The sequence below is a fragment of the Budorcas taxicolor genome, chromosome 16 (genome assembly GCF_023091745.1).
Source record: "Budorcas taxicolor isolate Tak-1 chromosome 16, Takin1.1, whole genome shotgun sequence".
Classification (NCBI taxonomy): domain Eukaryota; kingdom Metazoa; phylum Chordata; class Mammalia; order Artiodactyla; family Bovidae; genus Budorcas; species Budorcas taxicolor.
The window spans coordinates 74,430,014-74,544,198 of NC_068925.1; the positions used below are offsets into that span (position 1 = coordinate 74,430,014).

Consider the following 114,185-nt stretch of genomic DNA (forward strand, 5'->3'; position numbering starts at 1 on the left):
TGGAGTCTGGACAACAGGGTTCTAACTGCAGCTTTGCTTCCAGTGAGGTGACCTTGAACCAAGTCATTTAACCTCTGGGCTTCATATTTGTTACTGTAAAGTGAAGGAGTTAGAATGATGCCTGAAATAATGCCAGCTTTAAGACTCTGACTTGATGACTTCATTCTATTTGTACAAGGCAAAACTGCTTGGAACAGAACCCTTCTGCCTTGTTCTTGCGCCATTTTTTTTTTTTTTTTGCTTTCATTAAAGTCCTCTGAAGCACTGATTTGTCCAGGATTGATCTCCGTTTGACCTGTTATGCTAGTATAGTAGGCTGGTTCCCTGATGGGGGAAGAGGGAGGGAGGGGTGCCAGCTGGTTGCTTAGGAACTAAGCTTGATATCTAAATAGAAATAGGTGCCAAAGTCTGAAAGTCACCCAGCCTGTGGAGTAAAAGCTCACAAATTGAGCTTCTCAAAGGAAGCTGTTGACATAGAAAAAGGTTAGGGATTCTGTGGTCAGGTGTTCAACTTGCTACCACTCAAATACAGGCATACCTTGGCGGTATTGCCAGGCTAGTTCCAAACCACCACAATAAGGTGAATATTGCCATAAAGCAAGTCATACAGATCTTTTGGTTTCCCAAGGCATATAAAAGTTATGTTTACATTATGCCACAGTGTAAGTGTGCAATAGCATAGCAGTATATCTAAAAATACAAACGTGCGTACCTTAACTAAAAGTAGATTGTTAAAAAATGGTAACCATCATCTGAGTCTCCAGTGAGTCATAAAGTTTTTGCAGTCGTTAAATTGAAGATCACTTATCACAGATCACTGTAACAAAAAAGAGAAGTTTAAGTATTGTGAGAATTACCAAAACATCACACATAGACATGAAGTGAGCAAATACTGTTGGAAAATGGTGCCACTAGTCTTGTTTGATGCAGGGTTGCCACAAACCTTCAATTTGTAAAACACAGTATCTGCAAAGTGCAATAAAGCAAAAGCACAGTAATAAAATGAGGTATGTCTGTACCACTCTGTGTGTGTGTGTGAGAGAGAGAGATGAGAGTCTATGACTCAGTGAGAGCCTTCAGAGAGGATAAAGCTCCCTTGTTCTTCTTTCCCTTCTTTGAGGAAGACCTGAGACTGGCCCACAAACGCCTCTGACTACAGAAGAGACAAGGACAGTTCCTCTGTGCATGGAGATGTTTTCCTCTCATTTGGCGTTTTTGCAGTTGGGAAAAACAGGGTGTTGAATATGTTAAGGGCAGCGTGAAGAAGGCCTGGGCAGTGCTTTTCTGGAAAAGATTCACGTAATACAAACCTGCACGTTTCCCTCCTGGGTGGAGGTAGGTGGGTTTGAACAATCAAGGCGAAGAGTGGTGCAGAACATTGCAGCTGCGGCTGCCACAAACTGGTATTCGCTTTTACTTTGTCCTTGACCCTTTTACTCTTTTTACGGTGAAATTCTACATAATTTAAACTCCACGCCCCAAATGGAAAACAAGAGGCTAGTCTCTGGTTGCAGGCCCCAATCCTCCTGAATGCTGATGCCTATTTTGGGCCATATCGTATTAAGCAAGTCCATGTCTGCCCTGCTATCCTTAAAGCCACCTCCTACTTGCTACTGAAGTTGAGCTAGCTAAAAAGTTGGGCTAGCTTTATTTCAAAAACCATAACTCCCCTCAATTACAAGTTGCAATGGCACTTGTTTATTTGGAATGCTTAAGCTGTGGTTTTCGGGTCTCTAAGGGACCTAGTAGGTCTACTGTTACTAAAGTATGACCAAGAGAAATCTGAGTGCTCAATTGAAAGCAGAAGTTGGGCTTCTAGAGACCAGGAAATATGCAAGGTATAGAAATTTTATACTTTGGGAGCATTTGAGTGGGTGAAGTGAGGGATTTGGAATTGACATCTGGCTGCCTCTGTCTGCATAGTTCAAAGTTAAAAAAAAAAATCCACAGTAAATACATTGGGAGGACAACTGTTGGATCTGGGCTGGGCCTGTCCCCTTTTTCTATGTGATGCTTACAGGCTGCCTATCTGGATGAGGGCCCAGAAAATGTGAGCTGGCAAAGGGTGTAGAGCATAGTGTTTAGGTGCCAAGAAAGACTGAACTTTTAGTATGTGACTGTAATGAAAAGCTTATGAATATGTCAGAGGAATGAATGACTGGTTTTATGAGGCCTTAACCCAGTAGCAGAGTTGGTTGTTTATCCTTTGCAGAAGGCTGGGAGTGCGCGCAGGGCTTGCCACTGGTCTCCCTCAGTGTTCCCTCTCTGGTGCTGCTGCCAGGTGTCCCTTCTTGGAGACTCAGTCCACTATCTCTTCGGTTGCTCCACCACACGCTCCCTTGGTGTTTTCTACTTCCGTGCCTTCAGGCGCTGTCACCAGCGTTTTGCTTTCTTCACTGTCCACCCTTCTCCCCATTGGGTTGGCCACAGTCTGGATCTGCACGTCCTGTTCAAAAGCAGACTCTGGAACTGCCTGAATGTGGTCTGGGACAAGAACCACATCATATTGATAAGCAAAACAAAAAAAAAAACATTTCTTCCCTCCCAACCTTGAGGTGAAATGGTGCATGAAGATTTGTCATGGCGTCTCATTGGGGGGAAAACCCCCAAAACTAGTTGTTGGTATAAATGAGAGGTCAAATGTTGGATCTGGGCTGGTCCCTTGTCATATAATTAGGTCCCTGGCTCTATGTCCTCAGAGCACCCTACACTTACCTTTCAGAATAATCAATTCCCTTGTAATTGCTCAGTATCTGTGTCCTGCATGACTGCAAACTTGCTGGAGGTAAGGACTGGGTGTCTTGGACTGTGCTGCCAGTCCCTGCACAGTAGCTGGTACATAGTATGTTCCCAGATATTTGTTAGAATAAATGAATGAACTACATAAGTCTCTCCTTTTAGAGATTGATTGCTAACTACTACGGGAAAATAAACGCAGGGAGGGAAAAAATTCTAAAATTAGTTTCTACTCTGCTTCTGACTCCCTCTGAGCTAAGAACATTAAAATGGGAGCCCTATAAGCCGGTCCTCCTTCCAAGCTGGCCACGCCTCCACTCCACAGTGGTCTCTCTTCACAGTCTGAAGACCCAAGGTACAGCCAGGAGTGAAACTTCCAGGTTAGGTGCCCGCAGTTCCCTTTAGCCTCTGCTGTGCTCATGTATCAACAAGTTTGGGCCATCTCTTTAGATATGAATTTTTCCCAAGAAATTATTCCCCTTTGTGGTATGGGTCATATCGCTGGTAAACGTTTCAGTGAAATAACGTTTTCTTCTTAATGACCTGATTGAAAAGCTTCTCCATCTCTCTCATTTCTCATGTGAAGTCAGCAAACGGAATTCCTACAGCCTGGGCTCCACGAAGGTGTGTTTCTTGGTCTGTTTCCTTAGCTGCCAATACCTCCAGGGCCTAGAAGCATACATAGCACACAGCTGTTTGGAGCGAAAACACTCATGCCCTTCACGCCCTATTTAGAGATGACGAACCTGGGCCAGGACACTTGTCCGCCCACTTCTCGGAATTCAGCCTTTCAGATTCAGGGCTTAGGCAGGTCAAAGGGAAAAAAAGCTTTGCAGCACAGCACCAACCTAAGTAAAAATCTGTAAAGCACGTCGCTAATCTTGAGATATTTCGTTTGGAAAGTGAATTTCTCCAAAAACAAATCAAACGGTGTTCCGGCGCGCGTGCTCCGCTTCTGTCCTCCGGGTCAGGTGGGACACTGGACTTAATAATACACAACATGGGGAAGCAGCGGGGCGCTGGGAGAGGCGGCGGACGACCAGCTTGACGCGCCTGCTTTCCTCCACTCCTCCCCTTTCCGTTCCTATGCTGACGGGTGGGGCCAACGCCTCTCTGGCCGGAAAGGGCTGGGCCTCAGGCGCCCACACTTCCGGCTGGGTGGTTCTAACGCGAGGCGCGGGAGCCGACTGGGTGACGTCAGGGAAGGGGGCGGAGCTAGGGTTGTGTCGGGCATGCGCAATAGGCCGACTTCTCCGACTTGGGCCCCGAGGCAGTGAAGGACAAACACATGCTGAGAAGAATTTCCAGTTTTGTTGCTGCTGAGGGCTCGGGCCTCACGGCCAAGGGGTAGGAAACTGGAAGGAGTTCCTGAGCCCGCGAGCCTGCAGCGGAAGTAGAAGAACGTAGGTATCAGTATGTGTGAGAGACAATTCTGCCTCATTTAACAAGTCAGGCTGCTATATTCACGAAACGGCGTGGGGGTTGAGGTGAGCCCATCGTCCCGGAGTCCGAAAATGTCTATTAGTAGGGGAAGGCGGGACCGTCAGAAGTTAAATTACAACCTTCTTGCAATTCTAGCTGGTTTCATTTGTTTACTTTTATGTCTCGGTGAGATGCTTGGTGGCTTCCCAGTTGGCTGCCAATGCCTGGAGGAGGGCGGGGCAAGCCACTCCAGTGTTCTTGTTAGGAGGATCCCATGCACAGAGGAACCTGGCGGGCTACAGTCCATGGGGTCAAAAGAGTCGGACCGGACGGAGCAGGCACGCAGCGAGATGGTTGGTAGGCCACATTCTAGTGTGTGTTTAATTAGATTGCTTTTCTTACAGCTGTTCTTGGCTGGAAGAGAAGGAGGAGTTGGAAATGAAAAAGAGTGCCTTTGAAACCCAGAGCTTTCCTCAGAAGGCAGTTTTGGGTGAAATGCTCAGAATTTTTCTCAAATCTGCTGTCTCTCTTCTCTGCCCCAAGCTCCCTGAAGTTTGAAGCAGAGAAAGTAAATTACAGCAAGTCAAACTTAGGATGGACACCAGTTACAATATAAATCTAACGATAGTCCAGAAAGACACAGGAATTTGGGACTGATGGAGACTCAAGTCAACGAGTAAATCAAGTAGCATTGGTGACCCTGTCTTGTCTGGGCGGGGTTAGCATTCCAAAGCAGAGGGGAAAATGACCTCTGGAAGATGCTCTAAGACTTAAGGAAAAGCTGTTGGCAGGTTTCCTGCCGTGTCACTGGCTGGTGTTAATAATCCCCTGTTTTGTTTTTAGGCCCTTCTTCAAGTGTCTGGAGGTCAGAGAAGCAACCGAGGGGAGGGAACTGTGACTAGTTAAGAAGGCCCTGCTTACTGTCGCTACCAGATCTCATGTCAACACCAAGTCCTCAGCTGCTGGTGGCAGCTGCTCAGCAGACCCTGGGCATGGGAAAGAGACGGGGCCCTCCCAGAGCCATCTGTCTTCATCTCGCTGGAGAGGTGCTGGCTGTGGCCAGGGGACTGAAGCCAGCTCTGCTGTACGATTGCAGCTCTGCAGGGGCAGCCAAAATCCAGAGCTACCTGGAGAAGCTGCGGGGCCTGGGTTTCCCGACTGAGGGGCTACACGTCCTTGAGATTGCAGAGAACAACCTGATTGTCCATCCTGAGCATGTGTGTCGACATTTGGAGCAGGTGCTGCTTGGTAGTGTAGCCTTTGTGGATGTTTCTGGCTCTCAACCTTACCCTTCCGTCTGCTCCCTGGACCAGTTTCAGGACTTGAAGGCCCTCGTGGCGGATATCGTCACACATTTGCAGGGGCTGCAGAGGGACCGATCCCTGGCAGTCTCCTGCAGCAGGCTTTGTTCCTCGGCCTGGAATCTCTGTACTGTGTTTGGGATCCTCCTGGGCTATCCTGTTCCCTATACTTTTCACAAGAACCAAGTAGAGGACAACTGTTTAGCCCAGACTCCACTACGAGTGTTCACTGCCCGGATCTCATGGCTGTGCTGTCAACCACCAGTCTTGCTGTATTCCTTTAGTGTGCCAGAGAGCCTGTTCCTGTCCTTGAGGGACATTTTAAATACTTGGGAGAAGGACCTTAGAACTCGATGTAGGACTCAAAATGACTTTGCTGACCTCAGCATCTCTTCTGAGATAGTCACACTGCCGGCCGTGGCCCTCTGACTTTAACTTTTCCCGTGTGGAAGGTGCTTGGTAAATGATCAGCTGTAGGTCAGGGATGGCAAATGGGAATCATTTCAAGTGCCAATTGCGAGTATCTCGAGGACACTAGGGAAGAATACTGTAATCCATTTATCATTTCTGTGCTGAACTGTACTAGGGAGAGTAGACCGGGATGCTTCAGGAATAAACGAGTTCTTCGGGACAGACCATCAGGTGAAATTTATTTGTTTATTTTTACAGCAGGTTAAAAAATAGTCAAAAATCTTAGTTGTGTTGGGAAAACCCAGACCTTAAAGTACCCAAACCTGAGTTCTTTGGTTTTTTTTCTTTTTTTTTTTTTTGAGTTCTTTTTCCTAATTTTCACCCAGGGCAGCTGTCACCAGTTAGAGCATCAAGCTGTCCTTATTGGCCAGCATCACTGCCACCGCTATAGCAATCAGCGCCATCAGCATCAGGAGCCATTGGCCGCATTGTCTCTGTGAGGAGGGAGGGGGAGAAAAGAGAAAGAGGACATGGGTTGGTCAGAGAAGATACAGGTGAAAATAATCTTCCTCCTTCCCCTTCTAGCCCAGTAGGAAACCTTGGGTTGGTGGATGAGAGAAAGCTTTTTATATCACTGTCTGTCACTTTGCCACCTCTCTTGGGATAAAATCACTTTACCAAAGGTCAGTGCACCAGCAAACCACAGCCAGCAGGGGCCAGGTACTTAAAAACTGATAGAAGTCAAAAGTGAAGAACAGTTGAGCAAAATTATATTATTCTCTGTTTATATTCCTCTTGCTTTCTTCACTCTGTTCTTGCCACTGCGCTCAAAATAGACTGAAAGTACACCATTTCATACTTTAGCAAGTAGTAAGTTTTTCCCTTCAGGCTCAAGAGTTCCATGAAAATTGGGCTTGGAGGCATGAGCCAGTGTTTCTGTTCATGATTGCTATACTGTCAGTACAGTGTAGACCAAGCTGAACGGAGCAGGCCGGTCAGATGTTGGCAGGGGCTGGGCAATTTTATGGGCAAGGTTTGGGGGAGGGAGGGAGCATCCCGCCATCATCTCAGGCTCTATGGGAGGTTAGACTCTTACTCTGGGGGGTGGCTGTTGGTTCTGACTGAGCTCTTCTCGACAGTGCTGCAGCTTACGCAGGCAGGAGAGGTACTCGTCACTGAGGTTGTCTAGTTCAGAATGCAGTTCTCTGCACTGTGAGGGAGAACACCACCAAGGTCATCACCACAGTTCTGGCGGGGACAGAGCCCAGGTAGGGGAGAAGGCCCTGTGTAAGCTACCTTGTCATTCATTGGTCATTTTCACCGCCATCCTCCCGTCCCAGCCTTTGTCAGAGCTTTCAGTTTGGCTTTCGACAGTCTTGCCTAGCTTATCCATAATGTGTTCATTTAAATGCATATTTTACATTAATGCATATTATACATGTCATATATAATGCATATTGTAATATTATGTACTATACGTGTAAGTACATGTGATAGTTGTGTGTGATAGTTGTGCAAGTGCTTTCTAAATAGGAACACACAAAAGGGAAGTTCCTACAGCACAGATGACCTGGAAGTGATCTTAGTGCAGGCCTCTTTTGAGGGGAATGAGTTGCATGTGAATACTTCCGGACATATGTATTTTGTGAGTATGTAGGTAGGAAGAGTTTTGTTATTTAAAAGACAAAACTAAAACTAAACTAAAACAAAACTAAAACCCTGTATAAAGTTTTAAGATACTCATTGTACAACAGAGTTTGAGGAGTTAATGTGTTTATTAAATGTGTTTGAGTTTAGGTTGACTTTCTGAAAAGTAACTCTTTAGTAAAACTTTGAATAAAGATTGGTATAAAGAAGGAAAAGATTGACAAGCTGAAAGTGAAGACGTGTTTATACAGGCAAAGGAATACCTACAGGCATCTAATCACAACTTCAGCTTTGAAATACCTGCTGTCTGACTGACTTCCAGCAGTTTCCCTGTCACTGGAGGATGAGTCCCTCCTGTCTGAGGTCACCACCTCACCTCCTTTTCCTTGGCCAGAAGCTGCAGAGTTTTCTTCTGGAGCTCGTCTCTGAAATCCAAGTCTTGCTCCTTCCCTGGACCTTCCGGCTCCACTTCGTTATGGGAGGGCTTTGGGCTCCTCACAGGCAAAGCCTGATCTAAAAAAGCAGCCAGATTCTCAATGACAGTGAGGCCCACACCTCTGAGGAAGGGTCCTGACACCGAGAGAACCTTCTGGGGAGAGGGAAGAGGACTGAGGGAACAAGGCAGAGCCTGTCGCTGGCCACGCTGCGTGGCTGGCAGTGCTCTGATTTTTAAAGAACTCTCATTGGGATCATGCTCAGCCTGGACAGAGAGCTGGAATTGGAGCCCCTGGAGGGCAAGGTTGGTATCTTTTCTCTGCATCGTTAGTCCTGCGTAATGCCGGATACTTTTAGACAATGCTTTTTTCGTTTCTTTGGTTGCATGTCACATCTTTTAGTCTGGTGGGTTTGCTGGATGCTCCAGTATAACTCCGTTTTCCTTCTGTCCTTGTTTCAAAATGGCGAGAATGGCAATCATAACCTAGAATTCATCTTCATGTAGTTAAAGCTGGTTGTTCAGCCCCTTGGCAGTCTGCATCTTGGTGAAGAGAGCCCTGGACTGGGAGTCAGAAATTCTGGATTGTTGTCATAGCTGTAGCCTTAATTTGTATGACCAACTACCTTCGTTTACCTTCATTTTCTTACCCATCCTATATGGGCATAATGCTTCCTGCTTTATGTTTTACCCAGTGATTGTGATGAGAAAACAAATGGCCACATGCAGGGAGTAAGGGAGGAGCTTTCGCCCTCTCCAGATGTTTGGTGAGTTCTCAGAAAGCTGAGGCAGCAGACTTGAAGGCTGAGAGTGAGGTGACTGTTGTATGTGATGTAGTTTCTACCTGGGGAGTTGGATCTGGTTTGGAAAGTCAAGGGTAAAAATTGACATAAAATCCTGAGTTCAAAATCAATTTATTGAAATGTTCAGTACAGATGTGTGTTTTCAGAGGGAATAGAAATCCTTTCCATAGTTTATATACCTCTCAGGATAGGAGGTTAACTAGCTAAAGTGTTCTCAGAGCCAATGATGAGTCAGTCCTTAAAGTGCTCCTTTAGCTCCCTGACCTAAGAGTCCCCGACACAGGGCCATATAGTCCATCCCTCTGCCTCTAGGAGGGCAAGGAAAGAGCAATATCTTAGAATTTGTGGAAAGAAGTTTGCTGACCTTTCTTTATTAAGAGTTTCTCCTGTTTTTGAAGCTGTAAGGATTGATTCTGAAGCAGACCTGTTGGAAAACACAAGGAACTTGTCTGTGCTAGCGCATTTACTGCAGAGTGTCTTCTTAGAACTTTGCTGAAACCTTAATTATTCTGTTCCCATCTGTAGTTGAATTGTGTCACTCCCCCCCACCCCAAATTCATATGTTGAAACCCTGATTTCCAGTACTTCAGAATGTGACCCTATTTGGAGATAGGTTCTTTTAATCAAGTTAAAATAGGACATTAGAGTCCTATTTTAATATTGACTAGTGTCCTTACAAGAAGGGGAAATTTGGACACAGACGCGGATGGATGGAAGACGTGAAGAGATGGAGAAGGTGTCCATTTCCATCTTCTTGGATGGAGAAGAGGGCCATTTCCTTCTCCAAGCCAAGGAAAGCAGTCTAGAATGGATCCTTCCCCCAGAGCCCTCAGAAGAAACCAACCCTGCCCGCTTCCTTGATCTGAGACTTCCAGCCTCTGGAGCTATGAGAAAACCAATGTCTGTTCTTTAAGTCACCCAGCATGTGGTGCTTTGTTACGAACACACCCTCCTTATATCTCTTCCTACCATGTACCTTTAAATCTCTGTGTAAATGTTAAGGTAGAAGAAGGACATTCCCAGTTGACCCTGTGTGAAATAGCAACTGTTTCTCTTTAACCTGCTGTGTTTTTTCCTCTATAGCAGTTGTTAATACCTGAGGCGGATTTGTTCATAGAAACTCCATACTGCACTATAGTGTTTGTTTAGAATGTAAGCTTCATTAGGGAGGAAACCATGCCAGTTCTGTTCATTAGCATATCCTCAGAGTGTGTCTCGGTGCCTGGGACTTGGTAGGGGCTCAGTAAATAAGCGCTGAATAAATAAAGGCATGATTTTGAAGTGACTTGCCCATTCAGCCCCGACTGTGTGGGAACCCAGCTATTGCTGGTGTCCTCCCTCCCTGACCCCTGAGGCTGCCTGGCTCTTCTTATACTCATTGCTCTCTGCATGAAACTTCTCTGTCGGGGGCGTCAGAGGTTAAGGTGGGAGGCAACCAGCAGAGCTGTGCATTGTTTCAGGTTCTCTGGCTTTTCAGAAATTGCCAGCTTTTCTTTGGAAACACCCCTTTTCCTCTTTGGCCTCGACATGTAATTGGGAAGCTGACTGAGCTTATTTTCTGAACCATTCCCAGTGGCAGAGGTCTGTGTGACAAACGTACATAATAAATTAGAATATATAAAATAAGAAGGACCTTAGAAAACACTCTGAAATCTGCAATTCTGGGGGAAATGCAGGTGGTGGTTGTGGGCAAGGAGGAGAAAAGTAGAAACAAACGAAAAATGCCAGAGGCTAATGTGGAACTTGTGAAGAACTGTCAGTGACCTCACCGCCCAGGAAGAGGGTCTGGACAAGCAGAGGTAGAGGATATGCCAAGGACTGGGCTTCCCGTCGCTTCTCTGGATGCCTTTTGTGGGGCAGGAGCCCCAGGAATGCCAAAAAGCCACCTGCGCTACTTTGAGAATCTGGAAAGGGACTTACTCTGCAGCTGCTGTACTTTGGTCACCAGGGCGAGTTTCTCCTCCTCTGACCTCTTTAGTTGATCTGACAAGGAAATAAAACAAACCAAAATAGAAGAACCTAAGACTTAAAGAGCTCACCCCTGAGGCTGGAAATTAGTAACAGATGCTGTCTAGCCCATGGCCTCTGACCAGTGTCAAGTGGAAGTTGCTCGCTCTTCTGCTTGTCCCAGTTCTGAAGAGGTAAACCAGAACCCTACTGCCTAGGATTTCATCTGGATTGACAGTGGGCTGATTGACGGGTTGTTTGTGTATATAGGGTTTTCCAAGTGGCTCCTTGGTAGAGAATCTGCCTGTCAGTGCGGGAGATACAAGAGATGCCAACTCGATCTCTGGGTCAGGAACATTCCTAGTATTGTCCGGAACAATACCAGAGTAGGAAACCGCAACCTGCTCCAGTATTCTTTTCCAGCCCCTCTGCCCTGCTGCAGTATTCTTGCCTGGAGAATCCCATGGACAGAGGAGCCTGGTGGGCCACAGTCCATGGGGTTGCCAAAGAGTCGGATACGAATGAGTAACCCAGCACAGCACAGCAGCATGTGTGTGTAATTTGGTCCCCTCTCAGCTGACGGGCCGTGACTGGGAAACCTCTATGCTTGGTGTTTTTGCTGACCTTTCCCTTTAAATTAGGAGTGCGGTCTTGGCACGTGACTGCTATGGGAGTAACTGTGCTCTGGCTTAGAGGGATAGGCTGGATCTTTTCTGTCTTGGTCTTGGATGATTAAAACAACCCTGCCTTTTTCTCAGAGTAAAATGAAATCACCAAGTCAACCAAACAAACAAATGAAAGACTGACCCCTTTCCACCCAAGCCCCCTTTCTCTGGGCTCCCAGAGGCCTCCAAAGCCTCCAGGGGGATGGGTACCTTGTAGGTGCTGGGTGTCCGAGCTGCACAGGTCTCTGTCCTCCTGCAGGCATTCAATCCTGGCCTGCAGCTCTTGGTGCTCGCTCTCCAGAAGCCGTAGGGCCTGGTTCATCTGTGAGTCTCTGCTGTCTGCTCCCTGGTGGGAGGGGGAGGGGCAGACAGGCAGGTCAGCGCTAGCTAGGGTGGAGGCAGCGGGCAGATCCCAAGGAGGAAGAAAACGGGAAATTGTAGAGTAACAGAGACGGAGTCTGAGGGAAGTGAAAAAAATAGGAAGAGTTTTAAAATTCTTCAGTTTGCTCTATTCCTCATGCTTAACAACCAATAAGGGATTAGATTTTTGATATTCACAAGGGATTCCTTTGGATAAATGCCCACATTGAGGAATACCGAATCATCGCTTTTCTAGACAACTTCACTTTGTCTTTACTTCTCATTCTCACGCTGTCGATTTTTTCAAGGCGGAGTGGGTAGGCTCATTTTTCACAAAGAATTAAGGCTGAAAAGGAAACGGACTTCGTGAGAGTTTCCTTGTAGGTGATTTGAGGAAGAGAACAGCGAAGGCAGTGGCCAGTGAGGTTCTCTCCTGTGATAAGACGATTTACTTGTTGTCGCTTACCAAATAGGTTGCCTAGATCCATGCTTCAGTAAAGGTGGGTCCTCAGAATTCCAATCCAACTAAGTAAAATTGATGAAAAACAACAGCTAATGTTTATTGAGGGCTTATATGTGCAAGGCATTGTGCTAAGTGCTTTGCATGGATTACCTCACTTAATCCTCACAACAGTCCTATGATAGAATACTATTATTATCCTCATTTTACAGATGAGGAAACCGAGGCTTAGGTGGTTAGTTAACTTCTCCAAGGTAACACAGATTGGAAATGGTGAAACCCTTGAGGATGCCAAGAATCCACTATAATGGCTTAAAAAACACATTGGCAAGATGTGTGAGTTGATACTCAACCTGTAAGTAAACCGGTGACTTTTGTTCTGTGCCAACAGTGGGCATTTCTGAACTGGATGCCCTCCTGGGATGGGGTGCAGAGAGTGGGTTGGGGTGTGGTAGTAGGCTGAGGAATATTCCAGTCCAGCCCTTTGCATTTGGATGCTGTCATTCCAGTGCACACTTAGGTGGTTTGCATGAGCATTGTAGACATCCTCGCTAAAGCCAGATTTGGGGCTCCCAGCTGAGCAGGATCTTCTCTTGTCACTGCTATCGACACCTCCCTCCCCTAAATCCTGCCTTCCCTCCCCTGCTCCCTGCCCCCAGGGCCTGGTACCTGCAGTTTGGACTGAAGCACATGGAGCTGGCTCTCCAGCTCTCTGTGCTGAGTGCCCAGGGTCTTCCAGTCCTCCTTCAGAGCCTCATACTGGCTCTTCCACTGTTCACACTTCTGCTCGGCTAGAGCCAGGGACCGCTGAGGGAGACCAGAGGAGAGGGAGGTGCGTCGGGGGTTCCAGGGAGTCGTGCCACTGCTCCCTTGTGGCCCGACCGCCCCAGGCTCCCAGCCCCAAGGACCACGGGGCATCCCCACACCTGTGTGCTCTGCAGTTGCTGTTCTGCACTCATTTTCTCCTCCAGCACCTTCTGCAGTGATTCCTTGGCCTTCTGCTCATAGCTGTTTTTCTGGTCTTCCATCTCTAATAGCACCTTTTTCATTCCCCAAGGGGAGTATTTCTGTAAATTGGACGCAATTCAACAAAGACACATGGAGCTAATGTGTTCCAAGCCCTGAGCAGGGATGCAGAAGTGAAAAGAAATCGGTCCTTGCCCACAAGGCAGAGATGTCAGTAATCTGGTGGACTGCCTTCCAGGCTGGAGGCGGGCAGGGAGAGTCCCTCAGGTGACGTAAGAAGTGAGTGGGGATGATAAGCTGCCCCAGGCACGCTGAGCATTCTCCCCGGGGCCTTCCACAGGCACTTGACATCCAGCGTTTCCCAGAGGAAATCATCTTTCTGAACCTGCTCCTATCTCGGTGAACAGCAGCATCATCTACCCAGTCTCCCAAACCCGAAAGCAGGGAGTCATCCTTGATTTCTCTCTCACCTTCTCCAAGGAATCAGTTGGTTATCAAGTTTTGTCAAGTCAGCCTCTCTAACAGCTTGTGCCTGTATCCTCTATCGACTGCCATCCTTAGTTCAGACTCTAGTAATACTATTATATGAGTTATATAGTCTCCCTATCTTCAAGTCTTGCCTCCCTTTAAACTCTTTTCAGTCCTGCAGCTAGAGGTTTCTTTCTACAACTTCTATCTGATCATGTCACAACCTGCTTCAATCTCATTGGTTTCCAGTGTTCCAAAGTTCAAGTTCAAACTCCCTGGCATGGCTGTTACTTATAAGCCGAGACTTTCATTCCATGCTGCTCCAACCAAGCTGAACTGCTTGTAGGTCCCCTAACCACTGTGCTTCTCGGCCTCTGCTTTTGCCCATAAAGCTTCTACATAGAGTATCCTGATCCACCCTTTCCACCTGGTTAACTTCTGCTTATGCAAGATTCAGCCCAAGAATCATAAAAATTCTGATAAATTTGGCTAACCAGGTCTATCCCCCGACTCTTTATGGATTAGGTAGTTTAATTGGTGTTCACATAGTATCTATATTTCTAATCCGTTGACTTATTTGCCTCCTTTAAGGGATTGTAAACTCCTTTGAGGCAGGGAGCATTTTTAAAAAAATAAAATTGTTTTTATAGCCTCAGTGATCTGAACAATCTTCAGTAATCTCAAGTTTTAAAAATTAATACCCTAGCATTTTAAAAATTTCTCCTGGCTTCAAGATCAAAAAGACACCAGAGCAGCTTTGCAGATTCACTTGCCCTTCCCATGGTTTTCATTTTTATGCCCTGTGATTTTGGGAAAGCCAGAAGCTTTTACTGTTGATTCTGGCTTACCCAACTGGGTAAGAGATAGTCTAGATAATGCAAATTTAGAGTTCATTATGAAATCATTTCCATTGGATTTAAATATTGAGTGGGTCTTTTCTTGGAATTGTCACTAGAAGCCAGATACAGAAGTTATTGATTGAGATCCTATGTCCAGGTTATTGGGCTGAACCGTGCTGGTCACTGGCCAGCTTTATTCCCCATTGAACATGAGTAGACTGGCATCCCGGATTGTATGTCAGTTTCTTACAAGCTTGTTTGGCATTAGTTAGTTAACAGTCTGACAAAGTAGGTCATGCTGCAAAAATAAAAGCAGTGAATCGGCAAACCTATAGACTAGAAAAACTGTTCCCCTGAAAAATTCTAACTACACGGCCACCTTATTTTCCAAACATCAAGTGGGAGCAGTCTAGTTAGTCCACCTCATTCTCTTAATCTGTCAGAAATCTATCATTTCTTGAGTGTGAAAACATTTATTTTTTTCTATCTCCTATAATCCAAGAGCAGGGCAATCAAGAAATTACTGGAAGTGGATAACAATGCCACAGAAAGCCAGGAGTCTCAGTCTTTTGCTTGCTCCCAGGGATTGGTGCTAGATAGAAGTTGCCCATGGGATGAAAATCATTTTGCGAGACTTCACTGTAATATCTAATTCATCTCTTCTAAAGTTAGGGCCTGTGGAGTGCTGCCCAGATAAGCTGAATCTTTACCGAGGGCCTTTTCCTGCTTTTCCAGGTATTCTCAAGGTTTCCCTGGAGCTGGCAAAGCGCTGGTGCTGGGCTTCCTTTCCCAGGGTGCAAAGGGAAGGATAGCGGGAGAAAGGGAAGATAGAGTGAATTGGAGACCAAAGTGAAAATGGTAAAGGCCAGAACTGGGTGAATAGGATGTGTGCATTAATCTCTAGCAGGTGACGTTTCTAGAGTAGGCTTGAGGTTCAAGCACTGTCTACCTTAATTTCAGATTCCTGGGCTAGAGGCGCCCTCTGGAATGCTTACCTGGGTACAGGCGTACAGTTGGTTTTCTAAGGATCTCAGTTTGCCCTTCAATTTGTCTTCATTAAGCTGGCCCTGGAACAAATGGAATGAGTGAGTTTGGGCCAAAATATAGCATGCAGAGACTTTTGCTGTGTATTCCCAGCCTACTGCCTATAATAAACAGTGTTTGTGGAACTGAGCTCCTTTAGGAGGTGGGGAGGGGGAAAGATGGCAAGGGATGTTTGGAAAGAAGAGCATCTTTTCCTCTTTCTCTGGAATAGGTGAAGGAAGGATCAGACTGCTCCCCAAAGTCACCTGTGTACCTCCAGGTTTTCTGTCACATGGCTGAGGGTATCATTGCTGGGGCCTGTTTGAAGGAAAGCTGCTAAGCTCCCCTTTCCTTCGCTCATCGCCTCTCTCCCCGTCTGTCTAGGCACCTCTGCTCCTCACCTCCTCCCCATCTAGTGCATCGTCCCTTACTTCTGAAGGCCAGTGAGACTAAAGGGGTCTCCTCCCGCGGGGGACATGCGTTCCCTCCCTTACCGCCCACATGGTCTGAATTGTGCGCCCCTGTCCACGCCCCCAGCATTCATATGTTGACATCCTAACCCCCGGTACCTCAGAAGGTGACTGTATTTGCAGACAAGGTCCTTAAAGAGGTAATTCAGGTAAAATGAGGTCATTAGGGTGGGCCCATATCCAGTATGACTGGTGTCCTCAGAAAAAGAGGAGATTCAAACCTCAGGATGCAGAGGGCAGGCCACGTGAGGACACGGGGAGAAGATGGCCATCTGCAGGCCAAGGGGAGGCCTCGGAAGAAATCTGCCCTGTCAACAGCTTAATCTAGCACTTGCAGCCTCCAGGACTGTGGAAACACATTCTTGTCGGTGAAGCCACCCAGCCTGTGACATTTTGTTATAGCAGCCCTAGCAAGTGAATACTGTCCTATCCTGGCCACACACACACGCACACCCCCACACCCGCCCCCCCCCACACACCCCACACACACACCAGCCCTAGCAAGTGAATACTGTCCTCTCCTGGACACACACACATGCACACATGCACACACGCAGATACCCACACCCACACCCCTGAAGATGAGAAATTCTTTTAAGAAAGCAGGAAAGGGAGAAAGGGTGTTAAGGCAGATTTTGTACGCGTGTGCGGTTCCGATGGTAAGAGGAATTCCAAGAAAGCCACACATTATTTGTTGACGAGCTGGATCTGTCTGGTGGCATTTTGGACACACCAAGAGGGATGCTAATCTCAAGGGCCAGCGCGGAGAAAGGCAGGCGGGAAGGCCCGTTACCTGTTTCTGTTTCTCAGTATTTCTGCTGAGCAGCTAACAGTATGATTTAAGGGGGGGTGGGGGGGGTGGTGTATGTGTGTGTGTGTCTGTGTGTGTGTGTGTGTGTGTGTGTAGGGAGGAGGGGGCATGCCGTGGATGCCAATTTCCCAGAGAAAAGGCCATGGGTCTCGTTAGGGGTAACTGGTTTTCATAGCCTTTCCCTGGGCTGTTCCAGCCAGGCCCGGTGGGACACTTGTGAGGTCTAGAAATTGCATTTCTCCTCAGGCCTGAGTCGTCAGGGCCCCTCAGCCGTGCGGCTTGGCCATTTCCCGCTCTTGGACCATTTTTGGTCTGTTACTTGCCAGAGGACACTGTTCTGTGGTCTGTCCCCTCAGCGAGTTTCAGGGCATCTGTGGGGGAGGGGCAGGAAGTGGTATCTCACAGCTCCTGTTTTGATCTTTTGGCTGATTCCTCTAACCCAGGGAGCCAAGGGGCGACCCCCCCCCCGCCCCCCCCCGCCCCCCGCCCCCCCCCCCGCCCCCCCCCCCCCCCCCCCCCCCGCCCCACCACCGCCTTTTTGCTTCCTGTATTCCTCAGCTGGGTCTTGCAAAAGCAAGAAGGCTTTGCCAAAAATAATTTTTCAAACTGCCTTCTGCTATTAATGTTTTTCGAAACGTCTTGTGTGAGAGCTGAGAGTCAGGGATTTGGCATCTACAATAAACCACAGGGATTTGGGACCAATGAAAGAGATGGACAAAGACTTCCACTGTTCCTGGCTTTGGAGGGACCAGGAAAAGTCACTCCCCTCAGTGGCCTGTTCATTGTTAATCCGAGGGTCCTGAAATCGACTCCCTCCACTCGGCACCCCAGCTCCTTCCCCACACTTCAGGTTGTCAGACTCTGTTTTTCTCTACCCAGTGGACACGAGCTTGTGCAAACTCTGAGAGACAGTGAAGGACAGGGAAGCCTGGTGTGCTGCAGTCCGTGGGATTGCAAAGAGTCAGACACGACTGACCGAGCAACGAACTCTTACTATGGAGAATGCAGTCAAACCCACTGAGCTTGAAGGTTTATCTTGCAATAGTTTGGGAAGAAAACAAGTCCGAGGCAATATTCTTACATTTCCCCCAGGCTCCTACTCTTTCTGGGTAGCTCCTTTCTCCTTCCTTAGTATGGTTTTAATCCAATATTTTTGCCTCTTCCAGCTGTGTTTGTATGTTAGCCGCACCCCAGATTACTTTTCCATTCACGTTGCAATAGAAGACAATTCAGGCTAGCTTCTTTGGTGGGGATGAAGGGCCACCCAAGTCTGAGGTTTGAACACATCTCTGGCCCTCAGCTCTGCCTTCCTCGACTCCCCAAGTCAGGCAGGAAAGTTGCAGCCAAGTTGTTGCAAATGGGGTGTGCAATTTCCTGGTCTGAGCCCTAGGTTTCCCTGTATGAAGCCCAGTGGTAACAGTATGGGGGAAAAGTACTTTTTACAGGCCAACTGTGGGCTTTGCATCCCAGGAACCTGGGTTTCAGAGAGCAGAGTATCCCCGGGTGTAAAAGGGAATGAGGTGGAGGCCATACGCACCTGGGTGCCGGTCTGCGGGCTTCAGCTCCTGCTGCTTCTGCTTGGCTTCCCCTGCCTCTGACCTGCTTTCCAGAAATACCACCACCTCACCGCAGAAGCACCAGCCCACTTCTCGTCTCTGTGTTCCAGCAGAGGTTGCTTAGGGCCAATCCCCCGCTGCACTGTCATCTGAAGATCTCAGTTTCACTTTGCAGAACTAAAAACCCAAGTGTGCCCTGCTCCGGGCCTGTATTGCCCAATACTGTGGGCTCGCTTTCTCTACCGCCCGAACCATTTCTGCTTTGAAGCTTGGACCCAGCTCAGGAGTCGCTGCAGTGCCCCATGGCCTGTCGCATCCAAAAGGCCCAGCGTCTGCTTGGAGGCTGGAGGCACTAGAGAGAGCTGGTCCCTAGTGTGCTAACAGAGTTTGCAGGGAGCTACCTGTGAAGCTGGGCATTTAAACTAGGGAGGCCAAATGGAAACGAAGGCCTGAATGTAGCTGAATGTCAGAGACCCTGTTCTGGCCACACGCTTCTCGTTACTTTTCCCCAGTACTGCAGTCTGAGACTTTCTTTCTGCTGAAGAAAGGGGGTGAATTGTTTGGGGGGAAGCAAGAGCAATTAACTGAAAATCTGAGGTGATTTTTCTTAAAAACAGGAAGCTGAGGGTTGGTGAAGAGGAAGAAGACAAGAAGAGTGAGTATTAGTTGGGGAGGAGGGAGGAAGGGAGTAAACCACAGCCCTGGAGGAACCCCTGCACCCTCCCCCTGCTGTTGGAGTGTGGAGTGGAGCAGAAACTGCTTTCCGAGTCTGCCTGGGAAATGTCTCTCAGTAAATCCTCCCTGCCCCCAAGCTCTGGTTGTACCCTACCTGGGATATTAGGAGAGCTTTCCCCACCCCTGCACCCCCTCGGAGCCCGAGTGCTCGCTGTTGTCAGAGAACCATTTAAAATGCAGAGCTGATCCATCGCTTTCAACTCAGTTCAGCGGCTGTGTTACTTACTTATTTATTGGCCGTGTGGGGTCTTGCTTCCCTGACCAGGGATCGAACCCTCGCCCCCCTGCCTTAGCATCACAAAGTCTTAACCACCAGACCTGCAGGGGAAGTCCCTGGTACATATGCTGCTAAGCGAGCATAGCTCCACAGCTACTGGACAAGCTCCTTCTCAGGATGGGGAGGACATTGCCAAGTGTAGGACTTCAGACCTGAGGCAAGCACCTCCCATTGCTACCCTGGGGTGTCATGCATTCTCATGACACACACACACACACACACACACACACACACACTTGTCCTTTAAAAGGGAATCCATGACTATTTAAGTTCGACATACCCTATTCAGCAGAAAATATTTAAGAGCCGTAATACTTGAGAGGTCCTCTCTCTGAAGCTCCTCTGACACAATCCCTTCATTTCCATCACCCTCGGCCCTGCCCCATGCTCTGTTACTCCCAGGCCTGTAGTCATTTAGATTGCTTTATCGTAAGCACCCTTATCCTTTCTGCTTTCTCTCCCCCTTCATCATTCCTGCTTCTGTCTTTGTTGGGCTTCCCTCGTGGCTCAGCCGGTAAAGAATCGGCCTGCAATGCAGGAGACCTGGGTTCGATCTCTGGGTTGGGAAGATCCCCTGGAGAAAGGAACGGCTTCCCACTCCAGTACTGTAGCCTGGAGAATTCCATGGACTCTGTAGTCCACGGGATCGCAGAGTCGGACATGAGTGAGCGACTTTCAGTCTGTCGCGGTAAACTCCTCAGTCCTTCTAGACGCAACTAAAGTGGCCCCTTGCCTCTGAAGCCTACCCTGTTCCTCCACAGGCAGAAGAATCGCTCCCTTCTCTTCTGTCTGGGTCCCTTCGTAGAAAGTGCTGTTACAGCTTGCGCACGCGGCAGTTCGGTTTATTTATGACTTGTCTTTCTCTTCCTGGCTGCTGTGGGAAATCTACTGCCTTTTGTGCCTGCCGCACCCAACCCAGCACATAGTCGGGACTTATCAGACGTCTGTTGAATAAACGAATGAGACAGTCTCAGTTTAGTTCAGCCCCGGAAAGCACCTGGCATGCACAGTTGTCTGTCTCAGGGAACTACTCTGCTACGAAAACCACTTCCTTAAGCAGCAGGAGCCCTGAATACAGACACCCAAATCCAGGTGCAGTGACCAACGGGAAGAGGGCTGGCTGAGCCTTGGAGGTCTCTGACGTCACTGCAGGCTTCGCAGTTTTGTCCCACGCCTTCCTGTCCCGGGTGGGCTGGCTTTCTAAGCACACCGTCTGTGTGGACGATCAGATGCTCACAGAGGCCTGTGAGGCCTGTGTGTTCTATCTGTACACCTGTGGCTTTCTGCTCTGGTGGCATCAAACTGCTTGAACACTGCAGTCTAGGAATTTCAGTGTGGAGTCCAAGGACCCCTGGGAATCCAGGATCTGCAAGGTCTTCCCTTTTCCAACTGTGTTTCTGTGTAAGGTTAGATTTTCCTCATATATTTTAACAAAACAATGTATTAACAACAGATTGAATGCAGATGCAAACATGGGAGTCTAGCTGTCCTCTGTTCAGACATTAAAAATACTCGCATAAGTATAAAGCAGCGCCACTTCTCTCACTATTTAAAAATATTTTTCAAACAGTCTATAATTTAAGTTCCCATGTAATCTGTCTACTGTTATTTTAAACTTAGTGCATATTTTAAAATTCCTGTTTTCACTTCTAAATGGTAAACAAAAAAGTTCTTTGGATTTTAATATTATTTTTTAATAATAACGCTACACGTGGGATCTTAGCTCCCCAACCAGGCTTTGAAACTGTACCCTTTTTCACTGGAAGTGCAGACTCTTAACCGGTGCACCACCAGGGAAGCCCCTGGATGTTAATACTTTTTTAAAGAATATAAAGGTGTCCTGATAATAAAAAGCTGGAGACTATATCATGCCTCTGGTTCTTTGCCTGTGCTGTATCCCCTGACCAGAATATAGTTCTTGTTGTGACATTTGCCTGGAAAATACAATATGGATAGTCAATGCCTTGAAATATAACTGTAAATACTTCCCTGGTTCTCCCCTTGTATTCTACCATATCCTGAAAGCACTTCTTTTATTTCTCATATCTCTTCACTGTTTAGGCATCTGTCTCCCTGAGAAAGCCACAAGCTTTCTAAAAGCAGGAACCCTGTCTGATTAATCTCATTATTTCCAGTGCTCAGTGCAGGGAATGTGATCTGTGGATATTTGTTGAATGAATGAACTAAAATCAGGAGGTCTGAATTTAGTTCCAGTTCTGCCTCTGACTAGCACTGTGACTTTAGCAAGTCACCTGACTTCCCTGACAGTTTCCTCATGAGCAAAATGAGAAAATTAGACTAGATAATCGCTAGGTCCCTTCCTGCTTTCACATTCATGTCTGGGGCGAGAAGTAGGTGCATGGTGGCTGAAAGTTAATACTGATATGAATTCCATACAAAAACAGTTGATATTTACCACAGTCAGTAACAGGAACTGTATTGAGACCTTCTTTTGTTTCTTCCAACAAATTAAAAAAAGGAGGGCCTTTTTTTGATTCTGGGTCTTCCCTGGGTGAGTGGCAGCATGGTCCTCAGCTGACGACCCTGGATTCAGCCAAGCTCTCCCATATATCTACTGTGACATGTTGGATGTCTAACCCTACCTTCAGCGTCTTCCGTAGTGAGAAAGCTCTTTCTCTTGCTGCAATGGTATGGAAAGAAGAACGAGATGGACACATATAGAAGCCCCCGAGCTTTGTTCAAACAAAGGTTTCCCTTACCTTCCAAGTGCTGTCAGAGGCCTGAATCAAGGTAGACAGTAGGTCTTGGAGAATCACCATTTTCTGTTTTAGAATCAGCTCCCTTTGTAGGGCCTCCTGAGGGGCAAAATGCAAGTGGGTTAAAATTAACCTGGAGGAGACGTGAGCAGACAGATGGAGGAGCTAAGGGGAGAGTTCATGCTACTTACTTTGAGGTACTCGGAAAGCTGGATGATTTCCTAGAGAGAAAGAAAAAGGGTGTTTAAGAAGATTGTGGCTTTCCCGAAATTCTAGAACATGGAATCTGAGCCAGGATTGGCTTGTGCTAAGTGAATTTTCTTCCTGGACTCAGGGTCCCTCCAGGCTTCCTTGTCTGTGCTCATCCAGGGAGAGGATGCCCCAGCCATCCCAGCTAAGTTTACCGATGAATTCTGGACCTTGAAGAAGATTAGACACCATGTGATTCTACACCTCCACCATGAGGATTTTCTTACCTTATCTAGAACTGCAACTCCATAACTGGAAGAGAAGAAAAACAAAAATGGCAGTGGATTAAAGAAACAGGTGTGTCAGGAGGCAGGGTGTAGACTCCTTCTCTCATCTCTTCTGGAGAGTCAATAGGGTGGGAAGGCTCTCCTTTTTCTTAATTAAGGTGGATGTGAAAGTTCCTTGTGTTCCACTCCACAAAATTCTGGGGGAGGGTATTCAAGAGAAAGCTTAGAAGAGAGGAATGGATGGGCTGTGGGGGAGCTGGGGCCAGGAACATGAAAGGTACTCACTTGGTTTGCTGACTGGCATCATTCTTGATTGTTGACTGTGTTTCTCCTGCCTTTGTCTGAGTGCCTGAGAGGGAGGGGATAAGATGATTCAGGAGGCCTGGGAGAGGCAGTGAGGGAAGTGGGGAGGGGTAGGGACTCTTCACTGCCAGCGAGCTGAGACAGCTGTGGCAGGATTCTCTGCAGGCCCCAGTGAGGGTGGGAGGCTCTTACCACGGTGGTGTTTGGGTGCCTTCTTGATGGGAGAGGCCTGTGGTGGAAGGCCACTAGCCTGGGTGGGGTGGTGGCCAGCTGGATCCCTCCAGGCACCTGAAGGAGGATGGTGTTGGGTTGCAAAGACCTCAGAACTGGTCTCTGACACCTGGAAAGCAAGTGGGGAGGGGGGTGTTGCTGCGAGTCTAGAGAGAGCGTCTTGGAGCAGGGTTCTCCGGCTGACTGCAGAAAGGTGGGCCAGTGATTAGGTTTCGGGTCCAGAACACCAAAGGAACCCCGTCCTAGCCTTCACAGCCCCAAGCTTCCCCTTGCCCCTGCCCTCCCTGGTCCCTGGCTAGTGGGATCAGCCCCTCCTCAGGCCAGGCAGACGGGGAGCGGGCCTGGTCCCCAGTTGAAAGCATAAAGGCCGAGCCACTCTGTCCTGTCTGACTCTTTGAGACGCCATGGACTCCTCCGTCCACGGGGTTCTCCAGGCAAGAACAGTGGAGTGGGTCGCCATGTCCTTCTCCAGGGGATCTTCCCAACCCAGGGATCGAACCCGCGTCTCCCGCACTGCAGGCGGGTTCTTTTCCAGCTGAGCCACCAAGTCTCCTTGTACTTTCTCTCAAAACCATGATCCCAGCCCCTTACAAAACCCCCAGCACGACGCTGTGGAAAGAGAACTGGTCTGAGGAGGGAGTGAGGGGGACCGGGGTCAGGTCCCGCCTTTCCTTGGTCTCAGGCTCCTGTCTGTGTGGCGATGAGTTGGGAGTAGATGGTCGCCAGGGTGCCTTCCATATGCTAGAGGGGACTGCCTTCCTCTCAGGGAAGAGGACCGCCTTCCTCTCAGCGCCAGCTGGAAGATGGCTGAGGAGAAAGTAGGCCAGCAACGGGGAGGAGTATGTAGCAGTCGCCACAGTTAGTCTCACGTATTTTCTTCTTACAAACTAAAACGAAAGTCTAAGAAATTCTGTCTTTGTAATGTAACACGAAAAGGCTAAGGAATGCCTATGGCAGCTAATCATGCAGATTAAGTCTCAATTAATCTTACATAATGACAGGTTCCGGAGGAGTTCTTTAGGGAACTGTGTGTTGTTTTTTTTTTTCCTCCTTAAAATTATTTTTTTTTTTTTCCATGAAAGATTCAGAAACCTTCTTGCCTTAGAAAGTACACCACTGGTTTTCTTTTACAGTTGGGACTCGAGGATCCTTTTTCTGAACAGCACCTCCTGTGTTGGATAACAGATGCGCTGGCTAAGAAAGCCTGATAGAACAACTACTCTGGGGACAGGACAATATCAGGCACTTCCAGGGACGTTAGAGGACCTGTCCCCACTGTCCACGTGCTCACAGCATGGATAGGAAGACACAGATGGTTTGCCAGCTGAGCTCATTTCAACATACCCTAGATTTTTTGGTCAACACTGTTCCTTCCCAGGCCAGACTGATGGGCCCTATAAGAGTTACACAATCTTCAAGGATTTATAGCCTCATAAGGACCACAGAGAGCAGAGGTGGCCTGAAGAAGCTAGGGCAGCTAAGGTTTCCTGGACTGGACATGGCCTTAGGTGAGTGAAGTTAGTAGAATTGGGATGGCCTGAGAGAAGGTGGGTGATACAGCTGCCTTATAGAAGAAAGGAGACAAGAAATGTGTTTGTGTGTGTGTGTGTGTGTGTGTGTGTGTGTGTGTGTGTGTGTGTGAGATTCCAGCAGGACATTAAGAAGATCTGGCTTGTGTCCCTGGCCCACAATAAGCATTCAGTGAATGTTTGTTGAACGATGATGAATGACTGCTGTAGAAGATATATCTAGATAGACTGAATTGGAATGAATACTAGGAATTAGCTGTGAAATTATTTTTCTCTTTCCTAAAAAGCAAGTGCAGAACAACAACAATAAAAAGTAGGTAAACAAGCCCCTCTTACCCCGCCCCCCCCCCCCCCCCCCCAAAATCCACAAGAAGAAAAACATCAGAACAAGTAACTGGCTAAGGGAGACTCTATGATGACTGAAGAAGGAGGGGCTTCATTTAAATCAGCTTTCAGTGACCTTGAGCCCACCCAAGGCAGCAAGGCTGCTGCCTTGCCCCCGCAGCCCACCCGCTCCAGGGCAGTGTGTCCCTCAACATGGCCCACCTGCTGTCTGGGGGAAGAGATCCTGTTGGCCCAAGACAAGGGTTCCTTGAGGTCAGTGGCCTGGCCTGTCCTGGAGGGGCCTGGCTCCCTGGCCGGCGGGCTCTTTGCTTCGCCTTTCTCCTCCACCTCCAGGTTCCTCCGTCTGAAAAACTGCTGCTGGCGCGCTCTCCGGAGCTGTTCCCTTTGCTGGGTCCTCGGGGCCTTCCCCGCCAGGCGGCAAGTGGTCACGTTGGGGCGGCTGCGGCGGCTCTCACGGGTCTCCTGCCGGCGCTCGCTCTTAGCCTCGTAGCTCTCAGCCCACCGGGCCAAGCCAGGGGCAGGCCTGGGGTCTGGGCCGATCATGATGACCTCCCGAGCACCTGTTGTTGCTTGGCTTCCAGTTCCTGGAATAGCTGCCCGGGTCTGCCCAGTGCCAAGAGGGAGGCAAAGGGGAGGGGTCAGGAGATGGGCAGAAAAATGACCACCTCTCTATATGAGGGGGCAGAAATAGCACCGTGTCCCATACATGTGGGTTGAAAACTGAGGCGGGGATGATGTCACGCGGGGATTCGGGACTTCTGGGTCCAGTCTCTCGACTAATCTCTGCTCTTCTCTGGCCTGTGCCTCCCCTTCTGTAAAGTGGCGAGATTCCTCTGGCTGCCACTTCTTCCTTGACCGAACATCTCAGCCTGCCTCCAAGTTAGGGGAACATGAGAAATAATTGATAAAAATCACCAAAAGCCTATAGCCCTTTGGATGGCAGATGCGGACGTGTGCCTTTCCCAGGAACTTCTAGAGAAGCAGTTAAATTGGCTCCCTCTTCCCCAATCTAAAAGGAAGGCCAGCATCTTTATGCTCTCTTGGTCTAGTTACTAAAGTACTAATAGGTGAGTGACTTTTCTCGAGGCCTGGACAGATAGCCAGACCCTGCAAGGTGCAACCTTGAGCAGTGCCTTTAGGAGCTGGCTCTCGAGCCTAGCTCTGGGCGTGGTTTAGGAGGGAAACCCTGCACTATTGCCTCCAGGCGTGGGGTCCTGACATCGGTCCCTTGACATTCCACTCCTGGCCCAATAAACAGCTCTGATTCTCAGGTTCAGATCAACCCAAATCAGTATTGGCTGGGCACCTGTCCGTTACTGGCCAAAAGCCATTTCAGAGCTTTCAGCTCCGTATCTCTTGAAGCAGAGGGTCCCTTTGCTTTCTGGAATCCCCTCCCTGTTAGGGCTAAGTGTGGCGGCATGCCTGCTTTCCTTAGTCCAGAGATTGTGTCTTCTGCAACCACGTGGGTTATACCTAAATAAGGCTGTGTTTCAAAAATGAAACAGAAGTAAACAAGCAAACTCAGTAACCAGAAGTGCCTAGGGAACCGGGCTTGGTGTAGAGGCCACACTTGCTGTGCCTTCACACCTTACCTGCTTGCTCACGTCACCCCCAGCCCTCGCCCCTCCTTCCTGCCCTATGCCCTGCTGTCTCTTTCCTACTCACCCTTGCCTACCTTGTGCCACTTTGTCTGTTCTCCCAGAACCCTCGGGGAGCTTGGCTAAATTGGCCTGGACTCAGGGCTTCCCTGGTGGCTCAACTGGTAAAGAACCCACCTGCAGTGTGGGAGACCTGGGTTCGATCCCTGGTTTGGAAAGATCCCCCTGGAGAAGAAAATGGCTACCCACTCCAGTATTGTGGCCTGAAGAATTAATTTCATGGACTGCATAGTCTCATCAGGTCGCAAAGAGCTGGACATGACTGAGCGACTTTCACTTTGGCTGAGCTGGATTCTGAGCCCTGGAAATTCTGGTCCCTGTGTCCACTGGTGCCCGGAGTCAGCCCAGAAACTCACGAAGGGAGAGGGACTTCCCCTTACAGCTGCTGCTTCTGTCCATCCACAGCCTCACTCCCCACTGCCTTAGGAACCTAGTTCCTGCATCATAGATCAGAGAAGGGTGTCTCAGCTTCAGCCGGCAGGCGTTTGCCGGCTCTGGCCCCTTGGGTCTGTCTATAGGTCAGACAGACTCAACAGGTAGCAGCTTCTCTGCCCTTTTCATTGGCATGCCTCTGCGCCTCCCAGCTCAGTCTGGAACTTTCTGCAGGATTCTTGCTCTCTCTCTGTGATCATGCCATTCCTTCTCAGGGGTCACGGGTGGGGCAGGCTCACACGCTGAGTGGGGGGGTCTTTCGTGGTCAGGCCCTGTCCACTCTCCGGTGCCTGACTCTCCAGGCGTGGAGGGGGCATCCTCTGGTCTCGGGCAGCGCTGAACCCCAGCAGAACTGTGAAGTTGTCAGTGCCCGTCTGCTCGTCCTGTCCCTGGGTGCCTCTCGCCTTTCTGTAGGCTTTCCTCCTCGTTCCTACTCTGCAGGGTCCCCTTCACGTCCCACCTACCACTTTCTCCATTTAAAGCTTAGGAAAGGATCTGAGAGGCTCATTCCTATTACATTAAGAATAACTGGATGTGCAGGTAAACTCCATATTCAGAAGCTATGCTCGTGGTGTCCCAGGCCATCGGCCCTGGTTATTCTGCCGTAGATAGGGGAAGCGAGGACCCCTGGCCATGGGCTCAGACTGTGTGGATGCCTGTCCTGGCCCTGCTGCTGACCACTCATGTGCTTTTGAAAAACTATTGATTGTGTCTCTGTCTCCTCATTTGTAAAGTGGGAACCTGCCTCCTAAGGTTATGAGGCTTCAAGAGAAAATGCATGCTAAGCGTCAGGGACATAACACACAATAAATGTTAGCTTTTTATAATAACGTTATTATTACTCCCGTCCTCCGGATCTTGGATATTGAAGACTCAGTGCTATAAGACAGAGGTTCCAAGGTAACCTAGCACTCCAGGACCCAGACTGCCCAGTCCTCCAATCCCCCCCGCCCCCTTCCTCTTTGAGGGGTATTGTTTACCCCACGGAAGGGATGCTGGTCCCGGGTTGAGACCATATTTACTGTTGCTCTGTTCATCTGATTTCTGGGTGTGGGCTACAGGGAGAAAGGGCTGCCTTGTGGTCTATAAACAGTCACCATCTCAGTTAGGCCCGGCAGAAAGGCAAAGGAGAGAGTGAAGAGTGCGGCCTGCCTGCCTCCCACCTTCAAAAGATGGGGCGCTAGATCCCCTCCCTGTGTGGTTCCAGGGTATCCCTCAGGCTTCATAGAGGAGGCCAGGGAGAACACTCCCGCCTCCTCCAGCTGTGAAGAGCAGAGGGCTGGGGAGGGGAGATAAGTGTACAGGCTTTGCCTGCACAGGTTCGTTGAAACACGTGGCTGCCCTGCTTTACTTCCTGGGGGGCAGACGTTGACACCTGTTGCCCAAGCTGGGGGTGGCAGTAGAAAAGGCTCCTCAGGGAAGGAGGAGACCCTCCTGGACCCCAGACTCTCACAGCAGGGGGATTTGGTGTGGCACAGCTGGGTAGAATCATCCCAGCTTTCCGGCAGGTCTCAACTATTCTGATCGGCTCTAAACACAAGCAGCCATGTGCACGGCTGACTGACAGAGCTGGGCTGTGGGAGAAAAAGGAACTGCTCCCTGTGTGGTTCAAAGAGAGGTCACTGGGCCACTGCCCAGGCAGACCTTGGCAGCTTGACAGGCCTCAGCTGGAGCTCTGGGAAGAGGTGGTACTGGCCCGGGGGGGCTGTCCTCGGTACCCCCGTGGAGGTCAGGGCGCTGCCCTCACCGGACAGTGCTTTGTCGCTGCCCTTCCCGGTCTTGGCTCCTACTTCCCAGCTGCGTGTGTGATGAGTGGCCTCCTGCGTGAATGAATGGTCAGACCTTCCTAGTCCAGAGCTCTCAGCACGAGCTAGGAGCGAAGGGTCTGCAGCCACGCCGCTGGGAAGGCAGCTGGGTGCTACGGGGTCCCTGTGGGGAGGGAGCTGTTAAGTGTACGGCCTGTCCTTGGGAGCCTGCATCCTCAGTCGTCTGACTCCCAGCTCATCTCATCCAATGGATGGAGCAGAGGACGCTGGGAGCCGGGCCTCCGGAGACCAACACGGGACACTTCCCTGGTTCCCCACATCAAACACTCAGACCACCGGAGTGGACAGGGTCTCCCCATTCAGCCCAGGGAAGCTGGCAGACAGCGTCTTCCGCCCCACCCCAGAGTCGGAGGTCCCCAACCTGGAAGCAGAAGCCTTCTCCTTCTCAGTTACCTGAGGTCCCAGGCTCCAACCCCAGCAGCTCAGGAAAGCATCCCAGCTCCTGGGCAGGTCTCGGCTGTGGTCTCCAAAGGGGCAAGATCTCAATCCATGGCTCGGGGCCCCCTGAGCATTTCCCTTCCTGGTACTGTCTTTCTTTTTGCACAGCAGCCTCGCTGAAACAGGAAACAGACAAAGCCACAGCACTTGCTCACCCCAGTTCCTCTCTCTTGCTCTCTGGCACGATTGGAGGGGCCCCTAAACCCTTGAGGCCTCCAGGGCCGAGCTCAGGAGCTCCTCCCACCGGTGGGCACCCCAACCGCCCTTTCTCTTCTTATTCGATTGGTCTGAACTCTCGGACTGTTTCACATCAAAATTCCCTTTCCAGGATTAGACAAAGATGAATCTCTGGGTCAGATTCAAACCTTGCAACTTGCAGGGCTAGAAGAGAGACACAGACATAAAGAACAACCTGTGGACACAGTGTGGAAAGGAGAGCGTGGGACGAATTGACAAAGTGGGATTGATATATATATACACTGCTGCTGCTGCTGCTAAGTCACTTCAGTTGTGTCTGACTGTGTGACCGCATAGACGGCAGCCCACCAGGCTCCCCTGTCCCTGGGATTTTCCAGGCAAGAGTACTGGAGTGGGGTGCCATTGCCTTCTCCGGTATATATACACTACCAAATGTAAAATAGATAGCTAGTGGGAACCTGCTGTAAAGCACAGAGCTCAGCTTGGTGCTCTGTGATGGCCTAGAGGGGTGGGATGGAGGCGTGGGTTGGGGAGGGAGCCTCAAGAGGGAGAGAATGTATGTAAACACAGAGCTGATTCATGTTTTAGCACAGTAGAAACCAACACAACATTGTAAAGCAATTATACTCCAATTAAATTAAAAAAAGGATTCAAATCTTGTAGTTTCTACAAAGGGGGAAAAAGATCTTTTTCATCCTCAAGAGAGGTTCCCAGTGTAGGTTTTTATCTGTATCAGGTAGTTTTCTATGTAAGGATTTTCTCTTCCCTTTAGTTACCTCTTCTCCATCCTGGTATCGTAAAGAGGTTCTGCTCCTCTAAAGTACTGGTATTTCTGCAGAACTCTTGAAATGAGGCCAGCTCTGAATTTGCTCCTTTCTGAAGCAATGGGATCGGAGACAGGGGATAGGGGAAGGTGAAAAGATGACGGTTGATTAATTGGGGAATAAAGGGAGCAATAGCAGGCAGAATCTTATGAGAATTTCCTAGTCCCCTGAACTAGGAAATTTGGGGGAAAACTAAAAGAAATTTGTCTGTGTGCCTTAAAAGGGAACTATTACAAATGCAATAATCAGGAAATTCCCAAGAAGTTCAGGGTAAGATGATGGAGAGGGGACCGGCTTGGGACAAGTTAACTGAGTAGCTTTGTAGGCTTGTGCAATTCACCATGTCTGAATGGTCCATTCAGCGTCTGAATGGATGATTTATGTGGCTCCCAAGAAGTCCAAGACTTCACATGCGAGGCACGTAATGAGCCTTTTCAGCAGCTGTGATAAGGTAACAATTAGCAGCATGCTGGGAGAGTATCACAGCCTTCTTGGTCGCCTACTACTGCCTCCACTCTCTGAGGAGAAAAAGAACAAGGAGGAGGCAGAGAAGCGTGCTGAGGATGGGTTCTCAAGCACGGAGACTGAAGGCCAACGACATTTCTTCCAGATGAGAGACAACTGCCTGAGATCCTGTGCCTGACCCACGGAGATGGGAGTGAGGACAGAGGGGTTGAGGAGCCCAAGACAGCACGATAAGAGAATGTTATGGGTGTAGAAATGTGAGAGGTTCTGGGATTTTAGGGCATAAGAACATGAGAGAGGACGGATGATGGCAGTAGGAGCTCCTGTGGGCCAGCTCTTTGGGTTCCACTGAAATAAATGAGTATGAAGATTGAAATCTCTTTTAGGGCTATGCATGCACTGGGGTGGGCTTCCCTGGTGGCTCAGACAGTAAAGAATCTGCCTGCAATGCAGGAGCCCTGGTTTCGATCCCTGGGTTGGGAAGATCCGCTGGGGAAGGGAATGGCTACCGATTCCCGTATTCTTGCCTGGGAAATCCCATGGACAGAGGAACGTGGCAGGCTACTGTCCATCGGGTCACAAAGAGTCAGATGCAGCTAAGCACAGCACAACACAGAGGTAGATACTTTAACAGTCTAATCCATAGATAGTCTAACCATTAGCCTGCTCTGCCTGAGGGTTCCCTTCCTCTGGCGTGGGTTAGTGAGGAGGAGGATGTAGGTCAGGCCCCTGTTGAGCTGATCACCTAGCATTTGTCAGCATTCTGTGCTTTTCCTCACTGTTTCCAGGTCCCTTTGTTGAAGGTCAAATCCTGAACTTTGGAACATGATCTCCTTGATGGATGCTGAGCCCTCTCTGGGCTCCCTTGAAGGGATAAACACAGGATAGGAAAACACTGCTTTACCCTTCACAACATCACACGGGAATGTGTAGGACTATCAAATTTTATAGTAGGATTGGGGTAACAAAAGGGAATCCCAATTTTGAAAGAGAAAAATTTAAACTGTGTATTAATATGACTTTTCCCGTACTCCAAGAAACAGCACTAAGAAGTCAACCCTCTATAGGCCCCCCTCCCCACCTCCCCACCCCTCGCCATGGGAGCTGCTAGTTCTAATCTTTTCCCCCACTTCTACCTTTCTGGATGACATCCTATTCATTTTTTGGGAAATGGCAACCTTGTCCATAAGAAGTGGTTCTTGCCTCAGAATTGTACCCCATGCACCCTCCAACAATTTCTCAGCAATGCGTTCCTCAAGTCTAAGTTATTCATTTTAGAATAAGGTCATGGACATTGAACAGCATAGTACCTGGTGGACTTGGCAGTCCACATTCTGCAGAAGGTGGCTGGGGTGTGTGGTGGGGGGAGTTTGGAACTCCAAGTCCTGCAGATCAGTCCTATGGACATACTTGTCTGCTCGCATGCAAATCCCCCACAGTGCAGACTCTCCTCTTTAGTCTTCCAAGTCGGTAGCTGGTAACTGTTTAATCAGATGTCCATATAGACGTCCCAAGGACAAACATTCATTCTCAGAGATGACACAGTCTAAAGTCATCAGGAGAAAATAAATATTTTCTTAACTCCTCCATTTGCAAGCCTGCCTCTCTTCAGTAGTTACAACTTCATGTTCGTGGCAGGACAGAATTCTCAGTCCTCTTTGGTTGCTTTCTGTTATCATTGTTGATAAAGGGCCTATCATTGTTGATAGAGGACCTTTATCTGCAATAAAACCTCCAAGTTATGCTGTAAGAAATGATCAGTACTGGTGTGAGATTCATCTATTTTATAGAGAATCTGAAAGGCTTAACCCTAAGACACAACTAACTGCGGATTCATTTTTGCGGGTCCAAGCGCTGAGCAGGAAACAAGTTACTTTTCATCCAAGGCTCCAGAGAAGGACCATGTCACTGGCTTTGACCTAGAAGGGCCCAGACAGGATGCAGCTTCAAGCCTGCGATAGGATAGTGTGTGTGTGTGTGTGTGTGTGTGTGTGTGTGTGTGTGTGTGTGTGTGTGTTAGAATGGGCAGATAGAAAAGCAAAGAGGAAGGTAGGCCAGAAAAGAAGGGCCTGCCAGACCCCAACCTCTAGACTAAAAGGAAAAACTGTGTTAATCTTTACAGCAATTTAGTTTCTCCCTTTATACTCCACTTCAGATTATATCCCCTTGGGCCTGCCAGAGTACAAAATAAGGCTTATCCCTGAGTCAGATATCACCATGACTTGCCCCCTAGGTATGTCATTCCCTGTTCTGAACTTTAAAATCTACTGCTTTTTCTCAATTAAAAAGCACTGCCCTCCTCTCTCCAGGGGGAGTTGTCCAGTAACAAGACTCTGAGAACTCCTAGCTTATCACTAGAAAGTCACCCCACTTTTTAAAAACAATCTACTTAACGTAAACTACTGAGCTGCTGCTGCTGCTGCTGCTAAGTTGCTTCAGTTGTGTCCAACTCTGTGTGACCCCATAGACGGCAGCCCACCAGGCTCCCCCGTCCCTGGGATTCTCCAGGCAAGAACACTGGAGTGGGTTGCCATTTCCCTCTCCAATGCATGAAAGTGAAAATGGAAAGTGAAGTTGCTCAGTCGTGTCCGACTCTTAGCGACCCCATGGACTACAGCCCACCAGGCTCCTCTACCGAAAGTCATTTAAGAAAAAATAGAAATATGAAGCTTCTGTTCCTTAAAACATGCTTACATTTACTTTACTTCATTTACGTATTGTTTTTTTCACAATAGCCTACCTTTGTCTTAAGCCAAGAATTCTGAGAGCCTCAGCAAGAGTAACTGCGCTCCCCAGTGCTATAATTCCAGAGACGTTTGCTCTCTGGTAAAACTAGGTTATTTAATAGTGTTATCCTCTTTCTGAAACTGGCAGTTTTCCTTCTTGGTTTCAGTTCAGTTCAATCGCTCAGTCGTGTCCGACTCTTTGCGACTTCATGAATCGCAGCACGCCAGGCCTCCCTGTCCATCACCAACTCCCGGAGTTCACTCAAACTCACGCCCATCGAGTCGGTGATGCCATCCAGCCATCTCATCCTCTGTCGTCCCCTTCTCCTCCTGCCCCCAATCCCTCCCAGCATCAGAGTCTTTTCCAATGAGTCAACTCTTTGCATGAGGTGGCCAAAGTACTGGAGTTTCAGCTTTAGCATCAGTCCTTCCAAAGAACACCTAGGACCGATCTCCTTCAGAATGGACTGGTTGGATCTCCTTGCAGTCCAAGGGACTCTCAGGAGTCTTCTCCAATGACACAGTTCAAAAGCATCAATTTTTTGGTGCTCAGCTTCCTTCACAGTCCAAGTCTCACATCCATACATGACCACTGGAAAAACCAGACCCTTGACTAGACGGACCTTTGTTGGCAAAGTAATGTCTCTGCTCTTGAACTGTCATTATTTTTTGGCCACAGCTTCAGTTAAATGATCTCAGTTATTTTGCAGATGGCCTGACATTCCAAACTATAATATGCTCCAGAGCCTTTTCTATAAACCTTGTACATTTCTTTGCCAACAAAGGTCCGTCTAGTCAAGGCTATGGTTTTTCCAGTGGTCATGTATGGATGTGAGAGTTGGACTGTGAAGAAAGTTGGGCACCAAAGAATTGATGCTTTTGAACTGTGGTGTTGGAGAAGACTCTTGAGAGTCCCTTGGATTGCAAGGAGATCCAACCAGTCCATTCTAAAGGAGATCAACCCTGGGATTTCTTTGGAAGGACTGATGCTAAAGCTGAAACTCCAATACTTTGGCCACCTCATGCGAAGAGTTGACTCATTGGAAAAGACTCTGATGCTGGGAGGGATTGGGGGCAGGAGGAGAAGGGGACGACAGAGGATGAGATGGCTGGATGGCATCACCGACTCGATGGACATGAGTTTGGGTGAACTCCGGGAGTTGGTGATGGACAGGGAGGCCTGGCGTGCTGCGATTCATGGGGTCGCAAAGAGTTGGACACGACTGAGCGAATGATCTGAACTATACATTTCTCCCCTTATCTTTCTGATCTGTTTTATACTCAGCACAATCTATTATCCATAACCAAGAATATTTGAGCTGATGCTGTAAAACCACCCCAGGCTGGTCTCACCAGAGCGCTGACATGTTATGTTGCTGTCAGCCTGTTCTGCAGAGAGCATTCCAGGAACCTGAAGACTAGTAATGAAGCCAGCTTGGTGGATAAAAGGGTCTGAAAGCATTCCGATTTCCTTTCATTTTCTTTTCAGTTTTAGAAAAGTGGTAATCTGATAGCCCTTAAAAGAAAGACCTCATCTTACAACCCAAACAAATTCATTTCATATTTTTCACATTCCCTTCTACTTTTGGCCTGTATGCACCCATCTTTTTTTTTTAAAAACACATATTTTGTGTCATGGATCTACAGTTATGTGTTTGCTTTCCACTTGATACTGTGTTAAAACTAGTTTTCCTGTTTTTACCTTTTTTCACATTTTTACCTTTTCGCGTTGTCACGATCTTTCATAGTGTTGTTGGTGCTCTACGATCTGTTTAATAATTTCCTTACCATTGAATGGTAGCTATGCCTCCCTAGCATTGCTCAGGGTAATGATTAACCACTGGTTAATACAATTTAATAGACATAAGGGAAAAAAAAAACATGAGTTATAATAATTTTCTATAATTGCGATGATAAATTCAGAACTGGGGTAACGTTCAACTTGGGAACAAGATTACTTTATGTACCACAGCTGACACCGCCTCTCCAGGGCTGTTGCTCACTGGGAAGCACTTTTCCCTGAACGGCAGCCCGGGGCGATAGAGCAACAGGCGTGCTCCAGGTAGGGCTGCCGGAGTTGTGAGCCTGGCTTCACCTTTGCTGCCTGTTTCGGTGTAGTGGATTACTTTACCCCTTTACCTCTCAGTTTCCTGCTCTGTGAAATGACTGTAGTGATGGGGTTATCCAAGGATTACATGATCTAATGCTTACATGTTCAGTTCAGTTCATTTCAGTCGCTCAGTCGTGTCCGACTCTTTGCGACCCCATGAACCGCAGCACGCCAGGCCTCCCTGTTCATCACCATCTCCCAGAGTTCACTCAGACTCACGTCCATCGAGTCCGTGATGCCATCCAGCCATCTCATCCTCTGTCGTCCCCTTCTCCTCCTGCCCCTAATCCCTCCCAGCATCAGAGTCTTTTCCAATGAGTCAACTCTTCGCATGAGGTGGCCAAAGTACTGGAGTTTCAGCTTCAGCATCATTCCTTCCAAAGAAATCCCAGGGCTGATCTCCTTCAGAATGGACTGGTTGGATCTCCTTGCAATCCAAGGGACTCTCAAGAGTCCTCTCCAACACCACAGTTCAAAAGCATCAATTCTTCGGCGCTCAGCCTTCTTCGCAGTCCAACTCTCACATCCATACATGACCACAGGAAAAACCAGAGCCTTGACTAGATGGACCTTAGTAGGCAAAGTAATGTCTCTGCTTTTATCTAGGTTGGTCATAACTTTTCTTCCAAGGAGTAAGTGTCTTTTAATTTCATGGCTGCAGTTACCATCTGCAGTGATTTTGGACCCCAAATAATAAAGTCTGACACTGTTTGCACTGTTTCCCCATCTATTTCCCATGAAGTGATGGGACCAGATGCCATGATCTTTGTTTTCTGAATGTTGAGCTTTAAGCCAACACTCCATAAATGTTAGCTGTCAGTACTCTTTTAGCCCTTGTGACCTATTGACGGATGCGATGAGTCCTCACTTGGACCTGCAGTTGTACGAGTATGAAGGAGTGTTTTAGTGAAACACTAAATTATCTGATATAATTTCCAATTATATCTACCGGGAAAAATGTTTAAAACTATCAAAAGGTTAATCAGGTTAATTAAACATTAAAAGGTTAATGTTTAAACTATCAAAAGGTTAACTACCAAACTTCAAAAGGTTAATAAACACGTGACACCTGTCCATCCATGAAACGATGGCAAAAATTAAAATATGTAGCTTTTAAAAAAATTGTATTTTTAATTGGAGGATAATTGCTTTACAGTGTTGTATTGATTTCTGCCTTACAACACCATGAATCAGTCATATGTTTACATGTATCCCTTCCCTCTTGAACCTCCCTCCCAAACCCCCATCCCACCCCTCCAGATCATCACAGAACACCAAACTGGGCTCCCAGTGTTACACAGCTGCTTCTCACTAGCTATTTTACACATGGTAGTGTAAACTCATCCAAGTCAACTGACCAGATTCTTTTAAGAATATGTGTTGAGCTAATCTCTGTGGTGGAGAAGGGAATGGCAACCCACTCCAGTATTCTTGCTGGGAGGATTCCATGGATAGAGGAGACTGGCAGGCTACCATCCATGAGGCGCAGAGGGTTGAACACGACTGAGTGAATATCACTTTCACTTTTCAATCTATGTGGAAGAAAATTATTTGAGGCATCTCACAGAGTTCCTCCAGAGCAGTGTCTGGTAGGCCATTTGACGTCTATCTCTATTGAACCCAATCAAATGTGTTAATATTCATACCGTAGAATAATGCCTGAGCATAGTAAGTATATGGAAGTGTTTGCTAATACACGAAGGAAGAAAATGTATTCCAAAGTGTTGATACTTTTTTTAGTTTTGCCTGATGTGATTGATAATTTGATCTATATGGATGAACTTTATTTATATGGAGATTTTGGTAATTTCTAACTTACAGCGTTTACTACAGTGTTGCCAATGAGCATCTTCATGCACGAATCTATGTGTTTTCTTCTTTTAAAATATTTCCTTGAGGATAACAATCTAGGAGTGGGTTTGCTCACGAAGAAGTGATTTCATTCTGAGAAAGGCTTGCAGGAGGTGGGCAGGAGGGAACACAGCGAGGGCACAGGCACTGCTGGAGATGGCAGAGTCAGGAGGGCGCGGAGCGGCTGGGGCCTTCCCGCAGCGAGACGGCTCAGTGCTGCCGGGTGTTATCGAGGAGGAAGAGCCAGGTGGGCGTGGTGAAAGAGGAATGGTCTGGAATCTGAAGAAATGACTTTTAGATCCATCTGTTCCTGAGATGTAAAGTTGCTTTCTTTTTGGCTCTCGTTTCCTCTAAAATCTTTCCCAGTATTAGGTTCTAAGAGTCTTTTAGTTCTTAAATGTTAATTAAATACCTTTTACATGCCAGGATCTGTGTTCAGTGGGTAAAGAATCCACTTGCAATGCAGGATACACAGGCGATGCAGGTTCCGTCCCTGGGTTGGGAAGATTCCCTGGGGGAGGAGATGGCAACCCACTCCAGTATCCTTGCCTGGAAGATGCTATGGACAGAGGAGCCTGGCGGGCTACGGTCCATAGGGTCGCAAAACAGTCGGACACGACCAAGCAACTAAACACACAGTGTAGCCACAACAACAGGCCAGCGTCCGTGTTCTGCGCTAGGGCTGCAACGAGGAGCAAACTACAGCAAGTCCCTGGATGGGACTACATGAGGCAGTTAAAGAGGCACATTTAGAGCTGATGAGCTCAGCTGACAGACAAATACAGGAGCTGTTGGAAGCATGGGAGACGGGTGGGAAAGCACCCATCCCAGCCTTGAGGGGTGGGCCCTGGAGGAAGTCACGAAACTCTTCCTAGAGGAGGTAACGGCTGAGCTGAGTCTTAAAGGGTGAGCAGGAGTTAAGCAGACTATGGGGAGAGTGAAGAGCATTCTGGGCAGAAGAGATGGCCTGGGCATAGGCACAGTGGGAATAGCAGGGTGCCTTCAGGGGACCAACAGTTCTGTGCCCTTGGGGAATCAAAAGCCCAGCAGGTGACCTGAGTTGTGTCTGGGCAGGTGGCCAGGGTCCTTCCTTGCACATCACTTTAAAGAGTTTAGGTTTCCTACATTCCACGTGGGTTTCCCTGGTGGCTCAGATGGTAGAGAATCTGTCCGCCGTGTGGGGAGACCTGGGTCTGATCCTTGGACTGGGAAGATCCCCTGCAGGAGGAGATGGCAACCCACTCCAGTATTCTTGCCTGGAGAATCCCCATGGACAGAGGAGCCTGGTGGGCTACAGTTCCATTTTAGCCAAGGGTGGCTTTGTATATACGCCAGCCTCCGCTCGCAGCCAAGAATCTTGTCTTAGTTTCCGCATACATACCTGATGTTTCTTTGCCTTGGAGGCTCAGAGCACCTTGCTTTTGAAGATGACCGCTAGCTGTCGCTATTGAACAGATCCGGTTGCCGCCAGCTGAAGGCCAATGGTGTCTTAGGCTGCGGGGTTCCCGGGGGCCCCACCGGAGGCCGAGTGCCGCCCCGCCTCCTCTGGGTCTGTTCAATCACCCTGAGAGCTGACGCACAAGTAAGGCACGCGGTGAGGAGCGGTGGTAGCCCTTGAGCCGAACCTGGGCCCAAGGAGCTGGGGGTAAGGAATGCTGGTGACGCGTGGTCCACCGTGCCCTTCACTCAGCCACTGGGTGGCGCTGCCGCCCCTGGCTGTAAAAAGGGAGGCCCGTGGAAAGCGTAAGTCTGGGTTGGACTGCTTTGCTGCTTTGGAATGGGGTAGCTTTTGCATCCATCTTGTTACCTGGAGTTCGGGGGCCACAGGCTGGTCAAGAACAGTATGAGAGAGGTCCCAAAGCACAGCCACACCCCCCACCACCAACAGTCCCAGGTCAGCCAAAGATGCCATTTCTTGGGTCCTTCAAGCTTCCATCCTGGCTGGTGTGTCTTTTGACTTGTCCTGTTTCCACGCTTTGGTTCCAGGTAGTGCCATGAGCCAATATGTGCTCCCCTTTGACTTCTGTTTCCTTTGCTTCCTTCCCAGAAACTCCCATCTCCCAAGCCTCCCCACTCACTAGGTGCTCATTTGGTACCTTTCATTTTTTAGGAATCCATTTTCCCTTCTCTCTTGGCTGAGTGTATCCTCACCCTGTGTGTCCTGGGATCTGTGCAGGCCGAGGTCTGCTTCTCTTGGCTCTTTTTTTTTTTTTTTTGCCTGTGGGCATTGTACTTCCAAGTCCTGTTTCACCTTTTATTTAAAATTTCTCTCTCTTTTTTTCCCATCTGCCTCTTCTTTTCATGTTTGCCCTGTCCTCTTCCCTACCTCCCACCCCCATCTTTAAAAACTAGAGAATTTAGACATATTTTAAATCTAACTAGGAGACTTGTCAGTCTACCAACTAGAGAAGTTAATGAAGTTTAAGTCTAACAACTAGAAGGGGAAGATACAGCAGGTAAGGGGTGTGCTGACTTCCCCCGGCATCCTTCGTGAACTGGTGACCCTCTGCATGGGATGGAGACCCAGGGGTGCTGAGAGGCTGACACTGAGGCACACCTGCTGGAAACATTGCGTGATGAGCATGGCTGTGTTTTTCTTTTCCCTTAATGTTGCAGGTTAGCTTGGTTCACATACCTCCCTTGAGAAATGAAGGGAGGCTCCTGGGACTAGGTCAGCACATGTGTCCCCGCGCTCTGGGATGACACTGATGAAGAAAAATGTGGGCTCTTGGCAAAGTCCCTGGACAGCCGGTAGGGCCACAAGAAGGGATATGGGTTCTACCTGACATGTAACATCCTCAGAGAAGAATAGAGTGCACTCTGAGCCAAGGGAAGGTTGTGACTCAGGTCCCAAAGGGCTGGTAAGTAGTGTAACGTATGCTGACTTCTTCCTCTCGCACAGCTTTTTAAAATTTTTTTAAAAAAATGCATTTTTGGCTGTGCTGGGTCTTCGCTGTGGGGCAGGCTGTCCTCTAGTTGCAGCTCGTGCGGGCTCTTCTCTAGTTGTGTCCGCGGGGTTCTCACTGCTGTGGCCTCTCTGGTTTCAGTGCACAGACTCCAGGGTGTGCGGCCTTCAGTAGTTCGGCACGTGGGCTCAGAGGTTGTGCTTCTCGGGCTCTAGAGCACACGCTCAATAGCTGTGGCGCCTGGGCTTAGTTGCTCCGCGGCATGTGGAATCTTCCCGAACCAGAGGTCCAACCAAGTGTGTCTCCTGCATTGGCAGGTGGGTGTTTACCACCGAGCCACTGGGGAAGCCCTCTCATGCAACTGTAGAGCCATGGTCTCCCAAGGGGACGTGTTGCAGGGACTACTGGGGTGTAGGGAGAAAAATATTAGAATTTCTCCTTATTTATTTTTTTAATCTTGTCTTTTAAAGATTTCTATTTTTGCATATGTTTTGTGTTAGTAAATATTACATACATACATTATATAAATGGGCTTCCCAGGTGGTGCCTGTGGTCAAGAACCCATCTGCCAGTGGAGGAGACAAAAGAGACACAGGTTTCCTGGGGTCAGGAAGATCCCCTGGAGGAGGGCATGACAACCCACTCCAGTATTCTTACCTGGAGAGTCCCAGGGACAGAGGAGCCTGGTGGGCTACAGTCCATGGGGTCGCAAAGAGCCGGACATGACCGAAGCAAATTAGCATGCATATAGCCTGCACACATTATATAAATAGTAGCTATGTATCTATCAGAAATACATATGCCTGAGAAACGCTGGGCTGGAAGAAGCACAAGCTGGAATCAAGATTGCCACAAGAGATATCAATAACCTCAGATATGCAGATGACACCACCCTTATGGCACAAAGTGAAGAGAAACTAAAAAGCCTCTTGATGAAAGTGAAAGAGGAGAGTGAAAAAGTTGGCTTAAAGCTCAACATTCAGAAAATGAAGATTATGGCATCTGGTCCCATCACTTCATGGGAAATAGATGGGGAAACAGTGGAAACAGTGTCAGACTTTATGTTTTTGGGGTCCAAAATCACTGCAGATGGTGACTGCAGCCATGAAATTAAAAGATTCTTACTCCTTGGAAGGAAAGTTATGACTAACCTAGATAGCATATTGAAAAGCAGAGACATTACTTTGCCAACAAAGGTCCATCTAGTCAAGGCTACTGTTTTTCCAGTGGTCATGTATGGATGTGAAAGTTGGACTGTGAAGAAAGCTGAGTGCCAAAGAACTGATGCTTTTGAACTGTGGTGTTGGAGAAGACTCTTGAGAGTCCCTTGGACTGCACGGAGATCCAACCAGTCCATTCTGAAGGAGATCAGCTCTGGGGTTTCTTTGGAAGGAATGATGCTGAAGCTGAAACTCCAGTACTTTGGCCATCTCATGCGAAGAGTTGACTCATTGGAAAAGACTCTGATGCTGGGAGGGATTGGGGGCAGGAGGAGAAGGGGATGACAGAGGATGAGATGGCTGGATGGCATCACTGACTCGATGGTCGTGAGTTTGAGTGAACTCCAGGAGATGGTGATGGACAGGGAGGCCTGGCGTGCTGCGATTCATGGGGTCACAAAGAGTTGGACGACTGAATGACTGAACTGAACTGAATCATGTTTTAACGATGAAGTGTGAGATCCGAACTTTCAGAGACCACTGCTCTGGAGAATCTCTGGAGCTTGCTGTGGACTCTAGGGGAAGTCTGAGGTGCTGGCTGAGAGCCTCCCAGCCAAGAAGAAAGGCTCACACAGCCCAGCCCATGTGGACAGCCTTGGTGGTGAGGAGGGACGCACCCGCCCTTGGGAGGGAACTCTCTAGAAACAGCCGCTGGATGCCAGTCCCCCATGGATGTGAGTCACCCCAGGGCTCCCTGCTACCTGCTATGGAAGGCCTTTTCTTACATTCTTGACGGAGGAGAAGGAGTCATAGTTAGGGCCTTGCAGATGGCTCATCCCGTCACCGTGGTTGGGAGCCTGGCATCTGAGGGACTGTGTGCTTCTGCTCTGTATCTCAGACTTGCCTCAGGTGATTTACGTTGTGACCAACACTTGTGGTTGCCTAACAGAACCTCATTTTTGTTTGAGGTGGACCTGTGCTCAGCTGAAAATTGCATTTCTCAACCTCTGTTGAAGGGAGGGGTAGTCCCAAGATGTGGCTCTAGCCCATGGGATATGAGCAGAAGTCCTGGCTGGGGCTTTCCCACTGGCTCTTTATTAGGGGTCAGGCTCAGTTGGTGCACGCTTTTAGCCTCTCACATCTCTCTCTTTCTTTTTTTTTTGGCCTGAATCACAGAGTGATGCTGAAGGTGGAGCACTGTCTTGGGACTTCACAGTGACAAGGAGGAGGACGGATAGTTGGAAATGCAGAAGGACACTTCGCAGACTTTTTGTTGTTTCTCCTTGATGCGCCACTGTCCACGGTTTTTTCCCTATGGCTTTCCAGGGGATGCAGTGCTAGCAAACGTGAAGCTGGACTCAGGAGCTCAGACACTTGGGTTCAGGCCATGACTTCACGCGAGATGCTGACACCCGGAGAGGTGAAGGATGTGGCTGTCCCTTGTCTCGGGGAGCCCTTGTTCCCTCTTCTTCTCCAGTAAGGATAGAAATGAGCTGTTCTGTTTCTTTCAAGTCCTGGGAAGAGGAGCGAGGCACTGAGCTGGGCCTTTAAGAATAACTAATTCTGTCAAGAATGTGGAAAGTGAGTCAGGATGGGTGCTGAAGCCTGCTGTGCACAGCTCTTCTAAAACACATGCGGGGTTTCAGCTGGTGGCTTCAGGTTGGCCATGGTGAGAGCGTTTGCATCACTGAAGTAGGCAAGTGTTACATATCAGCCTTTCTCTCTTTCTTTTCTGGAGAGTCAGTTGTTAAGCCTTTACCAACACTCCTTTGGAAAGAGCAAAAGTTGAGTTTATTAACTACCGTAATATTGTCTCATAGCCTCTCTTGCTTTCCCCATGCCGTCTGATGCGTGATAAGTTGAGCAGAATCAAGAAGCAGCTGGTTTCTACTGAACACAGGCTGAAGTCTTTGTATATCTTTGGGCCCAAGGTTTACCCTGACAGTTCAGGCTGAAGGCAAAACTAATTTTATTCCAACTTTGGCTATAAATTTGTCATCTAATCACGCCCCTGCTTGGTGTTCATCTCCTTTCTTCCTCATCAACCTCCTGCTCCCATCTTATTGACAATCTACAGGGCCTGAGCTCTTGTGACCCTGGCTTCTTGCCCCATTTGTGCTGCCCACTGAAGTCCCCGATTCTGGGTCTGCAACAGCAGATCTTATGACCTCCCTTGTCTCTTGGAGCTGACAAAGGTGGCTGCACCCATAAGGGTCCCATGCCCTATGCTCTTCTCATGATGTGACATGACACTCGTCTGCTGAGCTGGGGGTCTGCCTGGTCTCCGGGAGGTGGGGTGGATCACTACCAGCTTATGGTTGGTCATCACGGGTAATACAGCTTCCGCCTGGCTCTGTCTCTCAGGACAGAGATTAATGTAAAGACTGATTAAGATCACTCATGTACAGTTTACAATTTAGTGTCTGGTATGCTCCTATGCCATGCTTTAGGAGCCCAGAGACCCCTTGTAAGAAGTCTGGGCAGCCCTGAAGCTGCTGTTCTGAGAGACATGTGAAGAGGCCATGCTAAGCTAGGGACGCCGACGGAGCCCTCAGCTGTTCCGGGCTCCAGCCAGTCAGTCTTTGCAGTTCAGGCACAAGCCGCAGGTGTGATGGAGCCTGCAGATGATTCTAGCTCCGGGCCTTTGAGCCAGCCCAGCAGTGCTGAGCAGAGCAGAAGTGAGCTGTCCTCCTGGAACCCTGCCCAGACTGAAGACTCGTGAGTGAAAATGCTTCTCTGAGGAACCGGAGATGAAGGCTTCAACCTATATTTAGGGGCGGGGGGCACGCCTCAACCCATAACACTGCCAGCACAAGAATCGCGGTCTGCTCCTCAGAGGGAAGCCATTCCTAATTTTGTCAGGTCTGAGAAGAGTGCTTCATGCAAGTTAGCCTCCTCATTCCATACACTCATGCTCACACACACATGTGCACAAACCTCCCCGTTTTATATATATATAATTTTAACATAAGTGGGATTGTGTTATACATATTTGTAAGCAACTTGTTTTGTATACTTAAGATTATGTCTGGAAGGTCCTTCCATGTGAGTACATATAAATCATTCTTGTTATCGTGATACAGTGATTTCATAGTATTGACAGCCTGCATGCTCATTTGCTTCAGTCGTGTCCAACTCTTTGCGACCCCATGGACTGTAGCTCACCAGGCTCCCCTGTCCATGGGATTATCCAAGCAAGAACACTGGAGTGGGTTGCCATGCTCTCCTCCAGGGGACCTTCCTGACCCAGGGGTTGAATCCCCATCTCCTGAGTCTCCTGCATTGGCTGGGGGATTCTTTACCACTAAGTCATCTGGGAAGCCCATTGACAGCCTATGGGTAGATATTAAAATTGTTTCTGGTGTTTTGGTTTGGGTTAGCCCTAACCACGTATGTAATTTTTGGTGACTTAAAAGTTTCCTAACAGTTAGTACAGTAATTCCTTGTGGTAAAAGAATATTTTTGCTAAAAAAGTATTGCTGGTTGTTCTCCAGTTAGAGTCAGAATCCACTTTGCATGATAGATGGTGGGGCAGAAGGAGGGTGGGAGTGAGTACTCTGGGGTCAGAGACAGGGAAGAGGTGGAGCCAGGAGGAAGCACTTTGAAAGAGACCTGGCCCGGAGGGGCCTTTTGAGTTAAATGATGCCCTCCCATTGAATGTTAACCCAGCCTTCCTTCCCTCCTCTGAAACATTGGGAAAAGATGACAGTGTTCACTAATAAGTTCAGTGACAGTGGAGTTGCTTTTGGAATCCACAAAGGAATGCTGAATTTTCATGTCATTGTGGGCTAAAAGTGAGCAATGAACCTTTGGGTTCCACATACAATGTGAAAACAGTCATCTGTGCAGATATATTTTTAAGCTTATTATGAATGGAACTAAGCAGGCCAGGTCCTCTTATGTGGATCTCGTCTAATGATAAAAACCGTTTTGCTGCTGGTTGTGGTTATTGTACAGTCTCTCAGTTGTGCCTGACTCTTTGCGACCCCAGGGACCGCAGCACGCCAGGCCGCCCTGTCCATCACTATCTCCCGGAGCTTGCTCAAACTCATGTCCATTGAGTCGGTGATGCCATTCAACCATCTCATCCTCTGTCATGCCGTTCTCTTCCTGCCTTCGGTCTTTCCCAGCATGAGGGTCTTTTCCAGTGAGTTGGCTCTTTGCATCAGGTGGCCAAAGTATTGGAACTTAAGCTTCATCATCTGTCCTTCCGATGAATATTCAGGGTTAATTTCCTTTAGGATTGGTTAGTTTGACCTCCTTTCTGTCCAAGGGACTCTCAAGAGTCTTCTCCAGCACCACAGTTTGAAAGCATCAGTTCTTCGGTGCTCAGCCTTCTTAATGGTCCAACTCTCATATCCATACATAACTACTGGAAAAACCATAGCTATGACTATACAGACCTTTGTCGGCCAAGTAATGTCTCTGCTTCTTAATATGCTGTTTATGTTTGTCGTTGCTTTTCTTCCAAGGAGCAGCGTCTTTGAATTTCATGGCTGCAGTCACCATTCACAGTGACTTTGGACTCCAAGAAAATAAAGTCTTTTCTATCACTGTTTCCATTGTTTCACCATCTATTTGCATGAAGTGATGGGACCGGATGGCATGATCTTTGTTTTTTGAATGTTGAGCTTTAAGCCAGCTTTTTCACTCTCCCCTTTCACCTTCATCAAGAGGCTCTTTAATTCCTTTTTGCTTTCTGCCATAAGAGTGGTGTCATCTGCGTGGCCCTTGGCTCTGGAGAGAGAGGCCAGATATTCGAGGGGCAGGGGAGCCAGGTGAGGAGCAGAGTGAGGGTTCTTGAGAGGGTCCCTTGGGAAGGGCTCCCTGAAACAATATAGCCACTGGTTGGTGAGAGCAAGAACTGAGTTTGCTGCTTGCTCAGGAGAAAGGAGGCACCACCTGGATGGAGACTTGCAGCCTTTCACAATGGGAGGGCGAAACGGGGTGTTTATGAAGTGCTGGAGTCTGGTTTAATGTGGGCTTTCAGTGAGGTGGTTTGATTAGAACTGGAGAAGGGTCATGATGCAAGCATTTCCTGTCGGTGAGCACCGTGAGGACAGAGTTCTGACATGAGGATTCCAAAGAGTCTTGAAGAATAATAGCCTTTTGATGCTGTCTGTTGAAAAACTGAGCATTTTTAAATTGGCTTGTACCGTTTATCTTCCTGGACAGAAGTTGCTTGGAGTGGTAAAGTTATGCTGCTGAAGATGAGGAAATGGTAACGTCCAAGCTAGTGAAGACAGCAAATGATGAGGGTGTCAGTGGCTTCAGATCTCAGACCTAATCTCCCTCTCTCTCTTTTTTAAGTTTACTTATTTTTGGCTGTGCTGGATCTTTGATGTTTCCAGTTTCAGCAAGTGGGGTCTCCTCTCTAATTGTGTTGCGTGGGCTTCTCACTGCGGTGGCTTCTCTTGTTGTGAAGCACAGGCTCGAGGCACACAGCCTTCAGTAGATGTAGCCCTCAGGCTCTAGAGCGTGGGCTCAGTAGTTGCAGTGCTTGGGCTGAGTCGCCCCAGAGTATGTAGCCTCTTCCCAGACTGGGGATTGAACCTGTGTCCCCTCACCAGCAGGTAGATTCTTCGCCACTGGAGTACAGGGGAAGTCCAGACCCAATTTCTGATATCATCCCTTTTGAATTCTGGGGGAAGCCTCACATAATAAGACATAAAACCTCTACTCAAGCAAATTCTAAGTCTCAGTCAGATTTCCCCTGCTCCCTTTCCCTGGGCACAATTTAAGGAGGTCCTTTCTCTAAGAAAAGTTCAGCCATCTTCACACTCCAGATCCAGCTCCTGGTCCACGTGGCTGGCAGCCCGGTGGACTGAAATTTGTCCTGCTGCCCAGCAGTTCAGATTAAGAGGCCAGAAAAGGAAGCTTACCCTGCATGTTCAGGCTCATGTGCTGTGGCCCAACATCACTTCCCATGGAAACCCTACATTCGGGAGTGCTGAGTTTGTGCTGGGTGTATTCCATCTATCCCTCCAAAACACTCTCCATCCCTCCCCACCTTGCTGTGTGCCTGGGTATGCTGACTTGTATGGTTTATATCAATCTGCTCTTTGCCCCTCTGTTCACTTAATTGAAAATACCAGCAGGGAATCAGAGGGAAGGTGTATTTATTTCTCCAGATCTTTCCTTTGTGGTCCTTGGTGGGCTGGTGGTGTCCTGAGTATCCTAGGTCCTGTCCTGTGGCACTCTGCAAACATTTCTTACCCTCTGGGCTTTTGTAACAGTTCTTTCCTCTTGTCCCGATGGCGGGCCTGGGGTTGGAAATAACTGAAACTAACCTGGAGATGCTACATTACCTCTGTGACTTCCCTATAGCCTTGCCCACACTTTTCTCTACTAGAATTATCCAGTTTTCCACTCTGCCCTGTTGGAGGACCTGCCAATATGGGGCTTTGTGGAGTTGTTAGAGTTTTGTATCCTCTTTGGTTGTAGTCAAGTGACACCTGGCAAGTGTTGGATAGAGATTTGTTGAATGACTGTATGACTGACATGATTTGAACTCCAACCTCTCTTCAACAAACTTCTAATATTGAGTATTCACACGTAAATTATAGATGCTTGATGCACTGTAAGTACACTGAACAGGTGTAGATTCTGTGGCTTCACGGAACCACAGGAACCTCCACTTCTCTGCGTTTGCTCTGTTTATTCACGTTCAGATGGTCTCCTTTCCAGAAGAACAGTATGAGAGAATATAAAGAGCACCTGAAATATACAAAATGGTGAAGATGCTGTGTTCACTAAATGAAGTAGGATGATTTCTTCAACTCAAAAGCAGATAAGAGGTTCATATCACAAAATAAGAAATGTACACTAAAAGTCTCACATGTATAGGTTATAGCTTTTAATGGAATCATGCTGAATGAACTGAAGTTAAAGCCAATGCGGTGTGAATTTACAAAGTTAATGTGACCTTTAGAATTAATATTGATTAAATATAGCCTTATTACCTTTGAGGTAAACTTGATGTGACTCTCTTGTGATTATATCTATGGTTACTGTCAATTTCACAGTGGCTGGTTCGTGGCATTCATTATGATCACCTTTCCACAAGTGTTAGAGGGATTCCTTTAAATTGTGGGATGTGCTGTGTGACTTGCAGTCCCCTGGGGGCACTCACTTATCTCTCTGGGGAGATACCTTCATGATGGAGCTCGGATAAATACCAGGCTGGATTGTTCCAAGCTCCCTTTATGAGGCCCAGCCCTCAGGAAGTGCCTAGTTGTTTATAAATCTTTCTATATTATATTTCTTCAAGGAGAGAAATTCCATGATCTTCCTTCCTGGATTTTTCAGCAGGAGAGAAGTCAAGATTGAATTGTCATAATAAACTTCATCTTGGCGCAGAGCTCCCCCTTTGATAATCTCCAGGGCACATTCTTCCTTTGGAGATGCTTCTGCATTGTATATCCCAGCAACTGCCTTCATGGCTGTGTCTGTAGAGTGAGAAGAGAAGAGTGTGGTTATCCAAGACGAGTAGAGTCTATGTGATGGAAGGCCTGCAGACACCAGCAGCTTAGCTTTTAGGGGCTGCTGGCCAGTGCTTGCTCGGGCCCTGTTGGGAATACATGGAGAAGACTGGGTATGTTGAGGGCCTCTTGGGAAAAGAGAATCTTGGTGTTCATATGGACCTTGTCTTCCTGGATGGAAATTTGTGGGGGCAACTGGAGGTTACTAGTTGAGTGATTTGAATGAATCAGACTCTTCTCTTGGGTGTTTTGGTTGGAGTGAAGGAGTAATATTGGGGAGTAGAATGAGAATAGAAGTCATATGATGGGAAGAGTCAATGAGCAAAACCAGAGTGAGGTGTGATAATGAGGACTGACTTGTAAAAGGAAGAGACAGACGGGAATCCAGGTCTTTGCTCCCTTGGCAACACCAACCACTTTCATTTGGAGGGAAACTATCGTTACCTGCTCTCTCCTCCTAGGATTTGTGTCTTTCTTGCCCAGCTTCTCTCTGTTTCTCCACCCCTTCTTGTTTCACTGTGTGTCTTTGTCTTTCTCTCTCTTTTGTTCTGTAACTACTACTCAGTGTATTCAAAGTTTTTTAAAAAAATTTATTTGGCTGTGCAGAGTGCAGGACCTTAGTTCCCTGATCAGGGATCGAACCCATGCCCCCTGCAGTGAAAGTGTAGAGTCTTAACCACCGGACTGCCAGGGAAGTCCCTTCAATAAAGTTTTTAAAATCAGACCTAGCACATATTTTAGATAAACTTGCATTAGGACTTACAGAAAAGTTTTAAAAATTGTGCAAAGTCTTCCCTTACATCTTTCAATCAAAACATCATACATAACCAGTATACAACTATCAACGATAGATATGATAGAATTGGAACAATATTACTAACTAAACTGCAGACTTAATTTTTTCACTAATGTCCTTTATATGTTCCAGGATCTTATCTAGGAGTACACTTAGTAGTAATTTTTTCTTGTTTTCTCTCTGATCTCTGACAGTTCTTTACTCTTTCCTTGTCTCTCACAGCCTTGACACTTTTGAAGAGTTCTATTCAGTGGATCTGTATGAAAGAAAGTGAAGTAGCTCAGTCATGTCCAACTCTTTGCGACCCTGTGGACTGTAGCCCCCCAGGCTCCTCCGTCCTTGGAATTTTCCAGGCAAGAATACTTGAGTGGGTTGCCATTTCCTTCTCCAGGGGATCTTCCTGACCCAGGGATAGAAGCCGGGTCTCCCGCATTGCAGGCAGACACTTTACTGTCTGAGCCACCAGGGAAGCCACCAGGATCTGTATAAACCCCTTCAATTTGGGATTTTTCTCCGTTGTTCTCATAATTAGAATGAGATTATGTGTTTTCGACAAGAATACCCCCCCCCGCCCAAATGATGCTGTGTCCGTCTCAGCACGATGAATCAAAGGATTTGTGACATCTGTGACTTATTACTGATATGTTATTTAGGAAAAGTGAAGTCACTCAGTCGTGTCTGACTCTTCGCGACCCCATGGACTGCAGCCTACCAGGCTCCTCTGCCCATGGGATTTTCCAGGCAAGAGTACTGGAGTGGGGTGCCACTGCCTTCTCTGGGATTAAGGAAAACAAACTCATATTTAATAATCTCACATAGGAAAGTAATGGCTGTTGAGTTTTCATGAGGGACATAAGGTGTTCAGAATAGGGTCAGGTGAGGAATGTGGTGTTACTCAGCACAGTTGGCAGTCAGAATGGAGAGAAGGGTCAAAGAGCAGTCAGAGGCTCAACAGGCGACAGAACACTTCATTAAAGGGGAATAATGTTCTTGCCTGGAGAATCCAGGGATAGAGGAGCCTGGTGGGCTGCCACCTATGGGGTCGCACAGAGTCGGACACGACTGACGCGACTCAGCAGCAGCAGCAGTGTTCTTGCCTGGAGAATCCAGGGACAGAGGAGCCTGGTGGGCTGCCACCTATGGGGTCGCACAGAGTCGGACACGACTGACGCGACTCAGCAGCAGCAGGGGCAGTGCTGTCATTGGTTTTCAATGCTTGACACACGATGACGCCAGGGAGTTCAGCACCCTCTTTACCCACCATAGTAAGACAGACAGTCCATCTGTAGGCCATTTATTCCAATTTCTTGACCTTACCTGTGTCGATGAGGCCAAGAATACAGAGGGTGATGGACACATTGACCTTGGTCGCCTCATATTCCGTCCTGAGAGAGGAGAAGAACCCATCCAGAGCAAACTTGCTTGCAGAATAGGCAGCAGCGAGTGGGCAAGCTATTTTCCCTGAATGATACAAAAGTGGGTTCACATGGTCATCCATTGCAGCTCTGACAAAGCTGATCTGTGCTTTATCTGTAGCAGGCTTTGTAACCTCCACGAAGTGCTTCCACCCTTAGTTTCTCTCTACTCCCCAAAGAGATCATCCTGCTGTGCTGAATTTCAGAAAGAAACATGATGGTATCAAAGAAACTCCCCTTGACGGACTGGGATATGGAGTAGAGTGGGCTGCAGGAAAACTTTCAATGGAGAGGGATTAGTTAGATTTTTAGTGAAGGTGGTAAATAAGTAGGATTGCAAAAGAGCCATGCAATTTCACACCTGGTAACTCTTCAACCTTTGACCCAAGAGCACTGGAAAGCAAGTGTTTGGCAAGAGCTGTCTACCAGCACAGACACCTGTCACTGGTCTTGCTACGCAAGGGGAATGAAAACTCCTGTCTTTATTTTATACTCCAAATCACTTTTCTTACTTTCATCAGCCTGGTTAATTCTTAGTTAGTTCTCAGTATTTTGGAGGATATGTGGGCATATGCCCAATCAGTTCAGTTCAGTTGTACAGCCATGTCTAACTCTTTGCAACACCATAGACTGCAGCATGCCAGGCCTCCCTGTCCATCCCCAACTCCCGGAGTCCACCCAATCCCATATCCATTGAGTCGGTGATGCCATCCAACCATCTCATCCTCTGTCATCCCCTCTCCTCCCGCCTTCAGTCTTTCCCAGCATCAGGGTCTTTTCCAAGGAGTCAGTTCTTCACATCAGGTGGCCAAATTATTGGAGTTTCAGCTTCAGCATCAGTTCTTCCAATGAATATTCAGGACTGATTTCTGTTAGGATGGACTGGTTGGATCTCCTTTCAGTCCAGGGAACTCTCAAGAGTCTTCTCCAACACCACAGTTCAAAAGCATCAATTCTTTGGCACTCAGCTTTCTTTATAGTCCAATTCTCACATCCATGCATGACTACTGAGAAAACCATAGCTTTGACTAGATGGACCTTTGTTGACAAAGTAATGTCTCTGCTTTTTAATATGCTGTCTAGGTTGGTCAAAATTTTCCTTCCAAGGAGTAAGTGTCTTTTAATTTCATGGATGCAATCACCATCTGCAGTGATTTTGGAGCCCCCCAAAATAAAGTTGGTCACTGTTTCCATTGTTTCCCCATCTATTTGCCATGAAGTGATGGGACTGGATGCCATGATCTTCGTTTTCTGAATGTTGAGCTTTAAGCCAACTTTTTCACTCTCCTCTTTCACTTTCATCAAGAGGCTCTTTAGTTCTTTGATTTCTGCCGTAAGTGTGGTATCATCTGCATATCTGAGGTTATTGATATTTCTCCCAGCAGTCTTGATTCCAGTTTGTGCTTCATCCAGTCCAGCATTTCTCATGATGTACTCTGCATATAAGTTAAATAAGCAGAGTGACAATATACAGCCTTGAAGTACTCCTTTTCCTATTTGGAACCAGTCTGTTGTTCCATGTCCAGTTCTAACTGCTGGTTCTTGACCTGCATACAGATTTCTCAGGAGAAAGGTCAGATGGTCTGGTATTCCCATCTCTTTAAGAATTTTTCACAGTTTGTTTTGATCCACACAGTCAAAGGCTTTGGCATGGTCAATAAAGGAGAAATAGATGTTTTTCTGGAACTGTCTCGCTTTTTCAATGATCCAATGAATGTTGGCAGTTTGATCTCTGGTTCCTCTGACTTTCCTAAAACCAGCTTGAACATCTGGAATTTCCTGGTTCACGTACTATTGAAGACTGGCTTGGAGAATTTTGAGCATTACTTTCTAGCGTGTGAAATGAGTGCAATTGTGCAGTAGTTTGAGCATTCTTTGGCATTGCCTTTCTTTGGGATTGGAATGAAAACTGACCTTTTCCAGTCCTGTGGCCACTGCTGAGTTTTCCAAATTTGCTGGCATATTGAGTGCAGCACTTTCACAGTATCATCTTTTAGGACTTGAAATAGTTCAACTGGAATTCTATCACCTCCACTAGCTTTGTTTGTAGTGATGCTTCCTAAGGCCCACTTGACTTCACATTCCAGGATGTCTGGCTCTCGATGAGTGATCACACCATTGTGATTATCTTGGTCATGAACATCTTTTTGGTATACTTCTTCTGTGTATTCTTGCCACCTCTTCTTAATATCTTCTGCTTCTGTTAGGTGCATACCATTTCTGTCCTTTATTGAGCCCGTCTTTGCATGAAATATTCCCTTGGTATCTCTAATTTTCTTGAAGAGATCTCTAGTCTTTCCCATTCCATTGTTTTCCTCTATTTCTTTGCATTGATCACTGAGGATGCTTTCTTATCTCTGCTTGCTATTCTTTGGAACTCTGAATTCAAATGGGTATATCTTTCCTATTCTCTTTTGCTTTTCATTTCTCTTCTTTTCACAGCTATTTGTACGGCCTCCCCAGACAGCCATTTTGCTTGTTTGCATTTCTTTTCCATGGGGATGGTCTTGATCCCTGTCTCCTGTACAATGTCACGAACCTCATTCCATAGCTCTTCAGGCACTCTGTCTATCAGATCTAGTCCCTTAAATCTATTTGTGACTTCCACTGTATAATAGTAAGGGATTTGAATTAGGTCATACCTGAATGGTCTAGTGGTTTTCTAATTGGCTTTCTTCAATTTAAGTCTGAATTTGGCAATAATGAGTTCATGATCTGAGCCGCAGTCAGCTCCCAGTCTTGTTTTTGCTAACTGTATAGAGCTTCTCCACCTTTGGCTGCAAAGAATATAATCAATCTGATTTCGGTGTTGACCATCTGGTGATGTCCATGTGTAGAGTCTTCTCTTGTATTGTTGGAACAGGGTGTTTCCTTTGAACACACCCCCCTTGGCAAAACTCTGTTAGCCTTTGTCCTGCTTCATTCTGTACTCCAAGGCCAAATTTGCCTGTTATTCCACATGTTTCTTGACTTCCTACTTTTGCATTCCAGTCCCCTATAAGGAAAAGGATATCTTTTCGGGGTGTTAATTCTAGAAGGTCTTGTAGGTCTTCATAGAACTGTTCAACTTCAGCTTCTTCAGTATTGCTGGTCGGGTCATAGACTTGGATTACTGTGATATTGAATGGTTTGCCTTGGAAATGAACAGAAATCATGCTGTCATTTCTGAGATTGCATCCATGTACTGCATTTTGGACTCCTTTGTTTACTATGATGGCTACTCCATTTCTTCTGAGAGATTCCTGCCCACAGTAGTAGATATAATGGTCATCTGAGTGAAATTCACCCATTCCAGTCCATTTTAGTTCGGTGATTCCTAGAATGTCGACATTCACTCTTGCCATCTCCTGTTTGACCACTTCCAATTTGCCTTGATTCATGGACCTGACATTCCAGGTTCCTATGCAATATTGCTCTTTACAGCATCGGACCTTGCTTCCATCACCAGTCCCATCTACAGGTGTTGTTTTTGCTTTGGTTCCATCTCCTCATTCTTTCTGGAGTTATTTCTCCACTGATCTCCAGTAGCGTATTGGGCACCTGCTGACCTGGGGAGTCCATCTTTCAGTGTCCTATCTTTTTGCCTTTTCATACTGTTCATGGGGTTCTCAAGGCAAGAATACTGAAGTAGTATGCCATTCCCTTCTCCAGTGGACCACATTCTGTCAGACCTCTCCACCATGACCCGTGTATCTTGGGTGGCCCCACAGGGCATGGCTCATAGTTTCATTGAGTTAGACAAGGCTGTGGCCCATGTGATCAGATTGGTTAGTTAGTTTCCTGTGATTGGTTTTTAGTCTGTACGCCCGATAGCATAACTTACTCATCATACCCTTTCTAAGAGGAGAGAGTAGAGGTGTCCTGAGACCCTTGAGCATTGTTATAATGAAAAGTGAAAGTGAAAGTTGTTCAGTCATGTCCAACTCTTTGCGACTTCATGGCCTATGCAATCCATGTAATGTCTAGGCCAGAATACTGGACTGTGTAGCCTTTCCCTTCTCCAAGGGATCTTCCCAACCCAGAGATCAAACCCAGGTCTCCTGCATTGCAGGCAGATTCTTTACCAGCTGAACTACAAGGGAAGCCCAAGAATACTGGAGTGGATAGCCTACCCTTCTCCAGTGGATCTTCCCGACCCAGGAATCAACCCAGGGTCTCCTGTATTACAGATGGATTCTTTAGCAACTGAGCCATCAGGGAAGCCCATTGTTATAATAGCTACTTTAAAATCCTTGTCTGCTAATTCTAAAATCTGAGTCATTTTAGTATTGATCTCCATTGATTGCCTTTCCTCTTGAATATGGGTCACATATTGTATTCTTGTATGTGCAGTGACTTTTCATTGTATCCTTGATATTGTTAGAACCTTGGGATTCTGTCATATTCTTCCAAGGAGTATGATTTTTATTTTTATGGTGGGCAGTTAATTTGGCTTCCCTGGTGGCACAGATGGTGAAGAATCTGTCTGCAATGTGGGCTTGATCCCTGGGTGGGGAAGAGTCCCTGGAGAAGGGAATGGCTACCCAGTTCAATATTCTTGTCTGGAGAATTCCATGGGCAGAGGAACCTGGTGGGCTACAGTCCATGGGGTCGCTAAGAGTTGGATACGACTGAGTCACTAACACTCACTTGGCTGACACTCTGGTCTCTTGCAGTAGGTGCCAAGTGAAATCCCTGTTTAATTATTTGAATCTTAACTGAGCTTCTTGATGTCTACACTGCCCTGTGAGTATTTCAGGGGATGAGCAGAGATTTGAGAAAAGTTTATATACAGGACTTGGCTCTTCTACTGTGGCTCTTTTCTTTCTGGGATGTCTTCCTTTACTTTCCACCTGCTACAGAAACCCCAAACTGTTCCTTTTGCTTCTACAAGGTAGTAAGATGGCAGATTTCTGGCCTAAAAATGGCACCGATTGGGACCTTCTCTTGAGCATAAGCTACAAAATTGGGAACATCACCCAGTGTCATTTCCCTCTTTCAAGTACCAACAGCTCTCCAGTTTCTGTCTTTTTCTCCTTCTCTTCAGTGCTCTCAATGGTTGTTTTCTATATTTTTTCCAACTTTGCTATCTGGGGAAGGTTGGTCTATTAGGTATGGCCCTGCTATTATAGTTAGAGAATTTCCCTGCAGTGCAGGAGACCTGGGTTCAATTCCTGGGTCAGGAAGATGCCTTGGAGAAGGAAATGGCAACCCACTCCAGTATTCTTGCTAGAGAAGGAAATGGCAACCCACTTCAGGATCTGCCTGGAAAATCCTATGGACAGAGGAACCTGGCAGTCTACAGATCACGGGGTTGCAAGAGTCAGACACGACTTAGAGACTAAACTACCACCACTGTTATTATTGGAATTGGAAACTCTGTGTGTTTTTTAAAAATAATAAAGTTGCATTCCAAATCAATAAAGATGTTGAGAAAGTTGGTTAACTAACTGGAAAAAAGATTGTCAACTCCTTGTTTCTTATCATATATCAAAAAATGATACCTGGAAAATTATGGCAAATGATGTTGCCATGTCCATTTCCCTTTCTTTAATAAAAGAATCTAATTTTATTCAGGATAGCAATGTGTTGAGATAAAAATATTTACTTCCTCAAGATTCCCTTGCGCTTTTGGGTAGTCATGTGATCTAGACCTGGCCGGTGAGAAATCTAGCAGATGGGTCTCCAGGAAAGGTATCGATTACCTGATAAAATAGATAGATTCAAGTGGCATGTAGCTTTTATGTTTTGCCCTTTCTCCTTTCTAAGTAGACTACAGATTTGATGCCTAGAATTACAGTAGTCATTGATGAACTTGAGGAAATGCTGTATATTAATTATGTAATTAAGGATTATAGTACAAAAATGTGGAATGAGCTTAGATTTTTGAAGATCTAGTACATCCAAAAAAACAGTTCTGGGCTACTTATTGCCCAAGAAAAAGGAAACCTTCAGTTCAGTTCAGTTCAGTCGCTCAGTTGTGTCCGACTCTTTGCGACCCCATGAATAGCAGCACGCCAGGCCTCCCTGTCCATCACCAACTCCCAGAGTTCACTCAGACTCACATTTAGTGTTAAGTCATTGTAAATTGAGTTGTGTTACATGTACAGCAGAATGCATATCCTGACTGATTAAAAATTTAATCATAGAAAGAGGATAATAGAGGCAAATACTTATCAGATTCTTATTTATGAAAAATCATTCTAGCATAAAAGTTAAAAAATGTTAAGGCCAAGAATATTTGATTATAGAAAATATAAAATTTCTGTATGTCAAAATGGTAACAATAATAATTTCACTATAAAGGTAAAGGGTAAAATGATAAACTAGAAAATCATTTTCAACATATTAGGCAGACAAAAGCTTAATATCCTCAACCTTTAATGTATAAAGAACTCTTAAAAATGCAAAAATACAAACAAATCTCTGTAGGGAACCACTCCATCCTCAGTCCTCAGTCATGAGCTTTGGGCTGAGATAACTGTGCAGTCAAGTTCTAGGAATGGGTGTGTGATACAGGATGTGCAAACAGTTTCTGATACCACTGGGTTACTGACTAGTCTAAGGCTGAACCAAAGCAAGACCCAAGCAGAGCTTCAAGATAGGTTGTTGCCAAACCAGAGTTTAGTTTCCTTTTCTTCCTCTGTGTCAGAACCCCAGATGAATTTATGTTTCTACCTGTTGCAGAAACTGTAGTATTGTCTCCGTATATCTTCTGCCCCTCTTCCTTAGTGGTAGAATCCAAGATTTATAGCTGGGCTCACAGTTATCTGGAACCAAGTCCACATTTCTCAGCTTCTCTCAGCCAGCTGTTGCCAAATGACTCAGTGCTGTCCAATAATTTGTACACAGAAGCATGTCATGTGATTTCTGGGATACATCCTTAAAGGAAGAAATCAGTCTCTCCCTTCTCAATCCTTCCTCCTTCTTGATTCCTCGAGAAGGAGGTTGTGACTGTTGGCTGTGACTTCAGAACTATCATGGATCATGAAGTAGAAGCCTCATGTTGAGAATGGCAGAGCATTTAGAGAAGAGGAAGGAACCTGGTTGACCATGAGCTGCCATCCTAGCCCTATATTGCTTACCTCTAGACTTGATCTACCTTTTAAACTTGTTACATCCACTATTATTTTAGGTTTTCTGTGTCAGAGAGCTGCACTTCTCTGTTGAGAGTCCCTGTCGCTTTTATATAGCCCATGTGCCAAACGGAAGCTGATACTATCTCTAAATCTAGGGGTGGCTCATATGATTTATTTAATACCATCCTCCCTGCCCACAGTTGATACAGGAGTGGGCATAGGCCCCATTTGGGGCCAGTGAGGCTTGAGGGGAATTTTGTTGGAGTGTCTGGGAAAGTTCTTTGTCCTTTTAGGAGAGTTTCTTAAAGTAGAAATCCTGTTTCTCTTCTGCTGGATGTTTTTGTGTATGGCTGAAATTGCTTCAGCTATCTCATGATCAGCCTGAGGATGAAGCTGCACGTGGAAGAGAACAGAGCCAAGAGAGTCACAGGGACACTGAACTTGAGCCAAGTCAACTGTGAAGCCTGCCCTGCATCTGGACTTCCAGTCATGTCAATAATTTTCCTTATTGTTTAAGCCAAAAATAGATCCAAATTGCTTACAAGAATAGCATAATGCCTAAAAGTATGAGCTCTAGAGTGAGATGACTGGGGTGTGAAATCCCAAGCATACCATTTCTTAGCTATAATATGTGGATGATAACATTACTAAGCTGAAGTAATCCATGTATTAGATTTAGCACAAGCTGACACATAGAGAACACTTAGAAATGCCATTATTAGTAGTATTTTAAATTGGTGAGAAAAGTGTAAGCTATTCAAAAAACCATGTGAGAATGAATAGCTAGCTACTTAAAGAAAAGAAAAATGCCATTCTAATAAACAGATTCAAATTATATTAGGCAGTACTTTGTGGAAACTAAAAGAATACAGTATGGGTGAATATATAATCTCAAGATAAGAGATACTTTTAAAGCATGAACTCAAAGGCATATACTCTAAAGGAAGAGATAAAGAGATCTGAATGGATGAGATTTAAACAGTGGTAGTATACTAGAAATGCTCACCACTGCTTTCCTACACGGATCCCCTTCAAAAAGGATTTGCATTTCCATCCACAGAAGATCAGGCCAGTGGTGGTTAATGTGCACAATGGCTTGAACACATCATGTCTCTCTCAAGGAACTGAAATAAGCAACTCTAGGATTCTAATTAGCTGCTGTGGACTTTGAACTAAAACTTTATATGACTGGGACTTGAGTAAACATTTACAGTCATGGAAAGGGCTAAGTAAACAGACAAAATAGGCAGCCACAGGGAGGAGACAAAGCAAATGAGCATTGAAATTGGAGCTAAATAAGAGCTAAAGTTTATCTAGCTCTTATGTATAATTTAAAGTCTCAAGGCTAAGTCATTGCCTACAGTTGCAGAGTTGGAGAACTAGAATTCAAGTCAGAATTCAAATTTGATTCTAGTGGCTCACACACATATGGCATATTTGCTCTATAGAAGTCATTGTTCTTTATATGAGTGTTTCTTAGGAGCCACGTGTCAAATCCAACCTTTCCTGGAGTGGGTGAAAATTCTCTCTACTTGACAGTTAAGCCCGCAAATAGACAAAATTTATGGAAAGCAGAAGTATTTGCACTCTTAAGCTGACAGCTGCTGTGAAAGTGCTGCACTTAATATGCCAGCAAATTTGGAAAACTCAGCAGTGGCCACTGGACTGGAAAAGGTCAGTTTTCATTCCAGTCCCAAAGAAAGACAGTGCCAAAGAATGTTCAAATTACCACACAATTGCACTCATTTCACATGCTAGCAAAGTAATGCTCAAAATTCTCCAAGCTAGGCTTCAACAGTACATGAACAGAGAACTCCCAGATGTTCAAGCTGGCTTTAGAAAAGGCAGAGGAACCAGAGATCAAATTGCCAACATCCACTGGGTCATAGAAAAAGCAAGAGAATTCCAGAAAAACATCTACTTCTGCTTCATTGACTACGCTAAAGCCTTTGACTGTGTGGATCACAACAAACTGTGGAAAATTATTAAAGAGAAATACCAGACCACCTTACCTGCCTCCTGAGAAACGTGTATGCAGATCAAGAAGCAACAGTTCAAACTGGACATGGAACAACAGACTGGTTCCAAATTGGGGAAGGAGTACGTCAGGGCTGTATATCATCACCCTGCTTATTTAACTTCTATGCAGAGTACATCATGCATATTGCCAGGCTGGATGAAGCACAAACTGGAATTAAAACTGCCAGGAGAAATAGCAATAACTTCAGATATGCAGATGACACCACCCTTCTGGCAGAAAGTGAAGAGGAATTAAAGATCCTCTTGATGAAGGTGAAAGAGGAGAGTGAAAAAGCTGGCTTAAAACTCAACATTCAAAAAATGATGAGCATGGCATCTGGTCCCATCATTTCATGCAAATAGATGGAGAAACAATGGAAACAGTGACAGACGTTATTTTCTTGGGCTCCAAAATCACTGCAGATGGTGATTGCAGCCATGAAATTAAAAGACGCTTGCCTCTTGGAAGAAAAGCTATGACAAACCTAGACAGCCTATTAAAAAGCAGAGGCATTACTTTTCTGACAAAGGTCCATATTGTCAAAGCTTTGGTTTTTCCATTAGTCATGTATGGATGTGAGAGTTGGACCATAAAAAAGGCTGAGCCCTGAAAAATTGATGCTTTTGAACTGTGGTGTTGAAGACTTTTGAGAGTCCCTTGGACTGAAAGGAGATCCAGCCTGTCATTCCTAAAGGAAATCAGCTCTGAATATTCACTGGAAGGACTGATGCTGAAATTGAAGCTCCAATACTTTGGCCACCTGATGGGAAGAACTGACTCATTGGAAAAGACCCTGATGCTGGGAAAGATTGAGGGCAGGAGGAGAAGGGGATGACAGAGGATGAGATGGTTGGATGGCATCACTGACTTGATGGACATGAGTTTGAGCAAGCTCTGGGAGGTGGTGAAGGACAGGGAAGCCTGTTGGGCTGCAGTCATGGGGTTGCAAAGAGTCGGACAGGACTGAGTGACCAAACAATAACAACAAAGCTGGCAGGTGAGGGTACCCGTAAACAGACAGGGCTAGTTACTCCCGGGCTTTTTGTGTTAGTTTCCCAGTACTGCCATAACAAATTTACAGAAACGTGCAGGCCGAGACAACAGTTTATTCTCTCATAGCTGTGGAGGTTACCAAGGTATCAGCAGGGCCACATTGCCTCCAAAGGCTTCTGTGAAGAACCCTTTCTTGTCTCATCACGGTTCTAGCGTCTGCTCCTCACCTTTGCTATTCCTCCAGTCTCTGCCTCCATCTTCACAAATTTGGGTGTGTCTTTTGCTCATTTTATTAAGCCACTTTTCACTGGATTTAGACTCATCCGGATAATCTGGGATGACCTCATCTGAGATCCTTAATCACATCTGCAAAGATCTGTTTTTCATATAAGCTCACATTCACAGGTTCCACATGGATAATGTTTGCGGGTGGGGGGTGGGGTTTACCTTTTGGCCCTTATACTCTTCTAGATGATAATAAAGATATTGACTGTGGCATTTCTTAATGTATCTGTCCAGGTAGCAACAGAAATGCAGAAGGAAGGGACCATGTGAACATATAGTCTGCATTCTTGTAGCAGAGATATTTGTCCCACTAATGGAGCTCAGTGTATCCCCTTTTCTAGTCTTTTTCTACAAAATTAGTTAATTAATTAGTTTCGGGCTGTGTTAGATGTTCATTGCTCTGCACGGGTTTTCTTTAGGTGGCAGCCAGTGGGGGCTACTCTTGCAGTGCCTGTCAGCAGAGCATGGGCCGGAGAGTTCTGCTCAGTAGTTGGGATGCAGAGGCTTAGTTGCTCCACAGCGTGTGGGCCCTTCCCGGACCAAGGATCAAACCTGTGTCTCCTGCATTGGCACGGGGATTCTTAACCACTCGACCACCAGGGAAGTCCCCACTTTCTATTCTCGATTATGACTTAGGTAATGCTCAAAGTACAAAAAAGGATTCTAAATTCTTTTGAAGGAGACAGGGAGACAGATTTTTTTATTATTATTATTGTTGTTGTTCCTAAAGGGAAAGAAGAAAAAAGGAGAGGGATAGGGAAGGAGCCAGATGTGGCAGAAGAGTTTTGAAAAATTCATCAAAAAGATGGATAGTTTCGAAAAACAGTTTAAGAGGTGAAGGAAAATACTGAATTGACATACAGGTGACCAACGGGCATGTGAAAAATGCTCAACATTGCTAATTTTTAGAGACATGCATATCAAAAGTACAATGAGGTATCATTGCACACTGGTCAGAATGGCCATCACCAAAAAATTTAGAAACAATAAATTCTGGAGAGGGTGTGGAAAAAAGGGAACCCTTCTACACTCCTGGCGGGAATGTAAGTTGGTCCAACCTTTATGGAGAACCGTATGAAGTTCCCTTAAAAACTGAGAACAGAGTTACCATATGATCCTACAATCCTTCTTCTGAGCATATATCCAGAGAAAGCTCTAATTCGAAAAGATACACATATCCAGTGTTCTTTGCAGCACTGTTTACAATAGCCAAGACATGGAAACACCCTACATGTCCATAGACAGGAATGGATAAAGAAGATGTAGTATACACATACATTGGAACATTCCTCAGTCATAAAAAGAATGAAATAATACAATTTACAGAGACATGGATAGACCTAGAGATCATCATATTAAGTGAAATAAGCTAGGCAAAGATAAATTTCATATAATATCGCTCATATGTGGAATCTAACAAAATAATAAAAGTGAACTAATTTACAAAGCAGAAATAGACCCATAGACAAAGAAAACAAACTTATGGTTACCAAAAGGGAAAGAAAGGGAGGGATAAATTAGGAATTTGGGATTAACAGATATACTACTATATATAAAATAGATAACCAACAAGGACCTACTGTGTTAGCACCAGGAACTAAACTGGATATTTTGTAGTAACCTATAATGGAAGAAAAGTTATGACCAACCTAGATAGTATATTCAAAAGCAGAGACATTACTTTGCCGACTAAGGTCCATCTAGTCAAGGCTATGGTTTTTCCAGTGGTCATGTATGGATGTGAGAGTTGGACTGTGAAGAAGGCTGAGTGCCGAAGAATTGATGCTTTTGAACTATGGTGTTGGAGAAGACTCTTGAGAGTCCTTTGGACTGCAAGAAGATCCAACCAGTCCATTCTGAAGGAGATCAGCCCTGGGATTTCTTTGGAAGGATCGATGCTAAAGCTGAAACTCCAGTACTTTGGCCACCTCATGCGAAGAGTTGACTCATTGGAAAAGACTCTGATGCTGGGAGGGATTGTGGGCAGGAGGAGAAGGGGACGACCGAGGATGAGATGGCTGGATGGCATCACGGACTCGATGGACGTGAGTCTGAGTGAACTCTGGGAGTTGGTGATGGACAGGGAGGCCTGGCGTGCTGCGATTCATGGGGTCGCAAAGAGTTGGACACGACTGAGCGACTGAACTGAACTGAACTGATAATGGAAAAGAATCTGAAAAAGAATAGATATGTATATATAACTGAATCACTTTGCTGTACTCCTGAAACGAACCCACACACATACATGAAGAATACTGAATTATTAGATAAGAGTTAAGATTGAACTGACTACTGAAAGATATTCATCTATATTATGAAAAATTATGCAAGAGGTACACTGTAACCTAATTACCTATGGGAACTGTCAGTTTTTCAGAAGGCTGCAGCTGTCACTAACATTTATTACAACCATATTTCATCTCTCAGATTTTCTGGCCTGCCATTGATCTGCCAACCTTTAACCCAGTAGTTCTCAGATTTAATTCCCACAAGTTCTATATGGGGAGAATCTGCAGATCAGAGCCCACCTCCTCCTCAGATTCTTCTAGTTGGTATTCTGGCTTGGAGGGCTGTGCTGAAGGGTTCAGTGGGAAAGAGGGTCTCTATCCACTAACCATATCTAGAATGTTTTTAAGGGTGGTTATGGCAGAAGGAAAGCCGTGGTGACATAAGCTTACTGAACCTGATCTAAGACCTCGCAGGAGAAATGGAGGGGGAAGGTCTTTGGAAGGAGGAGCAGTCTCTCACAGTGACAGTCGGACAGGCTGTCAGTAAACTATGAGTTGTTGTATCTCTTTAAGGCTCAAACTAGTACGATCAGGGAAAACACATGTCCAAAATCTACAGTGAATGTTCAGGTGAAGAAAGATGTTGAGCTAATTAGGAAACTTCAGCTGCAGGTGGTAAATTATGAACTCTGATTTGATGAAAGAAAATTCAGGAAGAGCCAGGGTGGTGGGGGAATGGCTTGTACAAAAACTAGAGATGAGAGTTGGGTTAGTTACAATGAAAAGCCAATAGAGCAGGAAAAATAATAACAAAGTTTGTTATATTTTCTCCTCTGTAAAAGTATAGGCTTCTAAGCACTTATCCAAAATCCTTGGGGCCTGATGTGTTATAGAATTATTTTTGAAATTTAGAAGATGGTGCGAAGCTTATACTGTATATGGTGGTGGCGGCAGTGATGGCAGTTTAGTCACTAAGTTGTGTCTGACTCTTTTGAAACCCCATGGACTCAGCCCGCCAGGTTCCTCTGTCCACAGCATTTCCCAGGCAAGAATACTGGAGTCGGTTGCCATTTCTTCTCCAATAATGTTTATTGGTGTATACAATATGAAAGTGAAAGTCATTCAGTCGTGTCTGACTCTTTGTAACCCCATGGACTATACAGTCCATGGAATTCTCCAGGCCAGAATACTGGAGTGGGTAGCCGTTCCCTTCACCAGAGGACCTTCCCAGCCCAGGAATCGAACCCAGGTCTTCCACATTGCTAGCAGATTCTTTACCATCTGAGCCACAAGGGAAGCTCAAGGATACTGGAGTGGGTAGCCTATCCATTCTTATCCCTTCAGGATAAGCCTATCCCTTATCCTGAATTGAACCAGGGTCTCCTGCATTGCAGGTGGATTCTTTACCAGCTGAGTTACCAGGGAATCCCATATACAATATACAGTATTGTATACACTGTGTATAACACTTCTAGTAGGACCTGGGGACGCATCCTGTAAGGAAACACATAATTTCTGCACTGAGATATTTGAAAGTTCACACTGAAATAAAGGCTTAAGTAGCCTCACTTCAGTTCAAGTTAAATTAATTTTATATAATTAATTATTTTTAAAAAGTTCTTGCTTTTCAGAGCCTTTTTCTTTGCCCCTCCCCAGGGATGGCGGAGTCTGGTGGGCTGCCGTCTATGGGGTCGCACAGAGTCGGACACGGCTGAAGTGACTTAGCAGCAGCAGCAGCAGCAGCAGCAGCAGCAGCCCTGCCACCAGTTTTGCATTTTGAAACTGCAGATAAAGGGTTGTAAAACAGTGGAGGCTCACTAAAGGAAAGCAGAGATGTATCAAAAATAGAATAAAGAGGAAAAAGCCTCCTAGGTTCTCACTGTTCTAAAAGAATCTGGGTGCATTTCACTAAAGTCTGTTTTCTCCTCAAAGCACTATTCTCACTCAACTTCCCCACACAATGCCACTTAGCTGTGTGAGGAGACCTTTGCATTCGAAGTTTCAGAGAGCTGAAAAGGGCAGAGTCCCTTTTAAAAAACACAGACTTCTGTTTTTCAGAAAGGATCTTTGAGCTAAGGGGAACTGGTTTAAGTGGAATAAATAATAACGTAAGAGGATGTTAAAATTTGACTTTTCCTGCTTTAGTTTCAGCTGAGGTTCAAAGATTGAGAATGTAGTAAACTTCAAAGGCCTCCTCTTCTGAAGGAAAGTTCCAGGCTACCTGTGCAACTTATTTAGGATGTGGCAATATGAACAACACCCCCCCTCCCCCCAACCCCGCAAACCCTAAAATACAAAATCAAGTTTGCAACACGTAGACCCTTAACCATCCTGAGGGAGTAAGAAGGGCCGAAGGTGAAGAGGTCAGAGAGGACAGGTATTAGGGTGAAGAAATAAACAGTGTCTCGCTGAGCTTCCTAGAAGGGGTTGATCCTTATGAGAGAGCTTCAAGGGCATCTCATGGAGACCTTGTCCACAGGAGTTTGGGGGGCACTCAGGGCTGGAGTCTGACCCAGCCTGGGAGGCACTGGTTATGGGCAAGGCCCCTGCAGAGCTAGTACAAACTGTCATACGAAAGGGCACTCTCCCTATGGGGGCCTGAAATCCTGCCCACACTCTGCTCACCTCCCTGTGGGCCTTGACCCAGGCCTCATCCCTTCTCCCCTGGAGTCATTTCCAGTTCCTGCCCGAAAGGACAGCAGTATGTGGTGAGTGTGTCTGCCTGCACTCCCACTGTGTTCTCAAAGTCTGAGGGGAATGGCATAAGCAACTGCTGTCCAGCTCACTGGAAGAATTCAATATCCCAGCAGGGACCTCCAGAGAACATGCACAAACCTCCGAAAACCCACAAAAGCACCCAGTGCCCGAGGCAGGTGTGGTCACCCTCCAGTCCAGAGAACACGAGATTTTGACATGGACCAAAGTGTCCAGAGGACACCGGGGCTGTAAGCTGGGCACCAGCCAAGGAACTCTGTACCCTGCATTCTCCCTTTGCTTTTCTAGGAGCGGCCAGAGGGAGCCTGGTGCATAGGAGGAGGCCGGGAGCAGGAGGACAGGCTGAACACATCTCTCTTCTATCCCAGATTTGCTAAGACAACAGGTTCAAGCTTGATGAGGAGGGAAGCTTTTTTCCCCTTTAGAATAAAACATTATTCATGTATTTCGTCTGTGCTGGGTCTTAGCTGAGGCACTCGAGATTTTTAGCTGCAGCTTGTACACTCTTAGTTGCAGCATGTGGGGTCTAGTTCCGTAACTGGAGGCCCCCTGCGTTGGGAATGCAGAGTCTTAACCCCTGGACCACCGGGGAAGTCCTGGGAGAAGCTTTGCTAAGAGTTAAATTACAAACAAACAGGTGGATGTTTTAATTAATTACTGAAGTGAGGCTTTTCCTAAAACTGGAAGCAGCCAAAAGATCCTTTATTATTCTAGAGTGTTGCCATCTACCCTTGATCGTGTCCAGGTTCAGAGAAGAACTCACCCATAGAACAGGTCTGAAGGAAAGAATAAATTTGTTTTCTGATTGCACCCTACAAGATCCACTTGGTCAACTATTGTTCATAAAAAATAGACTGGAATATGAAACTAGTTACATCAAATGGATAAATAAATAAATTACTGTCCTAATATGGGCTTCCCAGGTGGTTCAGTGGTAAAGAAACTGCCTGCCAAGCTGGAGATATGGGTTTGATCCCTGGGTCGGGAAGATCCCCTGGAGAAGGAAATGGCAACCCACTCTAGTATTCTTGCCTGGAGAATCCCACGGACAGAGGAGCCTGGTGGGCTACAGTCCATGTTGCAAAAGAGTCAGACGTGGTTTAGTGCCTAATGACTCAGCTGGTAAAGAATCTGCTTGCAATGCTGGAGACCTGGGTTCAATCCCTGGATTGGGAAGATACCTTGGAGAAGGCGAAGGGCTACCCACTCCAGTGTTCTGGCCTGGAAAATTCCATGGACGATGTAGTCCATGGGGTCGCAAAGAGTCAGACATGACTGAGCGACTGTCACTTTCACTTTCAATAGAATATGAAATGATGAAAGACATCTAAGATGAAAAAACCACCACCGCCACTGTTCTAATATGCACTAAGCAGTTAGAGAGTGAAGGGATTAGAAGTCTAAGTGCTTTTGCTCAGGGTTAAGTTTTGGTTTATGTAGGGAGAATGGAGCCAGCAGTTAGATTTATCTTCTGGGAAGTTGTAGACCACAAAGAAACAGAACTATGGTGACCATATTTTCTAAAGCAAAATATAGGACATGGAGTCTGACAAGTAAGGGTGCAGACTTGGTGATAAATGGGCCAGACTGTTTGCAATTAGCTCTGTCCCAGAAACGCAGGGACTCAGCCACTGTAGAAACAGCAAGAGCCAGGGAACTGGCAGCCTAGCTGTGTGCTGGAGCTTGTTAGCTGAGCAGAAGAGGTCAAAAGCAGGCCTCTGTGCTTGATTTCAGACTCTTGGTCTTCAGAACTGTGAGAAAATACATTTCTGTTGACCTCAGACCCGGCTTATGTATTACAGCAGGTGTAAGGAACCAATAAACTGCATTCCTCACTTGTATGGTTATGTAGGAGAATGTCCTTACTTGTAGGAAATGCATGCTGACATATTCAGGAATGATGGGATATCAGGTCAGCAACTACCTCAATTAAAATAGCAATTACTCTCAAATAATTCAGTTACGGGGTGATGGGGAAGTCGTTTGTCCTATTCTTGCAACTCCTCCATAGGTCTGAAATTATTTCAAGAGACAAAAAAAAAAAAAAAAAAAAAATCCCTAACTTAGGGTTCTAGTGACCTGGAGGAAGTGACAGTGGATTTTGTGGGGCTTGCTATGGGTCCCTCAGAGGTCCCCAGAGACTCCCTTGGCATGAGCAATGGATCCTCTAGCTCACTTCACTCAGTGCCCTCCTCATTCCAGGGCTCCAGTCAGTCCAGCCTTCCTGACCCAGTCCATCCACCATCTCTGAGCAGGTGACCCCAGGCCAGTTCCCCTTCATCCCTCCCAGGCCTCTGGGAAGCCTGCGATGTGTAGATATATTTGATCCAACGATGCACGCAGCTTCACTCTCAAGTGAAAACAGCTTCAGCCCTGCCTCTTGCCTTTAGACTTGCAAGTATGAGTCAAATACCAATCCCCAAACTCCAGGGACACTTGTAAAGGTCTCCAAATAATCCTCTTGAAGCCCCTATCATGTGACATAAAGTGAAGGCGACGCAAATGCCTACCCTTAAACCTTCGTGGATGAACCTGACCCCTGGTGGATGAACACATGTGTGTACTTAGTCGCTCAGTCATGTCTGACTCTTCCTGACCCCATGGACTGTAGCCTACCAGGCTCCTCTGTCTATGGGGATTCTCCAGCCCAGAACACTGGAGTGGGTAGCCATTCCCTTCTGCAGCAGATCTTTCTGACCCAGGGCTCAAACCTGGGTCTCCCGCATCACAGGCAGACTCTTTATGGTCTGAGCCACCAGGGAAGTCCATGAATACTGCAGTGGGTAGCCTATCCCTTTTACCGGAGGATCTTCCCGACCCAGGAACCAAACTGGGTCTCCTGCATTGCAAGCGGATTCTTTACCAGCTGAGTTACTAGGGAAGCCCTGGATGAACACACAGGACACTGACGAGTCTCTCTAGGCACAACTACTTAGGCTGCATGTGGGAGATTTGGTGATGTTGGTGGAATTGGTTTGGGTCTACCCTTCAACTGTGGAGATTCTTAAAATCTCTTTTTTTATTCTTGTTGTGGGAGAAGTGCGAGGCTCTAAGGCAATAGAGGAGCTACATTTCCCAGGCCCTCCTGTACTTGCACAGAAATGCTCTTGCTAAAGTCACCTCGTGAAATTAAGCAACAGGCTTTATCTTATCTTCAAAGGATTTGGGGCTGATTCAACACCATACACTGCCTGTCTTCAGCCAAAACCCTTCCCTGGGTTTCCTCCAGCTACTCTGACTGCCGGTTTCAGTTCTCTCTTACTGGTTTCAGCCAGTCCTTCCAATGAATATTCAGGACTAATTTCCTTTAAGAGGGACTGGTTGGATCTCCTTGCAGTCCAAGAGACTCTCACGAGTCTTCTCCAATACCACAGTTCAAAAGCATCAGTTCTTTGGTGCTCAGCTTTCTTTCTAGTCCAACTCTCACATCCATACATGACTACTGGAAAAACCACAGCTTTGACTAGATGGACCTTTGTTGACAAAGTAATGTCTCTGCTTTTTAATATGCTGTCTAGGTTGGTCATAGCTTTTCTTCTAAGGACCAAGCATCTTTTAATTTCATGACTACTCCATTTCATCTAAGGGATTCTTGTCCAGAATAGTAGATATAATGGTCATCTGAGTTAAATTCACCCATTCTAGTCCATTTTAGTTCGCTGATTCCTAAAATGTTGATGTTCACTCTTGCCAGCTCCTTGGAAGAAAAGTTATGACCAATCTAGACAGCATATTAAAAAGCAGAGACATTACTTTGTCAACAAAGGTCCGTCTAGTCAAGGCTATGGTTTTTCCAGTGGTCATGTATGGATGTGAGAGTTGGACTATAAAGAAAGCTGAGTGTCAAAGAATTGATTCTTTTGAACTGTGGTGTTGGAGAAGACTCGTGAGAGTCTCTTGGACTGCAAGGAGATCCAACCAGTCCATCCTAAAGGAAATCAGTCCTGACTATTCATTGGAAGGACTGATGCTGAAGCTGAAACTCCAATACTTTGGCCACCTGATGGAAGAACTGACTCATTGGAAAAGACCCTGATGCTGGGAAAGATTGAAGGTGGGAGGAGAAGGGGACGACAGAGGATGAGATGGTTGGATGGCATCACTGACTCAATGGATATGAGTTTGAGTAAATTCCAATGGTTGGTGATGGACCGGGAAGCCTGGCATGCTGCAGTCCATGGGGTCACAAAGAGCTGGACACAACTGAGCAACTGAACTGAACCTGAAAACTGTCATTGGGTTTAGGTCCCACCCAGGTAATCTTGGATGATATACTGAAAGATGCTTAACTTAATCACAACTGAAAAGACCTTTTTTTTTTTTTTTTCCTAAATAAGGTCACCTACACAGGTTCAAGGAGTTTGGATGTAGATAGATGTGTGTTCTGAGGGCCACTATTCAACCTCCCCCATCAACACTGATTTATCCCTTTCATCTAATCCACAGGTGCCATTCAAGTTTGTCCCAATGATATTCTTTACAGCTAAGGATTCAGTCAGGGATTATATTTTGCATTTTAGTTGTTATAACTCTTTAGCTTTCTTTAGGCTCAAAATTCTCTAATTTTTCCTTGACTTTCATGACTTAGACATTATCAAAGAGTACCGCCAGTCATTTTGTACCAGAGCTGGCTTATCCTGGATGATGAGTGCTGGTTGTGGAGTGATCATGAATTTTGCAAGCAGGTTGATCTCCTGTTGATATGGCTATCAAGAGATTATTTATACCATGGAAATGCTACAAATCAGAGTTCTTAATGTTCCCTTTCCAGAGAGCTAGTTGGTAACCATTTACCAGCACACTGCTGATGAATGTTCCTTAGTTTGGATTTCTGTTTCCTTATGATTTGATTCAGGCATATATTTTTGACAGGATCATTACAAATTAACTTCTCCCCTTCACACTGTAGCCCATCGGATGATGCATGATTTCAGTTTATCCCAGAACCTGGGATATTAAGTAACTTGGATCATTTGGTTCAGGTGGTGTCTGTCAGGTCTCTCCACTGTAAAATTACTCATTTCATACCTTCCCCTCCGTAATCAATAAATATATTTTGAAGGATCGTACTTTTTGTTTCATTTTTTCACTTTCTCATTTTTTCAAATGATCTTAACCATTTTAAAGCCTATGGTTCAGTGGTACTAAGTATTAATGCATTCATGGTGTTGTGCAACTATCACCGTCTTTTATCTCCAAAACTCTTTGCATCTTGCAAACCTGAAACTCTGTACCTATTAAACACTAACTCCCTCTTCCCCCTCCTCTGAGTCTCTGGCAGCCACCATTTTACTTTTCTATGCGATCTTGACTACTCTCTGTACCTCATATAAATTTGATTACACAGTATTTGTGTTTTTGTGACTGACTTACTTCACTTAGAATAATATTCTCGAGGTTTATTCATGTCGTAGCATAGAAGCACAAGCTGGAATCAAGACTGCCGGGAGAAATATCAATACCCTCAGATATGCAGATGACACCACCCTTATGGCAGAAAGTGAAGAGGAACTAAAAAGCCTCTTGATGAAAGTGAAAGAGGAGAGTGAAAAGGTTGGCTTAAAGCTCAACATTCAGAAAACGAAGATCATGGCATCTGGTCCCATCACTTCGTGGGAAATAGATGGGGAACGGTGGAAATAAATAAAGTGTCAGACTTTATTTTTTTGGGCTCCAAAATCACTGCAGATGGCGACTGCAGCCATGAAATTAAAAGATGCTTACTTCTTGGAAGGAAAGTTATGACCAACCTAGATAGCATATTCAAAAGCAGAGACATTACTTTGCCAACAAAGGTCCGTCTAGTAAAGGCTATGGTTTTTCCAGTGGTCATGTATGGATGTGAGAGCTGGACTGTGAAGAAGGCTGAGCGCCAAAGAATTGATGCTTTTGAACAGTGGTGTTGGAGAAGACTCTTGAGAGTCCCTTGGATTGTAAGAAGATCCAGCCAGTCCATTCTGAAGGAGATCAACCCTGGGATTTCTTTGGAGGGAATGATGCTGAAGCTGAAACTCCAGTACTTTGGCCACCTCATGCAAAGAGTTGACTCATTGGAAAAGACTTTGAAGCCGGGAGGGATTGGGGGCAGGAGGAGAAGGGGACGACAGAGGATGAGATGGCTGGATGGCATCACGGACTCGATGGACGTGAGTCTGAGTGAACTCCGGGAGATGGTGATGGACAGGGAGGCCTGGCGTGCTACGATTCATGGGGTCGCGAAGAGTTGGACACGACTGAGCGACTGAATTGAACTGAACTGAGCATATATCAAAATTTCCTTTCTTTTCCAGACTGAATTGTATGTATGTCATAGCTCCATAATTCAGTTTGCTTATCTGTTATCTGTCCATGGACATTTGGATGGCTTCCGTGTTTTAGCTATTGTGAATAATGCTTCCATGAGGGTACAGATATCCCTTCAAGACTCTGCTTTCTGAAAATACTGAATCACTGTGTTGTACACCTGAAACTAATATAACATTGTAAGTCAACTATACTTCAATTTAGAAAAGGAAGGAAAGAAAAGAAAGACTCTGCATTCAGTTCTTTTGATATATAACCAGGAGTGGACTTTCTGCATCATGTAGTAATGCTGTTTTTGACTTTTGAAGGAACCTCCATCTATTTTCCCCAGTAGCTGTACCTTGCTGCATTCTCACCAACAGGGCACAAGAGTTCTGATTTCTTCACATCCTGTCAACAGTTGTTATTTTTTGTTTCTGTTTTTGATTTCGGCCATCCTAACAGTTGTGAGGTGACATCTTATGGTTTCAATTTGCATTTCTCTGGTAATTAGTGATGTTGAGCAGTTATGTAACTCTTGGCTATTTGTATGTCTTCTCCAGGGAAGTGTCTATTAAAGTCCTTGCCAATTTTTGAATCAGGCTGTTTTTTCTTGTTGTTGTTGTTGAATAGGGTAGTACTTTGAGACTACATAAATACTGTATTTCTTATTAAATTTTACCCACTAGGTTTGCATTGATTGATACTTCTTGGATAAATGACTACTGTGATGGTTGCCAAATGGTTGCCTAATTTCATTATTCCTTCTGTATTTATCACTTGGCTTTTTATTGTATGGGAAAACCTTATTCTCTCCCTGCTTATTTACTCCTGTGTTTATTTATATCATTATGAATTCTTATTGTCTGTAATAGCTTATAATCTGTTTTTATCATTACTATTTATTTGAAAGTCCCAATGGTCCTAGATGGTCCTAGATTTGTTTCATGGGAGCCCTTGAAAAGTTTCTGTGTTCTAATAACATGTCATTATTCTTTGAGCAGTTTTTTCTTTATAGGCACAACACCATTTCTCCGAGAAGTCTTGGTTTCTTTTAGTACAGAATGATATTTAGAAACTAAGATCTGGGTGCTAAGTGTGCTCCCAAGGCCTGTCAGATGACAGAGCTAGAGAATATATGCACACACATATAGACACATGTATCTATATTTCTATATCTATCTATGTAGATTAAAAGTTATCAATTCATACCAACACCTCCAGTTCCAATTAAACATCACATGATTCATTCTAATTGTCTTCCTTTTCATATTTATAACTCCAGAAATGAGAACCTAGCTTTTGTTATCCTCAACATATACCACTTATTTGATTAAGGTGGTTAATCTGCAGTTGCTTCTGTGCCCTTTACATGGATGTCCTTTCCAGTATACCTGGGCTCTGACACCCCATGCCAGGACACAAGGATACCCTCTGCAGTCTATGTTGGGCTGCCCCATTGCAGCCTCCTTGCACATACCTTCTCTGCCTCTCTCAGTTCTGACGCCCTGTGCCAGGTGCCGTATGGACACCCTCTGCTGCCCACTTGAGCTCTGAAACTTTACACCAGACCACCACTGCTGCCCCTGTGTGGACACCCTCCTTATCTCAGTCTCAGTATCTCAAGTTAGGCAACCACTGCTTCTCAACAGAAGCAGTATTTAAGGAAAATCATGCAAAGGCTAACTTCCTAGGTCGCAGTTATAAAGAATCTGCCTGCCAATGCAGGAGACACAAGAGATGTGAATTTGATTCCTGGGTTGGGAAGATCCTTTGAAGTAGGAAATGGCAACCTGCTCCATGCCTGGAAAATTCCATGGACAGAGGAGCCTGATGGGATACAGTTTATGGGGTTGCAAAGAGTTGGACACTACTGAGCACCCACACTGCACGCACACCCAAAGGCTGTTCAGGGAGCTCAGACATGCCTATAGCATTGCCTACCTTGCTGCTAGTCTAGCTCTGTCTGCCCTCAGCGTGGCCTCACTGATTTGACCTGAGTCAATGACTGTACTTCTCTAGGCTGGTCATCATAAGTGATCTGGGGGCTTGACTTATAAAATTCAGCTGAACCAGTTAGATATCTCTTCTTTGGAGGGAGTTTAGAGTTGGAATATGGAGAGACCAAGAGAATAGGCAATGGGGCTGAAGTCAAGGGTACACTGAGGGCTGAGAAAGGACTGTGATGGCCAGACTGAGTCTGCCCCAAGTGAAGCAGAGCTTAACAGGGAGAGCGGGAGGAGGAGCAGGTGCATTGAGGGAAGCAGGTATGGCCTAACCATGCTAGCTCTGGGAGAGCCTAGCCGCAGTTCCCTCAAGGCCAGCTATCTCCCCAGGGGAGGACTGAGGCAGATGTGTGCCCAATGAGGGCCAGTGATTTGGCGCCTCTTCAAAATAATATTCTTTAAATATCATTCATAACATTTAATTATTTAGTGAGTGCTTACTTTTCTAATGCTAGAAATAAAGGATTTATGATATGTACTTATTACATGGAAGTTCCTGAACAAGATCATGGGAAAATGTTAAATGATTTAAAACCCATATAATACACTCAGCTCAGTCATATGTTAATTGGAATCTGACTTCAGGCACATGCCCATTGGCTATTTTTAGGTAGGTGTTGGTAGTTTTGCTTCTAGGTATATAGACAGGTTGAAAAAAATTCTACAAAAAATGTTTTTGTTTATATATCTATGATTGGATTGATGATTATTCCTTGATAGATTCTTAGCATTGTATTTGTTACGTGAATTTGGGACCCACCAGAACCCTGCAGGCTCCCCCTGCCCCAGATACAAAATCCCCTCTATGTCCCCCACCTCTTGTTTTTAGAAAAGTTGAAGTCTCCCAGGACTCCCAGAGTTACGGAAGAGCAGGCTCGAGCAGTTAATGATTAGGAGAGTAGAGTCCTAATAGTCTCGGTGTCTGACGCATATCCCTGAGCTGCGTTTCAGATGCTATAACAGCCACAAGGGGACATGACATAAGCTGTTCCATCGTGAGCAGCACTGAATCTGACTAATACAATTCTAAGAACTGGTCTCAAGAGAATTACATTATTACTCATAATGATCTAAATCTTTCTGGGCATCAAAATAATTATAGCTTGCTCTGCCCATATTCATGTAAGCAGACATTTAAAATTGTCAGCAAAGAGACGCTGCAGACCCATGATGGCATCTTGAACTCAGAAAACATGCAGTCCTTTGTCAGCATAAAGAAATTAGAGAAGACAGACCTTCGCTCCTAAACCCATAGAAATGGAATGATGTTCGACAGTGAGGAATCGAAATAGCTCTTTTGCTCCTTTCCTGTTTGCCCATTTCTGTTCCCCTCTAGCCTCAAAAGAACCTAACTATAGGAATGAGGTCACTAGGCAATTTAAACTAACTTCTGAGTTATGCTATCCTGAATGCATACTTGTTGATTTTTTCCCCTAGATTAAAAGAAGAATGAAGAATTATGTATTTGAAGAGTAACTAGCTTTGTACCCCCAGTAGTCCCCTCAGCGGTCCTGCAGGCAGATTATAGGGGCAAGATAAGCTCTGAAGAGAGAGAGTCAGCCAGTCTGCATATAGTGGAGAAGGATGCAGAACTCAGCCTCCTGCCTTGATGATTCACTCAGATTCTTTCCCTCCTTTTCCCTTCAAAAACTGTCAAGGCTGAGCAGAATCTCTGGAGTTGGTCTCAGGAACATGGGTCCACTTTCTCCCAAGATTGCTGGCTTTTCTGATGGAAGTAACTTCCCTTTCTACTGACACTTGCCTCTTTTGAGCCAAAATTATTGGCTTTTGAGCAGCAAGCTAGCCAAACCCGAGCTCATTAACAAAATGATGAGAAAATTCAAGGCTACATACTGACTATAGAATGTTCATATTCTACATATAGAATACACATTGCCAAATTGCTTCAGGTACAATGAAAACTGAAGGACAAGACTTTTAAAGATCAATAGTGAAAACCAGTAACAGTGCCCATCTCATACCCACTTTGTAGAGTTAAATATAGTCTGCAACAGTTGACAGTGTTGTAGGCAAACAAAAAACCAGCTAAACAAGAAAGACACCTCCACTTCTTCATGGGATTCGGTGTTTCAGTAGTTTCAGTCATTTGAATTTATTTGTTTACTTGTGAGATTGAGCACAATCTCTGTCCTCCTAAAGTTCGCCATCCTCAGAGGTGAAACATTTCGCTTTTGCTTGTACAGAATCCTCTCCCTTACTTTTCTTAAAAAAAATTATTCTAACAAAATTCATACCCAGCTCGTACAATAAGCAGCTCCAGAGTGAATAAAATGAAAGGTGAAAGCCCCTTTCTTTAAGCACAGGGCAACTCACACTACATATACTGTTTCGTGAACATATGATTCTTATAGTCAATACTCATAAAAATTTACATGGTATTTCACTTCCATTTAGGAACCTGGCCCTAGTGGTGGGTATTCAGGTTTCTTTTGGATGAAGAATGCAGTGAGGATCGCTTGCACCGGGATGTGGGCTTCCGGTCGTAGGTGCCTTGCCTTCCTCTCTTGCTCATGGCTACAGCCCCAGCATCTGCAGCTATGCCTGGCTCAGCGTGGGCCCACCATTCATATTCTTTGATAACTGAATCGACACACTTGGGAAGCATTTATGCAGGTTTACCTGTAGCATAAATTTCTCAGGTGTAGCGTTAATCTCTCTCTCCTCAGCCATTCCTCATTTTGAAGTATCTTTGAGTAGATTTCTTCTTTTTAAAATCAAAGCTTTTTTCAAGAAGAAACCTCCCTGGGTCAAGCTCAACCATCTAAAGCTATCTAATGTCACCAGGTCAAATTCACTTTTCACTTTATAACATTAAAGTTGTTTCAGCGATATACCTTTGTCAGACTTGGCAGCATGAAGCTGCATGCAACATTGATTCACTGTATTTACTGTTAGAAAAGTTTTGTTAATATCTTAATAGGCAATGACATGGAAAAACAGCTCACAGAATAGAAAATATAGATGACCTATAAACACATGAACATGAAATTCACTCATTAATTACCTGACTTTTATGAAATATCCACCACAGGCCAGGTGCTGTTGTAGGAAATAAGGAAATAAGTATAGCCAAAAATAGAATGCTACTGCTCTCAAGGGGACAGGGACCTCACATTCCATTCCATAAGTAAACAAAGAAATTCAAATTGTAACCACTGAATGCCTTGTTCCTTTACTTACAGAAGTGTCAGTTGCTGAAAACTTGGTCAACTCTCCAAAGCAGGTGTGAGATGAACACTCATAGATATACTCAAGGTGGGAATGGAACATGATGTTCATATTCATTTAAATGGGTTTTATTTTTGTGTATTTAAAAAGTCAGGTCTTTTATTTTTCACTTTTATATAAAGCAATTTGGAAATATATACCAATAGCCTTAGAATCAGTTCCATCATTTCACCCAGTAAATCTAGCACTAAAAATTTATCAAGGAAATACTCAACCAAGTCATAGATTTATGTGCAAGATTCTTGTTTTAGGGTTTTAAAAATACATTGAGAGTAACTACATCCAAGTCCTCCTAAAACAGAGTTCCCCTGCTGAGCTTATGATTAATCTTTCTATTCAAAACTTAAGTCCCTTTCTTGTCCCACCGTAGTTTCCCTCAGGATTGAGGAGTATGAAAGAAAAGGGGAGATTGAAACCAAGTGGGACCCTGTGGGGCATTCCTGGGTTCTATGGGCCTTCCATGTCCTCTATTTCTTTCTGTAGAAAAAAAGGCTTTTGTCTCTTAGGCCTTCTCCAAGTTACAAAGAACAAACTCAAGTAGCTAATGATTAGGACAAGAGTCACAGGACTCCTATATCCTCCTAAAGGGATATAAATTATAATCCGATGCTTATCTTTGATTTGTTCTGCAGAAACTATGCCCCCCCTCCCCCTCCCCCACTCAGATGATGACTGCATGCTGATCACAAGCACATAGACCCAGACTGTTGAAACTAGAAGGGTGATGATTGAGATCCCAGAAACATCACCCTGTTACCTCACCATCAACCAGTCAGAAGAAGGTCCTCAAGCTAATCCTACGACAGTGTCCGCAACACTGTCTTAAAAAACCCTTGTCTAAAAGTCAATGAAGAGTTTGAGTCTTTTGAGCATGGGCTGCAAGTTCTTTTTGCTTGGTGCCCTGCAATAAACGCTGTACATTCCTTCACCATAACCTGGTGTCCGTAGATTGGCTTTGCTGCGAAACAGTGAGAGACTTGAGTTTGTTGTTGCTGTTGTTCAGTCGCTTACTCATGTCTGACTCTTTGCGACCCCATGGACTGCAGCACGCCAGGCTTCCCTTCCTTCACCGTCTCCTGGAACTTGCTCAGATTCATGTCCATTGAATTGGTGTTGCCATCCAACCATCTTGTCCTCTGTCATCCCCTTCTTCTCCTGCCTTCAGTCTCTCCCAACATCAGGGTCTTTTCCAATGAGTCAGCTCTTTGCATCAGGTGGCCAAAGTATTGGAGCTTCAGGTTCAGCATCAGTCCTTCCAATGAATATTCAGGGTTGATTTCCTTTCGGATTGACTGGTTTGATCTCCTACCTGAGTTTGGTTCCGTAAGAATAATTGTTCTGTATTTATATGTATCTAGAAGTAAATTCTTCAAAATATTGGCATGATTATGGAGTTTTATTCTCAGCTTTGTGCTTCTCTTCATTTTTTTCCAATTTTCATACTCTGTGTGTGTGTATGTGTAGCTTTTATAATCACAGAAACATTTTTAAAAAGTATTAGGGCCATTATTAGTTCCATTATTTTGTGCCTTTAATTTGTAATCTTTTATGAGAGGTTTATTTCAGAATTTGCTCCCTACGATGCTTCCTTCTTTTGAATATAATCTTGTCTATCATCGATTCTGTTTTATTCCTTTTTTTGTCAAGAAACCCAAGAGTCAATTTAGAAACTTAAGCACAGCATCTATGTTAAGTCTAATTTTGGCATGTTTATATTCTTCTCTTAAAACCTCATTTTTTACTTGGGTATTTCCAAATAAAGTGTACTTGTTATAAGCCTTTCCAAACTCTTTGGTGAGTGGACATAAAGGCATGGATGATGGTAGAACTCTGCTATTTTCGTCAGGAACAGTACTTGAATGAAAATAATGGTCTAGCAGGGTTAATGAGCCATGACTACTTAACTTTTTCCAACCCACCCCTTTCAAGGGAGTAACCAAGGAGTAATGGTCACATAAATAGCATTATGTTTTCAACCTGCACTAATAGCATTGTTTCCAACCTGCACTAAGTTGTCGCGGTCACAGCAGCAAGTCTTCTCCCCCACTTTAAAGTCTCCCCTCGCCGCTCTCGGGCAGCAGATGCGACACTGAGCTCCAGTTCCAGTGTGCCAAGCTGTTTGAGTCCTCCGGATGCTGTCTGAGCACAGTCTCTTGGATTTAGGCAGCAATGACTCCTTCAGTTTTTATGTGCAGGTGGTTGGTTCTTCCTCTGAACTCCTTTAGGTCTTCTCCCAGGCCCTGTAGAGGACAAACCTACACACACACACACACACACACACACACACACACACACACACACGCCTCCCTTCCTGGTGTTTCTCCCCACGCCCCTCAACACTGTTCAGACCTGCAGCGTTCCCCTCATCACGTAAATACCTACATCTCTATGTAGAAATACATCCACTCACCTTGGCAATTGTGCGCCCTGAAAATTACTTCTGTGGTAATCAGATTTAAGGGTAAAGATTCATCTTTCTTAGAAAAAGTAAGGCAATTGGGCGAGGGATAAATTACCTCATTTTACTGTATTTGCTAGGCTCCTTTGCATCCTAGATCTTGGTTGCCACCCTCCTCGCTTCCCCTCAAGTCATATCCATATATTAAAAATGAGCCTATATTTCAGGAACAAATGGATGTCACAGCTGAAGGCTCTAAGATTAACAGCTGTACATTCTTGTCTTTATGCAAAGCGGAATTTCGCGTAATCCAAATCCTGTTAGCTGATCAGTTGAGAAACCTGTTTCTTTTTCTTCTTTGTAATGTAGAATTCTTTAAATAGGTTTAGAACACACAGCCAGTCCACAACTGACAAATGGGTTAAAGTCCAACAAATGACTTCATGCACTGGTTTGAGTTTTCCCAGGAAAGCATTGTCTTACAGGCTATTTGCTTCTGGCTAGTCAGCTATAATGTGATCGAAATACTACACATATGTATAAAAAATAGTGGGAAACAAGACTGGGAACGAGTAAACAGGGAAAGGAACACCCTTGAATAATACTTAGAAAATACACGGGAAGCTGATCTTTTAAAAAGGTTTACTTGGAGAATAATGAATAGGTAACTGGAGATATTTTATGGAACTTCCAAAGAGAGATCTGAGCACTCAGAGGTTATTGACAAGGTTCTCTTACTCCTTTTGATGTGTTTTTCATTTTGAATATTTGAAGAAGCCCCGTGTTTTATTTTGTCTAGTTTCATTTCAGAATAGGCCTTAGATTTTTCTTGCTATAGAAGAATCATGATCCCTACCCTTATACTGGTCCAATGCAGTTAACATTTTTACTCTAATTATTGCTAATATTTGTATCACCAATGAAGCCAAAAAATAGAGAGGAAGTAGGATTTCTAAAGGTAGCTTAGCATGAAGTAGGTAAGAATAAAGAGGAAATGTTGAAAGGAATCTGGTGAAGACTGAAAAGTCTTTACAGGAGGTGATGGTAAATGGATCCTCAGGGGAAAGCCAGGGTGGGGGTGGGGGCAGTGGTTTGTCCATGATTCCCTTGATGGGGCATAAAGGAAGGGCAGAGAAGCAGTGTCAGATGCTGGGTTCCAGCTGTCGTGTGTGTAGGTGACTTAGTTATGGGGTTCACAGAATCAGGGGATTCAGAAATGGAACGACTTTTACTTTTCTAAAATTTAACCTAAGATAACCTTTTTGACTCATGGCTGATAAGCTTTCTCCAGATGTTTTCAAATGTTCTCTGCCTAATTCAGTGATTTTTTTCCCCCCAGTCATATTGGAGTATTAATCTCCCTGTCTCAGTTTGTTTCACAAATACCATCCAGGTATTTTCTTTCGTTCTTTATCCTACCCCACTGTTCCCTGCTTCACTGCCTGATCTTTTTGACTTCATGATGGATCTTGGATGTGATAGAGATTGGGTCCCAGAATGTGTGTGTATGGTGTGAGGTACACATGTGGGGTGTCCTAGACGGAACACCACCTGTAGTCTTACATGGATGGGTGATGTAGGGGAGACTGTTGTTTGCCGACATCAGTGTCTTATAGAAATAGAACCCCTGATTTTCAGCTGGACACAAGTCCATCCTGAATAAAGACCATAACTGCAATTAGCTATAGCAGAAGCGTGTGACATTCAAGTTCTTCTTCCTTGAAAGTGTTCTTCTTTCTTCATTTTCTCTAGCTAGAATTCTGACATGATAATGAGCCATTTTGGACACATAGGTGAGGATAATAATGCCCAGGGATGCTGGTTTTGGGATAGAAAGTTCCCAGATGATTCCATGGATAGAGCTTCTCTTGCAGCTCTAAAATCTTCCCCAGGCCGTTCCATGATAGAAAAATAAATTTAGATATGTTTAAGCCATTGTAAATTTGGGTTTTTATGACACTCGTTTGACATATACTCAAACTAGCATGTGGTGAAAAGTGAAAGACTAGGCAATGTAACTAGATGTTACACATACATAGAAACTTGAGCAGTAGGTGCCAGAAATGGTGTTGAGTGGTAGATGGATGTGGACAGTAAGGACCTTCCCAGAGGCGACAGTATTGTCTCTGATGATGCTAAAGAAGTAGCCAGCGTTTTAGAGAACATATCAAAAGTGTAGGATTTCTATGTAATGCAATACATGAAAATGCACTGGGGAGAAAAACAATTGCTGATTACTGCAATTCAATAAACCACTTAATGCAGTCCCTGGAAAGAATGATTAAAAAGCCATCCCAATGCTCTTTGGCTGACCTTAGGTTTAATCTGAGGTTTTGCATCGCCCTGTTTGTGGGATTCAGATTTTAAGGAGGAAGGATTAAGGAACACATTTGCTGACTCTCTGAAAGAACATAGCCTATGTAAATCAACAAAACTTCCATTAAAAAAAAAGAATATAGTCTAGAGCAGAGAAGTTCTTCAATTAGGGTGCGAAAGGAAAGTGCTTGCACTTTGCAGATTCAGACATTCTTCAAAACAAACAGGCTGGATTCTTGGCTATACAAACAACAGACACGAAGGACAGCAGTCCAGCTAGGTTTCTGCTTCCCAGAGTCCACAGAGACGACGAGGTGACATTTAGTCGTCGGAGAAGATGTGCAGAAACAGAGGTTATCAGAATTTCATCATGTCCCCAGTCTGCTGTGCTAATTCTGTTCCTTCCGAGACTATTTCGGCCGCGTGCATCTTACACAGAGTTAAACTCACCAGATAAAGCACACCCTATGTTCAGAGTGGCTGTATCAATCAACCGAGATCATAAAAGCCACCTACACCATGACCGACCCGCGGGTTTTGGCCGATGCCCGAGGAGGGGTTGGGGATGTGCCCAGCACCCTCTCACTCAGTATGCATCCAGATGCTCTCCCTTCCTTTCAGCGCAGAGAGAGGCTGTGTCTGGGGAGGGGTGGGGGAGTCTGTGTTGTCCAGGAAGCACAGGGATGCATATCAATCACTCTGTTTGGCGGGTAGCACAGACACACTGCCCTTTTATCCTATCACTATACAGGCCTTTCCCATCCATCCAGGAAGTAGGACTGTTTACAATATAGATGGTGTTCTGAGTCACAATAATAACGCATGTTTGTGAGCTACTCAAGAAATTACAAAGCTTCTAGGTGATTTGTTTTCACATTGCTGGGAGCCACATGCAGATGGCTAATTTTGATCCTGGTGTTTGCGTCTTCCAGCCACGTCCCTCTCACTGACTAATCAACAAATATGTGTGGCAATTCTCCACCGGAACCCTAATGAAACGGGCCTAGGAAACCCCAAAGTTGGAAACTCTGGCTTTTCCCTGGTGATCCCTTCAAATGCTGTCACCATCAAAAGCACAGGGGGCCTCTCTTGATTTTGCAGCGTTCTCTTTCTGAATATTTCTCTGGACACACTTGTTCTCTACCCTGTTCGTGGATTAAAAAGAACTTTTGATGTAGCAAGTTCAGATTTTGGAGAACACCCCCGATATGGGCAGGTCTGTTATAATATGGTTTATTTGTTTTCATTGTTCATTTTGCCTTGGCTTAACCCACTTACCAGTCAACTGTGTGTTGTTAAAATATTTCACTTCTCAGTTCTCCCTTTGTACCAACTAACTTCACCAACCTATAGCTCTGGGTCATGGAAGAAGCAAAATCTTCTTTATGATGACCAAGTCTCTCTCTGAGACTCAGGACAGGTGGCAGCCTTTCGATGACCCTTTGGACTCCAGCTTGTTGATCACAAACCACCTGGCGAGTGCAGGGAAGCCCTCTGAACTGCTGCGCTCTCTCTGTTACTTCCAGGAACTTGGTAGTCTACCCACTCTGAACAAGTCCTCATCTCTCTCATCTCCCTTGTTCCAAACACTGTCTCTGTTTCTCAGCATGCACTCCTCAGTGAGTTTCCTTACCCAAGGCTCTTATTCATTTATCTGCCGGTCCACACATATGGGCGAGCTGTTAATCAGCTTTTGTTTAGTATCAGCTTAAGCATTTCAACTTCTGGTTTCTGTTGTGTTCCTTCTCGGCATGCAAATGGGCAAAATGCATGTTCACGGCCGAGCCCTCAACGCCACCATCCCTGGCACTTGGGCCGCTCCTGCCCTGCGCACCAGCCCCTGGCACACTCACCAGCTACGGAGGAGACGACCACGATGCTCCCGTTGGTCTGCTTCAGCATGGGCAAGGCGGCCGTGCTCAGGACCACGTAACTCAGGAGGTTGACCTCTAGGCTTCTGCGCAAGAGATGGATGTCATGGCTAAACACCCTCAAAGGCGTATAGTTGATGTGGTTGAGAATGAGCATGTCAAGTCCCCCTGCAAGAGACAGCTGTGGTGAGAGAAACCATCCGAGGTTGATAACCCGCCCCCCCGCCCCTGTCTCAAAAGCTCCCTGGTGACCCCTAGGACAAAGTCCAGAAGAGGAGAGAGGAGACGCTGTCTCACCCACGAGCTCTCCAGCTTTGGCAACAAATTGTTCTGCGAAGGTCATGTTCTCCATGGTGCCTGCCACATAGTGCGCTGAGGCCGCCCCCAGCTCCAGGCAGCGGGATACCACCTGCAGGGGCACAGTGGCAACTGGCGTCGGTCTTGGCTGCAGACCTTTGGGGCGGGCAGTCTCTGGCATAATGGGGGCTTAAATGAGAGGTTGCTCACAGCCCTGAAAAGTGTGTGTACATGTGTGTCATTAAAGGCAACGGACGCGGCATTTGTCCTCTGTTTGAAATACTGTCTGGAAGAAGGTTGGGTTAGAGATGGATAAATCACAGTGCTGGAGTTTAAGTCCACAGTTTGTGCTCATGAGTCTCTGTGAACAGATGGTTCTGAACACATGATTGATATAGGTGCTAGTTTCCATGTGGGTAGCCTTAGGTTTGTGCATATTTGTGTACCCTTGTGAGTTTGAGTATATAAGGTTTGAGTATAAGGTTTGTGAGTCTGAGTATATAAGAGGGCATGCGTCTGCATGGTGACCAGAATGTGAATTCTTGAGTAGGTACTGGAACGTTGGTATCTGAGTACATGGCTATATGTCTGTAACTCCATGTGTTCATGTGTGTGAATGGGCGTGTCTGTGAGCATGCAGAGCCCAAGAACTTTGTGTCTAGATATGTATGCATGAGAAGGGACACTTACAAGCATACTTTGGTATTCCTGTGGGTGTTTGAATCCTCTGTGTGTGTATCTGTGTCTGAGTGTGCCAGTTCTATGCATTGGCATGTATATGCAAGCATATAAAGGAATACATCTGGGCACATGAGGTACATACGGCTGTGGGCACAGGACCCTCACCTTCTTTAGACTTTCTTCTGACCTCGCTGTCACTACCACGTGGGCTCCCATCCTTGCCAGGTGATAGGCCATTTCTCTTCCGATTCCCTTGCTGGCCCCCGTGACAATCACTCTCTTTCCTCGAAGCATCTCTGGGAAACCCCAAAAGGAAGTGAGGACCATACATGGCAGCAACATTCCTCCTCCCACTCTAGAGGTGGAGAGCTTTATCTCAGTGTCTGAAGGTTATGAGCCCATATCAACTCATCCCAAGCTGCATAAATCAGTAAAGGGACAGACCCGTCTTTTGTAAACATTTTCTGAAATGGGAATTTGCTTTGGTGGCTCAAAAGCAAGTCTTCCTGCTGCCCTTTTTGGAAACCCCTATGGACAGAGAGTTTAGCTAAAACACTGGAGTTCCAGACATTTCTGGACTCATCCGATTGCTCAACTGAAATAAAATTCAAAAAGTCATCAAAACACATGTGCTCATAGAGATTCCAGGGATTTTCTCTCACTTCTATTTAGTCATCAACTCCAGAATTCTTTCTTATTTCCCACTTATCCACCCCTTCACAGAGCTCAATTATCTGGTGAAGTTGTGAATTTTGGAATTACCCTCATTTTCTTTTTCTTTTTTTTTGCAGGAGATCTGAAATTGCTTTCAATTTAATGTGCCAAATAAAACATGGATTATTTAGCAATCTTTTAACCTCCTCACACCCCATAAACAGAAGCACAGTCTTACCTCAGGGTCCTGTCTTGTCCAGCAACTCTGGGGATCAAGAACTCCTTCTGATCCTCAGAAACATTCCAGCCATCCCTGGGTGTTAAAATCTATTCCTCCAGCCATCCCTGGGTTTTAAAATCTTTTCCTCCAAAATTAAACACATTGGTACTTACCTGGTCTGAATTCCTCATTCGCAGAATAGTAGTAGTAGGCCAAGAAGATCCCCAGAATGGGGAGGAGGTATTTTTTCATAAAAGCCATCAGACAGGGATCTGGCGCGAGGAGCCCTGTGGGACACACAGAGAGAACCTACAGAGCTTTCTACAACCTCCTAGGCAGGCAGCAGCCTCTGAATTGTGACATCAGGGACGGGGGAGGCTGGAGTAGTCTCAGGCAGTGCTAGCCAATTTCCCTGTCAGAGCTGCGATTGGCTTTGGGTGGGATCCCATTCGTCCCTGGCAGCCTGCGTGGTAGATTTCATAATGGACAATGTTTACTCCATTTCATTGAGCAAGAAGAGACTTCCAGATGGCCAGGCTCATGACTGTACAGAACTGGATTCCTGAGCATCCCTACCCCGAGCCGATCTTCCTCGGAACACCATTTACGCCAGGAATCAACGGCCTTTCAAAAGTGATATATCAAAAGCTGGAGAGAAAGCGTGTGTGGGGCTTCTGAGGGAAGTGTGACTAATAGCGAAGAGAGCCAGAGTCAAGCCAATCTCATTCTCAGCCCCACCTCCCAGTCGGAAGCAATTAAAAATAACAGCACAAAACAGAAAAATAAGCTTAAGGAAAAAAAAGGTGCACATCTTGGAGGGGGGAAAAAAAAGCAAACAAGCCTTATAAACCTCACATTCAAGTTAAATGAACAATATTACAACATCAAAGGAGAATGCATGCCAGCTAGAACCCAGATGGCGGGAAACCCATGACCGGTCAAGACTCTCAGGCAAGTGCAATGGAATGTGCACTTATTACTTTAACAGCAAATAAAGAAGAAATGATGAGTGTAAAGGAAGTAAAAGCTATTAAAGTAGGTCTTTTAAACACCATAGAGAACCAAAAAAATGTGGAGAGGATAATAGGAAGAGGGGAACCTGATGTAGAAGAAAAAAGAATGAGCATCGTTGAAGCAAAGCTAGCCTGAGAAGCCCACATCCAGTTAAAAATTGATCTGTTAAAAATTGATCCAGTTAACAATGAAAGGACTAGGGGGAGAAATCCCTAGTAATTTACAATTTATCACAGAAATATAGAAATAGCCATGTTGGTATGTCTGTCACAAGGATCACTCCTCAAAGAATTTAGGCTATTGTAATTGTTAAGTTTTTCAATTTAAAACGCGCCATTGAAACCATACCCACTACCCTATCACAGAGAAAATCCAGAATTTTGCAAGTTGCCGATGGAGCCAAGGAAACCAATTTAATATGGCAGTAAGGGTACCAGTGCTTTGGAGGAGGAATGTAGTTTGAGGGTGAAGGATTCACATAAGATTAAGAGAAATTGAATTATGACTCCCAAGTATAGTATCTGGAAACACTCACTGAATTTTCACTTCAGAGCAAGGAAAAATAATTTAAGACCCAGAGGAGATGAAATAATTTGTCAACAAAGGCCCACACCTGCTTTCCAGGAAACAGTTCAGATCTAAGAACAGTTGAGGGTCAGATAGTTCATGGAGAACAAAAGAGAAAAAATATTTTAAAAATTCAACTGCAAAATTATATTACATAGTGTCAGAACTATAAGATACACACACATATATGTATATATTATATATATAATACATATATATACACATATATGTATTAATATATATATACATATACATATACACATTTCTTTTCTTGGTCACAGCCCATGGCATGTGGAATGTATATATATATGTGGCATGTATATATTATATATATAATACATATATATACACATATATGTATTAATATATATATACATATACATATACACATTTCTTTTCTTGGTCACAGCCCATGGCATGTGGAATCTTAGTTCCCTGACCAAGGATGGAACCAATGAAGTGTGGAATCTTAACCTCTGGACTGCCAGGGAAGTCCCTGATGAAATAATTTCTCATCAGTAAAATGCATTGATGAGAATGAGGATGCTACATAATGGTTGATGATTTTAAATCTTAGCAGTTTTTAAAAGTTTTGGTCTAAGGATCTTTTTTTTTTCAATTGGAGTACAGTTGCTTTAAATATCGTGTTAGTTTACACTGTACAATGAAGTGAATCAACTATATGTATACATATGTCCTCTCCCTCTTGGACCTCCCTCCCACCACCTCCACTGCACCGCTCTAGGTCATCACAGAGCACTGAGCTGAGCTCCCTGAGCAATACCGCAGGTTCCCACTAGCTATCTCTTTTACATATGGTAGTGTATCTATGCCAAGCCTAATCTCCCAGTACATCTCACCCTCCCCTTCTCCCTCTGCGTGTACATGTACATTCTTGATGCTTGCATCTCTGTTCCTGCCCTGGAACGAGGTTCATCTGTACTTTTTTTCTAGATTCCACATACATGGATTAATATTTGTTTGTTTTTCTTTCTCTGACTTGCTTCACTCTGTATGATAGACTCTATGTCCATCCACATCTCTACAAGTAACCCAGTTTTGTTCCTTTTTATGATAGAGTAATATTCCACAGTGTGTTTGTACCACATCCGCTTTATCCATTCCTCTGTGGCTGGACACTTACATTATTTCCATGTCCTGGCTATTGTAAATAGTGCTTCTATGAACACTGGGGTATATGTGTCTTTTTGAATTATGATTTTCTCAGGGTATATGCCCAGTAATGGTATTGCTGGGTCATATGGTAGTTGTATTTTTAGTTTTTTAAGGAACCTCCATTCCACTCTCCATAGTGGCAATAGCAGTTTACATTCCTACCAATAGTATAAGAGGGTTTCTTTTCTCCACACCCTCTCCAGCATTTATTGTTTGTACATCTTTTGATAGTGGCCATTCTGACTGGTGTGAGGTGGTACCTCATTGTAGTTTTGGTTTGTATTTCTCTAATAATTAGTGACATTGAGCATCTTTCATGTGCCTCTTGGCCATCTGTATGTCTTCTTTGGAGAAATATCTATTTAGATCATCCCCCCATTTGTCGATTGGATTGTTTGTTTTTTTGATATAGAACTGCTTGAGTTGTTTGTATATTTTGGAGATTAATCCTTTATCTGTTGATTCATTTGCAAATATTTTCTCCCATTCTGAGGGTTGTCTTTTCATCTTGTTTATGATTTCCTTTGCTGTGCAAAAGCTTTTCAATTTAATTAGGTCCCATTTGTTCATTTTTGTTTTTATTTTCATTACTCTAGGAGGTGGATCAAAAAAAGATCTTGCTGTGGTTTATGTCAAAGAGTGTTCTGCCCATGTTTCCTCCAAGAGTTTTATAGTGTCCAGCTTTATATTTGGGTCTTTAATCCATTTTGAGTTTATTTTTGTGTATGGTGTTAAGGAGCATTCTAATTTCATTCTTTTACATTTAGTTGTCCACTTTTCCCAGCACCACTTATTGAAGAGAGTGTCTTTTCTCTGCTGTATATTCTTGCTTCCTTTGTCCTAGATTAGGTGACCAGAGGTGTGTGGGTTTAATCTCTTGGATTTCTATTCTGTCTCATTGATCTATATTTCTGTTTTTGTGCCAATACCATACTGTCTTGATGACTGTAGCTTTGTAGTATAGTCTGAATTTGGGTATCCTGATGCCTCCAACTCCGTTTTTATTTCTCAAGGTTGCTTGGGCAAATTGGGATCTTTTGTATTTCCATGTAAATTGTAAAAATTTTTGTTGTGATTCTGTGAAAAATGCCATTGGTAATTTGATAAAGATTGCATTGAGTCTGTAGATTGCTTTGGGTAGTATTGTCATTTTGACAATACTGATTCTTCCCATCCAAGAACTTGGTATATCTCCCCATCAGTTTGTGTCATCTTTGATTTCTTTCATCAGTGTTTTATTGTTTTATGAGTACAGGTCTTTTGCCTCCTTAAGTAGGGTAATTCCTAGGTATTTTATTCTTTTTGTTGAGATGGTAAATGGTATTGTTTCCTTAATTTCTCTTTCTGATTTTCATTGTTTTAGTGTATAAGAATGCAAGATATTTCTGTGCATTAATTTTGTATCCTGCAACTTTACTAAATTCTTTAACTAACTTTAGTTGCTTTCTGGTGGCATCTTTAAGATTTTTATGTATAGAATCATATCATCTGCAAACAGTGATAGTTTTACTTCTTTTCCAATTCGAATTTCTTTTATTCTTTTTCTTCTCTGATCACCATGGCTAGGACTTCTAAAACTTTGTTGAAAAATAGTGGTGAGAGTGGCCTTTGTTGTCTTGTTCCTGATCTTAGAGAAAATGCTTTCAGTTTCTCACCATTGAGAATTATGTTTGCTGTGGGTTTGTCATGTATGATCTTTATTATGTTGAAGTAGTTTCTCTCTGTGCCTACTTTCTGGAGAGCTTTTTGTTTCTTTTAAATTATAAATGGGTGCTGAATTTTGTCAAAAGCTTTTTCTGCATCTATTGAGATGATCATATGGTCTTTATTCTTCAATTTGTTAATATGGTGTATCACATTGATTGATCTGCATATATTGAAAAATCCTTGCATCCATGGGATAAATCCCACTTGATCATGATGTATGATTCTTCTAATGTATTATTGGATTAGGATTGCTAATATTTTGTTGGGGAATTTTGCATCTATATTCATCAGTGATATTGATCTATACTTTTTTGTGTGTGTGATATCTCTGTCTGGTTTTAGTATCATAGTGATAGTGGCCTTGTAGAACCAGTTTGGGAGTGTTCCTCCCTCTGCAATTTTTTGGAAGAGTTTGAAAAGGATAGGTGTTACTGTTCTCTAAATGTTTGATAGAATTCACCTGGGAAGCCATCTGGTCCTGGACTTTTGTTTGTTGGAAAATTTTAAATTACTGTTTGCTGGGGTCCAGCCCCGGTGGATCCAGGGTGATTCGAAGGTGGGGACAGAGTTGGCGTCCTTGGAAAAATACATATTTAATTACAGATATATAGAGAGATTAGAAATGGATAGTGTAGTAGGAAAATTAGTGGAGAAAAAGATGGGTGAATAACTTGGTTTACGTGGAACAGCATCCATGCTCCAGATGGGAATTCAGCCAGAAAAACAGGGAGCAAGAAAGAAATGACATGGGGGAATCAGTCTTTCTGGAAACTGATCCGATTTCTTTATTTTGGGGTTTGCTTATATACCTTTTGTTACACATAGGGATGAATACAGAGTCACGTGGGGGTCAGCAGTCCTGACCTTTATCAAAATCAGGCGCTTCACATAAAAAGGTCTTAGGGATTTTACATCATCTTCTGGCCATGAGACCTGCTGACATTTTATGATCCTTTCTTTCTGATAACCAAAAAACTTATTTCTTCCAAGGGTGTTTTTTCTTAAACCAGGCACCACCCTCCAAATAACGTTGCATTCCTATAGGGTGAGGGTGTAGTGAGTTACAATCAAGAAAGGAATTTATTTAACCCAAGGTTAACATGATTAATCTTAAAGGTTAATACTTATTTCTCCTATATGTTAGTTATATTCATTATAAGGACAGGGAATATGGAGATTTAGCAGCAAACATCAGCCCAACAAATGAAAATCCTTTCACTAATGCTCCCCTTAAGATCTATTTAGTTTTAAGATAGTGATAAAGTTACATTTTTACATAGCAAGGACACAGTGATTTATAACAAAGTACAGTGATCTATTACAAAAGAGAAAATTCATTAACTCAAAAAGTCTAGTATTGCTAACCTTAAAAACTACTGTATTTCCTTTTCTATATTCCAAATACATTGATTAATATATTCCCAGATGCCTAAGGATATGGAGGCCTGGTGGCAATCATTGACTCAACAATGAGAAAAGCCCTATGCTAATTAAGACTTTCAAAATATTCCAAAACTCTCTGTGCTGTCTATGGTTGAGAGGTAGTAAACAATCATGTGCGGTAGTGGCAGGAGTATGGATAATCCTGTCACACAAGCTAGTCTGTCAGCTGAGAGGTTTGACCTGAGACACACTTGTCCCACCCAGGGCGGGGAATTAGCAGCAATTATTGGCACAACAAATGAAAAAACCCTTCACCAATATAATTTCTAACCAACCCACTATACTGACAATTTCCCAAAATAATTTGCCTGTAGTAAGTCTAAAACATCTCATGCCTCTCAGGTTGGGAGGCTGTAAACAATCACATGTAGCCGGACGAACCTATACAGGTGGGCTAGATAACCTTCAGAGGAGTCCGTAAGCTGAAACACTCTTGTCACGCCCAGGAATTTTTATTGACTTGGAGCTGCACATTAACTCCTTCTCCGAGAGAAATGGTGATGGGGGAGAGCCCCCCGTAAAGTCAGAGGTGTAGGTGAGAGCATAAAACAGACTCTGATTTTGGGGGTAGATGCTCGGGAACAGGGGGTTACCTGAGGCTTGATCACGCCTTTGCGTATGCCAAGCCTCCTTCCTCATGACATTTGCCATGGGCGGAGTTCCTCATGCTGGCCCCCAGCAACTGTATTAATTTCATCACTTGTGATTCATCTGTTTACATTTTCTAATTCTTCCTGGTTCAGTCTTTGAAAGTTGTAGCTTTCCAAGAATTTGTCTATTTTTCCCAGATTGTCCATTTTATTATCATATATTTGCTTATTGTAGTCTCCTATGATCTTTCGTATTTCTCCAGTGTCAGTTGTAATTTCTCCTTTTTCATTTATAATTTTATTGATTTGAGTTCTCTCTCTTTTTTTCTTGACGATTCTGGTTAAGGCTTATCAATTTTGTTTCTCAAGAGAACCAACTTTTTTAGTTTTATTGATCTTTGCTATTGTTTTATTTATTTCTATCTCATTTATTTCCTCTCTGATCTTTATGATTTCTTCTACTGACTTTGGATTTTGGCTTTTCTTCTTTTTCTAGTTGCTTTATGTGTAAGGTTAGATTGTGTATGTGAGAGTTTTCTTTGTTTCTTGAGGTGTAATTGAATTGCTATTACACGTACCTGCTATAACCGCTTTTTCTGTGTCTCATAGGTTTTGGATCATTGTATTTTTGTTGTCATTTATTTCTGTGTATTTTTAAAAAATCCCTTTTGATTTCTTCAATGATCTCTTGATTATTCATCAGTGCACTGTTTAGCTTCCATGTGTTTGTGTTTTTTTTACAGTTTCTCCCCCCTGTGATTGCTTTCTAATCTAATAGCATTGTGGCTGGAAAAGATGCTTGTTATTATTTCAATTTTAAAACGTTTTCCAAGGTTTGATTTGTGACCCAGGATGTGATCTATCCTGGAAAATTTTCTGTGTGTACTTCAGAAGAAAGTGTATTCTTCTGCTTTCAGGTGAAATGTCTTTATCAATTAAATCTGGCTGGTCTACTGTGTCCTTTAAAGCTTGGGTTTCCTTATTTATTTCTGTCTGGATGATCTGTCCGTTAGTGTAAGTGCAGTGTTAAAGTGCACTTTTAATACACTACCACTGTGTTAGTGTTGATTTCCCCTTTTATAGCTGTTAATATTCACCTTATATATTGAGGTGCTCCTATGTGAGTGCTTAAATATTTATAATTGTTAATTTCTTCTTGGATGTGTCAACTACAAGTTGGCACTTGCCATCTACCTCTATACAAGCTGCTTCAGCTGAACACCTGATTTTCAACACCTCCTGAAAAGAGTTCAGGTTGGGGAACAGAAACAGGTACTCCAATTCTTGTATCTCCTCATTATCTAGAAAAGCTCTGAAATCCTTCATGGTGATATCTGCTTCTTGTGACTAGCAGTGACCTTCATGAGATTGCATGTACTCCCCCTTCCTCAAAATCACATATATACTCACCTTTCCCCCTAATTTTTTGGAGCAGTTTCTCAGAGCTATCTGAGGTGCTGTCTCCTAGGTTATTGTCCTCCTTTTGCCCCAGAGAAAACTTGACTCACAGCTCTCAAATTATGCATTTATTTAAAAAGTCAACGATGAATACCTTGATCATTATGTAGTGTCTTTCCATACCTCTTGTAGCAATCTTTATTTTGAAGTCTGTTTTATTTGATATGAGTATTGCTACTCCAGTTTGCTTTTGATTTCTATTTGCATGGAGTATCTTTCTATCCTCTCACATCCAGCTCACTTATCTGTTCTTCTGCTTCAGTTACTTGGCTATTGATTACTTTTAGTGTATTTTTAAATTTCAGTTACTGTGTTATTCATCATTGTTTGTTCTTTAGATCTTCTAGGTCCTTGTTAAATATTTCTTGTATTTTATTAGTCAGTGCCTCCATTCTGAGATTTTGAATCATCTTTACTATCATTACTCTAAATTCTTTTTCAGGTATGTTGCCTATTTCCTTTTCATTTACTTGGTCTTATAGGTTTTTACCTTGCTTCTTTGTCTGTAACATAGATTTTTGTCATCTCATTTCTTTGATGGGTGGGACAGGGGTGTTCCTGTCGTACTGGTTGTTTGGTTTGAGGCATCCAGCGCTGGAGTTTGCACTCAGTTGGACTGAGCCAGGTCTTGGTGCCGAGATGAATACGTCCGGGATAATTCATGCTGATTAATATTCCCTGGGTCTGAGGTTCCCTGTTAGTCTAACAGTTTGGACTTGGCACTCCCACCATAGGAGATCAGGCCTGGTCACTGGCCTGGGAACCAAGATTCTGCAAGCTGCTCAGCATTGCAGAAAAAAACAAACAACACATACACAATAACAAAGAATAAAAAATAAAATTAGAAAAATTAAAAAATACATTCTTTAGAGAAAAATAAAAATATAAATGAAACAACAATAAGGTGACCTACCACTACCACAACAACTATAAAAACTAAAAACAAAAATACCCCAAAGGAAAAGGCCTTGGCTATGGGGGTTGGAGGAGTGAGTCTTAGGTGGGGGTGGGTCTTAGGTAGGGTGGGGGCTAGGTTTAGGACCAGTGCTGCTAGGAAAGGTCCTGGGGTGGCAGGGGTGGGGTTTAGGCTCAGCACTACTGGAGGGGGCCTTGGAGAGCAGCAGTTCAGGCTGGGACCCCAGTGAGCTCCTTGGGGCCCAAGGAGGCAGGGGAAATGCTGGCCAAGTTTCTGTCTGATCCTCCCACCCTGTGAAGGTCCTTTCCCTGCCCCCGCTGATGCCCTTGCAGTCAGTGGGCCACTCCAATTATGGGCACCTCTCACCTCCCTCCGCCACTCCTCAGAGGGCCCGGTCCCGTCCACTTCTATTTCTTTTCCTCCCAACACCTCACATCCCACTAGTTCACATAGGGGTTCCTCCCATCCCCTTAGGTGTCCGAGCTCCCTGGCCAGTGCCTAGTAGGTGCCCCAGTTGTGAGGAGGCACGGACTCTGCTTCCTTCTATTTCGTCATCTTGACTCTATCTTCTAAGGATCCTCTTAACAATCTTAAAAATCATCAAGGCTCTCAAAGAATTTTTACATATGTGGTTTTACCTATTGATATAGATGTATTAGAAATTGAAACTGAGAATTTCTTGTTTTAACTCAAGAATACAGATGCATCCATGTGTTAAGCTTTGTATTATTATACATCTCGTAGGCTAGGGAAACTCAACAGAGAAGGAGAAGGAAAGAGGGTGAATAATGTTTTAATATGATTATGAAAACAGTTTTGACCTTTCAAACTTCCAAGAGGGTCTCAGGGAACCAGGGGACCACGCTTGGATCCCATTACTTGGATCCACTGTGTGTTTATAGTTACACGGCTGGTCCTCTCATTAGCTTGTTAACTCCTGGAGGTCATGGATTATGTCTTTTTCATCTTTGTCTCTCTTCATCTCCTGCTAACTTTGCTCCAAATAGGCATTCAGTGAAATTTTGCTGTTTTAGTGTTTGCAAGGCACTGCAGCAAAGAGAGCATTGCTATCTTTCTGGAGCCTGATTTAATCTAGGGAAGTCACTGAGATTTAGCATTTTGTCCAGAAGTGATCAACCCCCTGCCCCCTAATCCTCTTCTGTGGTGCTCAACAATTTGAAAACTAACAAATATTAATAATAAAAAAGACAAAAGGAAATATGAATGTTTCACCTAGCACTTGTTCGGATTAGATTTTCACAAATCAAGTAAAGTTTCTTTCACTGCCATAGCAGCGAACCTGAACTGTTCATTCCTTCATGCTGCTCCTCCTTTGTAAGGCATTGACCACCTACATTTCAGAGCAGGCTTTCAGTGAAATGCCCTCGGCATGACCCACGCATGGTCAAAACCCCACATAGAATGAGTCACTTTCAGCTGAAGGTGCATGGCTGAGCCCAGCCAGGAATTCTCTCTGACTTGATTACCCCCATCTAAATGAATGAGGTCAAGAAAAACACGGAGGGGAAAAGAGGTCAGGAGCAGCCACAGGGCAATTCCTGAGCACTTGGTATAACATGAAGATCACAAATGGAGCACCTGTCATTTCTGAGGCAGCTGCGGCTGGAGTGCTCTTTGGAACTGTTTGATAGCTTTGTTAAGGAAGCAGTCTCTTCCCTCTGAAAACTCATCCTGCCAGTGGAACCGTGAGTGGGCAGACCTTGGAGTAAAAGGTGGGTGAACCCTATGTTTGGAGGTTCTGCCTTCCCTGGGAAAATAACAGGTTAAGACAGGAAGGGATCTTAGCATAATGTTGTAGGAAGCATAAACGTCTCCCCTTCCCTCGGTCCTCCCGCCCTGCTCCCCACCCCGATCTGGTTCCTCAGGTCTGATATTTTTTTTTCCGTTAAGAACTGCTAGGTCTGTGCCGTCAGGAAAGGGCAACCCCACTCCAGTATGCTTGCCTGAGAAATCCCATGGACAGAGGAGCCTGGCAGGCTCTAGTCCATGGGGTCACAAGAGTCAGACATGACTGAAGCAATAGCGCAGCAAGTCTGCGCCATGGCTACCAAAATCTGCTCCTAGCCAGGGAGACAGCTGAGAAATAAAATTCATCTTTCATGGCAAGATGAGGAAAATTTAAACAAAAAAAGTCTTCTCCATCCTTTGGCCTCCCCTTTCCTCCCACTAGGCATCGTATATCTGCATTGCACATCGACCAAAACGCCCCCATCGACTGACATACCTGCTCAGCTGCAAAGAGCCATAGTCTCCCAGCGTCAGTCGGACAATTCCTTAAAGATAACATTTCTTCATGGCGCTTAGATCTGGCTTATGTAAACTGTCACTAGTGCGTCATTCATTGGGCATCAATATAATGCCTCTCTCTCAGAAAACTTACATAACTGTACCTTGAATTCTAACAGGTGGAACAATTCTCAGAGCTTTCCGAGATGCTATTTCCAGTTTATAATCCTCAAATTTGGCTCAAATAAAATTTTCCTTTTCTTTCTTATGCTAGCTGATTATTATTATTTTTTTTTTGTCGACACAACTATCATTTTACATCATTTTGTCTGATAACGTGGACTTCCTGCCCTCCCCACCCCCAACCCCCTTCTTTTCCCTCTCCAGTCTGCCTAACAAGAGGGAAAGTTCTGTTTCTCAGCCCTTCTGCAGGACACTATCCCTAATAGACAGATTTACTCATATTATCCAACTAATGGAAGCTCAGATGCAGGAAAATGAACTAGAGATGGGATAACCTGCCCTGCACGCGCCGCCTTGACCCTGCTGGTCACGCGTAGTTGGGTGACAGGGGACTGGTGAGGCAGACTAGCTGGTGTCTGTTTGCCTAAGAGAGCTGAGAGCCTCTTGGGAAAGAAGGCCTGGAGTCTGGCTTGATCCCCTCCCCTCAGTGGAGCAGGCAGAGACAATTCTGAACAAGCCTTGCGCTTCTGCACGTTTTCCGCTGGCCCGTGGCATGCGAATGTGCACTGGAGCTCTCAGGAGCCTCACACGTAACCGTAAAAATCACTCCCCAGGAAGTCTGGGGAGACTTGGTAGCAATCAGGCACCATGAGAGAGGCCCACACAGCGGAGGGGAATGACCGGCAAAGCTGCTGCACAGCTTCAGCCCCTCAGTGTTTCCTCTTGGTTGTTCAGCCTGGTTTTCAGGAAGCACGTCAGGTGGGCATAGGAGCCCCTGCTAGGCAGGTTGCTTAGGGTGCCAGTGACTGCAGTGTTAGAGGGAGGCCACTTCCCTCTGGGGAGAAGTAGGGTTGCCACATTTAGCAAATAGAAAGTCAGGCCAGCCAGTCAAATTTGAATTGCAGATAGGCAACACATCCTATTTTGGGATCTGTATAATCTCAACTATTCCATGGATTATATTTATGCTAAAACATTATTCATGGTTTATCTGAAAGTCAGATTTAACTGGGTGTTCCGTGCTTTTTGCTGGCAGTCTTAGAAGTGGCCAGAACCTTGGGGACATTGGGAGATTGTACCTCACGTTATGGACAAAGTATCCTTGATCGTAGTAGCTACTGAGAGCAGAGGTGAGAACACCGTATGTACCTTCATCACAGGCGGACCCAGCCACCCAGCCGCAGACAGCCCCCAACAGGGCCAGTAGCAAAGGAGAAGGGTACATGCCACATGGCGGCTGACTGATTTAATCTACTAATATTTATTTAGGGCGTTCCGGATTTCTTTGGAAGGGATGATGCTAAAGCTGAAACTCCAGTACTTTGGCCACTTCACGCGAAGAGTTGACTCATTGGAAAAGACTCTGATGCTGGGAGGGATTGGGGGCAGGAGGAGAAGGGGACGACAGAGGATGAGATGTCTGGATGGCATCACTGACTCGATGGACGTGAGTCTGAGTGACCTCCGGGAGTTGGTGATGGACAGGGAGGCCTGGCATGCTGCGATTCATGGGGTCGCAAAGAGTCGGACACAACTGAGCGACTGAACTGAACTGAACTGAACAGATCAGGTCCTGTGACCTATGAAAAAGCAAAATGCTTTCCAAGCCTGAAGAAGGAGACAGACATGGTAATCAATGAAATGGGATGCAGAGGGAGCTGTGTGAGAAAAGAGAAGGAGGTGTGGAAGAGAAGGGAGTGTTTGGGAAACTGCAAACAATTCCACATGGAGGGACCACTGAGTTGTAAGGGGTACGGTTACATGGGGAGAAGCCGGCAGGAACCACACCCCTGAAGGCCATCTACCTGAACCACTGGAATCGGTGGTTCTGGCTTTTACGCGAAGCCTCTGCACCCTCGTTGCATCCTAGAACGCTTCCTGTTCACTGGCCTTTTACACCCCTCCCAGCCTTGGGCTGAGCGTTCTGGTTCACCTGCCCACCTCGGGCTCAGCAATCCAGCCTCAGTCTCTCCATCAACACTTCCCCCTCCCGGTGCTGGGGTGCTGGGTCTGGCTGTGTCCCCAGGCGGCTTGCAGCTCCGGAGATTTGCACCTGCTCCCAAGCCTCCTCTCCCCTGGGATTCTGTCCATGTATAGCCTCTGGGCTTTCTTCCTTCCTCTCTAACTGCTTCCTCTACCGGGAGCCGCCCTTTAGAGGTCTGGATCCCTTGAATTTTGGGGTTAGTCTTGCTTCTCTCCTCATTCTGTCCTTCTCTGTCTTCTCTGGGCATTTCCCCTCATTCTTGGGGTTCCGGTCACTTTCTTTAAGCTAATGTGCATTGAAAAGCTCTCTCTCCTGTACTGCCTTGTATCCTGAGCTTCAGGTCGCATAACCACCTGTTTACTCAACCTCTCTCTGTTCATGCCTCCTGAACACCTCAAGCTCAGCATGCCCAAACTGCCCTGATTATTATTATTTTTAAACAGCTTTTGGGAAGCACCATTTATAGCCCAGAAAAGCATCTCATGATAAGTGTTCAATTCAATGGTTTTTTTTTTTTTAAACAAGTTTGCAGAGTTGGGAAACTATCAAAACAATCCAATTTTAAAACATTTCCATCACCCCCCAAAGATTCCTCTTGCCCATTTACAATTACTTCCTGTCCCTCTGCCCAGATGTGGCCGACCAGTAGTCTAGTTTCCATCTCTCATATTAGTGGAGTCAGATAATACGTGATCCTCTGTGCCTGGCTGCTTTGGCTCATGGTTTTGAGGTTCATCCTTGCATCCTTGTCGTAACATGTATCGGTGCTTTATTGCCGAGTCATTTCTCATTGTATGGATATACTACATTTTGTTTACCCATTCACTGATTCACAGACATTTAGAATTTCCACTCTTTGGCCATGATGAATAGTGTTCTAGGAACACTGGCATCAAAGTCTTATGTGGTAAATTTATATTTAACTTTCAAAGAAACTGCCAAACTGTTCTCTAGTGACTTTGTGATGTGTTTCAGTCAAGGGCTTCACCATCTTCCCAGTTAATGCTTCAGAACCTGGGAAATCCTTCTTTACTCCTCTCTCTCCATCTTTCCACATTCCATTTCTCACCAAGCCCAGTCGATTCTATCTCCCAGATATCTCTAGTACCATTTCCCCATCCTCACCCTCACTATGACTCTCCTAACTTGGGCCACTGCTACTTCCTGCTTTAGCAGCCTCCTCACTCTTCTCTCTGCCTACCCCACCTTCTCCAATCCATTGATATATTAAAAAAAAAAAAGTTTGTGAAACATTTGATATGCACAAAAGAATAGAAGAAGCCATAAATAACTTATGGGGCAACAATAAAGTAAAAGCCTTATTGGCCTGCCATCCAAATGGAGACCTGACTGTTGCCAAAACTGTAGAAGTGCCCTGTGGGCTTTAATGCACCCAGTTCTTCTTCACTGGCTCCTTATTGTTCTTAAAGTTCAAACTCATTAGCTGTGCAAGCTCCTTAGAAACTTTGAAATCCTTTCCCAGGAATCTCTCACCATTCCTACCCCTATCCTTCTTACCATTCAGGTTCTTCAAAGTCACCCTCTCTTGGACATGTAAGATGCTCCCCAAGCACTGGGTGTTTCTCTTATCACAGCTCCCAGTACTTTGTAGTCACAGTTGCTCATTTTTTTTTTTTTTCCCAATTACACACAGGTCTGAGAGGCCAGTGTATCTCCCATGCTTAGCACAGTGCTTGCATATGTTAGATGCTAGAAAGCATTTTCTGAGTGTTTAATGGAAATTGACTCATACATACAGATGAAGATGCTTGTTAGATATTTGAAGGTCAAGAGAAATGTCTAGGCTAGATATATTGCTTTGGGAGAATGAAATCATATAAACGAAAGTTTAAACCATAGTAGATGACACCGCATCTAGAGGGCGAAGGGTACAGTGGGATGTTACAGGAGAGGCGAACAGGTAGAAAGGGGCAAGGAGACGCAGGGAGCAGGGGGACCTGAGTCAACAGGAAGGTGGGCGGGGGTGGGCAGAGGGTAGTCTCTATGAGGTGCCAGAGGTCACAGCGTGGAAGCTTCTGAGAGGTCAAGGAGGATGACAAAAATACATTGGGTCTGGATATAGGAATCGCTGACCAATCTAGACAGCATATTAAAAAGCAGAGACATTATTTTGCCAACAAAGGTCCATCTAGTCAAAGCTATGGTTTTTCCACTAGTCATGTATGGATGTGAGAGGTGGACTATCAAGAAAGCTGAGTGCCGAAGAATTGATGCTTTTGAGCTGTGGTGTTGGAGAAGACTCTTGAGAGTCCCTTGGACTGCAAGGAGATCCAACCAGTCCATCCTAAAGGAAATCAGTCCTGACTATTCATTGGAAAGACTGATGCTGAAGCTGAAACTCCAGTGCTTTGGCCACCTGATGTGAAGAACTGACTCATTGGAAAAGACCCTGATGCTGGTAAAGATTGAAGGTGGGAAGAGAAGGGGATGACAGAGGATGAGATGGTTGGATGGCATCCCTGACTCAATGGACATGAGTTTGAGCTAGCTCTGGGAGTTGGTGATGGACAGGGAAGCCTGGCATGCTGCAGTCCATGGGGTCCTAAAGAGTTGGACATGACTGAGCGACTGAACTGAGCTGAACTGGAGGCCCGTCAGGGCTCTGAAGGCGCTGAGGCCGGAACGCTATGGGTTGAGGAGGGATGTATTTGAGGAAAGAACGTTTTTAGTGTGAGTGTCGGGGAGAGGAGATTTTGAGGAGGTTGGGTTGCGGGATGTGCAGATCTGAAGGAGGGTTCTGATCTTTAGGACAGCAGTGAGCTAAGGTTTCATTTAAATGGTTTTGAGTATTTTCTCTGTCCCAGACACAGCGTTGGGGTGAGCGTGTTTTCAGCTTGTGGGAAAGATCCGACAGAGTCCCTGACTAGTGAATCACTGGAGCGGCAAGATTTACAGGGTCCGAGGACTGGGCATGCAGAGACTCAAGGAAATAAGGCGAGGGTGGATATCGAACTCTTGCGGCCTCCTTCTAAATTCAGCGAGTTTTTAGCCTAATGTGTTTCCTTCCTTCGATTTTTGATTTTTGAGAGGCACATGGATCTGACTTCTCCATCTGTCCATTTCTGTTGGAGGGCGGGAGGGGAAGAAGGTGGGAAGCTGAATCGCTTAAGGCCCCCTTTCCCTCACGTTTAGCCACAGTATGTAGCTTTTATTCTCATTTCCGCCTCCTCCTGCTGTTCCTGGTCTGTGTACAGTCACACCTGTAAAGCAGGAGATGTCTTTCCCAGGTTGGTTGAATTTTTCCTTTTCTGTCTGATGAGACGTTCATGAAGTTTGAAGTCTTGGAAACAGCCTGGGAAAAGGGCCTTATAGCAAGGGAGGGGGAACGTCTAGGTTTAGGACGTTAAGAGTTTTGACAGGTGTTTGCCAGCAGAGGGAGCCCCAGGGCTGGGCGAGAAAGCTCAGACTGCGTGCGTACACGCGCGTGCTGACTCCATGGAGCATAGCCCAGGCTCATCTGTCCACGGGGTTCCCCAGGCAAGAATAATGCAGTGGGTTGCCATTTCCTACTACAAGGTATCTTCCCCATTCAGGTATCGAACCCGAGTCTCCTGCACTGGCAGGTGGCTTCTTTACCATTGTGCCACCTGGGAAGCACAGACTCCTGGGGTTTAAAAATCTCAGTCCAGAGGGTTTTTGGGTTTATGGGTTAAGATAAGAGAAGATGAAAGAGGGAAGGAGGAAGGAAGAAGACTGGGCTCACAATACACCAACATATACACAGAAACAGTTACACAAAAATCACATAACCCCATCCCCCACCCCTCCCTCCACGCGCTCAGTTTCTGCTTCAGTCCAGTGATTCCTAAAACTTGCTGTGCAATTAAATCATCTGGGGGAGGTAAGGGCAGATTCCCGGGCCCTGGAATGGGAGCCATCAAGGTTGGGACCCAGGAATCTGTATTTTTGCCAAGTGCCCAGGAGATTCTGAAGTAGCCTTTAGACAAACAAACTGGCAAACACCTCTGGGTAGTTAGGTAAATATTTCAAGTAGAGCTTGTTTGAGACTGAATTTAATGGCTCCAGCCATCAACATGTTGAGTGGTAATAGAATGTAATCCATGGATGCTGTTGTGACTGAGTCATTTCCTTTCTTTCTTTCCTTCTTTTTCTCCCCTCTCTCTCTTCTTTCCTTTCCAAGTAATTTTTGTATTCATTAATATAATACAAAGTCACATGATATCAAAAGGCTTATAATGCTAACAGCAACCCTTGCTTCTCCCTTCCCCATGCCCAGGTCCCTTTCAAGGGCAACCACATTTTAAAATCCTATTTCCTTCCTCTGATTAACTCCATATTTTAAAACATTTACTGCCGTTCTTGATTTTGTAACATTAGAAATTATTTATTGATTTCCCACTAAGGACTATTAGGACTTGCCATTTTATTTTACAACACACACAGATGCTCATTCCCTTCCAGCTAGGTTCCTAACACTATTAAATCACAATTTTAATTAAATCATTAGTCAGTGTTCATATTATGATGACTGATTTTTTTTTGCAGCTCAACAGTTTGCTGTACTGTGATTGCGTTTCTTTGTTTTCCTCTATGCCCTCTCCCCCCACCAGGAGTTAATAATTGTCTCATTTTTGTTTGTTTGCTTACTCAGTTGTCATGTTCTCCAAATCCTCTGGTAAAAGCAATACAGCTCAAATAAATGGGTCCAATTAATTGGATAATCTATATATTTTTTCCCTCGGAGACATTTGTTTTGGAGCCCCGGGTCCTCCTGTTCCAATCCAGACTAGGAGCTTGATAGGCTGGTAACTGGGACCTCCTTTACCATCCACCTGACCACCCCAGCTCTTTTTGGCTTACTTCCTCATGAATAACAGGGAACTGAATGTGGGGTGCTGTTTCACATCGAACACTTGTGCATGGACTTGGATCCACCAGACCCTGACCAGGATGTCAGCTCTGCCAGCGTCCTTACTTTACCCTCGTCCTGATTCATTGTTTGGCTGAGGAAGGATTATTTTCTTCCGAAACTGGAAGACGTTGCTGTATTGCCTTTCAGTTTCTAGCTTCCAGTGTGGATACTGAGAAGTTCAATTTCTGTTTGGACTCCTGATCTGGCTTTGTGAGCTGTTTTTCTTCTCTCTAGAACTTTCGGGATCCTCCCCCCCGCCGCCACCCCCTGGTGTTGTAACATTCCTAATTATGTGTTTTGAGGAGACAGTTTTGTGTTTTGTTTTGGTTCATTGTGTTGAACACCCACTGGGTCCTTTCAATATGGAAATTAAAATCTTTCATTATGGGAAATTTTGGAGAAATTATCTTTCTGGTTAATATATTCCCCTCCATTTTCTCTGTGTTCTCTTTTTGGACTTATTAGAAGATGTCAGAGCTTCTGGATGGATTGGATCTTGTAAACTTCTTATTTTTTTTGTCCTAACTTTCATCTCTTAACCTTTCTGTCCTACTTTCTGTGAGATTTTGTCAGTTTTATCTTCCTGTGTTTCATTTTAATTTTTAAATTTCCTGTTATATTTTTATTTTACAAAGCTCCTGTCTGTGTGTGACTACTTTTTTTTTTTTAAACAAAACACTGACTGCTTGATCTTCATTGATGGACACACTGCCTTCTTTTATCTCTGAGGGGCTATCAGTGTTGTCAAGGGCTATTGTTAGTAATTTCTTCTGACCCTCAAATATCAGTATGTATAATCTTTTTCCCTTTGGTTGTATAGTTTCTCCAAGGAGGAATGGTTCATTCCTCTGCCTACAGTGGGCTGGAGTAAGGAGAACGAAGAGGCGTATAAGTTGGGCTGTGTGTGTTTTGGGAGCTAAGTCAGGATAAGGGGCTGCGCAATCTCATCTTTCAGTGTGGAGGCTTCCTCTCATCCTGTTTCCAGCTCTATGCCTGAACCACCTTTTGCTGTGTCTGATGTCCCTGAGTCTGGCACCTCTTTAGCCAATTTCTGCAGAAAATAAACTTTCCTCCTTCTTGGAGGGCCCATCTCTTCCTCTGCCTGAAGGTTTCTGGTGCCCTGATCCTAGAGATTCTCCTGGGCTCTGTGGCTTCTCATTGCCCTCCTACCAGGGGCTGTTGGGGTTCAATAGTCTCCAGTTGGCCAAGTCACTTATCCCTCATCTGTTCACTTTCCATCTTCTGAAAGGGCGTTGACATTTCTCATCTATTGTTTCCATGCTGGTTCTCTTTTGTTCCTGTCCCTTATAGCATGCACATTATTCTACTGGGATCGGTGTACTTTGTAAGGGAGTAGAAATAGATGTTTGTTCCACTGGAATGTTTAACCCTAGGAAGCTCTTTTGCGTAGCCTGATAGGCTTTTTTGAGAAGCCTATAGCAGTGCCATCTTCTGTTCCTCCCAAGATACCCAAAAATCAAGACTGTGGGAGGGAGACTTTTTATTAAGTCATTTGAATGGAAGAAAAGAAGGGGGAATCTTTCATTTGTTCACTCAGCCTTTTTCCCCAGATATTTATTGAGCTCTAGTAAATTTCCAATGTGCTCGGTGCCAGGAATGTACAAGCTGAGCAAATGTCTGGTGTCTTCCTTCAAGGAGATGGAAGGTAAGTATAAGGAGGGTAGGCAAGGAAGTCAAAGCTCACGGTAGCATAATAATAGCTGTAGTGCAGTAGTAAATCTCAGGTCACAATTGTGTAATAACAATGTGTATAGGGTGCTTACGGGGAAAGAGTAGGGTAGCCAAGTCAGCCCGAGGCAGTGGGAAAGCTTTCTGGGAGGAAGGGATCCTGGGGCTAAGTTTTGAAGAATGAGTACAAGTTACGGAGATGAAGAAATTGGGGGAAGGCTGTACCCAGCGGAGGGAGCTGTCTGTGATTAGATAAGGACTCTAGAGATAGGTTGAGATTTCAGAGTGACCTCAAGTAGATTGAAGTGGCTGGAGCAGGGGTCAATTTGGGGAGAGGCCTGAGTCACTGAACTATAAATATTCACATTAGCATGATGCTGGGACGAGTAATGAAAGCTGCAAAAACCGTAATATCTTCTTCTCTCCGTGAATTTGAGCAAATTAAAAGAAATTATTTGTATTAATAAAAGGAGGATACCATGTGATTATATAAAGAGATAAGATATGTAAAGTGCTGGCTCAATAGTAGGATTGTAAAGTATTCCAGCTCTTTCTTGACAAACCTGCCTTAAACCCTTCTATTCGCTCCAGTTTCCTAACAGTTGTAAAACAGATTCTAGAAAAGCTTAACTATTAAAATCTTTTCCCTCTTTCTGTTTCTGCCAGATAAGGATTACTTAAGCATCTTTTAACTGAATATTTTATTTTGTTTAATCAGAAGATGCCGTGATGATAAGTTCTTGGGTATTTGGGGCACTTTTGTATAAAGTTTCTTGCAAGGCTCCTGGGTGGAACCAACATAATTGAGTTCCAGTCTCCCTCTCCTTCACTGACATATATGTGACCTTGGACAAGGCCCTGCCCGTCTTGGCTTCAGTTCCCTCACCTGGCAAACAAGAGGAATTAAATTAGATTACATTTAAGATTTGTTCCAGCTCGGAAATTGGATACATGGAGCTTTTTAGCTCTACTGAAATTAGTATCAAGAAAGAGCTAGGATTTTTGGATTTTATTTTCATATCATACATAAGAGGGAAAGGCAATTCCTTTCAAATTTTGGCAAGCAAGCAGAAGTGAGATTCTTCCATCTTTCCTCACTTCTCCCGCCCTTCTTTCAGCTTCTGACTGTGATTTACTCACACAGAACCCAAAGAAAAATACTGGCACTAAAAGAAAAAAAAATTCAAGTGTGTCTCTTTGAATTGGTAAGCTCTGTTGGAAAATTTGGGGGAGCAGGACTCTTCAAAGTCAACTGTTGTGAAAACACACCAGCGTCGTCTATAAGCAGTTTCCAAAGCGTAGGTTTAGCAGTTTTTAATCCCCTCAACTGACTGAACCCTTCTGGGTGGTACTGTCTGTTGATGGCAAGGGAGGATTTGGGTAAATGGGGGTGTGGAGGGTCTCTAATGGACCTGAAACCAGGGTGTTTGGATTCTGTCTGATCAGATGCTTTTAAGGCTCAGAAGTTCAGTATCCTGAGCAGCAGGCTGGACTGGGATTAAGGAATAGACGAACAGCACAGAAAGAATTTTGATAGATCACTTTAGGCCTCCCTTAGTCCTTTGAACAAGACTCTTTGAGATAAAACATGCCTTATTCAAAGCTCTGGATCTCAATATTAAAAATATTAAACTAGCGGATAACTGGACGCAAAAAGCAGGTATCGCCACTGTTAGCAATTCCCAAGATACAGCTGAGTGTTTGTGCTCTGTCATCGCTTTAAAGCCAGTTTATAAAAACACAACCTGCAATCTTTGTATGATTTCAACAGACCATGCAGACAGTTTTAAAACTATTTTTGCAACTTTTAGTTCCAACTTAGCTTTCTGTCCCAAAATGATCAGAATGTGCTCAGTGCCAGTAACAGACATCTGGTCCCATCTGTGTTTTATCGCATCTTTCCTCCTTGCACAGTGCAAAGCTCATCGGGCATTTCTCTTGGGTTTTTTGTTATCTGTTTTTGACCAGCATTTGACATTGAAGTCTCTTTCAGCCCAGCCCTCCAGTTTATCCCAAATAGATGCATTATTTCAACAGCAGTTTTTCTGAGGACCTACTATGGACTAGGCCCTGACACAAATGGTGATGCTATTGTATATTACTGTGATTTTAAAAAAGTCTTACCTTGGGATTTCAACCAAATTTGACTTCTTTTTATTGATCTCGTTTTTCTTTTTGCTTCTTTCTCTCCCTCTCCCTCCTCCTCTGCCTTCCCTTCTGCTTCATCTCTCTCTTCCTCTGCGGTTTTCCACTCTGGGGAGGGGCAGGATTTCCTGCTCAGAAGTTGGCTGGTTTCTGGGAGGAGCCAGAAGACCTGAATCAGGACTGCCACCTGATACAAGAAGGTGAAACGCGGGCCAAGAAGGCCCTTATGCTAGGACTGAGCTTGCAGCCAGGAGGCGCCAGGAGTCAAACCCCAAAGGTGAGCCAGAAGGGGCCAGTCCTGGGCATTGGGCATCAGGGCTCCCCAAAGGACAGAGGACCCCGGCGGCCGCCCATGGTGGGAATGCTTGGAAGTGGTCCTGGCAGTGGTTGCCCTGGAGACCTGTCCGTTGCTACTGCTAGCTCTAAACGTGCCAGAGGCACGCCAGGCAGAACCCCTGTCCCACCTTTAGCAAGTGCTCACTCTCAGGTTCCTGGCTTTGCCTCAAGGGAAAGTATCAAAACAAGAACTGGGTTTGGGCAGATTTTCCTTTCTCACCATGAGAGACCAGCAATCGAATGCGCTCTGAGAGGCTGTGTGCCTACGTTTCTTAACTATCAACTCCTTAGGAATCATTGAGATGACTCATAGACCACTATGGTGCTCACATCAGAGGAAGTGTGGCGTGGACGGCAGAGGGCAGACAGGGCACATGTGGGCGGGGGATTCCACGAACAGGGGCAGTGATTCCAGCCTGATTCCTGCCAGCTAGTGATGGAGAGTCGTACCCCAGTTCAGAGGTCTCCATTCTTTCGGACTAAGGCACGGGCAAAAAAATGTACTTTCTTCATCCATGTATGTAATCTCTATTCAACAAATATTTAATGAGCACCTGCCTATTGCCAGACAGTGGGTTGGAAACTGGTTGTGACCTGAACTGCCCTGGTGGGGAGTATAATTGACATGGGTTGTTGCACTCTGATGTCTCTGTGACTTGGGGACATCCGTTAGGAAGGACTGGAATTGTTGGGCTCTAATGTCTTCCTTGTAGTAGCGTCACTGGGCAGATTTTGGATAGTCATCTGTTTCTTAGCCAAATAGGAACATTGGTTCTTTTGGACACCCGTCTACTCCTTCAATATCTACACATATCATTATCTACGGGCTCCCAGTTCTTACAGGATGAGGACTTTTAAGTCTTATTTTTCTTTCAGGAGCCAGTTGTTTTATCTGGAGAACCATTAAGTTCTATTGATTTCTAGCTTGCTTGCCTTCTAAGCCTCTCTGAAACTGTCTGGTCACGTACTGGGTATTTTCTAAACTGCCAGGTTTGGATTTCAGGGTTTTTTTCCTCATTAAATTTCCTAATTCATATTTGATCTCATAAAAAAAAAAAAAAAAAACCTATGAAAAAGACAAGTCTCCTTTTATTTCAACTGTTGGGTCTACTCCAGAATGCTCTTTGAAAATTTCCTGAAGTCTGTTTTCATTTTTAATTTTTGTCCACTATATCTTTAAAAGAAAGGCTTTTGGAATTGTTTTTTTGTGCTATGTTTTCTATTTTTTTCTTGCCTTCTTAAGGCACTTTCTTTTTTCATTTTACACAGTTGAGTTATTTAAATTTTTCCTTTCTTAGCCCTGCTATTTTAATATATTTTTCTCCAGCTGAAGGATTAACAATTTACTGAACTAGTTGGTAAAGATCTAGTCCAGAACAACAATTACCCAATAAAATCCTAAGTTATATAAAAAATTTTTATGTGACTTTCTAAGATTTAGGAAAATCCTTAATTTTAACTCTTAATATGGCTCCAGACCTGGGTTTTAAATTTTAAGTTCTTTAAGCCTGCCTTTGGCTTAGCAAATTTACAATGTAATTGTTTCTTTTTCAAATAAAACTCTGACAAAAGGGCTCCTATAGAAGGTCAGGAAAAGGTGAGTGGAAGAGAGAGAAATGAAATAAGGTTGCTTTCAGAAAATACTAGAGTCTTTGAAAGAGACCATGCTGGATTGGAATTTTGTTTTTTTGTCCTCAGCATACTGATCAAAGCAAACTATTGATTCTTTAAATTCTTGGAGTTCCTCTTAAATGTAATAGTTCCTCTAAAATGAATTAATTTATTTATTTTGATATGTCAAAAGTACCATGCTGACTATTGTTATTCTATACTCAAACTTTTTGCCTTTCATCAAAGTAAATACAAGAGTAGGAATTATAGTGCAACAAGAAAGCAGGAATTCTTCCAAGAGAAGTTTGCAGATTTGATGTAGAAGAACCCAGGAAAAGCTATTTAGTAAGGATGTGTGCCTCTGAATGGGTATCTTGGATTCCCTTTCTAAGCAAAAGTTAGGAGAGGGCCACGCATGCCACCTGACAATTTTACACCCAGAATATAGACGAGAAAATGACTTTCTTTTACACCTTGGTGAGCAAGGAGTGCTCCCACGAAAGTTTTGAAGGGAACCCCAAGCCAAGTTTGATCATTTACCTTTTCCTCAATTGGTCACTAGGCTAATGGAGCTCCAACTATTGTCCCCAAGGATCAGCTTGGATTGAATGGTGACTTATTGGGCCATTCCATATGGAACACTTCTTTACTTGTATATCAGAAACAAGGCATTTCAAGTACAAAGCAAAAACATGTAAAATAAATTTGACAATATTGATAAACAGAAGCAAAAGCAAAGTAGTAGTTCGGGGAACAGTAGTTTCATAGCAAATACAGTTATCAAAAGGCATGCCTCCGAAAAAAAAAAAAAGAGTCTAATGAACTGATACAAGACTGATGTCTGATTACTTAATAGTAAAGTCCATGGACAGAGAAGCCTGGCAGGCTACATGGGATCACAAAGAGTCGGACACAACTGAGCAACTGAGGATACACACACCACATACCTTTCAGATAAAATGTCTAATGACCTTACACAAAGGCCCTGGTATAATTATTTACCAAAATGTGCACCTGTAAACTAGTATTTCTAATCCCTTTATACAAAGACTGAGATCTAATGATTTTATACAAAGACATACTTGATTAGAAATTATAGAAGCAGCGAGACCTCAGTGCAACCAGTCAGATTCAGATTATTGTTGAGACTGACTTACCTAGAAGCAGATCTGAAGGACAAGTAGAGTTTGGACACGAGGAAGCCAGAAAGTGTATCTTTTGGCTTTTGAGAAAGCTCGAAGTTCAGAGTTTGGTGTACTTTCCCAGACATAAGTGGGCTGACCTCATCTGTAGCAGCATATTTATTTGTTGGCACTCTGAAATATATTTATGGAATGAGTCAGTTCTTGGTTGAATGACTGTCAGAAGTGAGGGACTGTTACTGATTGGTTGGCTTGAAAAAGCTTGTTACCTGAGGGGAGTCGTGACTTATGGAGCCAGTGGATTTAATACTTGGTTCTGTTTACTATAATTAAACAACAAATTATCCGTAAGAAAGTGTGAAACTTTTAACTATTTGCGCAGTTATTATCTGCTATTTGTTTTCACTAGAACATAGTACAAGTTCCCATCAGATATTAGCACAAAATGCTGTATATATATTTATTTATATTAATAGCACAAACCTCTGTTATGTTGTGTTGTGTTTTGTAAAGAGCAAGGTGGCTAATAACTGTTTCTCTAGGACTAACTGTGAGGAAAATTAGATTCAACTGTGAGGTTACGGTATTTTCTAAGAGAAAAGAGCTTTAGTTAAGTAAACTTAATCAGGAAATAGTATATTTTTAAATTAAATAAACAATCAGGAAATCGTTTATTTTTAACTAAATTCATTACTTTTAATAGTCATCCAGTCAGAGAAGGCAATGGCAACCCACTCCAGTACTCTTGCCTTGAAAATCCCATAGACGGAGGAGCCTGGTAGGCTGCAGTCCAGGGGGTAGCTAAGAGTCGAAAATGACTGAGTGACTTCACTTTCACTTTTCACTTTCATGCATTGGAGAAGGAAACGGCAACCCACTTCAGTGTTCTTGCCTGGAGAATCCCACGGATGGGGGAGCTGGTGGGCTGCCCTCTATGGGGTCGCACAGAGTCGGACATGACTGAAGCGACTTAGCAGCAGCAGCAAGAAAGAAGGTATTTGTCAACATGCTAAGAAAAAGAACAAAGAAGCTTTGAAAACATAGGAGAGTGGTTTCTAGTGAAGCAGGCTGGGATGGGAAATATAGTCCCTATTTTGTGGTTATATCAAACAGAATCCTAGCATCATATAACTGGATGGGACCTCAGAAATCAGATAACTAACCTCCCTCCAAGTTTAGAAATCTCCTGTGCAGTTTGTACCATCCCTTGCATCCTTTGCTTGGGCGTTTTTAGTAAAGGGGAGCTTAATATGTATCACAAGGCAACTCATTATGTTTTGAATTACTCTGATTTCCTAATGACTTATGCTCTTCTCCCTTGTACGCCTACTTGCTAGTTTTAGTTCTGCATTTTTCAAGCCATATAAAATAAGTGTATTTTATTGGGCTTTGTTGGACCAATATGGCAGCCCTTCGAATATTTGAAAGTGATTTTTATGTGACACTACTGCATTTTATTTTATCTACATCCATTCAATTATTCTGTATGTGACAGGGCTTCTAGACTTTCATCTGCCCAAATTACTCTGATCTAAGCAGGTTTTTCCCCTTCATGGATACCACCTTACCTGTCTCCTGAGAAACCTGTATGTGGAGTTGAGAAGCAACAGTTAGACCCAGACATGGAACAACTGACTGGTTCAAAGTTGGGAAAGGAGTATGATAAGACTGTATATTGTCACCGTGTTTATTTAATTTATATGCAGAGTTCATCATGTGAAATGCCAGGCTGGATTCCAGTTTCAAGCTGGAATCAAGATTGCTGGGAGAAATATCAACAACCTCAGATATGCAGATAATAGCACTCTAATGGCAGAAAGTGAAGAGGAACTAAAGAGACTCTTGATGAGGGTGATGGAGGAGAGTGAAAAAGCTGATTTAAAACTCAACATTCAAAAAGCTAAGCTCATGACATCCGGTCCCATTACTTCATGGCAAATAGATGGGGAAGAAGTGGAAACAGTGACAGATTTTATTTTGGGGGCTCCAAAATCACTGCAGATGGTGACTGTATCCATAAAATTAAAAGACGCTTGCTTCTTGGAAGGAAAGCTATAACAAACTTAGCGTATTAAAAAGCAAAGACAGCACTTTGCTGATGAAGGTCAGTATAGTTAAAGCTATGATTTTTCCAGTAGTCATGTGCAGATGTGAGAATTGGACCATAAAGAAGGCTAAATGCCGAAGAATTGATGCTTTCAAATTGTGGTGCTGGAGAAGACTCTTGAGAGTCCCTTGGACAGTAAGGAGATTAAACCAGTCAATCCTAAGAGAAATCAACCCTGAATACTCATTGGAAGGACTGATTCTGAAGCTGAAGCTCCAATACTTTGGCTACCTGATGCGAAGAGCCAACTCATTGGAGAAGACCCTCATGCTGGGAAAGATTGAAGGCAAAAAGAGAAGAGGTGACAGAGAATGAGATGGGGTACAATGGCATCACAGATTCAATGGGCATGAACTTGGGCAAACTCCTGGAGATTGTGAGGGACAGGAAGGCCTGGCGTACTGCAGTCCATGCGGGCGCAAAGAATCGGATATGACTTGGCGACTGAATAACAACAAGAACAAGGAGCCAAAAGACCTGTACTCA

The 114,185-nt window shown here is 44.8% G+C and overlaps 3 protein-coding genes across 3 annotated transcripts; 1 reads left to right on the plus strand and 2 right to left on the minus strand.

Annotated features, from left to right (window-relative positions):
* The first annotated feature begins 4,003 nt into the window (after positions 1-4,003).
* Positions 4,004-108,763, plus strand: C16H1orf74 (chromosome 16 C1orf74 homolog). The gene is made up of 3 exons (XM_052653679.1): positions 4,004-4,139; positions 5,002-6,101; positions 108,626-108,763. Exon 2 carries the CDS (start codon positions 5,097-5,099, stop codon positions 5,886-5,888), a length of 792 nt encoding a protein of 263 aa, XP_052509639.1. The 5' UTR covers positions 4,004-4,139; positions 5,002-5,096; the 3' UTR covers positions 5,889-6,101; positions 108,626-108,763.
* On the minus strand, positions 6,092-25,491 carry TRAF3IP3 (TRAF3 interacting protein 3). Its single transcript, XM_052653677.1, has 15 exons — positions 25,133-25,491; positions 23,019-23,166; positions 22,809-22,872; positions 22,524-22,548; positions 22,239-22,268; positions 22,051-22,146; positions 15,454-15,525; positions 13,112-13,252; positions 12,855-12,992; positions 11,576-11,711; positions 10,674-10,736; positions 9,118-9,177; positions 7,894-8,030; positions 6,967-7,080; positions 6,092-6,364 (listed from the first exon to the last, which is right to left on the minus strand). The coding sequence occupies exons 1-15, from the start codon at positions 25,472-25,474 to the stop codon at positions 6,272-6,274; spliced, it is 1,659 nt and encodes a 552-aa protein (XP_052509637.1). The 5' UTR covers positions 25,475-25,491; the 3' UTR covers positions 6,092-6,271.
* HSD11B1 (hydroxysteroid 11-beta dehydrogenase 1) lies at positions 48,374-86,828 on the minus strand. Its single transcript, XM_052653678.1, has 6 exons — positions 86,664-86,828; positions 85,782-85,912; positions 84,936-85,047; positions 84,621-84,806; positions 51,120-51,263; positions 48,374-48,973 (listed from the first exon to the last, which is right to left on the minus strand). Exons 1-6 carry the CDS (start codon positions 86,749-86,751, stop codon positions 48,756-48,758), a joined length of 879 nt encoding a protein of 292 aa, XP_052509638.1. The 5' UTR covers positions 86,752-86,828; the 3' UTR covers positions 48,374-48,755.
* Positions 108,764-114,185: the final 5,422 nt, after the last annotated feature.

Bases quoted from the DNA above. Each gene is read 5' to 3' on its own strand.
- C16H1orf74 (XM_052653679.1), top strand. From the start codon at position 5,097: ATGTCAACACCAAGTCCTCAGCTGCTGGTGGCAGCTGCTCAGCAGACC.
- HSD11B1 (XM_052653678.1), bottom strand. From the start codon at position 86,751: ATGGCTTTTATGAAAAAATACCTCCTCCCCATTCTGGGGATCTTCTTG. The intron at 51,264-84,620 runs GTGAGTGTGCCA...TGTATCATTCAG, and splicing joins GGTCGTCTCCTCCGTAGCTG to GGAAAATAGCTTGCCCACTC. The intron at 48,974-51,119 runs GTAAGGTCAAGA...CTCACTCTACAG, and splicing joins TCTTGGCCTCATCGACACAG to ACACAGCCATGAAGGCAGTT.
- TRAF3IP3 (XM_052653677.1), bottom strand. From the start codon at position 25,474: ATGATCGGCCCAGACCCCAGGCCTGCCCCTGGCTTGGCCCGGTGGGCT. The intron at 22,269-22,523 runs GTAAGAAAATCC...CTTTCTCTCTAG, and splicing joins GAGTTGCAGTTCTAGATAAG to GAAATCATCCAGCTTTCCGA. The intron at 22,147-22,238 runs GTAAGTAGCATG...TTTGCCCCTCAG, and splicing joins AGCTTTCCGAGTACCTCAAA to GAGGCCCTACAAAGGGAGCT.